The 144,179-nt window shown below is 46.4% G+C and overlaps 2 protein-coding genes across 6 annotated transcripts in view; both read right to left on the bottom strand.

Annotated features, from left to right (window-relative positions):
* The window catches only part of GSG1L (GSG1 like), a gene marked incomplete at both ends in the record, with an annotated part of 230,803 nt that extends 220,393 nt beyond the window's left edge, over positions 1-10,410 (bottom strand). For all 4 annotated transcript variants that reach the window (XM_080703253.1, XM_080703256.1, XM_080703255.1 and 1 more), the window contains one exon: positions 10,110-10,410. In XM_080703253.1, the coding sequence (XP_080559379.1) occupies positions 10,110-10,410 (301 nt within the window). The remainder of the gene's footprint in view (positions 1-10,109) is intronic.
* Positions 10,411-44,161: 33,751 nt separating this feature from the next.
* On the bottom strand, positions 44,162-132,249 carry XPO6 (exportin 6; the record flags this gene model as incomplete). 2 transcript variants are annotated; one of them, XM_080703251.1, is made up of 23 exons in its annotated part: positions 44,162-44,263; positions 47,506-47,736; positions 47,855-47,953; positions 50,931-51,092; positions 52,880-53,051; positions 53,238-53,352; positions 54,339-54,494; positions 57,908-58,097; positions 59,495-59,641; positions 62,366-62,510; positions 66,185-66,277; positions 70,398-70,557; positions 76,350-76,419; positions 77,643-77,732; positions 80,668-80,776; positions 97,877-97,986; positions 101,591-101,717; positions 105,130-105,583; positions 112,411-112,488; positions 114,905-115,064; positions 122,942-123,139; positions 123,764-123,876; positions 132,165-132,249. In XM_080703251.1, the coding sequence occupies 23 exons, from the start codon at positions 132,214-132,216 to the stop codon at positions 44,162-44,164; spliced, it is 3,333 nt and encodes a 1,110-aa protein (XP_080559377.1). The 2 variants fall into 2 exon arrangements, with proteins under 2 accessions (XP_080559377.1, XP_080559376.1); XM_080703250.1 differs by having other exon boundaries at positions 77,643-77,735; positions 132,165-132,216.
* Between the last annotated feature and the right edge of the window lie 11,930 nt (positions 132,250-144,179).

Here is a 144,179-nt window from a genome sequence, read left to right as displayed (position 1 = left end):
TCCCCGAGGTCGGGAGGCGGAGACAGGAGGATTGCGCAGGTTCAGGTTCGAAGCCAGCCTCGGAGGTAGAAGGGTTGCCAGGAACCCCAGTACCACCACCAAAAAAAACCCAGAATTAACATCGGTATGCATAATTGTAAAATTGTTAGTAGAGAAAACAAAATCACATAGTAGAAAAAAAGAAAAAAAATGTTTAAAGAAGAAAGAAAGCTTTTAAGAAAAATTAAAAAGTGACACCAAATGTATCTGTTATAGAAATAAATGTTATTTGGTTAAGACCCTCAAGTTGTACCAAAAGAAAGAAATCTAACTCGACTTTTCTTACCAGATTTGCACCTAACAAAAAGACACAGGAAAGTTAAAACAAAGAGACTGGTAAGAGATATATCAAGGGAACACATGCAGCAGAACGCAAGGAGAGCAATATTAAAACATAAAAAAACCAGAATTCAAACCAGAAGCCTAGAATTCAAAGTAGAAAGCATTCACTAGGGGAACAGAGTCGTTTTATCTTGACAAAAGATAAAACTCACAATTCCACAATGAAAATATAACTGTCATGAATCTTTTTATGATTAATAACGTAGAACTGAACTTTATAGAAACAAAAACTATCAGAAATACGAGTAAAAATGGAAAGAATCCTATTAAAGAGAAAGACTTCGACCTGTCTCTTCCAGTTTGGGGAAGATGGAGAGAGTAAAGATAAATAACAACAGGAAGATTTAAAATAAATACTATGCATAAAGCTGTTTTAAACTGCACACAGGATTTATACCTGTTTCTGCAAATAAAACATCCCTCCAAAAAAAGAAGCATAAATTGCACTGGCCGCCCTCTCTATCTAATTCAGTAAACTTCTAAATTAATGACAAAATGTACGCAATTATACAAAGCACTGGAAATTTTAAATTCATCTACTAAATTATCCCTAGATCAATGAAGTAACAACACTAAAATTTCAGAACTTTTAGAAATAATTGCAACCGCAGAACGCTCGGAAAATCATTTCAAAGAACGCTCTGCATTTTATAGCACACCGGATATGACCAAAGTTGCGCTCAGAGGCAAATTCATAGCATTACATACAATTGTAATTTTTAGTTGTGAAAACAAAGTTGTTGTTTTTTTAGCTTGAAAACATTAACAAAATAAACCTCAGGAAAACAGGCAAAAAAAAAAAACCACAAAAGATGTAGCAAACATTTTAAACAAACAGAATTGATAAATACAAATGTCCTGATTCTTTAAAGGGGAGTGAGAAGGGAAGACAGGGAGCCATAGAACAGCCACGCTGTCCTGTCTGGACCGAAACAAAGGGAGCAAACTGGAACAGACTGCCAGAGCCTTGATGTTGGCATGAGATCTCAGGGCAGATCCCATGTGGATTTCAGGCCAACCTCTTCCCTCCAAGGACATAAAAACAATTCTCACCAGGGCCCATACCATGCTCAGCAGACTCGAGCAAGACAAAATGAGAGAAGGAAAACACAGATACACAGGACGCGGGGTGGGGAAAGGAGACTCATGAGAGAGAGGCTTTTTTCTTGGAATCCTAAGTTGAATTTTATTCAATTAAGTTCGAAAGTCTTGATGAAAAAAATGATTTTCTCAGAAAACACAACTCACTAAAAGTCGACTTAGAAGTAGAAAACTAAAGTGACCAGCCACCCTGCTCGCCCCCCACCCCCATACGGCGGCCCTCTTCTAGTCTCCCCCTCTGGCTCTTCCGGGACACCCAGATCTCTCTTGAGGGGGGCTGGGGTGCAGGGGGACCAGGCCAGCAGGAGGGGCCAATGCTGACCCATGGCACCCAAAAGAATGGGGAGGAGCAGAGAGTTTTCAAGAGAACAGAGGAGGAGCCGGGAGTTCAGCCTCCCTGCCCCTCTTCCAGAACTGGGCCTCTCTGTAGGAAAAGCAGGGTGGGGCCCCTCTTTCTCTCTCGCCCCTTTATCTTTTTAGCTCCCTCAGGCCTCCCTGTCAGTCTTCATGAAGGATCTGTCTCCTGTCCTTCCCCGTGGCTGCCTCTGACCTGCTCCCTGGGGAGGCTGGACACAGAGCCAGGTGCCCTGGCCATGCCCTCCCAGGACCTGCGCCCAGAAGTTGCCCTCAGCCTCCCGTCCTGGTCCCCAGCATGAAGGAAGAAGGACGTCTGGGAGGGCCCGCATGCCGTGACCAAGCTACCCAAAAGTGATAGGCAGTTTCAGGGGGCCGTCGCCACCCAGCTAGAACTCAAGGACAGCTCAGCTTCACGGTGCTAACGTTGGGAGTCAGTGGGCTATCTGGGGGCACAGAATCTGACCTCCTAACTGGAGTACATAGAAAGCAACTGGAGCCGAGTGTGGTGGCGCACGCCTGGGAACCCAGCACTTGAGAGGCTGAGACAGGAGGATCACAAGCTCGAGACCAGCCTTGGCAATTTAGCAAGGCCCTCAGCAACTTAGCAAGACCCTGTTTCAAAATTAGAAATAAAATAGGGTGGCCAGGCGTGGTGGCGCACGCTTGTAATCCCCGCGCTTGGGAGGCAGAAACAGGAGGATCACGCAGGTTTGAAGCCAGCCGCGCGCGCTGACTTAGGAGACCCTGTTTCCAAATAAAGATGTAAAAATAGGTCCGGGAGTGTAGCCCAGAGGTAGAAGGGCTTCCAGGAACCCCAGTACCACCAAAAAAAAAAAAAGCTGGGGGGAGGGTAGCTCAGGGGTAGAATGTCACTGCACTCAATCCCCAGGACCACAAAAGAAGAAAGAAGGAAGAGAAGGAGGGAGGGAGGACGGAAAAAGGAAGCATCTCAGCTCACTATTACCCCTACTTTTCAGATGAGGAGAACGGGGGCCACATTTCCCCATCAGTTCAGAAGTTTGGGGAAACTGCCTCGCTCTGTTCTGCACCGCGGCCACGCACGCACGCCTCCCAGGCCAGCGCCCCTGAGGACCTGCCGGGGCTCAGCTTGGCTCACGGTTTGGTAAACAGAACTCAGTAGGTCCTGGAGCTCTGAACGCCAGCCTCCAGAACGCAGCTCCCCAGGACCTCATCTGCCTGCTCCCCACCCGCCTCATCCCTGTCCCCCCAGCACCCACCGGGCCCTCCCGGCAGCCCTCGGTTTCCCAAGGCTGCTCTTCACTAAGCATGGAGGCTTTGCAAGGCAATGCCCACCTTCTGGGGAGTGACCAGAGACACCATGGGGCCAGAGTCACCGGGCATGGCTCTCCTAGCCAAAGAGATCTATCCCTGGGTCCTGGGGGCACCATGGTCACCGCTTCAACTTAAGGTATTCCTAAACACACACAGGAATAAATTGGCCGGGTGTGTTCTGGAAAGAAAAGCCCAAGCAAGGAGACAGCACCTGAGACCGAAGGCTTAAGTTTTCACAGATGGAGGAAGGGAATTCCAGTGAGGGCCAGCGAGTACAAAGGCCCTGGGGTGGGGCAGCCTGGCGTGGCGGGGAGGAAGCAGAAAGCTGAGAGTGAGACCAGAAGAGGGTAGACGGTGGGCAGGGGCTGGGTCAAGAAAGAGCAGGCGCTGGCAGGCTGGTGCCAGCCCGTGCCCACCTCCACCTGGAGGCTGCTGGTCAAGTAAGGACCACAGACCCCTGTGGAAACAAGCCTATGGCCTGACTCAGCAGATCCCACTGGGCTCCCCTGTCTAGTGGTCTCTTTCTGTCACTTGGGACCAGATGAGCATCACGGCCAGGGTCCTGCAGACAGTCTGCACAGAGGATGCAGCAGCCCCGAAGATGGTTCTCAGTCCAGCCCCTTTGGCTCCTCACCGCGCCCCCCAAATACCTTTACGGGGAGCAAAAGAAGCAGAGGAGGGAGCCTGGAGATCTAGGTCCCCAGGGATGACCACACAGAGCACAGGGACCCGGCCCCCCACAGCACGGGCCGTCCTGAGATGCCCCGGGACCCCAAGGGCACTCAGCAAGTACGCGACGTGCGCTTAGTAAGCACCAGCTCACCCAGGTCCTGGGACAGATGATGCAGCGTATGTGCCAGCCAGCACCCAGGAGGGGAGGGAGACCATGAAGAAGGCAACGAGGGGCCTGGGAACCTGCAGCAGGAACTGGGGCATGGGGGAGCGGTGGGGCTGGGGGCGAGTCCTGGGTAGACCAGGAAGGCCTCCAGGACGAGAGGAGAAGGTCAGGCAGAGCTCTTGGGAAGGGAGGGAGCCTTGGGGTTCCTGAGAGGAGTGTTCCCAGACCAGAGCAGCAAGCAGGTGTGACTAGGTAGGGAGAGAAGAAGACAGAAGTTCGGGAGGCCCAGGCCCAGCACCCGGGGCCGGCAGCCACCAGGAGCTTTTGGCTGGGACTGGAGGAGACTGACTGCTTGGCGGGTCCTGAGCAGAGACTGGGGTGGCCTGAGATTTAACTGCACCCCTGGCAACAAGGTGGAGAGGGACCCAAGAGAGAAAGGGGGACTGAGTGAGGCCAGGCTGGGGCCAGAGCAGAGCTGGCAGGATGGGAACAGGGAGCCCCAGGTCTCCAGAGGGCCAGATGGGGGTGTCCCGGTGCCTCTTAGGACTCCATGGTCAGGCCAGAGCCCACAGCAGGGTGGCAGTCTGTACGAGGAGGAGTGAGGAGACGGGAGTGTCTGGGACGAAGGGACAACAGCCACTCCCAGAGGAGCCTGGGCCCAGGGTGGACACACCTACTGGGTTTTTTGAGAAAAGCCTCACATCCAGATGTTCTGCTACACCTCTGGATGTTCAAATGCTGGCTGCTGGGCGTGATGACGCACGCTTGTAATCCCTGCGCTTGGGAGGCGGAGACAGGAGGATCTCACAGGTTCAAAGCCAGCCTCCCTGGCTTAAGAGACACTGTTTCCAAATAAAATATTTTTTTTAAAGTAGGTCTGGGAGTATAGTCTGGCGGTAGAAGGGTTCCATCCCCAGTACCACAAAAAAAAAAAAAAAATGCCGGCAACTTATTCAAAGACACAATAAACACCGCGAGCCAGATGAGACGCAATCGCAGCTCGGGTCTGCCCTGTCCCGCAGGCCCCAGGTTCGAAGCGACGGACATCGGGGTCCATCACAGTGAGTGCCAGCAGAGCCCTGTGATTCCATCATGAGATGGAGGGTGTTGTCCTTGTGCCCCAGCCAAGGAATCTGAGGGCCAGAGAGGGAGAACTCCTACCCAAGCCCACACAGCAGGGGAGTGTGGTGTGGGAACTGGGGCCAGGTCTGCCTGACCCCAAAGCCTGTGGTCACAAAAACAGCCCTGCCGTCTCTATCAGCCAGGCAAAATCCAAACCAAACACTCTTACACCTAAAGAAAGAAAAGGCCAGAGGGAGGGAGCAGCTTCCCAAAGCCACTCAGCAAGTTGGCAGCGGAACCTAGACCTGAAGCCAGGCTCGGGACGCCTGGCACAGGGCTCTTCCTGGAGCAGCTGGTTGGAGGAGCCCGGGAGGCTGTGTGAACCAGGCCAGCCCGGGGCAGTGGAGCGGCGGCTCGAGCCTCCTGCCTGGCGCGCATCCCAGCTCTCTACTGGCTGGCTGCATGACCTGGAGTAAGTCACTTTCCTCTCTGTGACTTAGTTTCCTCAGCAAGAAAATGGGGTAACCATGGCACCTGCCTCCATAAGGATGAGAGGCTGTAACACCTGTGGAGGGCTTAGAACAAACCTCTCAAAGTGCGAGTCTTCGCCCAACCTCTTCCCAACATGGAGGCTCTCTGGCTTTATAGCAGCTCTCTGGTACTCTCCCAGGCCTGGGGAGCTGCGGCAGGGGCGGCCACAGGGGGCCTCACACCCAGCCCCGTGCTCTGAAGGGGAACGGGTGGCGGGCGCTGCACTGTGGGGGAGCAGACCTGATACCAAGGGCAGCGGTAACAATAACAAGCATCACTCGGTCCACAGAGACTTATTGAGCACTTATTATGTGCCGGTGTTCCAAGCACGGGGGAGCCGACGGCAAACAACACAAGTAAAAATCAGCCCCTGCCTTCGCAGAGCTGGTGGACCACGCGCAAACAAGTGGGGTGGGCGTAAGGCGGTGCTAGAAGAAAGTAAGCAGAGAAGATGAGAGGACCCGTTGGGAGCGGGACTGAGCCCAGGGCGTTCTACTTCTAAGCTACACCCCCAGCCCTTTTTATTTTGAAACAGGTCTCACTAAGTTGCCGAGGCCAGCTTCAAGCCTGTGATCCTCCTGTCTCATCCTCCCAAGTCCTGGTTACAGGCGTGCGCCACCACGCCAGGCTGAGGGGGTCCGTTTTGAATCAGGTGGTCAGACAACTGAGCACAGACTTGAAGAAATTTCAAAGCCGGGCGTGGAGGCACGTGCTTGTAATCCCAGGACTTGGGAGGTTGGGACAGGAGGATCGCAGGTTAGAGGACAGCCTCAGCAAGGAGTGAGACGTGCGTCAACCTAGTGAGACCCTGTTTCAAAATAAAAATAAAAAATAGAGCTGGAGATGTAGCTTGGAAGTAAAAAGTCCTTGGGTTCCATCCCCACTACCACACACACAAAAAGAAGTTTCGGAAATGGTCTCAGGTGGATCTGGGCAGGAGCAGCCCAAGCAGGGGGAGGAGCCGATGCTGGGCCCTGAGGCCAGAGGGTGCCTAGGGTACCGGAGGCTGGGGTGGCAGGAGGCCAAGGGGCAGCCGAACAGGAGCCCCGAGAGGGGCTTGGCTCTGACTCTGAGTGTGAGGACGGGTCAAGGGAGGGTGCCCTGCAAAGAGGGATCTGAAGATGGCCTAGCGCTGGGTGGAGTCTGTGGGAGGCAGGGAGGCCGTGGCAGGTGTCCATGGGGCAGTGCTGGCGACTCGAACAAGCCTGGCAGCAGCGCGGGTGTGGAGTGTGCCCCGCTCACTCTTCTGTACCACCACTGTACCCTTGCACCTCGGCGGGTGCCCACCGCCCTGATACCCATCTGTAGGGCAGCAGCAGAGACTCCTGCCCACAGCCACACTGCTAGTGAGAAGCCCATCCCAGCCAGGAGCGTCCTGGGGGAGAGTGGCCCCAGAGTCTGGCCCCAAACCTGCCCCTTTCCCAGGGTCCCTGAGCCTGGACGAGGCCTCCCTCCGCTGTGCCGGGCATGTGGGCCCCTAGTCCCTCCCTTCTCTCTCCAGCCCCACTCGGCCAGTCTCCCAAGCCACAGATCCAGATGCCACCCCAAAATTCTGCAGAGCTACCTTTGCTCAGGTTCAGATGCACAGGGCTCTGACCCGCCACGGCCCAGCCAGACCTTCATTCCTCCCTCCTGGGGGCCTTGACTCTGCTGCCCCCATCCTGCCCACACAGCCCCCTCCTCACCCCACAATGCCTCCTCTGCCCCCACGCAGCCCCTCCTCGCTTCTAAACCAGCAGAGAAATCGGCTTTGCAGGAAGGGCTTGGGCTGATGTGCCGGAGGCCACGCTCCCCTCGCCTGTGTGCGGGGTCCGTGCTCCTTCCTTCCCGGGAAGGAGAAAAGAGCGCTTTGTGCCGGCCTGGTCAAAGTGAGTCTGTCTGGGACTGGCTGAGTTTCCTCGTGACGCAGCGGCGGGGTTGGAGTGTGGGAAGGGTGCTCCACAGATGCCCCTGGGGCTGCCCAGGGTGGGGAGAGGTGTCTCTGGGGGAGAGGAAGGGGCCAGAGAGGTGAGGATCCCACGTTGGGGGGCTCTCACTGGGGTGCTGAGGTCTCACTGGGGTGCCTGTCAAAGGCAGAGGAGGGAGGACTTGGGGAGGGAGGAAGGGGGAGGGCAGAGCTCTGCCCTCTTGTTGTGGGGAGGGGCAGGGAAGAGGGGGGCAGGGTTTTGTTCCTGTGATGTTGGGATGTTTTGTGTTTTTCCCCCTCTTGGAGAAAAAAATAAAATAAAATGGTCACAGAACCCAGATGACAGGTTGTCATAGCAACGAAAGTTTGAGGCCAGGTACTTCCTGACACCCTTTCAGGCCCAGCAGTGGGGGTTCTGGCAGCATTTGGGTGCCATGGGATTAGCCGTGGCAGCCACTCTTTTCGAGCACGGCCTCCGGATGTCTCACCAGCAACCACAAGCTGATAACTATTTTCCAAGCTCCCAGGGAAGAAAATCGTGATTTTCTGGGAGGGGTGATCTCTAGCCAACGGTGACCACTAGAAAAGGGCAGGCTTGTTTTATTTACCCAGCAAATTACCCAGTCCTGTTTTAACTCACACAGGACTGAAGGTGAGGGTCTCATCCTTAGTCCCCCCCCTCAAATGCCCACCTCTCCGACCTCTGGTTCCACCATTCCCTTTCCCCATCACGGCCCTCTGATTCCTTCCTGCCCCCAAGAGGACAGTTCAGTCTCCCTCGTCAGAAACTCCTGTGAGCCTCATCTGAGAAACGGGCCCTGCAAAAGTGCCAGCCTCCGAGGTGGAGGCCAGCATTGAACAAAATCCCACAGGCAAGAAGTTGCCACAGGGCCCGGTGTAGTAAAGGGCTTGGCACATGTTATCTAGAGATGTTAGATATTTTCCAATTAATGATATTTAAAACTATAGTACACAGCTTAAACTCCTTGTGTCGAGCACCAGATGAGCTACAGGAACGACCGTAAGCCCGTGGCCGTCAAGGGTGACCAAGAGAGACCTCAATGAAGAGGCTTTGGCTGGCCAGCGTGGCCAGGACTCTCCACAGAGGCAGGGAGAGAACTCGGGCTGCCAGAGACAAGACACACAGCCTTGTATTCCCGTGTGTGCACACAGGGGAAGGCTGGGTGGCCACATGGAGGAGAAACTTGGCAAGAGCAGAGGGGGCCAGTCCCCGAGCTCCAAGACATCCTCTTGAATTTGGAAAAGGATCTATGGGATCTCTCGGCCAAAGGGCGTGGATGCGCCAGTGGCCTCCGCGGGGAGGTGAGGGTTGGGCTGGTGGAAGCGGAGAATTTCAGCCAAGATGGCTTTGAGGTTTTTATTATTTTTATTCCATGCCACAGTAGAATTTTATGTCCTGAGTGCATACCAGAAGTGAGCCAGATGGGGCGAAAGGGGTCAGGGCAGGACCTGATTCAAACACCTTGCATTTCTGACAAATAGCCAGCCTGGCTCAGATGAAGTCAAAAAAAGTTCAGTTTAGCATCCCTAGAAGCCAGAGGGTGCACGCGGCCACCAAGGAGGCTCCGGCCCCTCGTCCCAAGCCCCATCCAACATTCATATTTTGCATATTAACATGTTTATGCTGCAAGTGTTTACTGAGGGCCTACTATGCGCTAGACCCACCCCAGAGCTGGGGGGTGTGGCCATGAATGAGACCCGCTCACCGATGCCCTCACAGAAGGGCATCCTTGGGGGAGGGGGCAGATGCTCGTGACCAAGGGCCCCCAGAAACTTCACACTGTGCCAAGTGTGAGGAGGGAGATCAAGGCAGGGTTGAGAGCCGCATCCGGGAGACCTTGCTTCTAAGGGGCGGCCAGTCTACTCCCTGAGGAGCCACCTTGAAGGCCAGGCAGTTAGGCCAATGGCTTATGCGGGTCAAAGGATCACCTGTCATCCCCTCCCATCTACCCTTGAATCCACACACCCCACGTCCACACAACGAGATCCGCAGGCACGGAGGAGCTTTAACCTTGGGGAAAGGGGTCCATTCACACAGGACATGCCCCCCACGCCAGCTTGGAGGCGAACCATGTCGGAGGCACCCAGTCCTGCGGACCCGGCACTGCCCGGTATCTAGCACTGCCAGTATCAGCACTGCCCAGTGTCTGGCTGGAGCACCCTACCCCATGGGGCAGCTGTCCCCTGAACCCTGCCATGGCTTCGCTGCCTGCCTTGGGGACCCTCCCTCTAGCCCTGGAGCAGAGAGTGCAGAGACGGGGTGCAGAGCTGGGTTCTGAAAGGCCAGCCCCCTCCCCAGTTCTGCGGGGAACTTGTGCTAAGCCTCTTAGACTCCCCAAGCCCATGTGAGTTCACAGAGCTGTCCCCGTTTCCCGCCCGCAGGGTCTTCCTCCCGTCGCATCTTCTCGGGGGAGGGGACCGGGACCCCCAGGGCTCCCTGGCCGGGACTCACTCACTCCGCGCGGGCTGGAGATGGAGTGGGAGGATGACCCGGGGCTCCGGGCTCGGGGTCCGCGCTGGAGGAGCCGCCCGCAGCCGGGGTCCCCCGACCGCCGCCCCCCAGGAGGAGGGGGGGGAGGAGGAGGCTCGCGCAGGGACCGCGAGGGGACCCGCACTCACCCGGGCCGCCCAGCTCCTGCTCGCACGAGTACCAGATGCCGGCGTGGAAGCGCCGCAGGAGGAAGCGCTCGTCGCCCGCCTCCCAGCTGTAGGCGCCCGCGCCGGGGGCGGCCGTGGCGTTGGCCGAGGCGTTGGCGCCCGCCGCGGGGCAGGTGGCGCCGCCCTGGCCGCAGCCCGGCTTGGGCACCCGCTGCGTGCCCTGGCACCAGTGCGTGGTGAGGAAGGCGGTGGTGGCGCACAGCAGCGCCAGCAGGTTCAGCGCCACGGCCAGCAGCGCGCGGCCGCGGCGGCTCGTCTTCATGCCGCCGGGTCGGCGCCGCCCGCCCGCTCAGCGCCCCGGGGCGCCCGGCCCCGGCCCCCGGCCCCCGGCCCGCACCTCCCGACCGCGCGCCTGGAGCGGCCGCGGCGCGGGGACGGCGGCGCCCTCCGTGGGGAGACACCTGCAGGCGGCCCGCGACACTGTTCCCGCCCGCGCGGGCAGAGGGGGCGCCGCAGCCCGGGGAGGGAGAGCGGCCCCTCCGCCCGACCCGGCGCCCTCCCCCAGAGAGGGACCACACCGGAGCCCCCCCAGAAAGGGACTCCAGAGGGGCCGAGCTGCGGAGCCGAGCTGCTGAAAGGTGGCCTCTGGAGGGCTCTGCAGTTAAGGAAGGACCGGGACGGGTGTCCAACCCCGAGCGCGGGGTTGGAGAATCTGAAAGGCTTGTCTCTTCCTCGGGCCACCTCCAGCATCCCCCTCCGAGGGCGAAGCACTCATCTGGGCTCCTTACCATGGCAAAGAGTTGCCCCGGACAGGTTTCAAGTGCAGGGTATAACACACAGGGCCTCCTCGCACGCACACCCTACTTGAGATCCCCAGCGGCATGACCCAAAGAGGGCCGGTGCCAGGCACCAAACCATAGCCCCCAGGTAGGGGTGCCCTGGGGAGGCAGAGCAACCTGGCTGACAACTTGGACTCTTCAAGGTTGAAGTAGGGCAGAGTGGATGGACATACGGACTTGGGAGTTGGCCAGCTGCGTGGCTTTGAACAAGTTACTTGGTCTCTCTGAGCTTGAGTTTCCATTCCTATTAAAGAGGGGAGTGATAGACCTCAGAGACACATTACCTCGGGCGGCTGTTGTGAAGTCACTTCCATAACAAGCACGTTGCACAGAGCGAGCATTCAGCAAAATCTGGCACCATGATTAACATCTGGGTGGACCAAGAGCGTTGCCAGATACAGCTCAGATACAGGCTTGTGCAAAGTGAGAGTGACTTCCATCCCCGTCGCTGCTCCCTGAAGGCCTGGCTGCACAGTGCTTGGTGACTGTGGACGCCCAGGGCGTGCAACAATTAATTGCATGTTGATTGCACGAGCTAATTTGCATTCTGCCGGAGCTGAGATGGGCTCCAGCCACCCGTCCCCTCGCCAAGCGGCAGGCCTTGCTGAATTCAAGGTGAACGGACTATGAGTCGCCTTCCCCCTGTGGGCGAGCCGGGGCTCACTGTCAGCTGCTGCCACCCCGCCTGGGGGCAGGTGAGCATAAAGCATTGTGGGCAACATCGCTGGCAGAGGCTGGCATGAAGGGTGGCCGGGGGGCTCCACCCTTGCTCATTAGAGCCCTTTTCTGGCCCTAGGCAAGGGGTCCCCAACTATTTTGAGAGGGAGAACCTTTGTGTGATGATGGCGTTGAGGGTATTGGTTGACAGAGAAGATGTATCAGGGCCAAACAGCTACAGGGAGCCCAGCGGCACATTTAAATGGACATGCAATGTTTATCATACAAGTGTCTGCACACATCTGAAAACAGCCCCTTGGATAGAGGCTGGACATGATGCGTCTTTGGGCTTGAGATGGTGGTTGGCATTGGCATGTGGCCGAGCTCGGTGCCCTTCAAGCTGAGGCTCTTGTCCTGGGTGCTCAGTCAGGGGAGCCCGGAAGAAATTGAACTTAGGGATCACACTCTCTTAAGAAATATCCAGAGGAAGCCAGGTGCCGTGGCACACGCCTATAATCCCAGCTACTTCAGAGGCTGAGACAGGGGGATCACAAGATTGAGGCCAGCCTGGCAACTTAGCAAGATCTTATCTCAAAGTAAGTAAATAAATAAATAAATAAATAAATAAATAAATGGGATGGACTGAGGATGTAGCTCAGTAGTAGAGTGCCCCTGGATTCAATCCTCAGTACTGCAACAAAGGAAAGAAAGAAGGCAGGCCAGCCCAGCACCCAGGGCTGGTTAGTTGGTTAGTTAGTTGGTTGGTTGGTTAGTTAGCTGGTTGGTTGGTTGGTTAGTTGGTTGGTTGATACTAGTGATTGAACCAAGGGGCAGTCTACCTCCAAGCTATGCCACCAGCCCTTTTTAATTTTTGTTTAGAAACAGAGTCTTGCAGCTGGACGTGGTGGTGCACACTTGTAATCCCCGTGCTTGGGAGGCGGAGACAGGAGGATCACGCAGGTTCGAAGCCAGCCGCGCTGGCTTAAAAGACCCTTTTTCCAAAACTAAAAAGTATAAAAGAGGTCTGGGACTGTAGCCCGGAGGTAGAAGGGTTTCCAGGAACCCCAGTATCACCAAAAAAAAAAAAAAAAAAAAAAAAAGAAAGAAAGAAAGAAGAAGAAGAAAAGAAAAGAGAAGAAACAGAATCTTGCTAGTTGCAGGGGCTGGCCTTGAACCTGCGATCTTCCCGTCTCAGCCTCCCATGTACTGGAATTGCAGGTGTGCACCATTGCACCCAGTTTAGACATCCCCAAGTACTGCACTCCTCACTCGCCCGCTGAGCATCCACTGTGCCCCGACGCCAGGGAGATAAGAGAACAGAAACAACAGGACTAAGCCCCTTGCAGATCATGTTCAGGACCAGAGAGAGAACAAAGCAGGGAGGGAGACAACCGAGGGCAGCTCTGAGGAAGAAGGCAACACTGGCACATGAGATGGGTGTCTGAGGGGAGAAAGTTCCAAGCAGTGGGGACAGCCAGGGCCAAAGCCCTCAGCCCGAGCCTGCCCGGCCGCCAGGGGATGACAGCACAGTGTGCGCTCACAGCCGAACAGAAGGAAAAGGGCTCTGAGAGGTGACAGGAAGGGACAGAACACGAGGTCTGTGCCGGCCGTTAGGAGGAGTCTGGCATTAACTGGGTGAAACAGAAGCCAACAGAGGGGCTGGAAAGAGAGGGGCCGTGTCTAATTTAGGGTATGTGAAGACCCAGCAGAGGCCAGCTAGGGGCAGGTGAATGATGCCAGGGCTCCCACCAGGGCCGAGGCACTGGCTTTGGGGATTCTGGGAGGGGGGGAGAGAGAGGGGGGGGAGAGAGAGAGAGAGAGAGAGAGAGAGAGGGAGGGAGTTCCACCCCCAAGAAAATGCAGATCCTCACTGATCTTGTCTCCTCTGCCCCAGCTGAAGCTCCGGGCGCTGGGTGAAGATTACATCATGTCCACACACCCTCCAAACATCAACCATCAACCAGCCCCTCGGATTGGGAGGGAGTTTTATCCCAAATGATGATATGATCTCAAAGACCTTGGGCACAGACAGGAGTTGATGGGTCCTTGTTTAGGAGGCTGGAAACTAGCCCGCTGCGACAAGCTAAGCCCTTTTAACATCTTCCTGCTCGCCCTCGCTGAATGGTCAGCGTGCCCCCCCACCTGCCCTGCAGGGAAGGCTCACAGCCTGGGCCTGCCATTCCAGGTCATCGCTACTGGCTGCAGCCCTGTCTCCAGCCCCTTGGCCTGCCCCTCCGTGGCCATGGCCACACCAAGTCACTTTGCTGTTGCTGACCACGCCATGCTGGGACAGACAGACCCCCGCCTTCGAGAGAGTTCCACCCTCCTCGGATGCCCTTGCTCTCCTTGCCCCGGGTCCCCAGGTGATGGCAGGGTGTCCCAGGCCTCCACCCCGACTCCCCAGTGGTTGGCCAAGGTCAGGGAACCTCTCAGCAGTGACATGTGTTTCCACACCTGCTCTCCCATGGGCCAGGCGGCCTGCAAGCCAAATTTGGCCTATAAGCATGTTTTGTTTGGCCTGGATGGATCTGGCTTGCACCGTGCGCTAAATTTTCATGAGAAGCCAACATTCAAGAATCGTGAGATTTCTCACGAAAATCTAGACTTCGGCTTCTCTCGCAAGATAGGATTGCCTGCCAACACGAAGCCTGTGGTTTTTGTCTGGCAAACATGGGCAAGTGTCCCTGTGTGGGGGCACAGCCCCACCAGGCCCCTCCAGTGTTAAGGACACCTGTCTGGGGGCATTTGAATTTGAGAACCTGGAATAGAGGCCCAAGACATTTTAGATAAAACCAACCTACGGCACTAAAAGTCACGGCACTGGTTACCCCCCACTCCAGAAATAGAATAGTGGCTGGGAGGGGCCATGAGAGGGCGCTGGGGGCACATGTCACACGGATGGGTTCAGTTCCTGAGAACTCACGGAGCTATACAACTGGGACTCGTTTACTTTGTTTCAGTTGCCAGCAAAACTGCTGCAATTAATAATGAAAGTCATACTTTTCAGGAAATCTGAATATGCTTTTGAAGGGACACGTCCCAGATGTATTTCACTTTCGACTTTTCCTTAGAGTCGGCGGCTACAGAGACATTCGCTAGCTCCTGGGCCTCCGAAGTCACTTCCTGTTTCTTAAACCTTCAAAAAAGCAGAGCCTGGGAAAGCAGCGCAGCCCCCGCCTCCAGGCCCTCCTAATTATAGCGAGAGATTAGCCAATTTCCAGTTACCAGGGAGGGTTGCTAAATACCGACTCCGGAGGTATCCCCGCCGAGTGCCCACTCGGCTCCCTCGGTTAAGACGCTAGCCTGGCAGTGCATCTGCGGGCTGTTGCTGCTAAGGCCGGGCTCCCAGGGGAGGGGGGCCTGGGAATCTGTGCGATCTAAGGCATCCCCAGGGCTAGATTCTCAGAGGAGAAGGGAACCAGCTTCATTAGAAAGTGATCAGCTGGAACGCCTCAGCCTGTTCTTTTCTTTTTCTTTTCTTTCTTGGCGCTGGGGCTGGAAGCCAGGGCCTCCTGCATGTGAGGCAAGTGCTCTCCCCTGAGCTGTACTCCCAGCCCCTTTGGCCTGTTCTTTAAAACTGGTGTAACTCTTCTGTCTCCTTGGGAAGTTTTTCTTGACTCCCTTCCCTGTAGCAGAATTCCCTAGATAAGACAGACCAGGGCTATGCCTTCCTGGGGCTTACAAAATACTCAGGAGGCAGTTAGTAAATTACGTAGTCACAGGTGGTGATGTGTGCAGGGCGGAGAGGGAAGAGGGCCCAGAGGGAACAACTGGGGTCTCACTGAGCAGAGACCGCAGAAGGGGGAGGAGTTAAAAGGTAACACACATAAAAAGGTCCGGATTTTAATCCCGGCCTGGATACATCTAAGCTGCACATCTTTGGATCAGTTCCTGAATCAATATCTTTCTGTCTCTGTCTATGTCTCTGTCTCTCTGTCTCTCTCTCTCTCTGTGTGTGTGTGTTTTCCTCTCTTCTCTCTCTCTCTCTCTCTGTCTCTCTCTGTTTTTCTGTCTCTGTCTCTGTCTCTGCCTCTGTGTCTCTCTCTGTTTTTCTGTCTCTGTCTCTCTCTGTCTCTCTCTGTGTCTCTCTCTGTGTTTTTCTGTCTCTGTCTCTCTGTCTCTCTGTCTCTCTCTCTCTCTCTCTCTCTCTCTCTGTCTCTCTCTGCCTCAGGTATCTCATCTGTAAAACAGGAGTGGGGAACAGGGAATCAACACATGCCGAGGGCTCCACACATGGTCCCCACCTCTTGTCACTTCAAACCCAAGGGCCTTACCGTACCGTGTTCATGTTACAGACGAAGAACAGGAGGCTGCTTGAAGAGACTCTGCTAACTGCCCACATCAAACCTGTTTGGCAGAAACGTGGATCACGTAAAGAGGTGCAGCTGGGGGTGGGGGGCGTGAGGAGAGCTCCTGTCTCAGGGCCTTGAGCACAGGCTCAGGTGCTTTGATTCTACTCCATCAACAACGGGGATCCAGCGATGGCTGCGGCGCAGGAGCATGGCGTGCAGGGGCTGGGTTCCTGGCTCCCAGGGCTGGCCGGCAGGTGAGACATGACGAAGGCGCACGCCATGGTTCAGACCCAGTACTGAAGCCTGCTCCAGGCCATGAGAGGGAACCTCGGACTCAGAGCCCAGCTGCATCCACACAGAGAACAGAGCCAAACCCCACCACGCACGCGCTCTAGTATGGCCGCCCAACAGTGTGACTGCTCAGGGGCTGGGAGCACTAATTTGGCACCAACTGCATGCCAGGCAGGTGGACCAAAGGATGTATAGTCGAGCTCTTATGGAATCTCTCCAAGTCCCCAGCACTCCCAGATCTCAGCTGGGGAAACTGAGGCTCGAGAATTATCAGGGCAAGGCCAGAACCCAGGGTCCCCACAGCCTTCTTGGCCCATCTCTCAGTTGTGTCCAGGGAAAAGGAGGCTCCAGATGAAAGCCCCACGTCTCAGAATGAGCCCTGGTCGTCTGGTCGTCACTGCCCCCGCTTCCCCGTCCCTACACTCAGTGGGGTTTTCATCAGTCTTGGGGTCCCTGGCTGGTTTGTTCCGTCCCAGTCCTGAGGAGGGACATGGAGACAGGTTGGGGGAGAAAAGTTTAAGGTGTCACGGGGCAGCCCCTTCCAAGCGGGTTTTCTGGTAATTCTTGAAGCCTCTTTTGCTTCCCTCTGCTGCCCCCTAGAGGCCAAGATCAGAGCCACCAGCCTGGTTCCCCAGGACCCAGAGAGGGCCCTGCGCACCCCGCCACCTGCAACAGCCCCCCCCCCCGGGGGGGGGGCAAGCTCCATGAAGCGATTGTAAACAGAGGGCTCCAGTGGGGGAGAAATATCTACACACTACGTAAGGAGGGCCATATAAAGCAAGACATTTGTAAAGAAGTACATAAAGGCTAGACACTCTTGGGGAAGGTATGCTGAGCGTTAAACCCAGGAGCACGCCACCACTGAGCTACACCCCGAGCCGTTTTTATTTTTTATTTTTAGTCGGGGTCTCACTAAGTAGCCCAGGCTGGCCTCAAACTTGTAATCCTCCTGCCTCAGTTCCAAGTACCTGGCTTAAACACTGCTTTAAATTTCTTTTATGTTTACAATAAACCTTTTGGCTTTTATTTAAAGAGGAGGAGGGAGGGAGCGGAGGGGGGAGGGAAAGAGGGAGGGGGCTCCTGACCAGACACCGGAGGGGAGGCTGACCTGGGATGGCCTTGGCTGGCGTTTGCACAGGAGGAGGGGAACCTGGGCTGTAAATCAAAGGGGCCGCACGAAGTCTCTGGCTCAGGAATGTCTTTGGTCCAACTAGTGGATTAGAGCTCGCTCTGAGTGGCCAGAATCAGTGGGTTGCTGTGGCAGGGCCTCTTCAGCCCGGCACTGTGGCTGTGGGGGGCCGTGACCCCGGGAGAAGAGGGTCCTGCCCTCCCGCGGCTTTGGAGGAGCGCCATGGGCTTCTGTAGCAATGCGGCCTTCCCGCCTCGCGGTTTGTTCTGGCCCTGCTGACTCCAGGAGGGACGGGGAGATAGGAAAGGAGGGGAATGCAGCTTCTCCCCTGCGTTCTGTTGCCGTAACAGAACGCCTGGCGCTGCAGAACATGAGCGGTTTACTTGGCTCGTGGTTCTGGAGGTGGGATCGCTCTCAAATCACGCCAGCCCTTTCTAAGATGGTCGGGAAGCCCCTCTTTCTTGGAAGCCCTATCAGTGAGGTTCCTCAGGTCTCCCTGGAGCTAACAGGAACTGCCAGGAGACGAGAGAAGCAGCCACACCTGGTGTCTTACTGGGAAACAAACTTCCAAAACGTAGCGGCTGAAAGTACCCCCGGCTGTTCTGCTGCTGCGCTGGAGCCTGCAGGGTGGATCTCAGGGCTCGCGGTCTCCCCTGGGTTAGCGGGGCTGCGGGCGGGGGGGTGAAGATCCCGCTGGCACTGGGCCTGCTTGGGGTCATCTGTTCTTTGCGTGAACCCTCGTCCTCCAGGAAGCTAGACGGGGCTTCTTTTTCACGTGGGACTCTGTGGCGTAAGAGAACCAGGGCAAAAGCTTCAAGGCTCCTGGAGCGCTCCCTGAGTCTCACCCCAAGTCATTTCTGCCACAAAGCAACGCAGAGTGTGTGGGGGGGGGGGATGGGCACCATCCCTGGTTTTTGTTTGATTTTGTTTATATTTCGTAGTACTGGGAGTTGGACCCAGGGAGTTGCCTCCAAGCTACACCCATAGACCCATTTTACTTTTTATTTAAAAACAGTGCCCCACTAAGTTGGCGAGGACTTCGCTAAGTTGCTGAGGCTGGCCTCAAACCTGTGATCCTCCTATCTCAGCCTGCCGGGGACTGGGATTACAGGCAGGAGCCAATGCACTGGGCTTGGGCTCCCCCTGTTGACAAGAAGAGCATATTGCATGGAGCTGGTAGGATGGGTGGGATGGTCCTGGTTGACTCTGCAAGTCCCCCACAGGACATGGGGCCCATCTGGACAGCCCACAGCACCAACGCCACCACGCCAGGCAAGAGGACACAGTGGCAGAGTCTCTGGGCTCCTTCTCCCACAGCCGCCCTCGCCAGTGTTGGTGGCGATGTTCCTCAAGGCCGTGCCTGTGTGGGCCCCGTGCTCAGAGGCAATCTCGGCCACCAGGCGGGAGGAGCTGGGATTACATTTCTCCTGAGCTAAATTGAGTCATGCAACTTTTATTAAGGGATCTAGTTTGTCAACGTCAAGAAAAACAAGGAGATTCTGGACAGACTCGTTAAGAGCAGAATCCTTCTCCGCCAGCGGCACTGCTGATTCTGATGGGATTGTGAAATGAGGATTTGCAGGAGGGGCTGTCCGGTCCACCGAGCGCCTGCCAAGCACCTCGCGGGCCCCTGAGAACGCAGGCTCCACAGCCACGTCGGCTCTGCTAAGGCTTTCACTGGGGGCTGCCTCCCCGGCAAACAGGGGGAGCAGGTGCTTCCATGGGGCACGGAGACTTCACCACCAAATGAGCAACAGACACCCTGCGTGGCTCTGTCCCTCCAGGAACCGGACTGCCATCGTCCTGCCCCCACGATGGAAGGGGACAGGGGCCACTAGTGCTGTGCCAGATGGGCCGATGGTGGCAGCAGGTGGGGGAGGAACCAACCAGCAGGCTTGTCACCGTACGACTCAGAGGACGGCTCCCTGCTCGGCCCAAGGGGACCGACCATTTCACTCGGCTCCTCTCCAAACCTTAACTTGAACTTCTTATGCTTAAGGAGATGCGTGGAGCTGTGATATAATAAGAAATATATTCTGGCTGTGGTGGCACACACCTGTAATCCCAGTAGTTGGGAGGCTGAGATAGGTGGATCACAGGTTCAAGGACAGCCTCAGCTACTTAGCAAGGCCCTCTGCAACTTAGTGAGACCCTGTTTCAAAATAAAAAATAAAATGGGGCTGGGGGTGTAACTTGGAGGTACAACGCCCCTGGGTTCCATCCCAGGAAGGTAAATATCTACGGTAGTTGGTCTCTGTCTCTAGTTCTTGACTAAAACCCATGTAGACAGGGACACTCAAAAGTCTTTTGTTCTAATATTTGGTCTTTGACCTCGGTTCCTGACACAGAGCTCCAAAACCCATTGGGATTCCCTAGGTGACAGGAGCGTCTTTGGCTCGAATGAGGAGACTATTAACAGGCTCTTGGATCCCCTGGGATGGGGGCTGGTTGCCAGGGGAACAGACCAGTGGGCTGAAGGTTAGGTTGGTCATGATGTTTAAAGATGTAATTATTCATGTCTACATGATGAAGACTCCCTAAAACCCCAAAAAGACCAGGTTCACAAGGGCTCCTGGGTCATGAATGTGTATTGGAAGGCGCCTGGATGCTGGAGAGCCCTGGGAGGGAGGGAGAGAGGGCACAGAAACGCCATGCCCTGGCCCACACACCTGGCCCTGACATCCTCTAGCAGGCTGGTCCTCTGCATTCCTTTTTTTTTTTTTTTTTTTGGTACTGGAGAGTGAGCCTAAAGGCATTCCAGCTCCAAGCTGCACCCTGAGCTTGTTTTACTTTTTTTTTTTTTTTTTTAAAAAAAAAAAAGGTCTCACTAGGTTGCTGACAGTCTCGCTACATTGCTGAGGCTGTCCTGCACCGCTCAGAACCGCGCTGTCCACACTCGAGGCAGGACTTCCCCTCCAATCCGCCCTTACATAAGCCAGTCAGCGCATCAACACAGCCAGAGTCACAGAGCCTGAGGTGTTTCATAACCCAGCCGAGCTGACAGGCCAGAATGACCATCAGGACAGGCGGGCGCCCCCACGCCGGCCCACCCCACGCCTTCACAGTGAATGGTGACTGAGCAGAGCAGCGTCCTGAGTTCTGTGAGCTGCTCCAGCATACCTTGGTGCTCCACGGGCAGGGCGCCGGAAGCCCTGGTTTATAGGTAACTAGCTGGTCAGAAGGACAGCTCGCAACCTGGGGCTGGGGCGTAAGAAACGCGGCCAGCCTTCTGGGATGAGCCCTCCCGCTGTGGATGTGATGGAAGTCCGGGCGGATCCGTCCATTGGAGGGCACCCTCTGCTGCGTGCTGGAGAAGCCACTGCTGGTTGTGAAGCCCTGCACATTTTGGATTCAGAAGTACTGTGTTGAGTGTGAGAGGGAAAAGTTTTTTTCCTTCAGAAGGTAATATATATATATATATATATATATATATATATATATATTTTTTTTTTTTTTTTTTTTTTTTGGTGGTACTGGGGATGGAACGCAGGGGCCTTCTACCTCCGGGATACACTCCCAGACCTATTTTATATTTTATTTAGAAACAGGGTCTCTTAAGCCAGCGCGGCTGGCTTTGAACCTGCGCGATCCTCCTGTCTGCCTCCCAAGCTCGGGGATTACAAGTGTGTGCCACCTTGCCTCGGCACTAGTGTAGATTTAAATAATAAATTAAGACTTCCGGGAAGATGGCAACCGAGAAAAGCGGGGCTTAAGAGCCCCGCTAACAACAAACCTCCATTACCACAAAATCAGCGCCTTTCATAGCCAGAAAACACCATCACCAGTGAAACAAAAAATCACCAGGCTCCAGAGAGAAAGCGGACTGAGAACAGAGCCACAGAGGAGATAACCGGCCTATCGCCCGAGGACGCGGCAGACGCGGCGGCAGCAGCGCCATACTGCCGGCGAATTCACGGGACGGCTACAGCAAGCCGAGGTGAGCCACTGCGGAACAGCCAGGCGGGATTTCTCCGCGCAGAGAACATCTAAAGTTCCCAGTGGCCGAGCTCAGCACACGCTGCAGGGATTCAGAGTGGAAACCAAAACCAAGAAGAAAAACACCAGCCCCACAGCCGAGGGCGTAGCAGCGGCGCCATATTGCCACCGGCGGCAGGAGCAGAGAATTCACCGAATCCAGTACAGCTACATCTGCGTACTCAAGAACAGTGAGTCAAATTGCGGGCCACAGAGGAGAAATCCCAGTACTGTACTCCCTGGGACTTGACCCAGTGGGGGAGGGGCGGTGGCAGAGATATCACACCATAGGAGAACGTGCAACCTGGCACCCCCCACAGTCTAAAGCAGCCTCTATCGACTCTCTGGGTCGGAGACTCTGTGATACAACCCAGTAAAGGTGTAGTGGGGTCTGAGATACTACTGACTCGAGATCCAGAACACCTTAAGTGAAGTCATAGTGACCCAAGGGAAGAACCCAGAGAAGGCACAAACTTCCGAAATCATGGGAAAGAGGAATAATACTGGAGCAATAAATGCCCACAACCCCACAACATCAGAACCAGATAAAACTGAAAATCAGAGATTTCTAGAAGATCAAATCAGGAAAATAACTGTAGAAATAATAGAGGTGCTTCGAAAAGAACTCAGAGAGAGCCAAAAAGAGATAAAGGATGCAATTAATGAAGTAAAGGCCTCAATTCAAAGCACAAACAACCGATTAGAACACATGGAGAACAGAATCTCGCTCTTAGAAGATGAGCAATCCAAAAATGAACGCATAGTTTCTAATCTAGAAAAAAATATCCGACAGCAGGAATCTGATATTGAAGAAATATGGGCCCATTTTAAGAGAGCTAACCTAAGAATAATTGGAATAGAGGAGGGAAAAGAAAGTGAAACCAAAGGGATCAACAATCTCTTCAAGGAAGTAATAGCAGAAAATTTTCCAAATATAGAGCAAGAGGTTGATACACAGATCCAGGAAACTTATAGAACTCCCTTTAGACAGGATCGGAGAAGAGGATCCCCACGCCACATAATTGTCAAAATGACCAATGTGGAAGCCAAGCAGAGAATCTTAAAGGCAACAAAAGCAAAGGGCCAAGTGACATTCAGAGACAAACCAATTAGAATCACTCCAGACTTCCCAAACCAAGTTATGAGAGCCAGAAGGGCTTGGAGTAACATATTCCAAACTCTGAAAGAAAACAACTTCCAGCCAAAAATTTCCTACCCAGCAAAACTTTCTATCAAATTAGATGGAGAAATAAGAAGCTTCCATGACAAACAGAAACTGAAGGAATTTATGTCTTCAAAACCAGCACTAGAGAAAATACTCAAAGAGATTAACTACAAAGAAGAAATAGGTAACATACTCCAGAACTAGAGAAACAAGATTTTCCATCCAACAAACAACTAAGATTGGTTATCTGTGGAGATTCATTATTTATGTTAGTCTTTTACCTATCTCTAAAGGGTATTGTTTGCCTTTATTGTTGTTAATTTTTAGGATTCCTAGTTGGAATATTAATATACCTTCAGATATAGCATTTGGAAATATTTTATCCCATTCTATTAGTAACTGTTAACTCTGTGTACATTGTCTTTGGATATACAATTTTTTTTTTTAGGGAGTTTGTATACTCCTCTGTTGCCTGTGCCTTTGAAATCATAACCAAGAAATCACTGCCAATTTCAATGTTGTGAGGTTTTATGACCCAGATTTTCTCCTAAAAGTTTATAGTCTTAAGATTTATATTTAGGTCTATTATCTATTTTGAGTTAATATTTGTATATGGGATTAGGTAAGGGTCCAATTTTATTCTTTTCCATGTAATTATTATTTTTTAGCAATATTTAGTTAAAAGATTAATATTTCCACCACCAAATGTTCGTGGAAACCTTGTCAAAAATAACTTGACAATATAGGGAAGAATTTAGCTCTAGGCTTTTATTTAACTTCCATGGTTTATATATCTGCCTTTAGAATAGTACTACACTGTTTCAATTATTGTAGCTTTATATGGTTTGAAATCAGAAAATATATATCTCCTAGCTTTGTTCTTTTTCAAGAGCGTTTTGGGTACCTAGAGTCCATATTCCATATTAGGATAGATTTTTTTCTGAAAAATAAATATATAAATATATGATAGTTTCACCTAAAAAATAGAAAAAAATATTATCTGGTAAGAAAGAAAGCAAAAAGAAATATTGAAATGTTATCTTTAAGTCATCAAAAGCTTGGTATCAGACAAATGAAACTGTTATATGAAATTATCATTTTTAATTTTAGATAAATTGCCATAATACTAGATGTCAACTACTAAGCCAAGCATGGGAGGGAGGGATGGGGAGAGAATGGGGTGGGGATTGGGTGGGGGCTGACTGGGAAAGTGTGCATGTATGTCTACAAAAGTATGTATCCTACTATGATGTATGAATACAGTGCACCAATAAAAATAAATAAATTAAAAAATAAAAAATAAAAAATAAAATAAAGAAAAAAAAATAAATAAATAAATTAACACCTAACCCCCTAACCCCCCCCACACACACACACGCTCTACCATTCCGGCCTTCTTTCTGTTCTTGAACATGTCCAGCCAGTCCCTGCCGCAGGGCCTTTGCACTGTGGCTCCTGCTGCCTGGGAGCCCTCTGTTGTCTCATCCAGGGCACCTCTTCAGAGGCCTCCCTGGACACTCGTGCACACATCACCAGCACGGCTTCCCAAATTTTCATACTCTAAAGGACCATGCGCAGCCGCTCAGTTGTTTGCTGTTATGCTTTGAATACGTTTGGTGTGTGTCCTCTAAGGGCTCATGTGTTGGAGGCTTGGTCTCCAGCATGCCGATGTGAGAGGTGGTGGATCTCCAAGAGGCAGGGCCCTTAAACCAGGCGTGGCGGCGCACGCTTGTCATCCCAGCATTCGGGAGGCTGAGACAGGAGGACCTGGGTTCACGGACAGCCTTGGCCACGTAGTGAGGCCCTTTGCAACTCAGTGAGACCCTGTTTCAAAATAAAGAATTAAAAATAGGGCAGGGGGTATAGCTTTGATGTAGAATCCCCCTGGGTTCCATCCCCACTACTGAAAAAAAAAAAAAAAAGAGACAGAGCCCTGGAAGGAATTCATGTTAGTTCATGCAAAGATTTGTTTTTTTTTGTTTTGTTTTGGTGGCACTGGGGTTTGTACCCAGGGGCATTCTACCTCTGAACTACACTCCCAGCCCTTTTTATTTTTTATTTTGAAAAATTGTCTCACTGAGTTGCTGAGGGTCTTGCTAAATTGCTGACGCTGGCCGGGAACCTGATTTTTCAGTGTCTCGGCCTCGGGAGGTAGCAGGACACAGCGGTTAACAGCATGAGCTCCAACATCAGACCCGTGTGCACTGGGATCCTGGATCCATCACTTAGACTTGAGACAGTCATTTAACAGCCCCAGACCTCAGTTTCCCATCCGTAAAGTGGCGCGATATTGCCGATACCGTGAAAGTTCAAATTACATTCAGTTACCAGGTCATCCAGAGGGATGTTTTCCCGGTGGAATGTTTCCCGCTCTGTTTTGTCCCTACTTGACAGCTGAGGACAGAAATGACCGGGTATCAATATTCTCAAGAGAGGGAGTGCCTTCATCTATTCTGTGCTGCTATAACAGAACACCTGAGGCTGGGAAATGTATAAAGAACAGAGATTTCTTGCCCACAGATTCGGGGGCTAGGCAGTCCAAGATCAAGAGGTGGCGTCTGGCAAGGGCCTTCTTGCTACATTGTCCCATGGCAGAAAATTATAGGGAAGAGGATACAAACGAGGGACAAGCTTGCCTTTATATCAAACCCGCTCCTCGATCATGATGTCGGCCCTTCGGGAAGGCAGAGCCCTGGCAATCTGATCACCTCCCAAAGGACTCACCTCGAAACCTGCTTGCACCGAAGATTAAGACTCCAGCACATGAACTTTGAGGGACACATTCAAACCGTAGCAGGGAGTCAGGCGTCGTGGCATACACCTGTAATCTCAGTACTTGGGAGGCTGAGAGGAGGATCGCAGGTGTGAGGCCAGCCTCAGCAACTTAGTGAGACCCTCTGCAACTTAGTGAGACTGTTTCCAAATAAAAAATAAAACAGGGCTGTGGGGATAGCTCAGAGAGAGAGTGTCCCTGGGTTCAATCTCCAGTACAAAACAAACAAAATAAAACTGTAGCAGGGAGATTCTGAGAGAATTGCATAGGAAGATTAGGGGTGCCGGCAAGGGAGGAGAAAGTGACATATTAGTTGCTGGTCGAATGCAGGCTGAGCTAGAGAGCCCCAGGAGTATCCTGACACCCCCGGCCCCCTGTAAGAGAGGAGCCTGGGCAGAGGGTGTCCATGGAGCCGGGGAAGTGGGTGATGTGTTTTTATTTTAATCCTTCTACCCACTAAGGGGTAGAAGATGAGCGTCACCATATTGCATATCTTATGTATTTCGTAAGAGCCGCAAAGCCACGGCGGTGCACAGCAGCGCACACCTGTCTGGCTCAGGAATCTGCAGCTGACGGTGTGAATGGTCACCGATGGGCTCAGCCAGGAGAGCTCCGTCAGCCTCCACGGCGCCGCGCACGTGCTGGCTGGCCGAGGCCTGGGGCACTCACCCGCCGGGGCCGCTCTCTCCAGCGCCTGCCTGGCCGGCGTTGGCTGATCTGGTCCGGCTTGGGTGGGCGGCTCAGCCCTTCTCCGTGCGTGAAGGTGGCCTCGGTTCAGAAGTCACAGGAGATACAGAAAGTTTGAGTCAGCTTTTGACTGGGACACGCCCTTGGGGTTACACTATGGCAGGTGTGGCCGTTGGGGTCATGGTCAGAATGCCCATTCCTGGGCTTCCTGGAAGCCTCCCTGGCCACCTCTCGAGGATAAGTAAGGCGCCACAGTATTACAGACAGCACACACCCTCCCATGTACCTTCAGTCATCATGTGACTTACAGTGCCTAAGGCATTGTCAATGCTGTGTAAAGGGTTGTTGTATTGTTTAGGAAAGAATGGCAAAAAAAAAATCTGCACATGTTCCGGACAGATGTAATTTTAAAAAATATTTTGACTCGCGGTTGATTGAATGCAAAGATATAGAATCTGCAGCTCGGAAGGGCTGACTGCATTATTTTAATATGAATGCCTTCATGTTAGAGATGAGGGAACAGAGACTGAGGGCAAACCTGTCCTCGGTCACACAGCAGAAGGCAAGACGTGAAGCTCTTGCCAGGCCGCTGAAGTCCTGAGTCTGTGGCTTACTTGCCTGCCTGCCTCCCCTCTCTTTCTCCTTCCTTCCTCTGCCTCTCTCCTTCCCTCCTTCCTTCTTTTTCTTCTGGCACTGGAGATAAACCCAGGGGAGCTCTACCACCAAGCTACATCCCAAGAACCTTTATTTTATCTTGGGGGGACAGTGTCTGACTAAACTGCCCAGGCTGGCCTCGAGCTTGTGATCCTCCTGCCTCACAGGTGTGCCCCACCAAACCTGCCTTATTTTTGTTTGCAGTGCCAGGGGTTGACCCCAAAGCCTTGTACATTCTAAGCACATGCTCTACCACTGAGCTACATCAGCCTCATGTCACCTTGTTTTTCTAGGAAATAAAATAATTTTTTGCTGGGTGTGGTGGCGCACGCTTGTAATCCCCGTGCTTGGGAGGCAGAGACAGGAGGATCACGCAGGTTCGAAGCCAGCCGCGCTGGCTTAAGAGACCCTGTTTCCAAATAAAAAGTATAAAAAATAGGTCTGGGAGTGTAGCCCGGAGGTAGAAGGGTTTCTAGGAACCCCAGTACCACCAAAATTAATAATAATAATAATAATAATAATAATAATAATAATAAAATTTCTTGTTTTTCCTCCCCGGGTAGTTAAATGCCCCTATATACAGTCACTTAGAAGGTGCCCAGGCAATGTGGGTCCCCTGGCCTTTTTCCCACCGGCCTGGGCCACCCCTCCCATGACCGTGGTGGCCTGGATCCTCCCGGAATCCTGGCTGTGTATGTGAAAAGCTCCCCAGCCTCAGAGTCCCAAAAGCAAGCAAGGGCGGCTGTCACCTCCTCTCCCGGGAGCAAGCCACTGGGAGGCCGCCAGCTCGCTGCCCCCTCCACGGCTCCCCACTCTCCCCGTCTGCGTGTGTGTGTGATCCCCAAGTCCTGTCCTGACTCCTGGGACCGGCGCTGCGGGTGGGGGTGAGATGCGGCAGGCCCAGGGGCCCCCGGGCCACCACACAGACCTGACCCGCCTTCCTCCTCTCCAGCGGCGCTGTGCAAGTCCTGGGCCATCGCCGAGCATCTCTGAATCTCTGCCTCGAAAAGGGAGAGAAACACCCCCCTCCAGAGTGCCAGCATCTGGGGGATGCACGGGGACCGGGAGGGGTGCAGGAGCTGCGCCCTACTCAGGCACAGTGGTGCACGCCTGTAGCTCTAGTACTTTGGGAAGCTAGACAGGAGGATTGCAGGCTCGAGGCCGGCCTCCACAACTTTGTGAGATCTTGTTTCAAAATAAAAAGGCCTGGGGTATAGCTCAGAGGTAGAATGTTTTTTGGCTCAATCCCCAGCACCAAAAAGAGAGAGAGAAAGAGAAGCCTGGGGCCCAGCCTGGGACAAGCTCATCTCTCAACACCTGCCCTGTGTCCACCCATGGCCCATGAGACAGACAGACACTCCCTTCAGACCGTCTTCACTCTTCCCAGGTCAAGGATTGTCTGAACCCCCAGTCACCAGCCGCTGCAGGCTCGCCAAACCCGGCTACCGCTGCCATGGTGACACACCACAGAGCCCGTATCGATAACACAGGCACAAAGGACCGACCCGGGCCCGGAGCTGGGTGTCACTCTACTCCACCCTCCCCCACGGCCCTGCGCCAATCCCGGAGGAATTCATGCCGACTCCACTTTGCAGATGAGGACTGGGCTGAGTGGCGGGCCCCGAGCCTGTGGCTGGAGAGATGATGTGGAAGAAAAGCCCCATACCTGAGGGAGAGCGTCACTTTAAAACATGAGCTCTACCTCTATGGCTGAATATTCTTTCTGAGTGACGGTGAGTGGAGCGGGAGTCGGCGCTGCGTGTTGCCCAGAGCTTAGCGAGGACCAGCGCTTAGGAGAGCGCTGCTTGTGAACCCAGCCCGGGTCTGCCGAGTCTGCCTCAGCACGTTCCGTGGACTATCGCGTCCCTAAGGCTCTGACCTGCAGAGCCCCAGGAAAAAAGACACAAACGCCGAGTCTGCTGATGATGCTTCCTCTTTAATGCTCTCTCTCTCAATGCGCACAACAGGCAAATATATATCAGTCTCATAACCCCTCCCTCATCACTCCACCAACCCCAAGCTTCCCGCAGCTAGGGCATGCGCATTTCTAACCCTCTCATAGGCGGGCTGGTGGTAGCACGAGGCGCTGCGTCACTGATCATCCGTAGGATGTCTGATAGGGCTCACTGCGCAGGCTCAGGGCACCGCCAGCCTCATGAACCTCGTGACTTGGCTGCAAGCCTAGGCACCATCTTGAGTCCATGCTGGCAACAAGCCTGGGTGCCATCTCGGTCCAGCCGAGTGGGCCCCGACATCTCCCCCTTTTTGTTTTATTAAAAATAAGGCTCGGGATCGTGCCTGTCTTAGGTTGTCGACCCTCAAGGATCATTCTTACCCATCTTTGGGAGAACAATAGCATGATTGTTTCCCTGTCTTAGGTTGATATGATCCCGGGAACAATCTTACCCGTCTTTTACTACCGATCCAGCATATTGAGCCAAACCTGAGGAGATGAGCCAACATCAAGGCTGCCATAGCTTGCACCAATATGCGCTGTTGTTGCAGTGTGCGTTGTCGAGTTCGCCTGATATATCCAACCAGGAAACAGCATGCTACCACCAGCAAGAATGCCCAGAATGCCATGCCACCCCAATCTTTTAAGAAACCCAATGTTCCATGTATCAAGTCCATCCATTGTTGTTCTGTGGCGACTTCTACGCGGGTAGAATTAATTGCAACGATAGATGCTCGAAGCTCAATCATGGCGTGTTCAAATTCACGGCTCCAAGTTCCTAGAAGCATCTTGCTTAATTGACGAGACAAATTGCCTGCATGGGAGAAATTTTGATACTGCACATACGTTATACATAATCCAGATAATTTATGAATACATGGTACCATGGCCATTTGCCCCAGAATGTCAACCTGTTCTTGTAACAGGTCTACTCTTTGATTTACCATTAATATGCCAGCTTTAAGTTGCCCATTTATTTGAGCTTGCTGAGCCATGGCAGTAGCCGCATGTGAGGATAGGGCATTCATAGTGGCTGCAGTATTTATAGATGTCGCCAAAGCGGCAGCAGCTGTAACTGCCGCGGCCACAGAGGCCACAATTACAGCAATAAGAGCAGAAATTCCAAAGTCTCTCTTTTCTCGTTTCAGCAAAACTGGAAGGGAATTTACATTCACTCGTATTGGCCAAGGAACTGCTATAGGCAGTCGCATTGCTACTGCCCAAGGGTGCATAGAAGCATTCCAGCAGAAAGTTAGAAAACAGGTATCAATAAAACAACCTAGACTATCATTAACCAAAGAACTATTAGAAACAAGCCAAAAAAAAAAAAAATGGAGTAGTTACACAAACAGGAGTGGGCCCAAACGGGAATCGTGGTTCCATTGAACAATTTACCTTGATGCTAGCCTCAAAAGTATCGGAAAATTTTTGAGAATAGCTGCAATTTTTTACAGTTCCCCCTGAAATCATAGAAAAATGGTGGCAATGGTGGACACAGGTAAAGGAAGAGGGAAAGCAGAAATAATTCCCCAAAGATCTTTTTCACCCATTCCAATGTGAAACAATACCAACAGAGTTAGCAATATCCATTTGTTGCTTGGCATCTTCCATTGGCTCCTGTACATGGCGCACCAATCTTTCAGGAACCCAAATCGGTGAGTCTTTGTCCTGTGAGAAAACACACACCAACCCTCGACCCCACGTTAGCACTGGATCCGGACCATTCCATGCTCCTGTAAGAATATCTTTCCACATTGCTTGCCCTGCATAGTGCTCATGAGGCCTGTAATGTCTTTCCACTGCCGTTCGTCCATTGGCATCCAATGTTAAAAAATTTAGAATAAAAAATATAAGATTTAGTTTATCTTTTGGTGTGCTCCATTGAGCCCCTATTCCCCCTTTTTGTTTTATTAAAGCAGGCTTAATAGTGGCATGGGCTCGTTCTACTATGCCTTGGCCCTGTGGATTATATGGTAATCCATGATTTAAGTGTATAGCCATTTGGGCACAAAAATGAGAAAATCTCTGAGAAACATAAGCAGGTCCATTATCAGTTTTAATTTGGTGAGGGATGCCCCAGGCAGCAAAAGCCTGCAAACAATGGGAAATTACATGTTGGGCCTTTTCTCCAGTATGAGCAGAGGCAAAGATGACTCCGGAACATGTATCCACGGAAACATGTACATATTTAGGAGAGCCAAATTCAAGAACATGCGTGACATCCATTTGCCATAGGTGAAGAGGTCGCAGACCTCGAGGATTTACTCCTGTAGTAGGCTGTGGCAATAATGTCAAACAATTTTTGCATTGCAATACAATGCGTCAAGCTTGTTCTTTAGTGATTTTAAATTTTAGTCTCAGCGTTTGGGAATTTACATGAAATTTATTGTGAAATTCTTGAGCCTGTAACACTTTGTCCTCATTTGAAAAAATAAGTACAGTTCGAGTATAAAAATCTGAAATAGCATTGCCTTCAGCAAGCGGTCCAGGAAGTCCTGAATGAGCTCGCATGTGGGTTGCATAGAAGGAACATTTTCGGTTCCAAATATATTGTTGTAACTTAGCCAATAATAAAAGAATAGTAGATTGTCCCTTAATATGTCCTACACATTCAAGGCTATTAAGTGCCTGTACTACATATAAGCTATCTGAAATTAAATTGAATGGAGTGGAATCATAGAGCATAAATACTTGAATCACTGTCAAAATCTCTACTGCCTGTGCTGATGAATGGGGAAAAAGAAAAGTTTGTGGATCTGAGCCCTCTTTGAATATCACTCCCATACCTCCTTTGGATCCATCTGTAAAAATATTTGGTGCTCCAGCAATCGGTGCAGATCGAGTGATTTTAGGAAAAATAATAGGATGAGCCAAAACAAACCTGAGCCATGGATGTTGTGGATAATGATTATCGAATTGTCCTGTGGCCATTACATGGACAATGGCCCAGTCAGAATTGGTGGCAGCTAGAGTGGCAAGCTGTTCTTTAGTATATGGAGTGATGATAAGATCAGGCTGCATCCCAAATGCAGTCAGAGTTGCCTTTAGTGCCTTAATAATTATTTGTGCAACACAGGCTGGATACCATGGCAACACTTTTTTGGGAGAATGAGGGAGGTGTACCCACATTATGGGACCCTCTTGCCACAACACTCCAGTGGGTGTGAGATCTTTGGTAAGAATACATAAGAGCAGTTTTTTCTGATAATCTATACGATCCACTTGTGCTTCAGATAATCTTTCCTCTACAAGTTGAATACATGTTCGCGCCTCAGGTGTTAAAGATTGCAAAGAAAGTAAATCTGAATCCCCTTTTAGCAAATCAAACAAAGGTTTTAGGTCAGCATTACTAAGTCTGCAATATGGTCGAATCCAATTTATATCCCCTAAAAGTTTTTGAAAATCATTTAAAGTTTGTAAATTGTCCACCCTCAAGCTAACCTTAAGAGGACGAATAATAGTATCTTCTAATTTGGTGCCAAGGTATTGTTTAACATTTCCCTGTTGTATTTTTTCTGGAGCTATAATTAAGTTCCATTGTTTAAGACATAGTATAGTTTTTATAAGCATTTCGTCCAAAATTTCTGGGGTTTTAGCACATAATAAAATATCATCCATGTAATGACAAATCATGGAAGAGGCAAATTCTCTCCTAATAGATTGTAGGGCTTTATCTATATATATTTGGCACAATGTAGGACTATTAGCCATACCCTGTGGTAGCACTGTCCATTCATATCTTTGATCCACCTGCTGATGGTTAATGGACGGTATTGTAAAAGCAAATCGAGGGGTATCTGCAGGATGCAGTGGGATAGAGAAGAAACAGTCTTTGATATCCAACACAACAGTGGGCCAATTGGCAGAGAGGGCTGATATGACTGGTAGCCCCAATTGCACTGGTCCCATGATCTCCATACTATTATTTACTGCTCGGAGATCATGTAACAATCTCCATTTACCTGATTTCTTTTTGATAACAAAAATAGGGGTATTCCATGGAGATGTGGAGGACTGTAAAAGTCCTGCCGATAACTGCTCCTGTACCAGCTCGTGGGCTGCTGTAACTTTTTCTTTAGGAAGGGGCCACTGAGAGACCCACACTGGCACATCTGTTTTCCATTTAATCTTTAATTGTTCAGTAGCCCCATAGAAAAACCCAGTCCTCTTTTATCTTTAAGATTGTTTCTTCCCATCATGGGAACAGGGGACTTTCGACCTTGTTCAAATCGGCCAAGCCCACCTGTCCCTAAATAGCCTGCATCGTGCATAAGTTATTGACTTTGAGGGCTATATACAGATTCAGTAGTCAATTTTACTCCCATTTGTTGTAACACATCCCGACCCCACAAGGATACAGGAAGCTCCAGAACAAAAGGTTGGAATGTCCCTGAATGACCTTCTTGATCTGTCCAATTAAGGTGAACCACACTGCAGCTTGGACTATTTGCATATCCTAACCCCTTAAGTAATTGATCTGTCTGTTGTAATCCCCAATCTTTTGGCCATTCAGATAATCTAATGATACTACGGTCTGTACCTGAGTCCAAGAGACCCCAAAAAGAGAGTCCCTGTATAGTGATTTGACACATTGGACGTGACCCCATATCCATAGTGAGCCATGCTCCAGGAGGACCTGTAGAACCAAAGCCCTTATCTTTTCTTGCCTGTCTTTGACTAGGAAAAAGAGAATGTTTACTAGGCAACAGAATTATCTGAGCAATGCGGTCCCCATCATTTATAACAGAAATCCCACCAGGGGAAGAAACTAATATTTTCACATTGCCTGTATAGTCCTGGTCAATAACTCCTGGATGCACCACTAGACCCGATAAGGTAGTGGAACTTCGGCCTAGAAGCAGTCCTACAGTATTAGAAGGAAGGGCTCCATGAAAATCTGAATCTACTTTTTGAACTCCCATTTCAGGGGTTAATATGAGTCGGGCGGTGGCACAGACGTCCAATCCTGCACTCCCTGGGGTTGCTCTCCGTATGGTGGGAGAGGCTGCTGAAATCGAGGCACCTGCCTCATCTGTGGTCCTGCATTCCCTGTCTCCTGTTGAATTGCCCCATACATTTGAGGGCCCTGAGGCACAGGGCCCCTCTGCCCGTTTTTTGGCCTAGCACTTGATTGCGGTGGGGGAAGAGGCTTTCCATATACATCCCATCGAGATCTGCACTCTACAGCCCAATGGTTGCCTTTTCTACACCGAGGACACAGATTGGGAATCCTCCGGGCTGGTCTAGAAGATGCTCCAGAATTAGTCTGTATACAATCTCTTTTAAAGTGTCCTGGTTGACCACATCGGAAACAATTCCCTGAACTGCCTCTCTGCTTTTGATTGTAAGGCTTGCCCTGCAACCCAGCAACAATGGCAGCAGCTATGGCTTGTCCTTGTATGACAGAGTCAGTTATGTCTCTGCATACCTTGAGCCATATTTCTAGGCCCTTATTTTTATAGGGATGTATTACATCCCGACAAGGCTTATTGGCTTGCTCATAAGCTAGCTGTTTAATCAATGGCATGGCAGCGTCCACATCAGGGAAAACCCGAGAAGCTGTTTCCACAAGCCGTGATAAAAAATCAGCAAAAGGCTCATTGGGTCCTTGAGTAACTTTTGACAAACTGGCTCCTAAATTACCTGTCCCTGATACCATCCTCCATGCCCTTAATGCTGCTTGATTAATTTGCCCATACACCTGCTGTGGGTACCCATTTTGATTATTAGCAAATGGTCCCTGTCCCATTAACATATCCAAATTCCAAGCAGGTTGCCCTGTCTGAGCATTAACACGAGCTTGATCAGAGCAATATTCTATATAGGCTGACTTCCAATTAAGATAGGCTCCACCAGACAGTACAGCCCTGCACAAATTCATCCAATCATTTGGAGTCATGGAGTATCTTTCAAAGGATTCTACCAGTGACAAGGTAAATGGGGCCTGCACTCCATATGTAGACACAGCTTCTTTTAATCTTTGAACAATCTTCCAATCTAATGGTTCATGATACCTTTGCTGATTCTGGTCAAGAAACACAGGAAATGCTCCTGGTGTAGGCAAAATCTCCGCCCACGGACTAACCTCAGGTCTCTTCAGCCTATCAGACTTTCCTTTCTCAGTAAAATATGGCGGCGGACTAGGAGAGGGTGGGGGAGGAGTGGAGGTTCAGGATGTTTCTTTTTTCTGCTATAAGACATTTGGAATCTGCGCCAAGATTCTAACAAAGCTTCTTCCTCCTTATCTCTTTCTGGTGGAACAGGCCATATCTCTTGTTCCTCGAAGGAATCGGAGGAGTCGCTTTCAGAGGACTCCTCGTCCCTGTGAGAGTCTGCCTGTTGACTTTGCCCTGAAATCTCTTCTTTTGCTTCCTCTAAAACATTAGAGCCTTCAGCCAGAACTTGATGATACCTCCCTGTTTTGTCTGTCAGGCATGATTTAATTAAGCTCCAGATAGCCAATGTCCCAGGTGGGAGAGCCCCTTCAGCATCGGCCTTAAGAATATCCTGACCAAGACATTTCCACTGAGGAGTGTTAACATATCCTTCCTCTAAAAACCACGGAGCTACAGTTTTAACTGTGCTAAGAAAATTTTCTAAAGTGGCTGCTTTCACTTTCACTCCCCCCTTAGACAGAATGTTACAAAGAGCCTCTTTGACCTTCATGGTAGCAACCTTAGACCCCATGATAAGTTTTACTTCATCGCAAATTCCTGCGAACCTATCATCGCAAATTCCTGCGAACCTATCGTCGCAAATTCCTGCGAACCTATCATCGCAAATTCCTGCGAACCTACACAGCGCTGTCCCTCGCTTATCCGCGAGCCTTCTCTTATTTTATCGCTTACCTGCTACGTTGTTTTTTTTTTTTTTTTTTTGCTACGTTGTTTTTTTGGTGTTTTTTTTTTCTCTCTCTCCCGGGTTTCGGCACCACTTATCGCGTCCCTAAGGCTCTGACCTGCAGAGCCCCAGGAAAGAAGACACAAATGCCGAGTCTGCTGATGATGCTTCCTCTTTAATGCTCTCTCTCTCAATGCGCACAGCAGGCAAATATATATCAGTCTCATAACCCCTCCCTCATCACTCCACCAACCCCAAGCTTCCCGCAGCTAGGGCATGCGCATTTCTAACCCTCTCATAGGCGGGCTGGTGGTAGCACGAGGCGCTGCGTCACTGATCACCCGTAGGACGCCTGATAGGGCTCACTGCGCAGGCTCAGGGCACCGCCAGCCTCGTGAGCCTCGTGACTTGGCTGCAAGCCTAGGCGCCATCTTGAGTCCACGCTGGCAACAAGCCTGGGTGCCATCTTGGTCCAGCCGAGTGGGCCCCGACAGTGGACGAGTGTCCCAGGCGCTCAGCTCCCTCTGTCTTCTCCAGAGCCCTGGACCTCACTCAGGCCAGGCGGGTCCAGGCCTGAGCGGGGTCCAGGTCTAGCTCTGAGAGAGAACCCCACGCATTAGGAAATCCTTGTGTGGTCATCTGGTGGGTTTAGGTCATACGCGGAATGTAGCTCAGTGATGGAGCGCTTGCCCAGTATACACAAAGCCTTGTGTTCAAAATATCAAGAAGTCAAGTCTTTGTGACCCATCTCTCCAGGGCAGAAGTTAATAGTCATGTGCCAGCCTCCCTTGCAGCAACTGGGGCCCTGCCATCAGGCCTACCCACAGGACTCCGATTTGGGAGGACAGGAGAACTCCTCCCTGAGTGGGAGGCAGCACCTGGTGGAGGCACCAAGACTGAAGAGTCAGGCGGTTAGAGTTTAGCTCCCCTTCCTAGACTCTGATTCCCTATGGAAACTCGGAGCAGCTTGCTAGTCGTGTGTGTGTGTGTGTGTGGGGGTAGACAGGGGCTTGAACCCAAGGTGTTCATTCTATCTCTGAGCTATACCCTTAGCCCTTTCTGAATTTTTTTTTTTTAATTTGAAACAACGCCTTGCTAATTTGCTAAGAATCTCAACAAGTCGCTGAGGCTGGCCTCGAATATTCGATCCTCCTGTCTCAGCCTCCCAAGGACTGGGTTTAACAGGTGTGGGCCACCACACCTGGCTCCTGCTCTTCTTTATTAAAGTTCTAAATCTGGGTCTGCTGGTTAGGACCAAAGGGTGAAAGATTATAATATTTTTGAGTTATTTAAATTTTATTTCACATCTGTATTTCTTTTGTGCTAAAAATTATGCTCGCCAATTACATAATATACTTTTCATGTCTCAAAATATTAATGAAAACATGATTTGCTGAAATGATTAGGCAATCCTTTAGTATCGTTCGAGTGCTTTGGCCTTTTATCACTGCATTGTAAAGTGACTTGAGGTTTTCTCATGGCTCCAGACAGGACACCACGCCTGTAGGATATTGGTTTATTTTTTTCTTTGAATTTTATGAGTCTTGAAATTAAATTGATTCAGTATTTTTCAATGAGCTATGGAGACACACCGGGCAAAGCCCAGTGTTTACTTCCACCCCAACTTGGCTCAATACTCCTTTCTCCTTCTTTTTTTCTTGAACAGAATTTCTAGCTGGCAAATTTCAAAATACATTTTCCCTCCGTTAGCTTTCCAGAGCAAGATGAGATCAGTGAGAGAAACGGGTACATTTAGCGGGGCGTGGTGGTGCGCGCCTGTGATCCCAGTACTTGGGAGGCTGAGACAGGAGGATTGCAGGTTCAAAGCCAACCTCTGCAACTTAGTGAGGCTCTCAGCAACCTAATGAGACCTTGTTTCCAAATAAGAAGTAAAATAGTTCTGGGGTAGCGGGGCGTGGTGGCACACACTTGTAATCCCAGCATTCAGGAGGCTGAGACCTGAGGATGGTGGTTCTTGGATAGCCTTAGCTACTTAGTGAGGCTCTTCACAGCTCGGTGAGACACTGTTTCAAAAATAAAAAGACTAAAAAATAGGGCTGGGGTTGTAGCTTGGAGGTACAATGCCCCTGGGTTCCATCTCCAATACCAAAATAAATAAATAAATAAATAAAAGTTCTGGAGGAATGTAGCTTGGAAGTAGAATGCCTCTGGGTTCAATCCCTAGTACAAACAAACAAATAGAAGAAACAGGTTCTTTGTGTGCATCTGAGTCAAGCTGGGCTACAGAGCCCTTTGCCAGGCACGCACGCGCACGCGTGTGCACACATGTTCTGTCTCCTGTGGCTTCCCTTCTGCTCGAGGGCACATGCTGCCCCTGCCTCTCCCTAGGTCCTGATGGAGTGCCTGTCGCACTGTAGAGCCTCAGCAATGGCAGGTGAAGGACCGAGTAGCCCGTGAGCACCCTTGGGCCGGGGTGGAGCGCGGGGTCAGATACCCCTGGCCCACTGAGAAGGGAGAACACGCCCCTGTCCACAGAGAGAGCCCAGGACCTTGTGCTCAGTGCCAGGGCCTCCTGAGGGCAGTCACTCCTGGGCCACCTGCAAACTGCTCTCCAGCCCCCAGGGGAAGCAGGCTTGCAGTGCTCCCAAAGCAAGCTGGCTTCTGGCACACACTGATCCCTCAACACTGAGAGGGGACAACGGGGCTGGCCCAGGAAGGGAAGGAAGGGGACTCAGCAGTCATGGACAACATGGGCCCTGAAGGGACGGACGTTATTGGCTTCCTTTCCTCCTGCAGCCAGGCCCAGCACTGGAATTCCTCCAGTGGCACAGCTGGGCAAAGAGCCCTGCACCAGCAAGTGAGAGACGCGGGACAGCCACAGCGCCTCTGCTGGCAGCAGAGGGCAGGGCAGAATCTGAAACCCTAGGGACCTAGTCTGAATTCCTGGGCCACATTCCAGCTGCGCCCCTGGGGATGTGGCCTTCTGGTTTCATGGGAAGAGAAACTCCGTCACTGTTCCTCAAGTCCTAGAATGTAAGGTTTATGGATAACAGAGGTTAGCACAGGGCATCCTGGGCCCCAAACTCTGAGGTCTTCTTGGTTTCCCTTCTTGGCTGACAAAGAAGGACCCCCAGTTTTGCCAGAGGGGGCTGTGTGGTCTTGGGCAAATCGCTGCCTGCTCTGAGCTTTGATCTCCTCACCAGCAAGTACTGCTCTGTAGTCAGGGAATCCTAAGGGGGTGGGGCGGGTGCCTGGCAGAGATAAACCCTTGGGCTGGTCACCTCTTGCAGGGTAGGGGGACCATTTTTTGAAACGTAGAAGAGATCATCAAGGTACTAGGAGCCCGAGAGCCCCGGCTCCGGCCCTCCCCGGGCGGCTGGGTAAGGGGAGGACTAAGATGTGCACCACATCTTCCTCCAGAAACAGAATCACTTCCACTCAAGTCCCCTTCAGAGGCTGGCAGCAAGGTCACCACAACTCCCCCGCTCAGGATCATCAGCCCTGTCTGGATACAGACCCGAGGTGGGAGGGGCGGGGCAGGCACAGGGCTCCGCCATCCTCAGGGGTCCAGGAACATGTGTCCCTCTCATCCCAAGGACAGCTCCCGATACCAGCGTGGGCTGGAGAACAGTCCCAGGTCTTCCCCACTGTCCCACACAAGCCACTACGATCAGATTACTCCAGCCCGTGGCTTAGGTGGAAAAAGCCGGGCAGGTGGGGTGTCCAGGGGCCATGAGACCCTCCCAAAGGTGTGTGCGTGCAGAGGTGTGGGGCAGGCCTCTGTGCACACACACCATTATAACATCAACCATTCTTGCCGAAAGCCAAGGGCATGTGGATGAGAGGTACAGAAATGCAGAGAAGGCAGCCACCCACTGGGGTTTATTAAGAGACTTGGGAGACTATTTTGTTTTCTTCTATTTAATTACCTACAAAAAACATATATTATTTCTAAATGAAAGAAAGAAGAAAAAACTAAACTTATCGTGTGAGGGGAGTACAGGTAATGGGCTGGAACCCAGCGCTTTAGCAGTGAGACATATCACCAGTATTTTGTGTGTGTGTGGGGGGGGGACTAGAGATGGAACCCAGAGGCCTTCTACTTCTGAGCTATACTCCCAAACCTATTTGCTTTCTTATTTAGAAACCAGGTTTTGCTAAGTTACTGAGCGCCTAAGTTGTTGAGGATGGTTTCAAACCTTTGATCCTCTTCCTTAGCCTCCCGGCCCTGGGATTACAAATGTGTACTTCCAAAGAGAAAATCTGCCTGTTGCCAAAATGCCCCCAGCACCAGGCCTGCGGAGGCCGGCGTGTATCACTTAAGTAACTATTTCCTCCCCCTCCCCATGCCTGAGTGCTGGCATGAAGGCTGTCTTGCCATCAGTCAGGAGCCCCAGGGGGCCGGGGCCAACTCCTGGCACCACCCACAGCTCTCAAGCCCACCACCCGACCACTCTCAGGCCCCCCACCAATTAATTAAACAAGGCTTTTCAAAGATGCTTCCAAATGGTACAGAAGAGCGGAAGGGGAATCCCTGAGCTAAAGCAATTCTTCACTGAAGAGCCTGCACTCGGGCCCCAGGTCTGAGCGGACCTAGTACACGGCTTCATGAGAACAATCAGAAGCCACCTCGGTGGACGCCCAAGCTGGGTCCATCTAGTATCCAGCAAACTCGGCACTTGGGGGCACTTGATCTGAGCAGAGCCCTGCTGCTAAGTGCTGGGGGCGGCCCTAACCCTTGTCCTCTGGCTCTCCTGCAGGGGCAGGGAACCCTGGCACCAGTGGCAAGAGGGGACAAAGGTGCTGTGGGGCACGAGAGGTCGGTGCGCAGGCTCACTCGGGAGATGTTGGAGGTGGCCCCGGGCTGGTGAGCTGGACAGAGCAGCAGCATGCCGGAGGAGCCGGAGCAGGCTGCTCCTTCCTGGTGGGCTGCTGCAGGCGAACCAAGGTGGCCACCGCCCATCACTGTCCAGGCAGGCATGCATCTGCGGTGGGCCTTGTCTTCCCCAGTCTTCAACGACACCACGCCAGGTGCTTCCCTTCCCACAACTAGAGAGACAGAGTCCCAGAGTTACTACTGACAATGTTTCTTTTCTCATCACGTCCTGGTTGTGTGTGTTGGGGCGGGAGGAGGGGTGACAGCCACATTCCCTGTTACCCATCCAAGCCGGCTGGCAACCCAGCGTCTCCAGTCAGCTCCGGCCTGCTTGCCAGCCTGGAAGAGGCTGTTACTCCTCTGCCTCTCCTTGAGACCCCCACCCTGTCCCACCTACCCCCTCACCGCTGAGTTCCTGGGCGAAGCCACCTGCTCCCGGGACCTGCCCTGGTGAAGCCTCCCCTGGTCCTCAGCCCCACCTGCTCCGTCCAGAACCCTCCACCCATCTCCAGACCCCACAGCACTCAGCGCACCTGGCCACAAGTCTGTCTGCCTGCCTGTCTCTCCAGCTATCTGTGGATCTCTTGGGGCATCACCTCCAAATCCTTCAGTCAGCAGCTGACTGGTAGAATTTGACAAATAATGTGTGTTAAATTAACGAAAGGTCATCAAGCCAAGGTCTGAGGAGCCAGCCAGAGCACATGTCCGGCCCTCTCCCTGGTCTCGGCTCCCCTACAGGGGTGTCACCACGGAGAAGGCACTGGTCACAAAGGAGCTCAGAAGCGTGCAGCAGGCCTGGCACAGGAATATATACCACAAGCCTCAAACACATTTGACCCGGCAACTCCACATGTAGCAATTTAACCTGCAGAAACGATCAAACAAGCACACGGTACATTCATGTGCAGGATGTTCACTGCAGCATCACTGGTCATGAAGAAAAAGCCTAAAAATGACGGCATGTCTGTTATGACAAAAAGCTGCCTGCTGCTAACAGGAGGTTATGGTAGAATATCCAATAAAATGAGGAATGGTCACAACACATTAAGTGTATAAAACCGGAGTCTACAAGCCGGGCGTGGTGGCGCACGCTTGTAATCCCAGTACTTGGGAGGCTGAGACAGGAGGATCGCAGGTTCTCAGCCAGCCTCAGCTATGTGGTGAGGCCCTCCAAAACTCAGTGAGACCCTGTTTTAAAATAAAGACTAAGCCAGGCGTGGTGGCGCACGCTTGTAATCCCAGCATTTGGGAGGCTGAGACAGGAGGATCCCAGTTTGTGGGAGGCCTCAGCTACTTAGTGGGGCCCTTTGCAACTCAGTGAGACCCTATTTCAAAATAAAGAAAGCAAAATAGAGCTGGGGGTGTAGCTCGGAGGTAGAATGCCCCTGGGTTCTATCCCCTTCCTGCAGAAGAGCTGACATTCTCATGCCCCATCAAAAATAAAGGGAGGCCACAAAACAGCAGGAGCTCAATCTTACCAAAAAAAGAAAAACCATCCACATCTATGCACATATAGGGAAAAGAGGAGAGAAAACATATCAAACATCAACAATTTTCTCTGGGAAGTTGGATTTTACTATTTTCTGCGTATTCCATACAGTCCACGACAAACCGTTAGTGGGAGAAAAACACAAACTTAAACTAGCTGGGCATGATATTGCATGCCTATAATCCCAGTGCTTTGGAGGCTGAGACAGGAAGATTGTGGGTTTGAGCCCAGCCTCTGAAACTTAGTGAGATCCTGTTTCAAAATAAAATAGGGCTGAGGGTATAGCTAAAAAGTAGAACACCCCTGGATTCAATTTCTGGTAGCAAAACAAAACAAAAGCTTCCACCCTTCTGTTGCATGGGTCCAACAGTTATTTGGCAGCAGAGGAAAATGCCCCAACTTGTGAGGACGAAGATCTCCTCGGGCCAGGTGTGGCAGTACAGGCCTGTGAGCCCAGCAACTCAAGAGGCCGAAACAAGAAGGTTACAAACTCAAGGTCAGCCTGGGCAACTTAGTAGGATTGTCTCAAAATAAAAAACACAAAAGGCACAGCTCAGCTGAGCACGCCTGGGTTCAATCCCCAACACTGAAAAAGAAAAAAGAAATTTCATTAGATCTCATAAAGTCAATGGCTATGCCTCTGGTGGTTGTAAATGACAAAAATCAGAAGAAAAGCAGGACACGGGTCCCAGTGTGGAGACAGGATGTCCACCTGATACTCCACGGCAGCAGGGAAGGAGCCCCAGCCCCTACCTGCTTTCACTGAGCCTGACCAGGAGGCTCATTACTGCCCCCTGCCCTTGCCTATTCCCTCTTTAGAATGTGAAGACTGCTTCCAGATGTGTGTAGAGCCTGTAACTCTTGAATCTGCTGCGCTGCCCACGGCCTTCTCTGGGCCAGGCTGTCTGGGGCACTTCCCGCAAAGACCAGGCCAGAGATCTGACCTTGCTACTGGGAGAATTGTTCTGCAGGTCACCTGGCCTCTGCCTGCACACAGCTCACCATAGCACACCCCACCCAGTCCTGAGCCAAGCCTGCCCTTCCCACAGCTTGTCCTTTACTCCCCCAAGTCCCGCCAGTGGCACTCTGCCCAAGGGTGGGGCTCACAGGCGACAAGCCTCCTCCCTCCAGGCACACCAAAACACCTTTCACAGTCTCAGACACCGACGGGCTCCTAGCTTCCCAGCGGGCAGGTGAGGGGTATTTATAGCCCAGGGGTAACTGGACAATTCCTTCCTGCAGAAGAGCTGACGTTCTCATGCCCCGTTGACTCTGAGGTGGGGCTAGGCTCAGCCGGCAGGTGGACGTGCACGGAGCAGGGACTGCAGTGCATGTTGTCTGTCCTCGCTCCACCTGTCCAGCCACGGAGGCACCTAAAGCTAGAGGAGCTGCTCCCGTGTTATTCCGAGCGAGGACAGGAGCCTCACATTCCCACACATGAATGGCTGGGCCAACCCCAGCTCTCGGGCATGCCAGAGCGCCCGGGTGTCAGCTGCTCCCAGCCCTCTCCAGCCCCCATTCTCAGCAAGCCATCCAGAACCCTCTACCTTGCTGCTGTCCTCAAGCGAGACCTTGGTCCACTGAGGGGCCATTGCTGCTGGGCATCTTGGGAAGGCATCCATTCCCAGGCTGACCATGCTGAGGAGAGGGTGGCGGACAGCACCGGGTCAGCGGGCCCAGCTACATGCCCAGCTCCAGGGCAACAGTGCTGCTGCCACAAACCTCCCTCTTCAAGCTGGGAAGTGGGAACCGCGTTTTTCCCATGGCTTAAAGGAGATGCTACGTAGAAGACAGTGGGATGCAGCCAGACCCACACTTGTCAGCCCTCCTCTGAGGCACACCTCAGCCCTACTGCCCTGTTCTGCCCCAGGGTGGTCCCCTCACCTGAAAAGAAAGAAGCTCCTGACCGTGTTTATATAACAACAACATAAGCCATTTTATTTTTCATTAAGCCTCTTAGTTCCTTAGTATCACAATGGAATGATGAGGAAACAAAAACAACAAAAACACGAGTCTTTGCGAATCTCTGACAAAGAGCAGAGACTTCAAGGCAATTGGAGGGGCTCGACAGAAGAGTCCCAACATCATCTCTCTTCCTGGCCAGCTGGGCCGGGCGGGCGGGAGGTGGAATGGTGAGAAGGTGGCACTGTCGTAAGCTGTCCTTGGCGCTTTTGCCCCACGAACGATACACACACGGTCTGCACGGACTACCCCATGAGTTTCGCGGTGCTTCTCTGGTGCCTGGCCACCTGACTGCCTGCTCCAAGCACCCCGGGCACCCCAGCCAGTGCTGAGATGGGCCCTGAAGTCCGCTCTGCTGGTGGTGGCGAGAGGGCGGCGGAGGGCAGAGGCAGGCTGCGCGGCTCAGGTGTGTGGCTCCGGGAGCACCCGAGGCTTGTCTGTGGACAGACGTCTGTGGAAAGTGGAGGTGTGCAGGCGGCAGCAGTGGGCATCCCTCAGGCAGAGCAGGCCAAAAGCCGTGCAGACGAGCCTAGAGCTTCACGGTGCCGGGAGGCAGGCTGTCGTTGCAGAGCCTGTAGTAGCGCAGGTCGTTGACCAGCCTGTGCACATTCTGGGTGAACGAGGGCAGGTCCTGGAAGGCAGGGGAAACGGCTGCAGTCCAGGCCCCTGCAGGCCGCCTGCCCCACCCAGTACCCTAGGACCTCCACCCAGCCTCTTCCACACCCAAGCCCCACAGTGAACTTTGGAGATACACAAACACTTTACAAAACTCAAACAGCAAATACTTCCCTAAGGCCTACACTGGGCCAGGCACTGTGCAAGCAACTCACAGATGCCAACTCACTGAATCCTCACCGTGAGAGCCCTCTCAGCACAGGCACGTGAAGAATCTTGCCTCGGGTTACAGAAAGGAAGGGAAGAGGACCCAGACTGGAGCCGGCACATGAGCTCCTGGGTCCAGCTTCTCCGGCACTGGCATGGCTACTACTCCGCCCACTCCGTCACCATGGCGGATCAGGGCAACAGCACTTATCCCCAGCAGTGCCTGCGGGTTCTTCCCACATGGGGTTCTGGGCAGCCCACTAGTCAGGAGTGACAAAGAGCAAACCTCACGCCGCTCCACAGCCACCCAGCTGGGAGCAGCACAACAGGGAAGCGAGGGAGCCCCTCACAGTTCAAATCCTGAGTGTCACGCATCTCATCATGACACCTTCCTCTCTTTAGAGCAGGAGTATTGACAGCCTACTCTAGAGGTCCAAATGAAGACTAAAATAAACAGTACACACAAAGCCTGCCCCCACATGACCTGGCTCCCTGCCGGACTGGTGGTGCCAAGGCAATTCCTCTTCAAAAATGGTGACAGGACCCCGTTAGGAGTGAGATGCAGGCACTCGTGGCCCTCCTCCATGGACCTCCAGCACTTTCCTGCTATTTCTTGTCCTCTTCCAGAACTCAGCTCACAGCCTGCCTCCTCCAGAAAGGCTGCTGGAATACCTCCTCTTCCCTAGCCCTCGCTGCCCAGGTTGGCGGCCCTGCCCAGAGCTAAGCATCCTCAGCGTATCCTGAAGGCTTCGGAGTCAGAACACTCAGGCCAGAATTCTGCTCCCTGGCTCTGACTTCCAAATTCTCTGACTGCAAACTACTAGCTAACCTGAGCCTGAGCCATGTGTGAAATGAAGTTAACAACAGCACTTACACTTACGAAAGTTGTTAGAGGGCTTAAGTAACCAGGCCAGGACATAGAAAGCATTCTGCACGGTGTGGCCCACAAAGGCGCTGTGTTGCCCATCTTCTGCAACAGACTAGCTGAAAGGAGCGTCTGATGCCCCAGCACCCAGCTCGGGCCCTGAGAGGAAGCTCTGAATACATGGCGAATGAGCAGGTGGAAAGTGTGACTGCTTTGTCACATCCTCAAGAACAGCGAGCAAGGGATGTCTTCAGTCAGCGGTTTCCAAACACCAAATCAGAATTTTCTCAGAGGAAGAAAGGAGTCTGTTTTGCCATTTTAAAATAAGCATCTAAGCCGGGCGTGGTGGTGCACGCTTATAATCCCAGCATTTGGGAGGCTGAGACCAGAGGATTGCAGTTCACAGACAGCCTCAGCTACTTAGGCCCTTCACAACTCAGTGAGACCCTGTTTCAAAATCAAGAACTAAAAATAGGGCAGGGGTGTAACTCAGAGGCTGAATGCCCCTGGGTTCCATCCCCAGACCCGCAAAAAAAAGGGTACCTTTGTGTGTGTGTGTGTGTGTGTGTGTGTGTGTGTGTGTGTGTGTTTGTGATACTGGGGGGTGGAACCCAGGGGCTTTTCTACCTCCAGGCTATACTCCCAGACCTATTTTTTTGTATTTTATTTGGAAACAGGGTCTCACTAAGTAACTGAAAGCCTCACTAAGTAGCTGAGGCTGGCTTCAAACCTGTGCAATCCTCTTGTCTCAGGCTCCCAAGCACTGGGTATACAAGTGTGTGTCACCACACTCGGCTCACCTGGTTGCTTCTAATGAATAATTAGATTTGGAAATCATTGCTTTAAATCAAGAAATGAACTGATATTGATGTCATTAGAAACTTGATCATTAGGATGTGAGTTCCATGAAAAAGAAAATACCCAAGTGGCTGAAGTGAATTCAGGCTTAGGAGAAAATAAGAAAGATCTCAAGGAAAGGGAGATTTCAAGACAAAGGAAAATAGGATCTGGGTCTAAGAAAAACTCCCAATGCATAGCACACTAAAGAGAAACAGGAAGTAGTCAGCCCCAACAAGACTGTTGGAGTCTGAGCCTGAAGAAGTATGGAGTCAAGCAAGACACGCGGGCCGGTGCAGTGGTGCACACCTCTAAGCCAACTCTGGAGCTGGGAACATTCAGACCAGCCCGGGCAATTTAGTGAGACTGTGGCTCAAAATAAAATTTTAAAAAGGGCTGGGGTGTAGCTCAGTGAAGAGCACTTGCCTGGCATGCACGAGGCCTTGGGTCCCAACCCCAGTCACCCCTTTCCCTCAAAAGAGAACATGGAAAGAGTGAGCATTTTTTCTCTTAATTTCACCAAGTATGAGGGTCAACGAGAAATATGACTTGGAAATTGCCAAGGAGAGCCTACTGGGCCAAGAGTAGAGACTTGGACACCTGGGCCAGGAAATAGACAGCTGAGCTCCAAGGAAGGAGGCCCAGGGCAGGAGGAGCTGGGCCCTCTCGGGCACAGACATGCCAGCAGCAATGGCTTCATGTACATCCTGACCATCAGCACGGCTGCGTAAGTGGGGACTGCCCACCTGACCTCCCCACAATGGGCCAAGAGCACGAGTCCTGTGAGGGCTCCTCCCAGGACCTGGACAGATCAATCCATGCTGACCTGAAGCTGGTCTGCAGAGCCCAGGACAGCCTGGCAACCTGGAAAACATTTCTGTCCCTGATGACCCAGAGCTGCAGCTCCTAAGCACCAACCTTCTCAGCCTGTTTGTACATTTCAGCAAAAGAGTAACAGCTGTGGCTCCTAATAATACTGGTCTTAGAGGAGCTTGTCACCTACGAGAAAATCCCTGGCCCTGGTCAGAGATGTGCTCTGATAGGGTAGGGTAAGTAGAGAGAAGCAGGAAAACAAAAACAACAAAACCTCCCGGGGCCAGAAACCAGGACTGGCTGAGACTAAGAACACAGGAGCTACAGAAGCGAAGGCTAGAGAAAGCATGTATCTCTCAACCAGCCACCGCACTGGGTCATCCAGGTACTGCACTCGCTGCCACCAAGCCACCCGCTGTGTATGGACCCTGCCCAGAGGCCCTGGAGTGCTCGAGGCTGCCCATTCCCCTCACTGAACAGGTGCCGGGCTTGGGAACCCACACCCGCCTTTTAGCCTGGCCTTTTGCTCTCCTCACCCGATCCATCTTGAAATTTCGCCCCAACACATTTTTCTGGTTGGCATCCACACCATCACAGCTGGTCAGGAACTCTGGAAGGAAGGCTGCGAAGAAGCCATCGAAATCGACAGAGGCCATGTTGTAAATGGCGATGCCGATCTCCTCTTGCAGAAGGTCATGGGACTTGTGAACCAGGACCTGGAGCAGCACATTCACAAACTGGAACAGCATGGTGGTCCGGAAGATCTTCTGCAGAAAGAGGCGTGGTGAGGGTGGTCCTCACTCAGGTCCCTGAATCTGTCCCAGTCCCAACCTGATCCAGGGATGCCAGCATAAAGGAATCTTTCTGAAAGAGAAGGGCACTTACCTTATGGTACAGCTTCTGCTTGGTGTTGAGAGTCTCCAAGTAAAAGAGATTTTGTTTGAAAAGGTGGATGTCAGGCTGGAGAAAAGACTGTCCAAAGGCCTGGAAAATAAGACCACCATTTTATAAGCAGCATTTAAGCTCCCTCAAGACAGCCCTTTTGGGACAACCACCCTACACCAGAAGAACTGGCACCCATGAGTGGATCCACACACTGACAGCCATGGGATGAGGGTGGGAAGCTCACTACTCTAGTCAAATCCTTGGCAGTCTTAGAAGTCAAAGCCATCTGCTTGCCCGAAGACAGCCATTCCCCCAGGTACCACATGCTGCAAATCCTTAGAGGTTCCTTCTCAACCAGCTGTCTGCCTCTAACTCGGGGTCAATCAACAGCAATTTTTTTTTTTTTTTTTTTGGTGGTGGTATTGGGGATAGAACCCTTCTACCTCCGGGCTACACTCCCAAACCTATTTTTTATATTTTATTTGGAAATAGGGTCTCTTAAGCCAGGGAGGCTGGCTTTGAACCTGCGCGATCCTCCTGTCTCTGCCTCCCAAGTGCGGGGATTACAAGCGTGCACCACCACGCCCGGCTAACAGCAAATTTTTAAATTTGCTGCCTTAGAACCTCTGTAATATCCCCCTCCCTAAATACAAAGTGCCCTGATCCAATAGAAAGCAACCATAGGAGAAGGGTGGGGCGGGGGGCTGGTGGCCTGCAGGAAGCCTCCCTAGAATAAGTGACGGCTGCTTTGCTGTTTGGTCCATGAGCTGCTAAGCAATGAGAAAGGGGCTCTTCCAATGCGATTTCTATGATGACTATTGTTTAAAGTCAGGTTCACTCAAGTACAACATGGCATCAAACTTTTGAGGTTTGCCAATGTTGTTGTTGTTGTTGTTTGTGGCGCTGAGAATCAAACTCAGGGCCCAGCCCCACTCTAGGCAAAAACTATCACTGAGCTACACCTCAGCCCCTTGAGGTTTGCCACTGTATGATTTAGACCAACACACGGAGCTGTGCCACCACCATCACAATCAAGACACACACCATCTCCACTGCCCTCAAAGGTCCTCCTATATACCCCTTGGGTAGCAATCTTCTCCCCCTGTCCCTAGCCAACCACTGCTCATTCTCTGTCCCTCGAGATTTTACCTTTTTCAGAATGTCCTAAAATGAAATGGTTACAGAATGTAGATTTTTAGATCTGGCTTCTTTCACCCAGAATAATGTACTTGAAATTCATGTATGTTTACTGTACCAATACTATGTTCCTTATTTCTGAGTAGTTCACTATACACCTATAGCAATGGGGTTGCCCATTCCCTAGATGATGGATATTTGGATTGTCTCCAGATTTTGCCAATTATGAAAAAAGCCACTCTAAACATCTGTATCCAGATTGTGACCACATGTTTTCACTTCTCCTGGGTAAAACCCTGAGAAGCGGGATAGCTAGGTTATATGCTAGCAATATATTTAACTGTGAAACTATTTTCCCAAGTGGCTTTTACCAACCCTGACTGTGCCAAAGAAGTCTTATAAGCAAGGACAGAGTTTAAGAGGGAGGCAGAGAAGAGCAAACACCTGAACACTCCAAAACCAAGCCTTCAGTGGAGTACAAGAAATGGGAAGGACCATGGGCAAGGTATGTGCTTTTTCAGAGAGGAATTTCTACCCAAGTATGTGCCCACATGCATGTTGTGTCTTGGTGGGGAGGCTGAAGGGAGGGAGGGTGAAAATCCCTCTAGTTTCCCCATCAGTAAAAGCACAAAAAATAAAAGACAACAATTCAATATTCTACTTAGACCAGAGCTTAGAATGAAAATGTTATACACCTGAGTTATCAGTGTGATATACACTGACCTGAAAGTGAGTACTAATCCATGAGGCAGTGTTTTTCCCAATATGGCATGAGCCACAATTATCTTAAATACAGATTGCTGGACCCTTCCAGGGAAGAGGCCCCTCCTCTCCTTTCTATTTCACTCCTGTGAAGTAGCCGCAGGCTGCTCTGACAGAGGCAGTCTCACCACTTGGAAAAACACTGCTATAGGTGGAGAGAGCTGGTGTCACGTATCTACTAGTGCCATGTCATGGTTCAGACGCAGAATGGCTGCTGAAGAGCTCATGCATCAGTGTTCAGAGTTGATATAATAAGCCATGGGCTGTAATATGGTCAGTGGACAGACCCATTATAATGGATTTACCGGGTGGTAACCTAGGTAAGGGGGTGGTATAGCTGGAGGAGGTGGAAACCTGGGGGCTGTGCATGTGTTCTTGAATCCCCCTGCTTGATCCCTCTCTTGCTTCCAACCCCCATGATGTAAGAGCAGAGCCTGCTCCCCAAGCCATGCCCTGAGTTGTTTTTTTTTTTTTTTTTTTTTTTAAAGGTACTGGGGATGGAATGCAGGGGCATTCTATTTCCAAGCTATACACCTAGACCTATTTTTTATTCTTTATTTTGAAACAGGGTCTCACTAAGTTGCTGAGGCTGTCCTTGAACTGTGATTCTCCTGTCTCAGCCTCCCAAATGCTGAGATTACAAGCATATGCCACCATGCCCGATCCATGCCCTGAGTTCTGCAGATCTGACCTAACATCGCCTGAGCCCCTGAAATCTCCAGAACTGTGAGTAAATACTCTTCCTTCCTCTAAGCTGTGTGGTGGCCTGTTGTTCTGGGTCACAGCCATGAGAATGCTGGCTGAGACATGCCATGTTTGTCACATATGTCATCTCCCTTACCTCACAACAAACCTATAAAACAGGCAGTGCTATCCCCACTTTACAGGGGAAGAGGCTGTGGCCCTAAGAAACCGACTTCCTAGGTACTGATAGGCAGTGTTGAGCCTCAGACTCAAGAAGGTGGGCTTCAAAGCTAATTCTTGCCACAGTGCCCAGGTTGAAGAAGCGAGACTATATATATATATATATATATATATATATATATATATATATATATATATATATATGTCAGAGAAGCAACCCAAAAAACAGTAGGCCAATGGGCCCAAGCAGCATCCAAAAGAAGGCTTGTCTGTTTTGAGGTCACACTGTAGCCTCACTAGTCTTCCAACTTACCTGCATGATGGCACTGAACTGGGACTCATTCTCCATCTGCTCCTCAGAAATGCCCCTCTGCACGCTAGCCAGGACAGTGGACTTGAAGAAGTACCTCCAGTTGTGATGGAGCGTCCGGAAAAGGAGCTCAAACAACTCAGCCTTCACATCAGGGGAAGGACGCTGTGGAGACACACACAAACACACACACACACACACACACACACACACACACACACACACACATCAGCCTTTCCCTTCTTGTAGCTTGGGAAGTCCAGGGCAACAGAGTCTAAGAGATGCTTGGTAACAGCATGTAGACCCAGCATCCCACCCTCCTTCCTGTTGCTTCCTGTGCAGAAACCATTAAGCCCCTGGACTTGGCAGTTCACAACAGGAGAGCTACAGCAGAGAGAAGGCCCATGTTCCACATAGAACGCACAGGTCAGTGCCAAGGCCCTTTCTTGGATGGAAACCCTCTACTTTACTGAGAAAAAGAGCCACAAAGCAGAGGAACAATTAGAAATATAGATTTTCTGTTGAGAGAACAGCGGATTTGATCTGTCAGATCTCCCTGGTTGTGTTGTTCCCTTTCTCAGATAAAAACACTGTTCCAACTAACCTGCTGGTCTTATGCAACCTCTGAAGCTAAAGACAACAAGATGCCTTAAAAGGAGAATATGAAGAGCACTTAGGAACCACAGAAAGAAGCACTAAAGAGGACCTCTGGGTGGCGGCAGCGTGCTGTGCTAATTGTTGTCTGGACTTGTCTCCTCTTTCTGGCAGCCACGATTCTGAGAGGAGCAGGGGCCAAGCTCAGCATGATTTTTAACTAAAAATCTCCAACTCAGTAGAGAACATGCAAGTCACATTATTCCAGATGTCCTTGTAGAATTAAAAATTATAAGGCCTAGATAATTTAGTCCAGCTTTAGCTAAAATTAATTTGACACCTGAGGTCACAAGGTTTCACGGCAGAAAGCTTAGAGTGGCCAAGTATGTCCAGGATGCAAAACACCTGGACCTGTCTTAGTACAGAGTGTTTAAAAGGCTAGAGCTTATTTATATAACTTTTACCATAAAATTCAAGTAGCAAACCAATCTCACTAATAGGTACGAAGAGGAAAGAGGGGAGCAGGTATATGGAGGAAAATACACCAAGTGAGGGGTGCATATATGTTTGTATCACTTTGAATTTTATTCACTATAATGTATAATTACATTTCTCCAATCAAAGTACTTTAAATATTACAGTCTACATCTAGACTTACTCTGAACCTTGTCATGCTAAGTTCTGGTTTTGTTAGTTAGTTTGTTTTGCAGTACTGGGGGTGGTATCCAGGGGCCTTCTACTTCCGAGCTACACTCCAAGCCCTGTTTTTTTTTTTTTTTTTTAATTCTTTATTTTGAAACAGGGTCTCATTAAATTGCAGAAATCCTCATTAAGTAATTGAGGCTGTCCAAGCACTATGATTGTCCTGTCTCAGCCTCCCAAGTACTGAGATTAAGAGTGAGCCACCATGCCCGGCATTTAAGTTCTGTTTGTTTTTGATGAAAGACAAAGCACTTTCCTATAACACTGGGAGGTTTATTTGAATTGTTGAACAATTTGCCTGCATCCTTGAGACCATGCATGCCTTTAACAGCAAAGTACCTGTGTTATGTATGCTATAGAAAGCCATACATTTACTTAGCAACAAAAACTGTTTGCCACAAGAAAGTCACCTTACTTACCAACCAATCTTGTGGCAATTACCCTGCTATGCTTACACTGGACTAGTTCTAATTTACTTGACTAATTTAACCAGACTAAAGGCAGCTGAAGGCACTCTTTCTTGGCAGTTAAAAACAAAACAAAACTATTTTACAAGAATATTAAAATAACTAACAAATGTACTTTAAAACATAAATGAATTTTTCCTTACTACTTCATTCCCTCCCCAAAGCTGGGCTGGCCTTACCCCAGCGTACCTCAGCGATGATGGGATACACCTGCTCCATGCACAGGGCGATGATGCTGGGGAGGAAGGGCTTGAACACCTGGCCTGGTTCCTGCACCACCACCTGCAGGATCTTCAGGAACTTCTCCACTACCCGGCAGCCAGTGCTGCCTTCATGGAGAATGCTCTCAGCCAGCTGTTCTCTGCAGACAAGAGAAAATCACACAGTAACCAAACTGTTTCTCTGGGGACCAGCAAAAATCCAACACTTGTGGCCAGTGAAGAAAAGGAGCACCAGGTTCCAAGCTTTATAGCCAGCCAGGCCCAACGACTTGAATCTTGAATTCTTACTTGAATCTGAGAAGCCTGGCCAGCAGGTGTGTGGTTACCTGGTAAACATATTGAGGAAAGTCTGTATGATCTGTTCAGTGAAAGGCACGCCCATCTGTACTCTAAGGCCTCGAAACAGAGTGAGGAAGAAGCTCAGCATCTCATCAGTCACATCTAAATAAAGAGATAAAGCAAATGCTCAAAGCCATGCACACTGGACAAATGAAACCTTCGACTCAATTTCCTCTGTAATGTCGCTGTCATCTCTAACACTTCCTGCTGGAAGAAATGTCCCCAACATCATCAGAGCCAATGACAAAAAGTGGAAAATGATTAACGACCTGCTGAGAAAACAGCTCTGGTCCAGGGAACCTCTGCCTGATGGTTCACAATAGAAAATGGAGGTCAACTCCAAACCTCACTCACTGCCCAGCCTCCCGTGACAATCAGTTTTCACTGCAGATGGATCGTTTTGTGCTCACGCTTCTCAAGCTATTTAACTAGGTCAACACCTGAGTGCCTTAGCCATTTCTCTCTATGACCAAGAATCCCTACAATTGGGTCAGAGGTTAAGGAGATAAAAATAGAGGATGAAGGTATACTCGGGCTGATTTGCCCTGGTTCATTAAGTGAATTAATTGCAGAAAGCACTGGCTCTGGTTAGGCAGTTCCACTTCCAGATCCCAACAATCATCTTGCATGCTGCATTTAACACATCTACTGTAAATGCTTTCAGAAGAGCTGGACAGCTCCATCAGTGACGGGCAATGGAGTGAAGGAACGATCTAGCCAAACTCACCTCAACACAGGCAGCACTAATCTGGAAAGCTTTTGCCTCCCTGTGTAATGCCCATTATTCTCTCACCCATAAGTCCTCCCCACTGGGAGAAGGCAAAGACTTAAAAAGGAAAATGAGGCGGAGACCACACATGACTCGATGACAGGTGGCGGTGCCAAGTCCATACTAAGGACAGCTTGCTTTCCCGGAGCTTCACCTGACTCCTCAAAAATAGCACTGCCCTCTGCATTCCACGCCAGGCTTCCTTCACCTAGCAAGCCAAGGCCCGCCTGCTCCAACTCAGCATGCCCCACAGCCCTAAGCAGGCACTCTGGCTCTGGCTGACACCATCCCCACATGAGGCCTCTGGGCCAGCTCCTACCTGACTGATGGATAAAAGCTGGAAAGAGGGCCAGGGAGACCTGAACGGATTCCTGCAGTGACTGGTAGCAGATCTGCCGGGACTTGGTGGACTCCCCAGAGATATTCTCCACAATGTCTTCTAAGACACTAAGTGTCTGGTGAATAATCACTTTGGCTGCAAATCAAGATTAAGTTTCAGGTTATGAGTAGTCTGAGAATAAAACACAATAAGAAGGCACACCGGGGAAGGGAAAGAAACTTGCAAAGGGATCAGGAATTCTAATAATACCCTGATGTATGGGTTCATGTCATAATTCCACACAGCATTTAGGGAAAAAGAAGGCAGTGGCCAGCCAACAGTCAGAAGGCACAGAGGGTCAGCAGGTGGCCATATGGCTTGGACAGGATTCTTGTTGGTACACCAGCACAGTCAATGCACAGGGCAGGGAAGCTGGCATCACTCTGGTGAGTGGAGACCCCATGGCTTAGCATGGGCCTAGCAGATTCAATCCAAGTGATCTCAAAGGCTGAACCGGAGCTGGGCCAAGAAAACCAGCCTCCACCTGGCAGTGCTCTCTAGGCGGCCCTGAACCCCACAGCTCACCAGCCTCTGTGAAGGCTGAGGCTGCTTCCGGGGCAGGCGATGGCAGAAAAAAAGACAAGATCAGAAGGTGCAAGGAACTGGGCTTGACCCTAACTCTGCTGGCTTCTGAGTCTTGTTTCCCTCTTTTGAAAATGTGAAGATTTCATCACTTTACTCACAGGACTCACAGCAGGCCCAGTGTACTAAAGGCCAGTCAGAGATGTGGAAAGTGAAGAGAGGTGCTCACACCAGCAAGTGCTCTGTGTGCTGTTGGTCAAAGGCCTGCCCTGAGTGTGGGTTCCTGGTGTGGTACAAGTACACATGCTTACAGGAGTGATGGTGCACACCTGTAATCCCAATACTTGAGAGGCTGAAACGGGACTACAGGTTCAAGGCTGGCCTCAGTGACAGTGAGGCCCTCAGCAACTTAGCTTGCTGGATCAACGGAGTGTGAGTGAAAGTGATACATGTCACTTCCAGGCAAAAGTTCTAAGAACTACTCCACATTTCAACCATGGCCCTTCCCAGTGTGAGTACACACTGAGTGCAGCTCATAAGCCTGGGTCCTTACATGACCTCCATGTTCTTGTGAGCCAGGCTAGACATACAGATGAGCAAGACATAATTTTTTCCCTCGCATTCAGCCACTGAAATGCTGAGATTATTTTGTTACCACAGAGCATAACCTACCCTGTGCTGACTGAGACAATTGCTATGTAAGATAAAGTAAGAAAATAAGACTGCTAAGTCCTATAAAATATGAAGCTGGGTGTGGTAGCACACACTTGTAATCCCAGTACTTGGGAGACTGAGACAGGAGGATTCATGCCAGCCCCAGCTACTTAGACCCTCCGCAACTTAGACCCTGTCTCAAAACAAAGAATAAAAAATAGGTCTGGGGTGTAGCCCGGAGGTAGAATGCCCCTGGGTTCCATCCCCAGTAAAGCAAAAAACAAAAACAAAACTTATATGATTTCAAGCCAGGTGTGAAGGTGCACGCCTATAATTCCAGTATTAGGAGGCTGAGATAGGAGGGTTGTAAGATCAAAGACAACCTCAACAAGTATGTAAGCTCTCATCAGCCTAACAGGGCTGGGGGTATAGCTCAGAGGTAGAATGGCCCAAGGTCCAATCCCCAACACCACAACCAATCAATAAATACTCCATAATAAGTTGTATGTACGCCTCTGGGCAAGTTACTTGATATTCCCGTACCTTAGTTTTCTTACAGACAAATGGATAATTGACAGTACCTAACTCATAAAACTAATGTGAAAAGTAAACACATTTCTGAAGAACACTGAGAACTTGGAAGACTGACTCTGGAAATGCCGGAAACTTAACAGTGACCATGAACTCACTAAGGCAAGCCAGGAGTGGTGGTGCACATCTGTAATCCCAGTACTTGGGAGGCTGGAACAGCTGCAGGCTCAAGGCTAGCCTCAGTGACAGTGAGACCCTCGGCAAATTAACAATGACTATGAACTAAGGCAAGCCAGGAGTGATGGCTCACACCTGTAATCCCAGTACTTGGGAGGCTGAGACAGGACTGCAGGCCCAAGGCTGGCCTCAGTGACAGTGAGACCCTCGGCAACTTAGCAAGATCATGTTTCAAAATAAAAATAAGTAGGCTGTGGTGATGCATACCTGTAATCCCAGTACATGGGAGGCTGAGATAGAAAGATCCCAGGTTTTAAGGCCAGCCCTAGAAACTTAGTTCAAGCCCCCACATCCTCCCAAAAGAAAGCAATAAATAAAAATAAATTTAAAAGGATGAGATCAGAGGTACTATGCCTCTAGATTTGGTCCCCTTCAATTCCCAGCACCAAAAATAAAACTAAGGCAAGAGCCTAGTACACAGTATACCCTCAACATGCCAGCTAACAAATGCATTTAGAAGTAGAAAAAGGAAGACCATAACAAAGTATGATTTAAAATGGCTACTTCATAAATATTAAAATGGGTGAGATTTGTTTCCTTTCCATTATACTATCCTATTTTAATATTTTTGTACAAAGAACATATGTTATTTTTCCCATTATAAGAATGATATTTTGCCAGGTGTGGTGGTGCACGCTTGTAATCCCAGCATTCGGGAGGCTAAGACAGGAGGATCACAGTTCACAGACAGCCTCAGCTACTTAGTGAGGCCCTTTGCAACTCAGTGAGACCTTGTTTCAAAATAAGGAATTAAAAATAGGGGTGGGGTGTAGCTCAGAGGTAGAATGCTCCTGGGTTCCATCCCCAGTACTGCAATAAATAAATAAATAAATAAATAAATAAATAAATAAATAAATAAATACATAAATGTAAAAATAATGTTTTAAAAAAGAATGCCAGTACTTGGAGGCTGAGACAGGAGAATCACGGGTTCAAGGCCAGCCTCAGCAATTTAATGAGGCCCTCCACAACCTAGTAAGACCATTTCAAAATAAAAATAAAAGAGAAATCTGATAATTTATATTTTTTAACTAGACTTGTCTTAATTTTTCCCTTCCTTTTTAATTTAAATAACCAAACTTTAAATGCCATTTATGAGGATTCCAAACTCTTCCAAAACTTCTAAAATATTCGTATTTGGAAAAAAAGTTTCAACCAACCCCCAGACAGTTCTTAAATTCCTTTTCCCAGTGTAGAGAGGAACTGCTTTGTTTGCTTATACAAGTATCTGAAATGAATCAGTAATCACCAAAGGGTTTATTTTATTGATCGAAAGCATCATCAATAGTGCTTTCCATGAATATTTTCCTTAGGTCTCCAATTATTTTTACATTTTACTTGACAGAACGAGTAGCCTGTATCCAGGAAATAAGTTTGGCTGGCATGTGAACTGAACTCCATAGAGAAGCAGGATTTTACCTCCAAAGCCTAACTTAGTAGCCCTGTGACAACAAACAAATGAATCTCCCTCGATAAGCCTCATGTGCAAATCTTATCTGCCACAAAGGAAAGGGAAAGCCTGCCCTGCCCATCTTCTGGGCTACCTCTGTCCGGGGGTCACTTACAGTCATCCAGCGGCAGCTTTCTCTGTGGGGCAACAGCACTGGGTTTCAGGTTGCGGTAGTCCTGGGACAGTGCAGAGATGAGGCTGGCATGGCTGATGGAGCGCACAGGCCACTGCTGCTCATTCTCAGGAAGGTTTGGCCACGGAAGCAGCAGGATGTTCGAGAGTGCTCGGCACACCAACACCTGAGCCTAGGAAAGACCCCATCAGCATCCATGGAGAGGTCAAAGAGCAACTCAAAGCAGGTGGCCATGCCTGACAGACTCCAGAGCCCCTGCACACTTGGAGCACAGGTCCCTAGGCTCCTTGTAGTCCCTGTACTTGGGAGGATGAGATAGGAGGAAAACAGGTTCAAGGACAGCCTCAGCAAGTAGTGAGACTCTCATCAACCTTGGTTATGAGGTAGATGGGGCCTATGGCGCATCTCCAAGGTAATCCAGGAGGAGAAAGAAGTGCAGCAATAACTCCAGGTCTGAGTCTGGCACACCCCCGGCTGGTTTCAAGAATCAATCCTTCCTGGAACTCACACTTCCCCTCTAATCTGGTACCAAAGCATCAGAAAAAGGAATCTCACTGGGGGACACTAAATCTGAGGTGGCCCCCGGCTGCTGCCTTCTGACAGCCTCTGAGAAGCTGCGTAGAACAGGGGTGTGAAGAGACTCTTATCATCCACAGCCAGGTGCTCTGAACAGCCTGTGTCCACCCCCTTGGGTCCTATCCCCTTTTTGTTTTGCTGCTGCCTCTACTACTTCTCCTCCTTCTCCTTCTTCTTCTTCTTTTTTTATTTTTTTTATTTTTGTGGTACTGGGAATTGAACTGAGGGACATTCTACCTCTGAGCTACACTTCCAGCCCTATTTTATTTTTATTTTGAAACAGGGTCTAACTAGGTTGATGTGAGTCTCACTATTTGCTGAGGCTGTCCTCGAACCTATGATCCTCCTGTCTCAACTTCTCAAGTACTGGGATTATAAGCTTTTTGCTTCTTTTAAGCGTCTAGCCTGAGATTCCAGTGAGCTCCTTAGAAAATATACTTGCCTGGAGCTTCTTGTCCCATACCAACAACCTACAACACAAACCAGTTTTTGGGTTGAACCAAAAAGAACATAAAAAGGATTCTTTTAAAAAATTAAGAACCGGGCGTGGTGGCACATGCTTGTAATTCCAGCATTCAGGAGGCTGATACCAGAGGATTGCGGTTTGCAGACAGCCTCAGCTACTTAGTGAGACCCTGTTTCAAATTAAAGAATTAAAAAATAGGGTAGGGGGTGTAGCTCGGAGGTCGAATGCCCCTGGGTTCCATCCTTAGACCCGCCAAAAAAAAAAAAAAAAAAAAAAAACACTAGCCAAATTAGCAATTTTCAAAGCAACAAAACCTCTGCATGTTGAGCAGAGCTTTTCCAGTCTGAATCAACACTCTGACCATTATTAGAAAGGGCAGCACAAGGTCCACTGAGGCTGTGTAACTGCCACACGTGGAAAGTCACCTATGCTGGCACAGCCTATAAACTCCAAGTACAAAAACACAGCCAGACTCCTCAGCTTCCTCTGATCTGAGCCACCCAGCTCTGGGGATCCTGGGGTCTTACCTTATCGACAAGGCGCTGGGCAGAGGCATCAGTGATCCTGTTAAATACCTTCTGCACTGCAGGGATGCTGATCAGAAATACAGGCCGCACGGTGGTGGCTAGTGAGACCAGTAAATGGCACGCAGATAGCAGCAACTTGTCTTGGACCTGGGAAACAGAAGAAGACATGCTGGCTCACTGCATCCCTGTGTGGCTGGTATCAGGAAAACCTTGCTATGGCTAAACTTGGTTCTTAGCTTCCAAACTATTTCCCTTCGGGCTCTATCTCCAGAACTTTTCCTATGATGCCAGCAGCAAGGTTCTTGGCTTCTTTGTCACATCCATAGCTCCTGCCTTCAAGCCAGTACTAGTTCTTCGAATTCCTTCTTCAGTCACTTCTTAGCCCAACAGTCTACAGTGGCTCCCTATGAGCCATGATGTCACATAGTACACTCCTTGGTGTGCCATCCAGGTCTTCTCCATCAAGCAAAGTGGGGTCCTACGTGTCACTCTCTCTGGCCCCACCTGAACTGAAATCTCAATCAACCACACTCAGCTCTCCTTCTTTTTTCACCATCATCAAGGTGCTATCAAAACATTGGTTCAAGCCGGGCGTGGTGGCGCATGCTTGTAATCCCAGTGCTTGGGAGGATCACACAGGTTTGAAGCCAGCCTTCATGAGGCTCTCAGCAACTTAGTGAGACCCTGTTTCCAAATAAAGTATAAAGTAGGTCTGTGAGTGTAGCCCGGAGGTAGGAAAGCCCTGGGTTCCACCCCCAGTACCACAAAAAAAAAAAAAAAAAAAAAAAAAAAAATTGGTTCAAGTACCATTGTTACTTCCAAATTAGCAAAAGAGAAAAGCCTAGAGGGATGTAAAGAACTGAACCTCAGATCTTGTACATGTTAAGCATGAGCTCTACTGCTCAGCTACAACCCCAGCCCCAAGAAAACTTAAGACAGGACCTACTGCTGTCAAGACTGGTGACAACAGCTCACCTGAGTCAGGGCACGTGGAATTATTTACAAAAGAATATCACTATGATTTCCTAGAACCACACAAATTCATAATCTTTAATACTACAATCTTCACAAAATTACCTGAAAGGATAAAGCTACATTCATGAACGCATGGATTTCAGAATGATATATATTTTTAAATGGAGACAACCTAAAAGTCCAGCAACAGCTTAGGTAAATTACAGACCATACTTCTGAGGGTATAGCTCTTTTACAAATTACAATTATAAACACAACATAAACAAATCGTCTATGGAAAACAATACATTATTCTTATTAAATAATATATTACTAAAAGTGGTACAAAATGTTTTGAACAAGTGAAACTACAAAAAAAATTTAAGAAAAACAAGCATCTATATGGTCTAGTAACATAAAGTGGCAGTCTTTTTGAAGGACAACTTAGTAGAATCTGTCAAATTTACAGGGGTATAACCTTTGACTAATTCCACTTCTCAGAATCCATTCTTAAGCTTACTAACATGTGTAGAAAAATGGACCATAAAGGGTGTTTGCTTACATCAATAAGAAAATCATAACCATAATACATCCAAGGTCACCCACATATGTAAAAGTAACCAAGGCGCACTGTTAGGTAAAAGCAGCTACGGCTCTAGCTATCCAGAAACTTTCGCTTCTGTGTAAAAAAAAAAGAAAAGAAAAGAAAAGAAAAGAAAAATTTCAGTAAGAATATACAACCAACTGCTGACAGCGCTTACCCTGGGGGGAGAGTATTTCACAGGAAGGGAAAGAATAACACAAGCTAGGTGTGGTGGCACACACCTGAAGAGCCGGTACTGGGAAAGCTGAGGCAGGAGGATCACAGGTTCGTGGACAGTCTCAGCAAGTCGTGAGACTCTCATCGACCTAGCAAGATCCTGTTTTTCAAAATAAAAACAAAACAGGGCTGGGGGTGTAGCTTGGAGGTAGAATGCCTCTGGGTTCAATCCCCAGTGCCACATACACACACAGAAAAAGAATAGCGAAACTTTCAATCTGTGAATTTGAGCAATATTTTACTTTTTTTTTTTTTTTTGGCAGTACTGGGGATTGAACCCAGGAGCATTCTACCTCTGAGCTCTACCCCCAGCCCTATTTTTTATTCTTTTTTTTTTTTTTTTTTTTTTGGTGGTACTGGGGGTTCCTGGAAGCCCTTCTACCTCCGGGCTACACTCCCAGACCTATTTTTACATTTTTATTTGGAAACAGGGTCTCCTAAGCCAGCGCGCGCGGCTGGCTTCGAACCTGTGCAATCCTCCTGTCTCTGCCTCCCAAGCGCGGGGATTACAAGTGTGCGCCACCACGCCCGGCTTATTCTTTATTTTTAAAACAGGGTCTCACTAAGTTGTAGAGGGCCCCACTAAATAGCTGAGGCTGGCCACAAACCTGCTATTTTCCGGTCTCAGCCTCCCAAGTACTGGGATTACAAGCGTGCACCACCACACAGGCAACATTTCACTTTTTAACAATGGGCATGTATTCATGTGGGACTAAGAATGAAACAAAGTTATATTTGCCTGGGACTACCATTAACAAAGAAGGTAAAATAACACACAATTGTAACAAAGCAGTAAGCACTCTTCTGTCTGACTTTATGGGGTTTTCTTGTTTGTTTTTTTATGGTACTAGAGACAGGGACATTCTACCTCTAAACTACACCTCCAGCTCTTTTCTTAAATTTTTTGTTTTGAAATAGGGTCTCACTAGGTTACTGAGTCTGTCCCTGAACTTTCAATCCTGCTGTCTTAGCCTCTCAAGTACAGGTATGTGCCACCATGCCTGGCTTATGTATTATTTTGATTCTATAATAAGCAAGTACATGGACATAGAACAGATAGAGTTAGATGAAAGGTGCAGCCTTCACTGTTTCAAGACCTTGGTACTGATCAGAGGTGTGACAGCATCCATGGTGGTGGAGACGAGCGTCACAAACTGCTGCGAGTTCTGCCGATGGGCTTCACTGCAGTACTGTGCCAACCAGTGGGAGTAGGCCTGGAGCGCTGCCAGGGACTGAGCGTGCCTGGAAAAGCAAAGGTGCGAGCTGGGTGAGATGAGCATGTGTGAGCATGAAACCTGTCTCTATAGGACAGAGGAACTCCATCCCCCGCACTGGGTGTCCCCAGGGTATCCAACAGCATAGAAATCATTCACCTGCTCACACAGTACTAAAAACTAAAACACTCATCAAGTGCACGTGGCCACTAGGTATGAGCAGTAACACTGCCAATGGAGTGGCAGTGCTTCTAGGACCTTTCATTGGACAGTTAAGATATAGATAAAAGTCAGGTGTGGTGGCAAACACGTGTAATTCCAGTACTTGGGAGACTGAAACAGGATTGAAGGTTAATGGCCAGCCCCAGCTACTTAGTGAGACTCTCTGCAACTTAGTGAGACCCTGTTTTAAAATAAAGAATTAAAAAACAGGGCTGGGGGTATAGCTCAGAGGTGGGATGCCTGAGTTCAATCCCTAGTACCGACCCCCCCCCCAAAAAAAAAAAGATATATAGAGAAACCACTTCAAAATCAAACATAGCTTCAACAATTACAGGGTAAATTTATATTAAGTGCCCTGTGATGTGATGCAAGAGGAAAGCCATGCCACCACATATGTAGTAGTCTTGCTAAAAATGTTTAACCTAAACCTAATACAGTGGAAATTAGCCAAGTTCAGATTCTTTAAAAAAATAAATAAATAAGGCCTGGATCTCCAAAAATTTCTCATACAAATATACATACACATGCATAACCGGGGGGATTGATTATAGAAGATAAATTTAAGTTGACAATGGTATTAAGTTATGTAGGAGAATGACCTTATTCCTCAGGAACACATGCTAAAGGACTTACAGGTGAAATAACATATTATCTGCAATTTATTATCAAATCGCTCGGCAAAAAAAATGTGTGTGCAAAGAGAAAACCTAAGAAACAAAAATAAAGGTGGCAAACTGTTTATAATTGATAGCTCCAGGCTAAGGATATGAGGGCATTTATTCTATTGTTTTTTCTAGATTCTATGGGTTTGAACTTTTTCAAAGTAAGAAGCTAAATAAAAAGCACAAGTACACTAAAATAAAAAAATTTGTAGACAGTGAGAGTTTCAAATTCATAGTGAGCAGTTATTTTGCATTGTATACTCAGAATCCACGGATCATTTTACCCTTAAATCCTAGGTATCCAAATGAAGGAGGAAGGGCATCCAAGTCAGTCTCTGGAACCTAAGAATCTCAGTCTGTGTGCCAGTTCACATTCATGAGCAAACTGCTATCTCAGGAAACATAGTGCAGCTTTATCAAAGTCTCAAAGAGGAAGGGAATCATTGTTTTTTATTTAAAACTTAAGTAAATAAGATTGTTTCCAACTTTTAATTAATTTGCAACTTTAGACTGCTCTAGAACAGGAATCAGCCGACTTTCTCTGTAAAAACCATGGTGTACATATTTTAGGTTTTGTAGGGCACACACAGTTGTTTCTCTAGTGTAAAAACAGCCATAGATGATATGTAAATGCATGGACCTGGCTGTTCAAATAAAACCCAGTTAAACAAAAATCACAGGAGGTCGTTGCTTTGGACTAAGCTCCTCTACTATGCCCCAACAGACCAGGCTAAAAACCACAATGGAGTTCCACATCACCAACTGAAACTAAGCTGCTTACCTGAAAGTCCTGGAATTCAGGATTAGTGAGATAACAGTCAAATTTTTGAAATAAGCCAGTTTCAAATGGCATGATAATAAAAGTTCCCTCTGCCTTAATCCTTACACACACACAAAGGTAACCTGAAATAACCTGGTGTTAACCAAACAGTTATTTTTCTATTGTTCTGTTTCCTTGCCCCAGTTTTAGAAGGAAAGTTATTTTGAATGACCAATTCCCCTTTTTTTGGTTTCTGCTTTCTTCAATCCTTTTCTGTCTATAAAGCCAATCTTCCCTGCCCAGGTCACTAGAACACTTACTGTATTTTGTGGAATTAAGTGTCACCTAATTCCAAAATTGAAAATAAAGGCAATTAAGATCTTTACACTAAATTACTGTCTTTGAAACTTTATTTACAAAAGCAGGTCCTGGCTAGATTTGGTGCAAGCCATAGTTTACCTGATATAGCCTAGAGCAAATCTTCTGTGCTTCTGGACTCTGGAATAAAGCCCAACCTCCAGTTCACACCCTTCTATCCCTTACATAAGCTACTCTCCTAATGGCTTCCCATGTTTATAGTTTCTCAAAGTGAAGCCCCTGGATGTCTTACTTCAACATAACCTGAGGCTTTTAGTGTGTAAATAACTAAGCCTCAGAAGATTCGAATCTTTGACGGGATGTGTTCCTGAAGTATTCTTCTGTACTTTTCCATGATATTATGATATATGTATTTGGTCTTGTCCACAGTTCTGGTCCCACACTCCCATGGTACTTGTAATATCCTAAGCGATTAGAGCAATAAGGGTATCTGTTGTCCTAAAATGTTTGACCTTTTGTCCTTAGTCACTCCAATAGCTTTAGAGCAGTGAAAGACAGTCTTCAGCTATTTATAAGGCCCTTTTAAACACAGAGCATAGAGCATATGCTAATGAGGTCACTTTTGGTGGTACTGGGGTTCCTGGAAGCTCTTATACGCCCGGGCTACACTCCCAGACCTATTTTTTAAAATATTTTTTTAATTTGGAAACGGTCTCGCTGGCTCCGAACCAGCACGATGCTCCTGTCTCCGCCTCCCAAGCGTGGGGATTAGCATGCATCACCACGCCCGGCATGAGGTCACTTTGGGAAAGACCCTAGAGAGCCAGGATGAGTGGCAAGGAAACCAACATGTGCTTTCAGCCTCACTTCCTAACCCCTGGGAATGGGAGAGGGAAGGAAGGTGGCACCATACCTCCTAAGACACAAAAAGGCCTGGGTGGGCACAGTGAGCTTCTGGATAGCCAAGCACAGGGAGGATCCTGGGGGACAGCCACATCCCCCGTCCTGCCCTATCCATTTCCTCATCTGGTGTTCATTGGTGTGCTTCATAATAAACCACGAACCAAAGTTTTTCCATGAGTTCCATGACCCATTCTAGGCAAATCTTCAAACCAGAGAAGAAGGATGGGGGAAGCCTACCCCATAGCTAGCTGGTCAGAAGCACAGGAAAATAATCTGGAACTTGTGACTGACGTTGAAAAGGGCAATGAGAGGAGACTGTCTTGGGACTGAGCTGTAGGGGCTCATGTCACTCCAGGTGGTGTCAGAACGGAGTTGAAGGATGTCCAGCTGATTCCTACTGCTTGCTGACCCACCCCACTCCAACTCACCCCTAATCTAGTGCCGAGCCTCTTGTGAGTTTTAAAATTGTTGTATCTTTCACACACCTAGTTTTAGTGAATGGACTCCATATAGGATAAGATTCGTGGTATTTAAGGTGTCTCCACATCAGTCCAGATGTACCTTCCTGCCTCCTCTCCTACCACACAGAGTGCCTGCCACCTCCTCAACTGCCTGACTTCGTCTCAGCTTGCACTCTTCTTTCCCACTGCAACACCTGCTCTATAGACCTGGCACCCCTCACCCTTAACTCTGACAGTTCTTTCTTTTAGGGTTCAAAGTTTAAGAGTTTTCCCCTATTTCTAGCAGCCCCCTCTGTTCTTTTTCTCTGTAAAATAATTTGGAAATAGGAAACGTGGTGTTTTCTGAGAAGGCACAAACACCAAACTCTACACTTACACATCAATGAGGTCAGGCTTCAAAACGGATGGCACAGCAGTTTCAATGTTGTACAGTTTGATCTGAGATCCGTACAGAGTGACTTTGACCAACCTGTTAGCAAAGGAGGAGGTAAGAAAGAGGATTCACCTTAAACACTAAAATGGACAAAATGGACAAGATAGCAACAAAGAAAATCACAAGAACACTTTTCTTTATATACCCAAAAGAACCAACAACAGACCTTCAATTTTATCCCAATAAAATAATCTGAAGTGTGCAAGAAGATTTTACTCAAGGGTTATTTACATTATCAGAAAGTTTACATTAGCTAGGCATGGTGGCACATGATTTAATGCCAATATTTGGGAGGCTGAGACAAGAGGATTGCAGGTTTTTGACCAGCCTCAGCAACTTAGTGAGGCAACCTGCAACTTAGACCCTTTTTCAAAATAAAAAATAAAATACGGCTGGAGGTGTAGCTCAGAGGTAGACACCCCTGGGTTCAATCCCCAGTACCACACACAAAGAAAGTTTACCCTGTCAAAAACTTTAAACACAACATATATATCCAACCCAAAGGATGTTAATACAAAATATATTTAATAAAAACCATGCTTGGTAGAATATTTAGTAAATATGATATTTGAAACATGAAATGGTTATCTCTCTCTCTCTCTCTCTCTCTCTCACACACACACACACACACACACACACACACACACACACACACAGAGCACAGAAGCAGAATATATCCTAACTTGTTTTTAGAATGTGTATCTGAAAACAGAAGTGTAGAAGAATTCTCATCAGAATGTGCTACTGGCATTGTGTTAGGGCTGGGAGGAGTGCAGAGATTACAGATGATTGTTCCCTTGCACTTTTTCTATATTTCCAAATTATCTACAATGAATATATTTTATAAACATATTATTTTATATGATAATAAAAAGAATTTTTCAAAAAGACCTGATCTTTTGATACTTTATTTAAATAGGTTTGACAGTATGTAAAATTCATCATGTTGAAACCAACTTAGCTTTTCTTAAAATCTTTTCTCCCAGCCAGGCGTGGTGGTGCACGCTTATGAAACCAGTATTGGGAGGCTGAGACAGGAGGATCACAGGTTCACAGCCAGCCTCAGCTACTTAGTGAAGCCCTCTGCAAGTTAGTGAGACCCTGTTTCAAAATATAGAACAAAAGATAGGACTGGGGATGTAGTTCAGAGGTATAAGGCCCCTGGGTTCAATCTCTAGTACATTTTAAAAAAAACAAAACAAAACTTTTCTCCCCTGTGTGGTGCTGGGGATGGGACTCAGGGCCTTGTGCATACTAGGCAAGCACTCTACCACTGAGCTACACTCCTAGCCCTTTAAAATCACTTCTAAAACATGTTTCATATAGATTTATATATAATAAAGAAAATATAGCAAAATTTCCATTGTACAATCTAGATAGTGGGTATTCTCAGTACAATTATTTGGAAATGTTTATTATAAAACACTGGAGGAGAGAGATGGGAGGAAGGAGCAAATGTTTCTAGAGAAAAGTGAGGAATATTAAAGTCCAAGTACAATTCTTTTGGAAGGTGAGCCCAGTAGTTGTTCAAGGGCTCACTTACAAATGAGTATTAACAGAGTAACCAGTGGCCAGCTCCATTAAGAAATGGGAAATGCTTCTCACCCGAGAGAGGAAAGGCACTTTCTTTCTGATTGGGAGCACACCAATCAATTGGAGACTCCACTACAAATGAAAGCCACCTGTCCCCCACAGACTCTGCAGGTATAAAAAGGTCTGGAAATCAGTGTCTCTAAAAAGTGCCCTGGGCCAGGCGTAGGAGCGCACGCTTGTAATCCCCGCGCTTGGGGGGCGAAGACAGGAGGATCGCACAGGTTCGAAGCGCTGGCTTCAGAGACCCTGTCTCCAAATAAAACCATAAAATAGGTCTGGGAGTGTAGCCCAGAGGTAGAAGGGTTTCCAGGAACACCAGTACCACCAAAATAAATAAATAATATAAATAAATAAATAAATAAAAGAAATAAATAAAAGGTGCCCTGGACTTAAGCACAAGGTTCATGCTCTGGAGAATGCTCCTCTCTGACCTGGAGAAAGCAGGAGAAAACCACAAATTGTTAGGAGTTGGAGCACTGTTAGAAAGGGGCACTTCTGGTGAGTCCAGAAGGTGAAAGTCAAGAGCCAGGTTGTCAATGTGAAGCCCTAGGAGTGCTGGTAATAACTAGGAATCAGAATAGTAACTATAAGTAAACAGTGTAACAAAGTGCAGCTAGTCTTTAAGCCCTGTTTCACTCTAAAAATGCACTTTAAAGGTGAATTTTAATATATCTGCATTTAGCAGTTTTAACATTAGGTTCATGGTTTTACGTAACCCATAAGTAAAAGCACTACTAATCACACTGCTTAGTAAGACCATGTAGCCACAAGAAGAGCCTTCTCTCACACGCTATTCTAAATGAAGACAAAATAGCAAGCATTTCTAAGTTTGCAAACCTAAGCAGTGCAAAAAGGCCTATAAAAGGACTTGTAAAACGATGCCTTGGATGTCTGACATATCACCTCAGTACAAAGTTAAGAGGACTGATGGCCACATCTGTATTGCTTAACAGAGTAAATTCAAATAATGGATATCTTATTTATGGGTTTCAAATAGAAAGACATGTCTTAGTCTTGTTAAACATCAGTACAAATAGGCCTAGCACAGAATGAAGAAAAAGATTTTTGAAGTAGAAATGCTATAAGGTGGAAAGAGCTCAACATCTGGACTTGATCAAGAAAAAAATATAATAGGTTCCCCCTCATGAAATGTGTGAACTAAGCAAGGTACTTACCCTCTCTGAACCACAATTTACTCACCAGCAGAACGGTGAGTAAAAAGGCCTAAGTGCAGAATGAGGTAAGATAACTGTATTATGAATATTAGTCTGGCTTTTAAGGGATTTAAAATTCTTAAGTTATCTCTGCTTTTAAGTTAAGAAGTAACAGTAAGCCAGGTGTGTGGTGGTGCACACTTGTAATCCCAGCATTTGGGGGACTGAGATAGGAGGATTGAGGTTCGCAGACAGCCTCAACTACTTAGTGAGGCCCTGTTTCAAAATAAAGAATAAAAAATTGGGCTGGGAGTATAGCTCAGAGGTAGAACGCCCCTGGGTTCCATCCCCAGTACTGCAAAAAATAAAGAAGTAAATAAAGAAGTAACAGAGAGAAACCTGATATGTACGTATCTAAGTCCCCGGGGCCCTGTTTTCCCTCTTTCTTAGCAATGACGCAGATATTGTGCCGAAACATGCATTGGGCACCTGGGCTTCTGATCCACATTCACCTCGTTCTGATCTAATGGGTTCACCAGTTGCCGTGAAATAATCTAATCTCCTACTGCTCACTACTTCTACTTTTTAATGTACAGAGACATAAGGGAAGGCAGGGCAGAATGAAATGCAGCTGAGTTGACAGCGCCATTAGTCAGGGTCCCAACAAGAAGCAATTAAAGGAGTGTGGTAGTAAAAGGGTGGATACTGCTGGAACTGGACAGACCACAAAAGGTCCACACTTTTCTGGTATCTGACTGCTTACTTGGATAATGGTTACTTTCCCCTTACCCATAGGGCTCCCTCTCCTCTCCTCTCCCCTCCTCATCTCCTATTCTCCTCTCCCCTCCCTCCATCTCTCTCTCTCATGACCTTACAGCTATACCTCCAGCCCTTTTTTATTTTGAAACAGGGCCTTTCTCCTCTCCTCCCCTCCCCGCCCCTCTCCTTATCTTCAATCCTCTTTTCTCATCTCCCAACTACTGGGATTACAAATGTGCACCACCATGCCCAGCTCTGTAGGGCCTTGTTAATGACACTTTATCTGAGGAGGAAAGACATGAAGACTGACCGCTCCTGGTTTCTTCTCAGTCAAATGCTGTCTCTGCATTATATAAGAGCACCAATGAAATAGGAGCTAAGTTTGTTCATTGCTTTGTTATATGCTAGGTGCTGCACCAAGTGCCTTACCTTTACTTCTCACATGCAACTACAAGAAACTATTTCCACTCCGTTTTACAGAGGAGCAGCCTGAGGTTCAGAGATATTAACAGTAACTTGCACCATACTGGTTTGTACATGGCAGAGCAGGCACCAGAGGGGGAGCGACGTGGCATTACACATCCCCTCCCGCAAGCAAGCAGGTGAAACTGAGCTGAAGAAATGGCTCCACAGTGGAACGGCCAGCCTACCTCTCCACGACCGTGAGGGCATCACTGAACCTGGCAGCAAACACATCCCCGATAAAGTACTCAGCTAAGCGGCCCACGGCCTGCAGCAGGGAGCTCAAGTCTCTCAGGGAGCAGTGCAGCCGCCGGCAGTCGTTCTCCGCGGTGATGTTCAGCCTGTGCCCTGGAACACAACAGCTCGGTTTTTCACAGGAAGAACACACTTTAGTTTCTATAGACACTTTGTCAAGACGAGCTGCACAAACAGAAGCAATCTCCAGAGCCAGCAGGGACTGGCACAGCGCCCACTTAGGGCTCCAGGTGTCCCACTGGCGGTGCTCCACAAGATGCTCCAGGGCCTGGGGGAGGCACTGCCTGCCGGGCTGTGTCACCCAGACAGCACCTGATCCGACTCCTCCTGTTCCTGGTAAGGTACAGATACCACCAACTTCACGAAGGTCGTGCACCCAGGAGGCCCAGAGTTAGGGCAGAGCTGGTGTTCTGCTCTAGGTCTGTGTCTCCAAAACTGCTGCCTTGAGCAGGAACCTGACTCAGAATACACCCCGAGCTGGTAAGATTCTCCCCTACTAAAAGAATGGGTGCCTCCCACAGCCCACCCCAGAAGGCTGTGAGGTGGCGCGGTGTAGAATGAAGAGCTAGGATGATTCCCTGCCACGTTCCAGCTCTGAGCCTCACTGAGCCCTTCCAAGTTTGTCTCTTTATCCTTAAAACAGAGGAAAATGCTACTATTCATTAACTTTTTCTTTTGTGGTGGGACAGGGGTTCCTGGAAACCCTTCTACCTCCGGGCTACACTCCCAGACCTATTTTATACTTTTTATTTGGAAACAGGGTCTCCTAAGTCAGCAAGGCTGGCTTCGAACCTGCGCGATCCTCCTGTCTCCGCCTCCCATGCGCAGGGCTTACAAGCTTGCGCCACTATGCCCGGCGCATTAATTCACTATTTTAAGGTCTAAGTTAGAATGTATTTTAAAACTCTATAATAAACTATAAAGCATTGCTCAATTTTGCAATTATTATGAATAACAAAAAACTAGTGACTTTCTAAGGCCTCAGAGTTTCTAATTTTTTCAACATATCCTCAACCTAGCAAAGAGGATGCTAAGACAAAGAACACAATATCCTTAATTCAGTGGTTTCCTTTGCCCTTTGGTTCTCCTCCTCATACATGTCCACAAAAGCAGAAGAGGGTAAGAGCACTTGAGCTGGTGGGAGGCCTCCACATCTGATGAGCTGCTCACTCACACAGGAGGCCCCAGGCCCTGGCTCTGTCAGCCCACCACCCCTAACTAGCCTGCAAGTCTGCCTCCCTCAGCCACCTCAGGCCTTTACCATCTATCACACCAACCCCTCCTCCCTGGTGTCCCAGCAGGTACATCTTCTGACTATGAAACCCCTTGTGAAAAAGGGCTATTCCCAGCCAGCATAGTACCTGGTACAAAGTAAGTGGCCACAAATGTCCGTGAGGTTTTTTTTTTTTTTTTTTTGGTGGTACTGGGGGTGGAACCCAGAGGCTTTCTACCTCCCGGATACACTCCCAGACCTATTTTTTTAAATACTTTATTTGGAAACAGGGTCTCACTAAGTTGCTGAGAGCCTCACTAAGTAGCTGAGGCTGGCTTCGAACCTTTGCGATCCTCCTGTCTCAGCCTCCCAAGCACTGGGATTAAAAGCATGCGCCACCACGCCTGGCTGTCTGAGAGGTTTTGATACAAAAGAACAGATGTCAAAGCAGAGCCAGACGCGGAGTCTTGGGGGCTTGATTTCCTCCTGCTAGCTACCCCTGGGCATACTCACTTTTAGTATTTAAAGGTGAGTTGAGGTAGGCTTCACCTCTAGAGAGGGAACCAGTGGGAGTAACACCTAGGGGAAAGCGCTGGGGGAGGCAACAGGCCTGGTATGTGATGCCTTGGATCCTATACCAACCTCCAAGTGAGAAGACTACCAACAGTGCCTGTGACTGCCACCCAAGGAGGCCTCCGAAGGGGGCCCTTTGGTCAGGATGTTGCCACAGAGGGTCACATCCCAAGGAGCAAGAGAATGAAAGAAGGGACACGCAAAGGGAAAGTCAGTGACTAAGGTCAGCTTTAACCTGTCCCCCTCCTCCCTTCTCCACTCCACAGGAACAGCAGTGCCTTGGTGCAGGATCAGGGTCCTGCCTGGGGAGGCTACAGGGGAGGCAGCTCAGGAAGAGTAGACCAGCTTCTCCAGCCAAAACAAGAGGAGGGCCACTCCTCCCCAGGCAGAAGAGACCACAGAACAGAGGAAACCTGTCCTCCTGGGCCACAGAAGGAGAATTCCCAATTGTCCAGTTAAAAGTTTCACAATGACACACCACCTCAGTGTCCATAGGATGTTCAGGATTTTCATTACAAAACTGACCCCCAGGGTGAACTTCTAAAACCTGCTGCTCCTTTCAACCAAACTGGGCTCTGCAGAAAATAACCCCTTATGAAAAGACATTGGAACTGAGGATGGACCTGAAGGAGCTGAGGGCAACCTGGGTGCACAGAGCGACGCGGGACAGCTATGGACTCAGCTTCAGGAGCTCTCACTCTCCCTGCACACACCTGGCATCTTTGGCTGCAACCAGCTCTGCCCTAACCACGCTGGATCTCAACTTCTTCGTTGTGCTCAATATTCCAAACGAGGTACCAGCAGGGATAGCTAAGAATTAGGTTCTTAACTACTTAAGCATATAAAGGAAATATTCTTTATTTCTTTTAAAAATCATACCAATACCCCACCCTAAATCTAGTCTCCACTTGAGTCAGGTTCTCAGCAGTTAATGGGTAGCTGAAAGGTGGCCTGCCCAAGAACTCCCCTCTCGCCTCGCCCAGCTCTTCCCCGGTACCACCTAGCCCTTCGAGCTCCTCCCAGACACCTCACCTGACTGCTAGGGAGCTCAGTGTCTCTTGAGAGAAGCTTCCACCTTTGGATAACTCACTAAAAAACACAGGGGAAATATATCTCCCTACCATTTCTCCTTATTATCCCTGGTCCCACCCCTCACGTCAAAGCCTATTGACACATGATGTGTGACATTTTACCAAATCTCTGCTTGGCTTGCATACAGCCCTGGGTTCCATCCATTTTCCATTTCCCGGCTTTTAAGAGTTCTTTCTACCTTGCTCAATCCCCTCTAAATTTGCCCTAATTTATCTAGTGAAGAGCTCAGAAGTGGGGTGTGTGTGTGTGTGTGTGTTTTACAGTAGGTTTTGTTTTTGTTGTGCTTTGTTTTGGTTTTGGTACTGGGGATTGAGCCAGGGGTATTCTAACTCCAAGCTCCACTCCTAGCCCTTTTCATTTTTGAATACTGAAACAGGGTCTCCCCTGTGATCTTCCTGTCTTAGCCTCCCAAGTACTAGGATCACAGGCATGTACCACGACACCCTGTTACACTATCAGCTAAAACCACAAAAAATTGCTAATATGGAACCACTTCTGACTGAACAAACTGGGTCCATAAAGTTCAACCTAACACATATGTGCTGTGGAAGATTCACATTAACCAGGACTGCAGGTGTCTCTTTCTTGTTCTGTCTGCAGGCAGGACGCACTCCAAATCAGTCGTCACTGAGTATATGGAAGCACAAAACAGTAAGCATAGAGCAGCTTCTGGATGTGAGTCCTCTGATGAACAAGGAGGAGGAGCTTCTCAGCTGGGCAACAACCCTAAAGGCTTCACCACTGGCCACAACAGACAAGAAGTTGTAATACAGAACAATAGCACCAGAAGAGGGGAAGAACTGTGGATGACTCCCACCTACACAGGTTCCAGAGGAGACTCAAGAATTCATGACTGGGCTAAAAAGAGGGGGACATAACCTATCCAGGGAAAAGATAGCATGGTTTCTGCTGAGAGATAATAAGGCTTACCAATATAGCAAGGAGACTGAGGGGGCAAATGGCCATGGGAACCAGGGAACAAGCTGTACTCCACAAATGCAATGTTTTAATAGCCTCTGCATTGGACACTTGGCTTTTAAGCCACCAAGGCATGAGGGAATGCTTTGTCATGGATAAGAAAACTCATTTTAAAATGGGAAATAAGTTCTTCTCTAGCTTGAGAGGTTTGCCACTACAGTATGCACGGAGTCAGCGCCAAGGATGAGATTTATAAATGATCTGGAAGAGCCAAGTGTTCTGTGAAATTGCCAGTAAATGGGCTTCCACAAGGACAAGTGTGATACTTGATTTAGGGGAAAATAAATTAGGTTATCCTTCTAGAATGGGAAGCTCTAACTTATCAGTTATCTCAGAAAAAGGATTTAACACGCACTGCAAATGTCCACCTAAAGACAGGCTTAGCATAAAATAGTCAAATGTGATATTGAATAGGAAACTTAAAAAGTCAACAGGAGGGGGGCATACTTGATATATTTTTTAATCCATCAAGAATATGTCTTCAGAGTCTAGAGTATGTTTCCATTTGAACAATGGTACTGAGAGACCACCTGGGCACAATTATTTCCAAGAGTGGACTCTGGAAACATCTGTAGCATTTGTACAAAGTCAAATGATTGTCACTAGTTGACAGTCTGTTTTACAGGCATGTTTGTTTTTAAAAGAGGCTTTTTAAAGTTCTGTACGAGCTGTTCTTACCCTGTCTACAAAGCCGGGCCCAGCCCGGGGGCTGCCAAGTCCCATCAACCTCCTGGGGCCCAACGGATTATTTAGAAGCCAACAGAGTCATGGAAACAGGCTGTCACGGGCCACCGAGAAGGGCAGCCTCAGAAAGAGCCTGTCATGGAGGCTCTGCCATGAACAACACGCTTGCCTAGGAGATGGCTGCACTCGGGGCAAACTGGTGTCACTAAATAGCAGCGACAGGACAGAGGGGCTGCAGGCCTGGCCAGGGCCAGGGAAATCTTTAAGGAAATGTCATGAAGGAAAGCGGTGTGAGATGGGTAGAGGAGACGGCAGGGCAGGGAGGACACGTGAGGCTTTAATTTCCTGGTGTCTTCACAGGCAAAAATCGTGTCAGTTGCAGCAAATTTTTACCACTCCCCATTATACTACCTTAGATCTAGCATTAATCAGCTATGTGACTTTACGTAAATTAACCTCTCTAAACATGTGTCCTCTTCTCTAAAATAGGGGTGGCAAATAATAGCAGCACCTACATCCCCAGGACAGTTGAGAGAATGACAGTAAATAACACAGAGCCTGGCATATAATTAGTGCTCTACAAAGGCTCTTACTATTACCACCAGCCAAATAAGAAAAAATGCTGACCCTACACCCCAAGCAGGTAAGGCCTGTAGGTGGCAACCAAGAGCCTTCCCATCTAACTTCCTGCAGCGCTTCAGGGAGATGGGGGGGGGGGGGGTGCTCTCAGGGTCCACCAAGACCCTGTCTGCTCTAGGGCCGCTGTCATTCTGAAGCTACAAACCAGAGAAGGAGCACATCGCAGAGAAGCCCAAAGCCATTTTCTGTCCAAAATATTTGCTGTTTGCAAAGCACAGGAAGTAATTGGTATTTTTAGTAAGCCCTACATATTTGCTACAAATTAGCTTCTTTTCCAAACGCTTCTTTGGAATACAATGCCACAACCTCACCTTTTACCTCCCCACAGCTTCTTTGTATCTTGAATTTTACGAAATTCTTCTGTTTAGAGGTGGAGAGAGATGAAAAAGAGAAGCTGTGGTAGAGAAATCATGTTATGATAGCAAAGGTAACAAAAATTAGCAGTCCGGTTTTTTAAATATTTGGTTAAGCCAGGTGTGGTGGTGCACACTTGTAATCCCAGTACTTGGAAGGCTGAGATCCCAGGATCATATGTTCCCAGCAGCCTCTGCTAGTGAGGCCCTCCACAACTTAGTGAGACCCTGTTTCAAAATAAAGAATAAAAAATAGGGATGGGGTATAGCTCAGAGGTAGAATGCCCCTGAGTTCAATCCACAGTACCAAAGAAAAAAAGAAAATTGGTTACTTTAGAAAATAAAAAGTTTACCTGACCCTGAAGTAACTATAAACTGCTGTAATCCCAAATACACTTCTAAATTGTCCTGAAGAACTGGGAACTGAAAACAAAGAAAAAATTTTTTTAATCAGATGAAGTTTTAACAGCATTTTAACATTAAAACATGAAGTACCTATGGGGAGATGGCAGAATCAAAGACTTTTCTATGGGAACATTTCCAGGTAGCTAAGAAGAGATGGGTCCCCTCAGAACATCCCCCTGTGGTTGAAACCACCAATTCTATTATTTAAACCACCAATTAAAAGAGAGTAAAAAAGAAAACATCAGGTGTTTTGTCTTTTAAGTAAAGTAAAAGATGCTGGCATGTAACTCTTATGTCCTACTGGAGAATGCCAAGCCTTCAAAATGATCTGTATCTTCTAGAGCTCTAAAGCAGGGCCATCTTTCCCTCTGAGCCCAACGGAACCTCTTCCCTTGAGGAAAATCTCAGGTATGCCCTCTTAAGGGGCATGATAAAGTAAAAACATGGGTGACGTTATTTGAAAGTCAATTTCCCTTGCTTATTTAGTAGACAGGACTTCATAACCACAGCTGGATCTTTCTTTCTAAAACTGCTACACTCACCTCTAAGATAAAAATAAGACTTATATTGCCCCTTTATGTGCCTAAGGGGGTGGGAGTCAAAGTAAAATGGCACTTTCCATAGTAAACATGAGATAGCTGGGTTGGTATGTGCAAGAGCTGACTAATAAGTTATTCTGTTTGAAGAAGAAATAGGTCTAATCATCTCTCTTTAAATAATAAGCACTACTCAGTGAATAAAATCAATTCTTATGACTAAAGATTCCAATACATAAACACAGGCAAAGTGCTAGTAATTAACCCAGAGAGAGCTCTACATATAACTAGCCTTTCAGTACTGCAACTTTTTTTTATGGGTGCATTATAATTATGCATAATAGTGGGATATGTTTTTGAGCAACATAACTTAAAATTAACATCCCCTCTGTGAGCCCTGGTCACCTTCAAGCTACTGATGAAGGTATTATGATATTAGTGAAATTTGTATTATATCTAAGACTTAACAGGGCTTCCAAAAGTTGACTTTAAATAGTTTGTGAAAATGTTAACATTTGTTAAATATGATGGTCAGCTATTAGAATTATTCTTCTCTGTAAACAAAATAAAATGAAACAAAACAAAACAAAAACCAAATAACAGGGTTGAGAGGAGGAGGAGAGAAAAAAAGAACAGACAGACGGATGAGTAAAAAAACAGCTGGGAAGCAATTAGACTCTTGGTCCCCTCCAGGCAGTGAGTTACCAGCGTTGAGAAGGCGTGTGTGGGAAGGAGCTCCATTACTTTGGCCACTACCTCCAAGCTCTGGCGTAAGTACCGCTGCCACTCTGTCTGCTGCTGTGGGGAAAACAAAGCCATCAGGCTCTCCTAGACAGGCAGAATCCAAAATTTTGAAGAAATGTAAACTGATGGAATCAGGTTATTTGGTACTTTAAAAAGGACAAGCTAGAATTGTTTTTAATCCATTAATTAATTTCATGCCAAATTATTCCCCCCAAAAGCAAATGACCCACACAGAATAGCCTACATTTCTTCCACATTACAGGAGTACAGAGATCTAGGAGCCACTTGTGAAAGGTGTGAGTGCCCTTTCTGCAACCCCATCTATAGGAATCGGTGGCTCTTCATCTTCTGAAACAGTCCATGCCTAAGCTTCTGTACATATACCTGACTAAATCAGTGCTGCTCAGGTGTGGTCCAGTGACAGCCAGCATCACATCCTCTGGGGGCCTGTCAGCAAATACTATGACCTCTACCCCAGGCCTCCAGAATTAGTAACTGTTTTAAGCAAGCTATTCTGGTGACTGTTATCCAAGCTAAAGGTTAGGCAGCACTAGCCTAAATCATTTAATAAGAAAGGCAACTCAAGTTTACCATGCATTTTCTAAGTCCTGGGTACAGTCCTGCAACCAGTCTTTCCACATGTGTTGGCTCATGTAATTACCAACACAAGTCAAAAAGACATGCATAAGGAAAAATTAAGGCTCAGAAATTCAATATCCAGATCCTTCATCTCTGTGTCTAAGAGATTCAAATCTTGGTTTATCCAGACCCTCTATCTCTATGCAAAGATTCAAATCCAGGCCATCTGGTTCCAAATACAGGGTTCGTTTTCCATCTTTCTCTTCTTCCTAACTAAAAAAAAAAATATGGCTAGCCTCAAGGTCTTCAACAGGCCCTGGTAACTCTAATTTTGAGAACAGCAATTACTGGAATTTTTTTTTTAAGTGCCTGGTAGTTAGGCCGGGCATGGTGGTGCACGCTTGTTAATCCCAGCACTTGGTAGGCTGAGGAGGATCACACAGGTTCAAAGCCAGCCTCAGCTACTTAGTGAGGTTCTCAGCAACTTAGTGAGACCCTGTTTCCAAATAAAGTATAAAATAGTTCTGGGAGCATAGCCTAGAGGTAGAAAAAGCCTCTGAGTTCTACTCCCAGTACCACACACACACACACACACACAAATAAACCACCAAAATAAAAAGAAAAGTAAAGTGCCTGGTAGTTAAGAGAAAGGAGCACTAAGCTAGGCATGGTGACATGTGCCTGTAACCCCAGTACTTGAGAGGCAGAGACAGGAAAATCACGGTTTTGAAGCCAAACTTGGCAATTCAGTGAGATCTTGTTTCAACAAAAAAATAAATTGGGCTGGGGTGTAGCATATAAGCATAATTCCCTGAGTTCAATCCCTAGTACCAAAAAAAGAGAGAGAGAGATAAATAGTAAGATAGAAAGGAGCACTGAGATTGTGTCCTTAAAGCCATTTTGCTGATCAATACTGGGCATACCAGCATCAATATACTCAAGATTGACTTTTTAAAATTTTTAAGTGTTTTATTTATTACTTGTTTATTTATTTATTGTGGTTCTGGGGGTGGAACTCAGCGGCTTTTCTACCTCTGGGCTATACTCCCAGACCAATTTTATACTTTATTTGGAAACAGGGTCTCACTTAGTTGCTGAAAGCCTCACTAAGTATTCGAGGCTAGCTTCAAACCCGTGAGATCCTCCTGTCTCCACCTCCCAAGAGTTGGGATTACAAGCGTGCGCCACCACACCCGGCTCAAGATTGACTTTTAAAAGTATCAGTGGTGGCACATGCTTGTAATCCCTATGCTTGGGAGGCGCACACAGGAGGATCACGCAGGTTCGAAGCCAACCTCGCTGTCTTAAGAGACCCTGTTTCCAAATAAAAATATAAAACAGGTCTGGGAGTGTAGCCCAGAGGTAGAAGGGTTCCATCCCCAGTACCACCAAAAAAAAAAGTATCAGTGCCTGCCTGGCATGGTTGTACACGCTTGTAATCCTAGCATTCAAGAGATGGAGACCGGAGGGTCATGGTTCACAAGAGCTTCAGCTACTTAGTGAGGCCCCTTGCAACTCAATGAGACCCTGTTTCAAAAATAAAGAATAAAAAAATTAGGGGTGGGGTGTCACTCAGAGGTAGAATGCCCCTGGGTTCCATCCTAATACCTCAAAATAAATAAATAAATACATATATACACACATAAATAAATACATACATACATAAATAAAAATATCAGTGTAAGTTGGAGATGTAGCTCAGTGGTAGAGTGCTTGTCTTATATGCAAAAGGCCATGGGTTTGACCCTTAACACCATAAAAACAAAAACACAATCAGCAAAGTATAACACAAACAATAAAGTATACTCAAAACAGACTTCTTTTCATTTTAGCCTTATTATCTAAGTATTTCTACAGTGTCCAGCTAGATGTTCTTTGCTGCCCTGACACAGAGCAGAGGTAGGAGAAAAAGGAAGAGTGCAGTTCTCACAAATCACTTTCACAGTACGTGGTTTCTCTACTTACATGTCTAATCCACATAGATACAGGTGTGTGTGTGTGTGTGTGTGTGTGTGTGTGTGTGTGTGTGTGGTACTGGGGTGGAAGCCAGGGGCTTTTCTACCTCCTGGCTATACTCCCAGACCTTTTTTATACTTTATTTGGAAATAGGGTCTAAGTTGCTGAGAGCCTCATTAAGTAGCTGAGGCTGGCTTCGAACCTGTGTGATCCTCCTGTCTCAGCCTCCCAAGCGCTGGGATTACAAGCAAGCACCACCACGCCCGGCTCTATAAAGCATTGTTTTTAAAGAGTCAATGAGCCAAAAGAGACCAGTATGCGATTAAAAGAAAAATTCAAACATACAGCTCAATCTGCAAGACCGCTCTGGTTTAAGATGTCTCCAGAGCAGAGGGTTACAGGCACATCTCAACATGACAATTGTTAAGGCCAGTTAGGCTATGCCACTTACATCATCATCCAGAGTCTCATCATCCAACTCCTCCAGCTGGGCCTGGTTGTATCTGAACTGGATTCGATTCAACACCTCTGTGAGCAAGAGGACCAGGGCATCTTCGTACCTGTGTGGGAGGCAAAAACTCAGCATCAGGCGAAGGGATGCTTTCGGCCTCCTGTCTGTGTTGGATTGATATGTATAAGAAGCACCTAAAATCCCAAGAGTTGGTTTATGGATCTGCAAAGATGTGTGAGCATAAGAATGGGAACAGGGATATTTATTTTCTTAACTGTACTCCAGGCACCATATATCCATATTCTTGATGGATTGGCCCTTTCATTGTTATATAATGTCCTTATTTGTCTCTGGTAACAACTTTTATCTTAAAGTCCAGTTTGTCTAACATTAGTATATTTAGCCCAGGTCTCTTTTAGTTATTGTTTGCATGGGAATATATTTTCCCATCCTTTCACTTTCAATTTATCTGTGTCAAAAGTGAGTGTCTTCTATATAACATGTAGATGGGTCCTAGTCCATTCAGTAATCTGTCTTTGGACTAGAGAATTTAACCCATTACATTCAATATAATTACTGATTAGGAAGGGCTTATTTTTTCATTCTGCTATTTTTTTTCTTTTTTTTTTTTTTTTTGGTGGTACTGGGGTTCCTGGAAGCCCTTCTACCTCCGGGCTACACTCCCAGACCTATTTTATACTTTTTATTTGGAAACAGGGTCTCACTAAGTTGCTGAAAGCCTCTCTAAATAGCTGAGATGGCTTCGAACCTGTGCGATCCTCCTGTCTCAGCCTCCCAAGCGCAGGAATTACAAGTGTGCGCCACCATGCCCAGCTCTCATTCTGCTATTTTCTATATGTCTTGTGTTCCTCAATTCCTCCGCTGTTGCCTTCTTTGTGTTAAACAAATACTATCTAGTGCATCATTTAAAACCCCTTGTCATTTCTTTTACTATACTGAGAGGAGAGAGATTCGGATTTGAACGTAGGGGTGTTTTACCACTGAGCTACATTTTTATTTGTATTTATTTATTTATTTATTTATTTATTTATTTATTTATTTGGTGGTGCCGGGGTTCCTGGAAACCCTTCTACTTCCGGGCTACACTCCCAGGCCTATTTTTATATTTTTTTTTTCTTTTTGAAACAGGGTCTCTTAAGCCAGCGCAGCTGGCTTCGAACCTGCGCGATCCTCCTGTCTCCGCCTCCCCCAAGTGTGGGGATTACAAGGGTGTGCCACCACGCCCGGTTCAAGCCCTTTTAATTTTGAGCTACAGTCTCAGTTACCAATGCTGGCCTCAAACTAGCAATCCTTCTGCCTCAGCCACCTAAGTATCTGGGAACCAGCTACTACACATTTTTTTGTTGTTGTTTTCTTAACAGTTACCCTGGGAACTTTAGATACTATATATACCAGTTAAATTAATGATTCAATGCTTTTAACTCTATGAAGGGTAGGTGGTATCCTCTACCTTCTTCTGATGAAGAAATCACTACTAATAAAGGTTAAATAAATTGTCTAAGGTCACAAAGTAGCTACTTTGAACCCAGGGCTCCCTAACTCAAAAGCTCATATTCTCATTACAATATAAACAACCAGTGGGCTTTGAGCCCACTCCACTCAATTCCTAAATATAATCTTTAGTCAATTTTAAGAAGACTTTTAGAAACTACAAGAAAAATTGGAAAGGCCTGGGGAGAACCTGACCCTTTGATCTGTGTCTAAGAGTAATTTCTCACAGAAATGCTTAGAGCTATAGGTTTAAGATACTTCCTACACTAATAAAAACCTAACTCAGAAGATACCAAATTACATGCATCATTTGCTACCAAAACGAACCAATCATTTTCAAGAATAAGCAATGTTGCCTAAATGCCTGCCTGTCCTAAAATGCTTCAAAGACTAGTTAAGGACCTGTTCCCACTCGCAAGCAAACTACACAAGCCTGTTAGGAAGCCCTCCGAGCCTGTCTACTCGCCATCCTTTGTGATGCTGGGGCTGCAACTATGCAAAGCACAATTTTCTTTGGCCTGCTACGCTCTGCTAGCAGGGACACTGGAGGATGACAGGAAGGCAGGAGGGTGAAGACTTCATTCTTCCTGTGGGTTTGCTATCCCAGCAGTGTGGCCACCAGGTGGCAGCAGTGAGTTCCAGTTTCCAACCTCATTCCACATTCCCCAAACCAGCTTCACTGTGTGCCCTCTGAGGTATCACCAACAACTGGGCTGTGCATGCTTCTCAAAGAAATGAGTCCCAGCTCCACGGGACCAGCAGCAGGCATCGGAGCCTTCCGTGAGGCAAGGCCGCTACTGAGGCCTCCGAGGCTGGATCGGAGCCTGCCAAGGGTTTAGACCGGGGCTGGGGCCAGCGAGGCCGTCATTGAAGCCTGCCATGAGGCAAGGCCGGTGCTGGGGCCTCCGAAGCCGGGATAGGAGCCTGCCAAGGGATTAGGCCGGTGCCAGGGCCAGCGAGGCCAGGATCGGAACTCACCATGAGGCAAGGCCGGTGCTGGGGCCTCCGAGGCCGGGACCGGAGCCTGCTGAGGGGGGTTAGGCCAATGCCGGGGCCAATGGCCGGCATTGGAGCCTGACAGGAGGCAAGGCCACTACTGGGGCCTCTGAGGCCGGGATTGGAGCCTGCCAAGGGGTTAGACCAGTGCTGGGGCCAGCGAGGCCGGGATCGGAGCCTGCCGTGAGGCTAGGCCGGTGCTGGGGCCTCCGAGGCCGGGATCAGAGCCAGCTGAGGGGTTAGGCTGGTGTTGGGGCCAGCAAGACCAGAAAACCAGGGCCTCCCATGAGGCAAGGCCGCTGCTTGAGCCAGCGAGGTCTGGATCAGTCCACCGGGTAGCCAGGCCACTACTGGGGCCGTCAAGAGTGGGATCAGTACTTGCAACGCGGCATGCACAGAGAAATATTGTAGAAAATAAAAACCAGATGCTTCCCCTAATCAGCAAAAACTAGGAGGAAAGGGGCAACAGGAAGAGGTCAAGCTATAGAAAGGGCCCTATAGTGAAGCAACTAAGATGACCAATTAGAGGGTATGGAATAGGGGAGGATGGAGCCTCTTTAAAAAGCAGGAGGTACATAAACACATGTATCAAAGTTAATCACCAAGCAAGCTCAGGATTGAGGGAGGGGGAGGGAATGGGATAGGGGTTAGATGAGGGCTAATTGGATAATGTGTGCTTGTATATCCTCTCAAGTCTTGTACTCCAATGTGATATATGATTATAATGCACCAATTAAAAAAAAGAGTCCCAGCTCCACTGGGGCCCTCTGTAGGCAGCTAAAAGGGGCCCACAATTCAGGGATCTGAGCCCTTCCCATATGGGCCCACCACCCCCGATTTGGATAAACCCAACCTTCCTTTGTACTCTAGCATTCGGGGTGGAGCTACTTGGCATAGTTAATATCTTTGTACCTCAGTGGTTCCCTTTGTTGCTTTTCTAGCTCTCTAAAGCCTCTTTACCCAATCTCTTACACTGAGATTACTTGTGGTTTCTGTTTTCCTTACAGTATCTAATATACCACCCAATCTAATCCACTTTGCATCCTGGGACAAGAAGAGAAGCAAAGCTGAAAGGTATCCAATGCTAAAAATCAAACAGACTAACCAGTCTGCAGGCTGCACCTTCAACCTCCTAGGTCATCACATTTAAGAATTTCATGTGCACAATAGTTCACTTCTTAACTAATGACAGAGATACCACCAGCCCACCCACCCAGCCTCAACAATGACTCTGCTACTGTCTGGAGGTGACTTAATGACCTAACAACAATGCCAGCACTAACTAGACTAGCAAGTGAACCTGTCCCAGGAACAACTACTGACAGAAAAATTACTAATAAAATACAACATCAGTGAAGAAACCCACCCATAAAATCAAAATCCACTTCAGTGGACTTCGTAGAAAGGTAAAAATCAAACACTTAGGCCTGGAGCTTATATTTGCTATTTGCTCATGATAAGTTACAGAAGTTTGATGCTATAAACTCTTAAGACAGACCAAAATATTGTCACAGAAAATACACTTCAGCCGGGCATGGTGGCACATGCTTGTAATCCCAGTGCTTGGGAGGCTGAGACAGGATGATTGCACAGGTTCAAAGCCAGCTTCAGCTACTTAGGCTCTCAGAAACTTAGTGAGACCCTGTTTCCAAATAAAGTATAAAATAGGCCTGGGAGTATAGCCTGGAGGTAGAAAAACCCCTGGATTCCAACTCCCAATACCACCAAAAAAAAAAAAAAAGAAAATACACTTCAGACCAGAGGGCAGATAAATTCTGTTTTGCTGAACTTAAAGAGAATTTAGAGACTATGAATGGAAAAGTTAACTATAAAAGATATATAGATAGGTAGGTAGGTAGATAGGTAGGTAGGTAGATAGATAGATAGATAGATAGATAGATAGATATCACCTAGAAAATTAAACCTAATCAGTAACTGTGCTAAAGGTTTACAAATAAGTGATCTCCCAAAATGTCTGGTGGGTGGTAGAGAAGGTATATGGACAAGGTAGAGACTCATGCCACCTGCCCCATACCCATCCTCCTCTCCTTCCTTAGTAAGAGACACTGAACATAGCTGGGCATGGTGGTGCAAGCTTGTAATCCCCGCGCTTGGGAGGCAGAGACAGGAGGATCACACAGGTTCAAAACCAGCCGCACTGGCCTAAGAAACCCTGTTTCCAAAAATAAAAAAGCATAAAATAGGTCTTAGAGTGTATCCCAGAGGTAGAAGGGCTTCCAAGAACCCCAGTACAAAAGAGAGAGAGACAGACAGACAGACAGACAGACACACACACACACACACACACACACACACACACACACACACACTGAACATTGAGGCCAACTGAGAAAGACTACAGTTCCCAGCCTTCCTTGCAGACAGGGGTAGTTAGTGTAGTTAGTGACATAGTGAGCCATGTAATTGGATAGGACTTCTGGGAAAGCTTCTTTCTCTTAACTTTTCATTCTCATTCCTGTTGCCTGAGTCATGTATGTCTGTAATATCACCAAGCATCCATTTTTTTTACTATAAGGTGACTGTAGGAATAGAATCTATACCTACACCTACAGCTAGCAGAAAAGGGATCCAAAAAATTCCTTGGTGTACAAAGAATAAGCGAACATTGACCATGGTTGTTTTTCTTAAGAGAAAGACAACCAACAGATGCCAATCTCATGACGTCACAGATGTTGGAATTATCAATGACTTTGTGAGAAATAATTAGATCTTTTCTATCAAAGGAATAACTTGACTTTGGGCTCTGTGTAGTAACACTGCCATTGTGTAACTTAAGGTGTGCTTGTATTTTTGTTTACATAGTATTTCCTGGAAATTGTGAGTGCCAACCCCTCCTCAAGCATCCCCTTAGCCAACAGCATAAAGATTGTGAGGCTATGTTCCCACCAATGGGAGCATGGCACAGAAGCCCCGCCTGAAAATAAACACCCAACAAGTTTCTTCCATGATGTTCCTGCACACCTGACTTTTGGTGGCAGGATCCCTTTTTGCAAAAAGTAAAACTGCCTTGTCAAGATAATTTCAAATGTCTTTTTTTAACAATGCCATAAAAATTTACTTCTAACAACCTAATGCACTATTGTAACAATCCTCCATGAGGTTCTTCAGACAAAAGATGTCAAGGACTGGCTAAAATGTGTGTGGTTCCTACTCCCCCAATTCATGTGTCTAAGCACTGCTCCTCCATGTGACTATATTTGGAGACGGTGTCTGTAAGGAGGTAATAATGTTAAGTGAGGTGTTAAAGACAGAATCTTAATCTGACAGGGCCAGCGCCCTCATAAGAAGAGACTCAAGAGACTCTCTGCATGTGCACAGAAACAAGGCTATGTGAGCACACAGCAGGGAAGAGGCCATCCACAAGCCACCAAGAAAGCTCTCACCATGAACTACATTTGCTGGCACCTTAATCTGGAACTTCTAACCTCCAAACTCAAAGAAAATAAACTTCTGTTGCAAAAACCATAGACTGTTATATTGTACCACGACAGCCCAAACCAACTAATATGGAAGGCAAAAGATAAGAGAAAAACACCTGGACCATCAAGAAGAAAAGCAAAGTAAAAAATTTGGTAAGTATCTGGGTAAATATAATAGACTACTTCTCTGCTCTTAAGATATTTTAAATATAGCTGATATATAAAAAGCAAAATTTACAACATGGACGGATGGGGTTTCCAAAGTAATGTGGATAGAAAATATATAATGACCACCAAGTAAAGAAAGAAAGGTAAAGGAATCTATACAGTTGTAAAATGTCAACATAAAAATTAAGAACACACACACACACACAGAGCAACCACTAAGTTAGACCCATATAAAGAGTTATAGTCAAATTATATACATTGCAGGTAACTAACTGCAAAGTAGGTGCCCAATAAATACATGATAAATTAACAAATGAACAAAGAAATTAGTAAGCACATTGGCAATGGAAATAAACTCCAAGTCGGATGAGGAGGGATAATTCTGGGTAGTTTTTGAGTTTTTTGTTTGTTTGTTTTGCTTGTTTTGTTTTGCAGTACTGGGGATAGAATCCAGGAGCATTCTACCTCCAAGCTACACCCCCAGCCCTTTTTTTATTCTTTATTTTTGAAACAGGGTCTCACTAAGTTGCAGAGGGCCTCACTTAAGTAGCTAAGGCTGTCCATGAACCACAATCCTCTGGTCTCAGCCTCCCGAATGCTGGGATTACAAGCGTGTACCAACCACACCAGGCGTCTGGGTAGTTTTTTCAATTCAATGAAGTAACTAAGATCCTGTCACTTGCTCTCTGAGGAAGGCAAGCATAAATTTCTCCTAACAAGAACTAGAAGGCTGTTTGGACCTATGATCTAAACCTAGCTAACACATTTTTTTTAACATAGGCTATTTTTATGCTTTTACTGATATATGATAGTCTCACAACATAATGTAAATCATGTTGATAATGACATATATGCACGCAGCTTTTTGTGCCCCCCTGCCTCATTAGTTAACACTTATTATCAACTGTACCAAATGTCATGTATAATAACAGCAGCACTGCTGTTAAGAAATGTTCATTTGTTAAGAAGAAGAATCCACTCCAAAAAGAAGGCAGCAACTTGTCTCTTTCACATTTACTTAAGTCTGACCTAATGTCACACAGAATCTCTGGGCTGGTCTATGGCCAGCATTTGCCAGTATTATTGTGGCAAGGGGTTCACAGGACATGACTCAGACTTTTGGTTGCTTCAATGTTCAAGTTTCCTCATTTTCCAAAAAAATAAGTTTCTACACAGGCGACTCCTTTCGTGTTGATGAGCACACAGAGAAGGCGGTGAGAGAGAACAGAGAAGAGAACTACTAATAATTTAGTGAGTACAAGCTGTCGACCATGGCACTTCACATGTTGGCTCATTCCATTTTCTCAGTAGCTTGTGAAGAAGCCACAACCACCATCTAAGTACAAATGAGGAAAAGGAGCCTGAAATCCACATCTTTCCATGCTACATCTCAATCTGACATTGAGACAACTTAACCATCAGCAACATTATACAGTGGGGTGAGTAGGCTACAGAACATCTATCCCATTAACACTGGAACGCAAATCCTCTAAAGTCTCCACCAGCTCTGATCAAGAAACCCTTGAGATTCTCACTGAGCAAGGATCATGAAAGCTCCATTTTTAAACCTCTTAGAACCAAAAATATGTTCATGTACATTTGTGCTTCGAAATTTATAGCTTACAATGCCTACCACTTTGTTGTGATGAATGATGCAAAACTCTTAAACCACAAGGGACAGGAACTGAGTGCTGCCTCTGTGACTTAACCACACCTACATTTCCATTTAAGACACCAAGAAAACATTTTTTACTACTTCCTTCAAGATCAGTTGCTTCTGAACTGATGGTTTAAGCCACAAATGTGATTCTGAAAGCACCCCTATATATTTTATCCATGGAAAAACATTCCATCACATTTGAATGTTCTTAGTTAAAATAAATATAGAGGCTGGGCATGGTGGTTCATGCCTGTAATCCTAGTACTTGGGAGGCTGAGATAGGAGGATCATAGGTTCAAGACTCTCAGCAACCTAGCAAGACCCTGTTTTTGTTTTGGTGGTACTGGGGTTCCTGGAAGCTACCTCCGGGCTATACTCCCAGACCTATTTTTTATATATTTTTTTAAATTTGGAAACAGGGTCTCTTAAGCCAGCGAGGCTGGCTCTGAACCAGCACGATCCTCCTGTCTCCACCTCCCAAGCGCGGGGATTACAAGTGTGTGTCACCACTTTAAAGAACAAAAAATAAGCCGGGCATGGTGGTGCACGCTTGTAATTCCAGCATTTGGGAAGCTGAAACCAGGGGATCACGGTTCGAGGACAGCCTCAGGTACTTAGTGATGCCTTCTGCAACTTAGTGAGACCATGTTTCAAAATAAATAAAAAATAGGGCAGGAGGTGTAGCTGGGAGGTCAAATGCCCCTGGGTTCCACCCCAAGAAGAACAAAAAATAAAAAGGGCTGAGAGATAGCTCAGAAGTAGAATGCCTCTGGATTCAATCACAAGTCTACAAACAAACAAATAAACAAATGTAGTAATCACCAGTAGCCAATGCTATGTATCACTGCTCCTACAAACGGTACATCTCTGACATACTGGGGCACTCCTAACATGGAGCAGTGACTGACAAATTTTAACTTTCATTTAAAAGCTTTGGAGCACATATGTGTACAAATGTATAATGTAAGGGGTAACATAAGCCAAAGTTCAAATGTTTTCATTGAGCTGGGTGTTGTGGGGCACACTTGTAATCCCAGTACTTGGGAGACTAAGACAGGAGAACTGCAGGTTCAAAAATCAGCCTCAGCAACTTAGCAAGGCCCGGTGTAACTTAGTGAGACCCTGTTTCCAAATAAGAAATAAAATCAGGTTAGGGGTATAGCTTAAAGGTACGATGCCTCTAGGTTCAATCCCCAGTACCCACCCCCCTAAAACATTTTTTTGTGTGCATACCAGGAGACGGACAGTCTGACCTGTTTTCTTTTTAGTGTACTGCCTGAGACCACTACAGTGCTCCAGATGGTCACTATTTAATAGCAAAAACCACAGACCAGTTTTGATGGTTTTTCCTTTTTGTTTCATTTTTTAAAGGCATTAAAAATTGTGTGTGTGTGTGTGTGTGTGTGTGTGTGTGTAAAAATAAGCCATGAAAAGTAAAGCCTCATTTAGAATAATTAATTAAACAATAATGAGAAAAACTCCTAGAGTTTAAAGTGGTCAGCTAGAATCACTGATACCTATGAAATCAGGCACTAGGTACCAGGGCAACCAGGTCAATATCTGCAAAAGCCCAAAACTCTGAGGCTGTCCAGAAAGCTGTCCAGTTAAGCCTGCCCCTGAACTCCATACTCATTACCACAGTCCATTGGTGCTGTCACTGTTGTCACTCTGACCATTTATTCAGTTCCTCATCTATCTAGACACTGTGCCAGGTGCTTTATATACAAGATTTCTCTCAATCCTAACCATCCTGCAAGAAATATATTACTATGTCCTCTTTCAAGAGGAAATGTGAGTCAAGAATAGTGGTGCACACTTATAATTCCAGCATTCGGAGGCTGAGACAGGAGGATCCGGATTTGCAGACAGCCTCAACTACTTAGTGAGGCCCTTTGCAACTCAGTTAGACCCGGTTTCAAAATAAAGAATTAAAAATAGGGCAGGGGGTGTAGCTTGGAGATCAAATGCCCCTGGGTTCCAGCCCCAGATCCGCAAAAAAAAAAAAAAAAAAAAAAAAAAAAAAGAGGAAATGTGAATCCACGTAACTTGACCAAAAGGAACACTGCTATCACAAAGCAGGAAAATAATTTAAACTCCTCATACCATTGCTCCATCTACTAGTACAGTAATTTGTACAAGGTAATCCTAATCTATACACTTAATACTAATTGTGAGAATATATATTCTCAACAAAACCATATTCTCCATACCTCCCATTTATATTGTGCTTTAGATAAAACTCATTTTCATGTCATTCTTTTTTTTTCAGTTTACTCTCTCAATAAGCATAAGGGATATGAAAGAAAATCAACCACTGACTATAGAAAAATTAGCCATGATCCCAGAGCCAAAAGGCCTAACCATTCAACATCTTGGCAAAATGCCTTGTTCAATCTCAGTATTTATTTTTAATATTATTATTATTATTATTTTTTTTTTTTTTGGTGGCACTGGGGTTCCTAGAAGCCCTTCTACCTCCGGGCTACACTCCCAGACCTATTTTATATTTTTATTTGGAAACAGGGTCTCCTAAGCCAGCACACGCGGCTGGCTTCGAACCTGCGTGATCCTCCTGTCTCTGCCTCCCAAGCGTGGGGATTACAAGCGTGCGCCACCACACCCGGCGAATCTCAGTATTTAAAAAAAAAAAAAAAAAAATCAGGATCTACTACTCTGAAAAAAGATTTTGTGGGTTTTTTTTTTTTTTAATGCTGGAGATGGAACCCAGGGGCATTCTACCTCTCAGCTACACCCTCAATCCTATGTTTTATTCTTTATTTTAAAACAAGGTCTCACTAAATAGCTGAGGCTGGCCAAGAACCTGCGATCCTCCTGTCTCAGCCTCCCAATTATAGGGATTACAAGCGTGTACCACCACACCCAGCTATCAGGTTTCTACCCTATCCATAAGCACATTTGGCCTGACACCACAGCAACTTAGAAGCTATTCTACAATCACAAAAACAATGTCTGCAAACAAAAGAACAAATGCTGAAACTTGGAACACCAATAATCAATTTGGAATTCTCAAAACTCACAAAACCTCAGTAATGGAAAGAGCTTTAGAGACCCAATCCCACCTCTCTTCCCAGATGGAGTTTCTCCTGCCTGCCTCTTGCCATTTGGCACATTTCTGAGGAAGGGGTGTTGTTAACTCCACCACCAATCACTAGTGCCACTGAAAGAGCACTTACAATGTGCCAAGAGTTCTAATACATTAGTTCACTTAATGAATCCACAACTACCGTCGTCATCCCTGCTTTACAGATGAGGGAACAGAAGCTTCCAGAGGCTGAGTAATTTACTCCAGAACATTCAAGTAGAAACTACAAAACTAGAATTGAAATGGGGGGAGGATCTCAGGCATGTCACCCACAGTACAGAATATCCCTCCCACTAGTCAGGTTTACACACAGTGACCACCTCTCATCAATATTGAGGAAAGACACAAAAGACACAAGAACCACAACCAAACTGAGTAGACTTTGCAAGCACTCTTAGTAAGCATGATAAAAGCACCTAGGTAGGGCTAGGTTCCCTACTTGTAACCTCATATTATAATTTTATGTGTGCCCTAGAATATAGAATCAGGTTTAACAAGAAACAATTCTGATCCTACAGCATAAAACAGGATATGTTTATTTTTATTTATTTATTTTTTGCCTCCTTCGAGCCTGCCTATTTAGTATGTAACTGAATACAGCCATCTACTGAGAATACGCTGGGTATATTTCTGCTAAGGAAAGCAGCCCCTTGGCTTTCCCTAGACATGGACCCTGTCATTACTCCCCTAGCATGCTGAGCTTCCTCTTTTCTCCCCACCCAGTGACACTAGATCATACTGTACAGGAAATACATACTTTCTGCCTACAAGCAATAAAAAAAAAAATGGGCTTAAGAATCATAAGAAGAAAAACAAACCTTTCTCCATTTTCTGTGTTAAAAAAAAAATAAAAAGTGCATTAGTAACTTCCTTATGTTTTTCTCTATCTTTGGGGGAGGGGATACTGGGGATTGAACTCAGGGGTATTCTACCTCTGAGCTACTATGATCACAGCCCTTTTTTATTTTATCATTATTTTTCCCAGAGAAACGACAAAAAGGTTTTATTTCGGAAAGCGAGGGATTTCAGGGGGAAGGCAAGACATTTAAAGGGGTGAAGAGGAAGCTGGGGTGGTGGAGCACACTTGTAATCCCAGTATTTAGGAGGCTGAGACAGGAGGATCACGTTTCATGGAATGCCTCAGCTACTTAGTGAGGCTCTTTGCAATTTAGTGAGTTTGAATGTTTCAAAATAAAGAATAAAAAAATTGGGTTGGGGTGTAGCTCGGAGGTTGAATGCCCCTGAGAGTTCCATCCCTAGTATCGCAAAAAAAAAAAAAAAAGTAAAGGGGTGAAGAGCATTCAAGTTAATAAGACTGGCCTCAAACCTGTCATGCTTGTTTCAGCATGTGCCGCCATGCCCAGCCTCTGTATCTTTTCTAGTTTTAAAAACAGATATTTTTAGCCAAGTGTGGTGGCACACGCTTGTAATCCAGTACTTGGAAGGCAGAGACAGGAAGATCACACAGGTTCGAAGCCAGCCTCAGCTACTTAGTGAGGCCTTGTTTCCAAATAAAATATAAAATAGGTCTGGGAGTGTAGCCCAGAGGTAGAAAGCCCATGGGTTCCATTCCCAGTACCAAAAAAAAGTTATTTTTTAAAAAATAAAATTAGGGCTGAGTGTAGCTCGGAGGAATGCCCCTGGAATTAATCCCCAGCACACACACAAAAAAATTATTTTTTCATGATGGGCATTTATTAATTTTTTAAGAAAATTTGAGAGAAACCGGGCCCAGTAAGACTCTGGGTTCTGGGCGAGGGTCGCGTGCGGCGCACACCAGCCGGGGCCCGGGTCGCGGTACCCTGGGCCCCGGGCTGAACTGCGAGTAGCACGCCAGACCCCTGGAGAAACCGGGCCCAGTAAGACTCTGGGTTCTGGGCGGGGGTCGCGCGGAGCGCACACCAGCCAGGGCCCGGGTCGCGGGACTCTAGGCCCCGGGCGGAACTGCACGTAACATGCCAGACCCCTGGAGAAACCGGGCCCAGTAAGACACTGGGTTCTGGGCAGGGGTCGCGCGCGGGGCACGCCAGATGGGGCCCGGGTCGCGGGACTCTGGGCCCCGGGCCGAACTGCGAGTAGCACGCCAGACCCCTGGAGAAACTGGGCCCAGTAAGACGCTGGGTTCTGGGCGGGGGTCGCGCGCAGGGCACACCAGCCGGGGCCCAGGGACCTGGGACCCGGGCTGAACTGCGAGTAGCACGCCAGACCCCTGAGGAAACCAGGCCCAGTAAGACGCTGGGTTCTGGGCGGGGGTCACGCGCGGGGCACACCAGCGGGGGGCCCAGGTCGCAGGACTCTGGGCCCCAAGCCGAACTGCGAGTAGCACGCCAGACCCCTGGAGAAACCAGGCCCAGAACAGAAAAAGATAAAGAAAAATATCCGAGAGGAGGTAAGAAAGCCATTATGGATGCCAGGACACTGGAGATGCAGACAAAACTTATCTAAATGCACTGGAACTTATGGAAAAATTCGCCGTGAAAGAGGACTGCTATTTCTCTATATTGTTAAGAATCTCAGACATCACCTGTAAGGAGAGAGTTTAGCGGAGACCAAGGAGAAATGCGGTGTTGAAAGAGTTCTCCAAGATGGTGGTGGAGACTTGTATTCAGGAGAAGCAGAAACCGGATCCTACCAACTTTATTTTTTTGGAGAAATTACACCAAATGTCAAATGCTACCATCACGCATGCTTAGGAACACTTGACAACATTCAGAGTGGAAAAAGAGCCTGGGAAGGATTTGAAACGGTGGAGGCAGTGGCAATGCCAGTGGCCAATACTCAGGGAAGGCAGAGATCTGATACATTACACCTGGAACCTTTGAAATAATAACAACAGAGACAGTGATCGGAACCTGCTGAGGGGTTAGGCGGGCGCCAGGGCCAGTGGCCGACATCGGAGCTGCTGTGAGGCAAGGCCACTACTGAGGCCTCCGTGGCCGGGATTGGAACCTGCTAAGGGGTTTGACCAATGCTGGGGCCAGCGAGGCCGGCATTGGAGCCTGCCGTGAGGCAAGGCCAGTGCTGGGGCCTCCGAGGATGGGACCGGAGCCTGCCGAGGGGTTAGGCCGATGCTGGGGCCAGCGAGGCCAGCATCAGAGCCTGCCATGAGGCAAGGCCAGTACTGGGGCCTCGGAGGTCGGGATAAGAGCCTGCCGAGGGGTTAGGCCGGTGCTGGGGCCAGTGAAGCCGGCATCGGAGCCTGCCATGAGGCAAGGCCGGTACTGGGGCTTCCGAGGCCGGGATAAGAGCCTGCCGAGGGTTAGGCCGATGCTGGGGCCAGCAAGGCCGGCATTAGAGCCTGCCGTGAGGCAAGGCCGGTGCTGGGGCCTCAGAGGCCGGGATAAGAGCCTGCAGAGGGGTTAGGCCGGTGCTGGGGCCAGTGAGACCGGCATCGGAGCCTGCCGTGAGGCAAGGCCAGTACTGGGGCCTCCTAGGCCGAGATCGGAGCCTGCCTTGAGGCAAGGCCGGTACTGGGGCCTCGGAGGCCAGGATAAGAGCCTGCCGAAGGGTTAGGCCGGTGCTGGGGCCAGCGAAGCCGACATCGGAGCCTGCCGTGAGGCAGGGCCGATACTGGGCCCTCCGCGGTCAGGATAAGAGCCTGCCGAGGGATTAGGCCGGTGCTGGGGCCAGTGTGGCCGGCATCGGAGCCTGCCATGAGGCATGGCCGATGCTGGGGCCTCCGAGGCCAGGATAAGAGCCTGCCGAGGGGTTAGGCCAGTGCTGGGGCCAGCAAGGCCGGCATTGGAGCCTGCCGTAAGGCAAGGCCAGTACTGGGGCATCCGAGGCTGGGATAAGAGCCTGCCGAGGGGTTAGGCCGGTGCTGGGGCCAGCGAGGCTGGCATCGGAGCCTGCCATAAGGCAAGGCCGGTGCTGGGTGCTCCGAGGCCGGGATAAGAGCCTGCCGAGGGGTTAGGCCGGTGCTGGGGCCAGCGAGGCCGGCATCGGAGCCTGCCGTGAGGCATGACCAGTGCTGGGGCCTCCAAGGCCGGGATCAGAGCCTGCCGAGGGGTTAGGCCAGTGCTGGGGCCAGTGAGGCCGGCATCGGAGCCTGCCTTGAGGCAAGGCCGGTACTGGGGCCTCCGAGGCCAGGATAAGAGCCTGCCGAGGGGTTAGGCCGGTGCTGGGGCCAGCAAGGCTGGCATCGGAGCCAGCCGTGAGGCATGGCCGGTGCTAGGGCCTCCGAGGCCAGGATCGGAGCCTGCTGAGGGGTTAGGCCGGTGCTGGGGCCAGCGAGTCCGGCACCGGAGCCTGCTGTGAGGCAAGGCCGGTACTGGGCTTCCTAGGCCGGGATCGGAGCCTGCCTTGAGGCAAGGCTGGTACTGGGGCCTCCGAGGCCAGGATAAGAGCCTGCCGAAGGGTTAGGCCAGTGCTGGGGCCAGCGAGGCTGGCATCGGAGCCTGCCGTGAGGCAAGGCCGGTGCTGGGGCCTCCGAGGCTGGGATTGGAGCCTGCCTTGAGGCAAGGCCGGTACTGGGGCCTCCGAGGCCAGGATAAGAGCCCGCCGAGGGGTTAGGCCAGTGCTGGGGCTAGCGAGGCCGGCATCGGAGCCTGCCGTGAGGCAAGGCCGGTACTGGGACCTCCGAGGCCGGGATAAGAGCCTGCCGAGGGGTTAGGCCGGTGCTGGGGCCAGCGAGGCCGTCATCAGAGCCTGCCTTGAGGCAAGGCCAGTACTGGGGCCTCCGAGGCCAGGATAACAACCTGCCGAAGGGCTAGACCGGTGCTGGGGCCAGCGAGGCCAGCATTGGAGCCTGCCGTGAGGCGAGGCCAGCATCGGAGCCTGCCATGAGACATGGCCAGTGCTGGGGTCTCCTAGGCCGGGAACGGAACCTGCCGAGGGGTTAGGCCGGTGCTGGGGCCAACGAGGCCGGCATTGGAGCCTGCCGTGAGGCTAGGCCCGTGCTGGGGCCTCCGAGGCCGGGATTGGAATCCTGCCAAGGGGTTAGGCCGGTGCAGGGGCCAATGGCCATCATCGGAGCCTGGCGTGAGGCAAGTTCACTCCTGCGGCCTCCAAGGCCGGGACCAAAGCCAGCTTAGGGGTTAGACCGGTGCAGGGGCCAGCGAGACCAGTACTGGAGCCTCCCATGAGGCAAGGCCGCTGCTTGAGCCAGCGAGGTCTGGATCAGTCCACCGGGTAGCCAGGCCACTACTGGGACCATCAAGAGTGGGATCGGTACTTGCAACGCAGCATGCACAGAGAAATATCGCAGAAAATATAAATCAGACGCTTCTCTTAATCAGCAATAACTAGGAGGAAAAGGGCAACAGGAAGAGGTTCAGCTATAGAAAGGGCCCTATAGTGAAGCAACTAATGTGACCAATCAGAGGGTATGTAATACTGGAGGACGGAGCCTCTTTAAAACGCAGGAGGTACATAAACAAATGTATCAAAGTAAATCACCAAAGAAGCATGGGATGGAGGGAGGGAGAGGGAATGGAATGGGGGCTGGAGGAGGGCTAATTGGATGATGTGTGCTTGTATATCCTCTCAAGTCTTGTACTCCAATGTGATTGATATATGACTACAATGCACCAATTTAAAAAATAAATTAATAAAAAAATAAATAAAAATAAAAATCAGTGGGAAAAAAAAAGAAATAAATATTTTAAACTCCCCCCCAAAAAAAAAGAAAATTTGAAACACATACAAAAGGAATAAGTACATAAGGAGCCCTAAGTTCCTATAAACTAACTTCAACATCAATTATTAACACGTGGCCAACTCTGTTTCTTTTATATACTCAACCACTTCCCTTCTACTCTCAGTAGATTTTTGTTGTGTGGGGGGCAGGTCTGGAGATGGAACCTAGGGGCATTCAACCTCCGAGTTACACCCTCTGCCCTATTTTTTATTCTTTATTTTGAAACAGGGGCTCACTAAGTTACAGAGGGCCTCACTAAGTAGCTGAGGCTGTCTGTGAACTGAGATACTCTGCTCTCAGCCTCCCGAATGCTGGGATTACAAGCATGTGCTACCATACCTGGCTTCAATAGATTATTTTAAAGCAAATCCCAAATGTCGTGTCATTTAATAAATATTTCTTTGTATCTAGCACAGGGCCTTTTTTAACACACACACACACACACACACACACACACACACACACACACACACAGCATCATACCTAAAAATTTAACCGTATATATTTTTTTATCAGAAAAAAAAATGTCTTAAGAAAATAAGGTATGTAAAAGAACACAATGGCATTATTGCCTCAATGGCTTATGCGACTCAGCTTCACTGAAAAGGTCCAGCTGCACAACTGCCCCTTTAGGCCACAAGAGTAACAGGCGAAAATAACTATTTCTGTAAGTCAGTAATTCTGCAGTTTACCTGTTGAGAACTGCTTCCTTGTCTCCCAGACGACTTTTTATTTTACTTGTCAGATAGTCCAAAAAGAGTGTCCAGATATCCAAACAAGAGAAGTAACCTTCATGAGTAGGCTATGGTACAAAAGAAATCCAGACAATGAAATTACTTAATGCAACTACTGCTTAGAAACACACACACACACACACACACACACACACACACACACACACACGTGTTTGATTCCCTCCATATCTGGTACCACCACTGGTGGCTTTAAGTCACTCTTCACCGTGGGGCCCTATTGAACTTCACAAGACAAGGGTACCATGAAACACATGATCTGGAGGTCAAACATGTCCTATGCAGGACAAGCTGAGTGACCCCAGCCAACACTCTCCACAACAAACCATCACAAAACCAAAAATAAGTTAGAGCTGCTAAAAAGTGATAGGTTTACACATTTGAATGTAAGGAAGGTAATATTCACAAGTCTTCCTACATAATAGGTTGAAAAGAAGCCTCAGAACATATGCCATTTGCAAAAGAAGGGGTGTCAAACAAGCTAACGACCTCAAGCCAGGTATTGATTAGAACAAAAAAAAAGAGCAAGTTCTTTGTAGTGTCCTAGTACCTGACAGGTTTAAAAAACTAACCATACTTCTTTTACTTTCCCAGCAGTTTACAGTGTTTAGTTTTTACTTACATTAGTCTTTTTAATCTTTAAATTAAGTTAGCTTTTGAAAGTGAACTTTTTTTCTTCTTAAAATTTTGTGTGAGCATGGTACTGGGGATTGAACCCAGGATTATTCTGCCACTGAGTTACACCTTAAATCTTTTTTTTTTTTAATCTAGAAAGAGGGTCTTGCTGCTGGGCATGGTGGCACACACTTGTAATCCCAGCATTTGGAAGCCTGAGACGGGAGCATCGCAGTTTGCAGACAGTCTCAGCTACTTAGTGAGGCCCTTTGCAACTCAGTAAGACCCTGTTTCAAAATAAAAAACAAAAAATTAGGGCTAAGGGTGTAGCACTGGAATTATAGGCACGCACTACCACGCCTGACTTTCTTCCCATTTTATAAAGGTATCAAGGCTCAGAAGTCAAAGCACCTGCCTAAAATGCCAAGGCAACTGAGGATCAGAATCAGAGGCAGAGCTCAGACTGGCCCCTGATCCGGAGCCCTTTCCACTAGGCCATGGCATTGCTTCAGGAAGAAGGGGCAAAATGGAAGGAGCAAGGTCAAGGGAAAATGATGAGGTGCCAGTAAGATGAGGGGCAAGAAGACAGAATTCACAGGCTCGTACAGATACTTCAGGAGGATCAGCAGCCAAGGAGAGGGATGTCTTCTGCAGCATGGTTATGAAGAGCTAGAAGTGGCCAAGTCAGAAGTGGAATGGATTTTCAGATGACTTAGTGCCAAACAATGAACATGAACACACACCACTGCCACACACAACATGGATGAAGCTCACAAACAAAATGCTGAACAAGCCAGACAGAGCCAAGTGTGATGGCAGGTGCCTGTAATTCCAACTACTCCAGAGGCTGAGACAGGAGGATCGCAGATTCAAAGCTAGCCGTGGCAATTTAGTGAGGGTCTCTGCAACTTAGACCCTGTTTCCAAATAAGAAGTAAAACTGGGCTGGGTTGTAGCTAAAAGGTAGAATGCCTCTGGGTTCAATCCTCACACACACACACACACACACACACACACACACACACACACACACACACAACCTTTTTATTAAAGTATGAGACAAATCCAAAAAGTGTCGTAAGTTGTTAAAGCTTGGTGAATTTTTTCCAAATGAACACATGTATGGAACTACCACCTTAGTCAAGAAATAGAACATTACTCTAGAAATCCCCTCATGTCCCTTCCCCCGATCACGTCTCCTCTTTCTCCCTAGAGTAACCTCAGTTTGACCTTAATACCATAGGTTAGTTTTGCCTAGGTTAGAATTTCTCTCAATGACAGAACATAATATATATTTGTTTGGCTTTTTTGTGTACCTGTTGTACTGGGGATGGAACCCGGGGCCTGGTTTATGCTAGGCAAGCACTCTGCCACTGAATTATACCCCCAATCCTTTTAATTTTGATTTTGAGACAAGATCTCACTACTAAATAGCTTATTTTAAACATACACAAAGAAGCAAAAGGATAGGTATGATGCAAAGGTTAAAACTAGACTGACAGCTGGACAACTATCAATTCACTGAAGTATTCAGTTATGAGAATGACCTTCATGGAATGTAAAATTATACCTCAATAAAGTCTTTAAAAGCTGTGTGTGGGGGCAGAGGGGTAGGTTGGTGTGTAAGACAGTGGGTCACTAACATGTAAACTCAATGAAGACAAGGATTTTGCTTCTGAAGTTTATGTGCCCAACTCCTAAAATATAATAGGAGCTCAAAACATATTTATTGATTAGGGAAAAAATTGGATACCACCAGTTAACTCTTGAAAGCTTCATTACATACAATCTTCCTGTAGGGAGTATTAGTAATAGTTGCATAACAGAATTAAAGGGCTTTCAGAATTTCAGACTTTCTCTGTATTTTGCTTCTGTAACATAACAGTGATTTAAGAGCACAGATTCAGCTGGGCATGGTGGTGCATGTCTATACTCCCAATACTTGGGAGGCTGAAACAGGAGGATCACAGGTTCAACGCCAGCCTCAGAATTGAGTAAGACCCTCAGCAACTTAGTAAAACTAGTTTCAAAATAAAGACGTAACCGCTAGGCATGGTGGCGCACGCTTGTGATCCCTGCACTTGGGAGGCTGAGACAAGAGGACTGCACAGGTTCGAAGCCAGCCTCAGCTACTTAGTGAGGCTCTCAGCAACTTAGTGAGACCCTGTTTCCAAATAAAATATAAAATAGGTCTGGGAGTATGCCCAGAGGTAGAAAGCCCCTGGGTTTCACCCCAGTACCACAAATAAATAAATAAATAAATAAGGAACTGGGCATGGCGGCCCATGCTTATAATCCCAGTAATTGGGAGGCTGAGATAGGAGGATCTCAGGTTTGCAGCCAGCCTCAGCTACTATTGAGGCCCTCCAAAACATAATGAGACCTTGTTTCAAAATAAGGAATAAAAGCCAGGTGTGGTGGCACACGCTTGTAATCCCCACGCTTGGGAGGCGGAGACAGGAGGATCACGCAGGTTCAAAGCCAGCCGCGCTGGCTTAAGAGACCCTGTTTCCACATTAAAAAAAAAAAAAAAAAAGTATAAAGTATAAAATAGGTCTTGGGAGTATAGCCCGGAGGTAGAAGGACTTCCAGGAACCCAAGTACCACCAAAAAAAAAAAAAAAAAAGGAATAAAATAAGGCTGGAGGTGTAGCTCAGAGGTAGAATGTCCCTGGGTGTCATCCCCAGTACCACAAAAATAAATTAAAGGGCTGGGGTACATGTAGAATACCCTTGGGTTCATTCCCTAATACCACCACCAAGGGATAAAAGACTCTGGGTCTAAACGCTAGCTCTACTATTTACTGACTCTATGGCCCCAAATTACTCTTGCTACCTTCTTCTCCTTTTCTGTAAAATAGAGATAATAATGACAGTGCCGACCTCACAGGGTGCTATGACGACAGTGTCAGCACATTACTACATAGCATATACAGTATATACCACAGAAATGTCTGGGAAATAAATTACAATAAAGTTCTCTCTCCCGGAAATAACAAGAGATCTATTTTGGGAAGGGAAGGCGCGTGTCACTGCTTTACCTGATGAAACGTGTACTTGAACAAAAGCGTCAGAAACTCCACCACAGGAAACTGGGAGTAGGACTCGATTCTTCTCAGGTGAACACTCACAAAGAGCCGCAGGAAGTCAGTAAACTTCTCAATGTAGCTACGTAAGACAAGAAGACAGAAGGCAGCATAAGAACCCTGGCACCTCCTCGGAAGAGAACTTAAATTCAATCCAAATTTCATTCAGTACAGAACTAGACAGGTTTAAAATATATTTCAGTTAAAAATATAAAGGCCTGCAACAATTACCTACAGGACAGGCAACCCTTCATTCCATTACCACCTGAAACATAGCAGAAAAGCAACTTTAATCCTCAGACACTATCTACCAAGGTTTGTTATAAGCTAGTGCTCTCATATTTTCTAACTCATTAGTATTAAGACTCAATTAAAGTGAAAGGAAATGGTGCTAAAAAGTCATTGGGTAGATTATAGTGTTATTTCAACCTGGCAAATCTAAAAGACTGTTTTTCTTTGCTAGGAGGTCAAAATATTAAAATGAGATGTGCTATACTAAAAACAAGGCTAAACAAAGGGCATGGCAACCAAGTAAACTATATTCAGACTTATAACCTAATGCTCATTTTTCCCACTCTGGGTCCTGGTGCTACCGTAACAGAGCACATCCTATGCTACCAGAAGAGTGATTTTCAAGTATGAGAGAAGAAGGCCATTAGAGCTGGACAAGGCTCAGGGACAGTTTAGTCTGACACTCCATTTCACAGATGAGGCCCAGAGAAGTAAAGTGACAGCCACGGCCACGGGGCCAGCTCATGACAGAAGGGGGCCATCACCCACTCCCAGTCCAGTGCTCTTTCTTTTCACATCAGTGAATCCCCAATTCATTTGTATTCACAAAACCATTTCACAGAAGAGTGTGGGTCACAGCTGCAAGGATAAGAGATTTCTGTTATTAAATACACAGCACATCATCACTCTCACATTTCAGAGACTGTCATTTTAAGCCCCTCAATACCAAAAGGTGATTAGAAAATGAGATGGACATGTCTTCATAAATCACATTTCTGGGAACCGCAAAAAAGTAAAGATATAGTAGGCCTTGGGTAAAAATTAAATCATGTCTAAAAGCAATTCTGAAACTTATAACTTCAAAACATCTACTTTTAAAAGAAGAGATATGTGGAATAACAAATGGGGAGAAGAGGCCTATTCCTCAGAAGAATAAAACTGGCCCAGAAATAAAATTTCCCATGCTGTTCCTGGGACCTTTCTCCTTGAGGGTGCCAACCTGCCTGTCTGACTTCCATATGGCTGGTTCATACATATATGAGTTTATTTGCAACTCCTTAAAAATATGTATTAATTTTTTTCAATAAGGAGAATAGCTGTCTCCATGGATCAAGGAACCAAACACTTGAAAAACAGTAAGGCACTAAAATCAATTGTTTTGAAAGACAGGAAAATACAAAGACATTTCTCTCTGATACCTTCAATGACTAATACTCAAGGGTAGCAGTATATTTTTACATCATCTTCACCGTTGTCAATCATTTCCTGCTCTTTAAGCAGATGCACCCAATTCTCTTTCACCCATCAAAGACCAAAGAGAAGCCATGGGTAAGATATAAAGCCATCTCAATTTCATTTTATTCTCTACCCCCATTTTTTAAGAGTTACAAACAAGGCTGCTTGGTAGCTAAGACTGCAGGTTTGATTTCACCTCATTTTCTTTCCCTTGCCCACCTTCTGGTACAGGTGCCAATGAACAGTAGAAAGTTAGAAAGAAGGCAGTAGAAGAAGAGAAGCGAAGGGCCTGGTTAAGCAGCTCCTAAATGACTGAGGAAGGACTGAGCTGTTTAGAATTAGTGATGAAGTTCCAACAGCCAGGAAGCAAGCACACAGTATCGTTTATGTCACCTTTCTGCTTCTAGGCACCTCTCAGCTTTCACAGGGCAATAGGAAGCATAGGATTAAAATACAAAACCAAGAGCACAAGTTACATGGAAGGAAATCAGTACACAGGTAACTCATGGTGCTCTGCTCCACCATCTGAACATAAGCCATAACAAACTGTCGTGGTTACACTGTGCTTCAAGGAAAGTCAAAACAACTGATACCGATGGCTGGTACATGCAGTCACAATTTTTTATGACTATATAAAGACAAAACTTTTTAAATCAAAACTAGACAAGATATAAAATTATGTAAGTACTAAAATCTTTTAATTCATATAAAAAATGATAAGGTATAGTACACTATGGATTTTTCTATGGCCATACAGAGCAAATATATACAAAGTTATTTATAATGAACCAAACCAAAATTATCTGAAGTATCAAAGTTTTTAGAAAAACTTAGAATTGCCCAATTTAAAAAAACACTAAACTTTCTTAACTTTAGGCAGTTGACTTATACTCTGCTACTTACTCTAAGAAAAGGAAATAGCTTAACTCTGTATAGCTTAGTAACAACAGACAATCTGAGGAAAAATGATTAAAATAGTAACAACTTTTACTGACAAGCAATCTATAAATATTTTCTAATTCAACACAACTTATGTGCAATTTGTTTCTTTTGCAGTACTGAGGGTGGAACCCAGGGGGGGCATTCTACCTCCGAGCTACACCCCCAGCCCTATTTTTTATTCTTTATTTTTTTGAAACAGGGTCTCACTGAGTTGCAAAGGGCCTCACTAAGAAGTTGAGGCTGTTCGCAAACCGCAATCCTCCTGTCTCAGCCTCCCAAATGCTGAGATTACAAGCGTGCGCCACCATGCCTGGCGTAACATAAGTTTCTAATTTCCCTCATCTTTACACAGCAGCAACATCATGTTAATGCAAGTTCTAAGATATATAAAGGACATCATCTGCAAAGGAAAGAAATCGTGAACCATGTGCCTCTGACTACTGTGATGAAGTCATCTTTTCAAGTACATTAGGTAAAATGCAACTTGATTATTTTAGGCTCTATTCAAAAGTTCAGTAACAAAGCAAAATAAGTGTTTACCCCGATAGCCTAGACCTGCAGTAACATCTCTCCTATCTTTTGATGAACATACTTGCCATTTGTGGAAAACTCATAATAATAATGACATTCCTGAACACTGCAAGATGTTCACTTGGGGAAAGTCAAATAGTAAATATTGACAAGCAACACCAAGTGAGAAAAGGCGACAGTAACTCCTGTACCTCCAGGGACCTCTTCTCCTGTTCTTGCCTACGCAGGAGCAGCAGTCTCAGTTCCTGCACCACCTCAGACCTGCAGGCAAATAGTGAGGAAGAGGGGGGGACGAGGACTGGAAGGGAGGACAGAAAATGGATGGGGAAAAAGAGACAACAAACCTAACACAATCCACCATCACTTTTTACACTAATTTCCCTTCACCACCCGAGCCCGTCCAGCTCATTGCAGACTTACTGTCCACACCTACCTTTCTGTTTCTCACCAGGAGCCCCACATTCTGAAATCAAAGGGATTACAGGCCTACGCGGCACAGCATGATCGACAGGCCCTTGCGCAGGACACAACAGACTCACGCTTGTTCTCATTACCTCTCATCAAGCTCTTCTAGCCTGCTCTTCACTGTATGGGCATTGTTATCCTTGGTGATTTTCTGCAGGAGGTAGAAAGTCTGCTGGAACATACGCAGTAAATACTCCTCAAATTCCATAGGCACACAGTTCTTGGACATGAGTTCATTGATGCAGGACATGGCCAGGACCCCAAGCCGGCCGCGCTCCTGACCCAAGACACAGTTCTGACTGCTGCCATTCACAGATGCCATCTTTCTGGCCCGGATGTCACAGCCAAAGCGGGCAAAGTGGAAGATGGTGGTGAGGAGAGACGGGGTGATGCTGGCAGACAGAGGAATCCAACTGAAGAGATGGGCCAGGCACTCCAAGGCCAGGGAACAGACATACTCACTCTCCGCATCAAGGATAGGAATTGGCTGATTCAATAGTTTGGCTGAGCTAGGACTCTGCAACAGGTTACTCAGTAAGTCACCTAAAAATTCAAAAAAGGCTTTTACCAATTTCGAATATCATCAAATCTCTTACAAACCACTTCAAAAAGTTCTCCTCCCACCCAAACAAAACTAACTGAATGACTTATGAAATAGAAAAATAAAGTCAATATGCTCAACGTTAAACACCAATTATAGGGGCTGGAAGTGTAGTTCAGCAGTAGAGCATGTGTGTAAGCAGCTTAGCATGTGCAAGGCCCTGGGATCAATCTCCAGCACCAAAAATAAAATCAAAACCAACTATAAGAAAGTTAGTATAGCAAAATAAGATAAACAATCCTGGTTCTTGAGGGGGAAAAACTCTGGTTATAATCTTCAGTGTTTGGGGTTAAATTTAGTTTTAGTAGATTTACATAAGAGCAGTGTCCCAAAAGACAGAAATAGTGAAGATACCAAGAGAATAAGACTATAAAACCCCTTGCCTATCCAAGCTTTCATTTTCTTTTTCTGCCCCCAAAAAGCTTAACTTTATTTTTAGAAAGAACAACACATGAGGGAGCCGAGCGTGGTGGCGCATGCTCATAATCCTAGCATTTGGGAGGCTGAAACAGAAGGATCACGGTTTGAGGCCAGCCTCAGCTCTCACTTAGTGAGGCCCTTTGCAACTCAGTGAGACCCTGTTTCAAATTAAAAGATAAAAATAGGTCTGAGGGTGTAGCTAGAAGGTAGCATGCCCCTGGATTCCATCCCCAGTACTACAAAAAAAAAAAAAAAAAAAAAATCATTAACACCCCATACAAAGTTAAGATACCAAATGAGAATTGAGAATTGAGTCACAGTTGGTTAAAGACTAAAACCAAGGACAAAACTTTAAAGTTCAGAGAAGAAAATATAGGAGTATCTAAGCTACAAGACTTTAAAATTACCAAAACACAAACCCTTAACAAAAAATACTGATTTATTTAATAATACCAAACTAAGAGTTTCTGATCAATGTAAACATTAAAGAAATGTGACCAGGCAGATGACAGGTAATTTCTAATACCAAGAAAGACTAAATTCTAAATTATACAAGAAAAATGCTGCATATCAACAAGTACCACCCCAGTATAAAAGACAGGCAATGTATATATAGAGACATTCTTTTTTTTTTTTTTTTTTTTTGGTGGTACTGGGGTTCCTAGAAGCCCTTCTACCTCCGGGCTACACTCCCAGAGATTTTTTTTTTTTTTTTTAAACAGGGTCTCTTACACCAGCACGGCTGGCTTCGAACCTGAGCGATCCTCCTGTCTCCGCCTCCCAAGCACAAGGATTATAAGCGTGCGCCACCACGCCTGGAGAGAGACAATTTTCAAAAATAGAAATGCAAGAGAACAGCCCGCATATAAAAAGGTATAAAGTTCATTCTTAATAAAAAATATAAATTATAGTTAGAAAAATAAGAATGTTGGAGATGCCAAGTTTGGAGGATGAAGAAAGGATAGAGGGACACTCATGTAGTAATGGCAAGAAATCAGGCACTCTGTGGAAGAACTGACACTCTGGAACCCTGGTACTATTCATATATTCTGTCACCTCCCCACTGCCCTCCTGGAATGTTCCCAAAGCAACCCTTCCACAGCTCTGCAAGGGACAGGTAGAGGGCTGTGTGTGGGCCTCTGGAGGCAATCTGGGTTCCTCCCTGGGGAAGAAGACAGATAAGATGTGAAGGACCAATCACATCAGACAACGGTAGAAGTAGAAGCAACGATCTAAATGCAGCAATGGAGAGACCCCCAAAAGACAGTACTGAATACAAAGTCAGAAACAGAATTAGAGTATCACCATACAATTTATATACTAAAATGGATGAATACCGATAAGTTTTTACAAGAACATATAGCCAAAAACCAAGAGACCCTGTTTCAAAATAAAGAATAAAAAATGGGGCAAGGGGTGTAGCTTGGAGGTAGAATGAGAGTCTCACTACTTGCTGACGCTTCCCTCAAACCTGCAATCCTCCTAGCTCGGCTTCCCAAGTACTGGAATTACAAGCGTGCACCACCATTTCTAATGTCAAAGAAAGCTTAAAGCTCTCTACATAAGAAAGCATCTTGATTATAAAACCTGTGTGTGATTTTGCCTTCCCTGAATTGGGCCAGCCCCTGACAGTAACATGTACCCATGCCCAAAGAAGTACATGGACAAGTAGTCTAGTACAGTTATACATTTGGATGCAACCCAGAAGTGGTTGTCATACTTGTGGTGAGCTTTCATGCAGCATTCTACTCAACTTCTCCTTTTCCCCCTTCTCTTACTAAAATTTCATGTTTTCTATTCAGTTCTACATTTACCAGTTCAGGATTTCTCAATCTCAGCACTACTGCTGTTTTGGGCTAAGTCTCCAGTGTCCTGTGCCCTGCAGGACACCCAGCAGCATCCATGGCGTCCACTGACAAAATGCCAACAGCATGCTCCCGGGCCATTAGCACGTGGTCAGATATCCTGTGTGGCAAACTGCTCCATTTAGGAGTCACTAATCTTACTGTAGCCTTTGGGAATGAGGAGAGACTACTCAAGCAGCCTTTGGGAATACATGAGATCACAGGAGCTGTGGGTGATCCTTCTGATTCTCATCTTTCTATAGGTAAACTTAGAAAACTTAAATGCACAAAGATAATGCAATTGAAAAAAGTTTGGAAAAAAAGTATGGATTGTTCTTATTTCAAGCTCTCTAATAATATATCCTCACCCTGAACAACGTCATCATCACACACCATGTGGATAAGAAAGATATGGCCCTTCGATTTTAGTGTAGAACAACCAAAGTTAACACAGAACAGAGTATTACCTAATTCCATTCTATCACTTTTCTTTCCATTTGTTCAAGCAAGAAGCGCAGACATAAGAGGACTAAGAGACTCGAGCCACAGGGTGCAAGAGGAAGGAGCAGCTACCTCGGGTGGGCGCTCTGTTCACATCTCCCTTTCCTCATTTATCCTCAGAAGTAATTAATTTGCGCTCTCTCTCGCTCGCTCGCTCGCTCTCTCTCTCTCTCACACACACACACACACACACACACACACATGCACGCACACACGCACACACACGTGCACATGCAGTGACCAAGAAGGCAAAGTTAGTCCACAAACTATGTCTCCAGACTTTGGGGTGTCAGGTTCACAGCTCTGCCCCACCTCTCAATAGCCATGTGACCTCTGGCAGGTTACCCTCATTAATCCCTAGTTCCTTGTTTGTAAACAAGAGATAAAACCACCTGCTACTTCACAGAAGTTAGGTCTAATGCGGTGAGTGATCCCCACAGCAACAGACTCAGGAGTGAGGCAACAATTTGGGGAACTACTCTGAGAAATAAACAACACAACCTTTTGGACCTTTTCTACATCCAGACTGCTGCAGGGACTTTCTTCTTTCAAAATGATCAGATAGAAAAAAAATGTATTAAAACAAAGTATATTGGAGGTGAGGGGATATAGCTCAGTAGTAGAGCAGCTACCCAGTGTGTATACAAGGGCCTGGGTTCAAGCACTAGTAGGAGGGTGAAGGGGGTGTGAGGAGGGTGCTAAGTCTAAAGGGGGCTGCACAGGGACACAGGCAGAGCAGGGAGGTAAGAAACTGGTTGGGCTCATTCACTGGGCCTTGACGTTTCTCAGATGAATGTCCTCTAACAAAACTAAGCTTACGATGTTAAGAAAGCTGAACAGTTTTCAGGAAATTTTGCTTAATGTCTTAAGTCCACAAAGGCAATTGAGCAAAAGCAACAAATAGAAGCTGATTAAATCATTAACACTGTTCAACTAATGGAGCAAGAGCCAATGACTTCACTTACAATTATCATAAAGAGAAAAAAACTTGACAAAAGAACATGAAATTCTTTATCAGCTTTTTTCAAGAAGTATATCAGTTCCTAAGCTCCCCACCCCAGCCTTGAACTGTTTAGTTCTTTCTTAAATACTAAAATTCAAGACCTCAAAAAATGTAAAAGTGCCTAAGTGTCAATTCCTAAGAAAGAGGCAACACGTTTTTATTGTTATATAGAAATGTCAGGTTACTTCACCTAACCTCATAATCTGCGCAACACATAATGGAGGTAAACATGCATTTTTTTTTAATTTTCTATGATCTGATTATTTCCCAATCTGGCCCCGAGGAAAAGAAAATCTATCAATATATAAATGGAGTTAGCCGGGCATAGTGGTACACGCTTGTCATCCCAGCATTTGGGAGACTGAGGCAGGAGGATCATGGCTCCCAGACAGCCTCAGCTACTTAGTGAGGCCCTTTGCAACTCAGTGAGACCCTGTTTCAAAATGAAGAATAAATAAAAAATAAATAGGGCTGGGGGTGTAGCTTGGAGATAGAATGCCCCTGGGTTCCATCCTCAGTACCACCCAAAAAATAAATAAATAAATGATATATATATATATATATAGAGAGAGAGAGAGTGTGTGTGTGTGTGTGTGTGTGTGTTTAGCTCAGAACATACCCTAATGAAGCCAACTAAAACACACAGTTGGCCAGGTGTGATCCCCCCTGCTTGGAGGCTGAGACGGGAGGATTGCACAGATGCGAAGCCAGCCTCATCTACTTTAGTGAGGCTCTCAGCAACTTAGTGAGACCCTGTTTCCAAATAAAGTACAAAATAGGTCTGGGAGTATAGCCCGGAGGTAGAAAAGACCCTGGGTTCCAACCCCAGTACCACAAAAAATAAATAAAACTAGAAACGTTTGGGTACTAGAAAATGATCCCAGAAAGACATTAAGTTTTACTGCAGTAAGCTGTTGCTGCTGCTAACTTAAACTAAATGCTAAACTAGCATTCTACCATCTAAAGATGGATCTGATTCAAAATTAATCTTTGCAAACCATAATTAGATGAAAGGGCAAATTTTAAGACTAGGCAAACCGTGGCATGCTCCAAGGTGTCAACCATCATAAATGAAATCTCTGCGTCATTTGCAAACTTTTCTTCAATCATTCAAATTACTGCGTAATTGAAATCTGCTGAGCTATCTCAAATACCCACCTTAGAATGACTGTTTTGACACAAAGTAGAAAACAAGTTGAAATTCTTACAGGCTTTTAATATTTCTAGAACTCTGTAATAGTTTTTAGTCTAAATAGTATGATAAATGCCTCTCTAATAGATTTTAATCTAAGTATGATATGGAATTTGGGTTAATTAATGTACTGTGAACAGTCCTCAAAACTCAGGGTCAGAATTTTCACTCCTACAGAAACTGCAAGAATTTCAACTTCCACATATTAGCAACAAGCTACACAGCCTGGACTTACAGTTGTCTGAACTGAACAGCTCACTGCCCTGGGGTGGAAGAGAAAGATGTAGAAATAGTTCTCATCAGCCATGTCAACCTTTACAGCAGCGGAAGACACGTGCCAATACACAGGATGTACTCTACTTGAAAAGCATTTATGACCATTTAGTGTAAACAGAAGTATTTACAAACTACAGGTTCCTGCTAAGACACAACTTCCTCTTCCCACCTACCTTAAAAGTAGCTGATGAGTTTTGAAACAGATGTATACTTACGTAACTTTGAAACAGACATCAATATAACTCTCAACAATAACTAGCTACTCATGAAGTAGTAATAACCACTGTAATATGCCCAGGCTGTACTGAATTCTCTTTAACCGATGTAAATTCAATGCTGATTACTGCACACTGGTCTCCAATCCGCCTGGCTGGCATGACTTTTGCCCTGATCCAGTGGGAAGAATGCTCTCGACATTCCTACATTCCTCTCCTTCAGGCAGCGCCAACTCCCTGCCGCCCTCCGAATGACAAAGCAGACCTGTAGACCCCAGGCTCTGAGCAACTTTAGCACAAGCAACACAGACATGAAATTTGAGAAAAAGAAACAAAGAGGGCCACAAACTACAAGAAACAGCATTACACACTGATGGACTGACAGAAGATTAAAGGTGTCATCTTCATGATGAGCAAGGAAGAAGCAAAACGTGTTGTTCAAAATATATTAGAGAAGCCAAGTGTGGTTGCGCACGTCTTTTATACCAATAGGTGGGAGACTGAGATAGGAGGAGCACAGGTTGGAGGACAGACAGCAACCTAGCAAGATCCTGTTTAAAAAAAAAAAAAAAAAAAAAAAAGCCAGGCATGCGCACACTTGTAATCCCAGTGTTTGGAAGGATCACAGGTTCGAAGCCAACCTCGGCTACTTACTGAGGCTCTCAGCAACTTAGTAAGACCCTGTTTCCAAATAAAGTATAAAATAGGTCTGGGAGTATAGCCTGGAGGTAGAAAAGCCCATGGGTTCCACCCCTAGCACCACAAAAAAATTTTTAAAGGCTGGAAGTGTAACTCAGAGGTAGAATGCCCCTAGGTTCAATCTCCAGTATCACACACACACACACACACACACACACACACACACACACACACAAATTTTAAAGAAAGTACAAGAATTTAGCCGGGCATGGTGGCACACGCTTGTAATCCCAGCATTTGGGAGGCTAAGACAGGAGGATCGTGGTTTGTTGCTAGCCTCAGCTACTTATTGAGACCCTCTGCAACTAAGTGAGACCCTGTTTCAAAATACAAAATAAAAATTAGGGCTGGAGGTGTTGCTCGGAGGTAGAATGCCCCTGGGTTCCATCCCAGTACTGCAAAAAAAAAAAAAAAAAAAAAAAAAAAGAAAGAAAGAAAGAAAGAAAGAAAGAAGAAAGAATAAGAACTTAATGGAAAAAATTAAAAATAAAAAGCTAACTACTCAGAAATCATGATCAGAAAGCCAAAACAGATTAGGAAGAATCAGAACCTCTGTCAAGCCTGCTGAGCTCCCCAACTGCATTCAGTGGGAGGAAGGCATCCGCAGAGCAAACCATACCACTTTCTCCTGAGGTCGGGGATGGTGGTGGAGTGGCAGCAGTAACACTGTGTTTGTCCCAGACCGTCTCCAGGATACCTACCAAGAAAAGAAAAACTGAATTTAAGAGAGAAAAAAAGCCAGCATCTGAAAACCATTTACTGGTACTTTTGGTCAAATGTCAGCATTTGACCAAAACATCCATCTCTCGGTCGCACGTCCTCCTCCAGCTAGTAGCTGCCCCATTTCACTTCCAGTTACGCATGCTGGAGAGACCTATGCCCACTCAGGTCTCCACTGCTTCACCTGGGCCTTGCACGCAGCTTCTCCCCACTATTTCCTCCAGTACTGCTTTTTGCCAAGCTCATCGCACTGCTGTGTCCACTCAGGGATCACTGGACTCTTTCTCCTCCCTGACGCTCCACAATGTTCCAGGCCACTGCCCGAAGTCTTCTCTGAGCCTGTGGCACCATTTCTTTCAGTTTTTCCCTAGTTTCTTTAAACATGATTCCATCTCTTTCACTATCACCACCACCCTCTGTTCACCCATCACCTAAATACCCATCGCTCCCCAGATTCCCGCTGGCCTCTTTCCTCTCCTTTAACCCTCTCTGCTGGAGTAATTCACTTACTGCTGAGCTTCAAAAAACATTCTGAAGCCTCTCAAGTTTTTCTCTCAGCCCAAAACTCATCCTAACTACACACAAGCTCCACGTCACCCTGAAGGGATTTAGAAACAATGCAAGGCACTCATTCACCAACCCACCCTCCCCAACTTCGTTCTGGACTCTACCACTTCAGTGTCCCCAACTGAACCTTTCTTCCCCCACAAACCCACCACTACTCCTCTTATGTTCCTCACCCCACAGATCTTGGCGTCTGGACTGTGCTTACCCCATCTGGCCTCCTCTGTCCCAGCCTCAGCCCCCCACACACAAGGCTACATCACACGTGCCATCTGCTGCTCCTTCAACATGTGTTCTCTTCTTTCTCAACTCTGACCTTTCCTCACCCAAATCCCAACCTGACCTTCCCATCATACCGCTACCAGTCTGTCTGTCTGTCCTTCAGATTTCCACTCAGCCATCTTCTCCTCCAGGAATTCTCTCTGCCTGCTGTTTTGCCTTCACATGAAACAGACCTTTATTATAATTCTAAGTCACTATTTTTTTAGCTTTCTGTTTGCCTCTTCCCCACAAGGGTATAAATTACTAGAGGGCAAGAACTGTTTTATTCCTTTATATACTCCTACAGAAGCTGCTACATAAGATTTACACTAAAGGCTTATGAAATATTTTATCCCCAAAATATTTGTTACAACATTGATAAATCTTGAAACATTAAGTGAAAGGAACCAGACACAAAAGGTCATTCCATTTTATGTAAAGCCTAGAATAGAGAAATCCATAGACACAGAAGTGGATTAGTGGTTTCCAGGGGCTGGTGACAGAGGAAAACTGGAAGTGAATGCTCATGAGTACAGGCTTCTTTCTGGTGTGATTTTAAAAAAAATGTTCTGGATTAGACAGCAGTGATGGCTGTACAACCTTGGAAAAATACTAAAACACTGAATTCTTGCATTTTAAAGTGGTAAATTTTATGGTATATGAATTATTCTCAATTCTTAAAATACTACTAGGCATAGAGGTATAAGACTTGGTCCCCAACTATAAACTCAACACGTAGATGTGGTGCCAATAAAAGTGCTTTGAATGAATACATTCAAAGGTTTGACCTTCAAAGGTTCCAAGGTTTGAGGCTCAGTCTGCAATTTAGGAGACATAAGAGGAAAATGACAAGTTCACTTTTAATTAATCACTTCCATTCTTTCAATGAACTTTAAAGCACTAAAGCAGACATACAAAAAAGTTCTAGCTGTCCAAAACAACATCCAGGTAGAGGAGCTAGATAAACTCGCCTCCTTTCACCATAACACTCCTTCAAGCAGCAAGCCCAGGTCCTGGCTCTCAAGGGCCTGGGGCTAGGGACTGCAAACACACCCACGAGGAGCAGTCCTGGCCTTGGAACTCTGGCCGCTCTGTCTCACTAAGTAGCTTGCTTCTTCTTTATTCTTATCCTTCATACTTTGTCATAAGGCTTTGATCAAACAGACACGATACAATACTACATATAACTATGACCTAAAACACAGAGACTTTTCACATCTTCCTACTCTTACAACTTTTCCTGATCTTAAATTCAAATCATTTTAAATAAAGTGCTTGCCACCCACCTTACTTGAACTATAGTATCAGGATTTCAATCACAGGCCTGTGACCTGGACTATGCCTCATTAATCACAATTATAGTGAGAAGCAATCAAGGAAGACTTCAAGAAAATTGTTACAAATTTATTTTGAGGTCCTACTATGTGCTAGAAACTGGGCTGTTGGTGTTGGGAAAGCAGCACTACATTCTTTCCATTTTTACGCTCAGTCCAGAAGCAGCTCAGAAGGCCTGAACTCCAAGTGTCTGCAGCAAGCCTCTCGCCTCTAGTTTCCAGCAGACTGCTCACCTGTCAGGAGCCCAAGCACCGTCTGCACCTGGTCCAGCAGCAGCTTCCGCAGCTCCTCCTTTCGAGCCACACTGAGGTCCTCACGAGGACAAGCCAGCTCTTCCGAAGTTGTCTTCAGCATGATCAGCCCAAGGGGGGTCGTCACAGGGGACTGGATCAACTGACAGTAAAAAGCAAGTTCCAAGCAACCCGTAAGACTAATAAAGTACAAAAAGGACTTAGTAACATTAGTTCTATAGAGTACATTTAACCTTACATGAACAGGCTACATAAACCAAAGTTTAGAGAAATAGCATTATGTAGCTTTACTAACCATTCAAAACATATTCTTACCAGGCTAGGAGTCAGGGTGTAGCTCAGTGGTAGAGTGCTCACCTAGCATGTGTAAGACCTTGGGTTCAATCCCTAATACCAGGGTGTTAAAAATTCTTATTTTAAGGACAAAATTCTAATATCATGAACTTAAAAACAGCTAGAAAATAAAGCTCTTTTAAGTCTAACATGACTTTTTTTTGTTTTGAAACAGAATCTTGTAAAGTTTACTGCCCACTGGCCTAGAACCTGGTGACCTCCTGTCAAAGCCTTCCAAGTACTTGGGATTACATGCGTGTGTCACCCCACCCACCTACTAACATGACAACTTTTACACAGTCTTGGTCACTTTGCCTAGTAACCAAATTTTATACATACACACAGCCATGCACCATCTACTAATGTTTCCAGCAAGTAAATGTTTCCCCATTTACTAATTACAATGGAACTGAAAAACTCCCATCACCTTGTATTGTACTGCACCTTCCCTATGTTTTGATAGGTTTAAGATACATAAACACAATTACCAGCAGAATTCAGTAAAGTGACATGCTTGCTGCACAAGTTTGTAACCAAGGAGCAACTGGCTACAGCACTTGCTAGGTGTACAGTAGGCTATTCCACTGGGGTGTGTAAGGATACTCTGGTACTCACCTAACAATACATTTTTCATAATATGCCCCATTGTTAAGTGACATGGGACTGTATATGTGTATTAGTAGTAGATACATAAACTTTATACATCAGTGATTAAGATATCTGTAAATCAATTTATGGTTTCTCAAGTCAACTTTACAGCTCTAAACTATATATTTCTACACTTTGCATATACTGCAGAAAAGTTCATGAGTAAATATATGGCAGAAGCTGGGTGTGGTAATGCACACTTGTAATCTCAGTACTTGGGAGGCTAAGACCGGAGGATCACAAACTCCCTGCCAGCCTCAGCTACTTAATGAGGCCCTCCCCAGCTTAGTGAGACACTGTTTCAAAATAAAGAATAAAAAGTGGGGCTAGGGGTGTAGTTCAGAGGTAGAATACCCCGGGTTCAATCCCCAGTACCACAAAAAAGAGAAAGAAAGGGAGGAAGGGAGGAAGGAAGAAAAGAAGGGAGGCAGGAAGGGAGGAAGGGAGGGAGGGAAGGAAGGACAGAGTAGCAAAAGGCACACATCATTAAACTATGGCCACAGTTTTGGCTTTGCAGATACCTATGTTGCAAATTAAGTTACTTTTTCTGTCACCTGTAACAGTCTCTCTACTATAAATTTAATTAAACAGCAGAGGGGGTGGGATATAGCTAACTAATCATTTTACAAAATTCAGAACATAACTTTTATTTTCCAGAAATGATCAAAGTAAACAACTTGCCACAAAGTTCTCTCTTGAGTTATGCAATCTATTAAAAAGTAGACAATTAGCCAAGTTAGCCAAGTATGGTGGCCCAAGCCTGTAATCCCAGTGGTTAAGACAGAAGATCATGGGCTCAAGGACAGTCTCAGCAAGTACCGAGATTCTTATCAACCTACCAAGACCCTGTTTCAAAATAAAAATAAATCCAGGCATGGTGGCGCTCGCTTGTAATCCCCGCACTTGGGAGGCTGAGACAGGAGGATCGCGCTGGTTCGGAGCCAGCCTCGCTGGCTTAAGAGACCCTGTTTCCAAATAAAGAAATACAAAATAGGTCTGGGAGTGTAGCCCGGAGGTAGAAGGGCTTCCAGGAACCCCAGTGCCACCAAAAAAAAAAAAAAAAAAAAAAGTAAAATAGAACTGGGGGTGTAGCTCGGAAGTAAAATCCCCCAGGTTCAATTCCCAGTACCACAAAAATTAAAAATAAAAAGCAAACAATTTAAGGAGCACATTGTCTTTTTCTTTAATCATAATTAAACGTACATGTAGTTCATTCCCTGATACATATAAGGTTTTTATTTAAGCTACAAAACATAAGCTTTAGAGAAGAGGAGGACACAAAGGAACTATACCCATACAAATGAGATTTTTTTTTTCTTTGCAGTACCAGGGATTGAACCCAGGAGTAGTTTCCCACTAAACTACACCCCCAACCCTTTTTTAGTTTGTTTTAGATTTTGTGGTTATTGTTTGTTATTTTTATGGTACTCAGAATTACACCCAGGAACATTCTACTTGAGCTATACATCCCCAGACCTATTTTATTTTTTTACTTTGAAAAAGGGTCTAAGTTGCTAAGGGCCTCACTAAGTTGCTGAGGCTGTCCTCAAATATGAGATCCTCCTATCTCAGTTGCCCAGGCTGGCCTCAAACTTAACAATCCTCCTGCCTCCATCTCCTGCCTAACTGGATTAAAGCTGGACACCACCATGTTCAGCTCCAATGTTCTTCACTTCAAGAAATACAGAACACTTTCCTTTCCCTTGAAACAACTGCCATCACAGACCAAGGAAAAGCTCATCCCCCAAGAAGTAGGAAAAGCACTCGACAGTGGGACCATAAAGGAAATCCATTTGCTCTAAGACAGCATGTACAATGGTAGCAGTCATGAATGGCATGACACATCCTCTCTATAAAGGTCAGCTCTCAAAAGCTAAAGCTTAAACATCTTCCACAATTTTTCTTTCTTTTTTTTTTTTTTTTTTTTTTAGAAAAATATAAAACAAAACTATTCCTCAGACTTAAATTCAAGTAACTTGCTAGGGAATGAATATAAAATCTGCCTGTGGCGGTTTGGACTTAGAACGTCCCACTAACTGAAGCAAGGTTGGAAGCAGGCTGTTGCTAAGGAGGCCTTGGGGTGAGGCCTTGGGATTAGAAAGTCCTCTCTCCTCCCCTCTGCATTTGGTTTCCATGGACTCTCCCTCTCTCCACTTCCATCCCTCTGCAGACCCTCCTCACATGAACTAAACTCTAGAATCTCCAAAAACTGTGAGCACATAAATCTACCTTCCTCTCAGGTGTGTGGTCAGGTTTATTGGTTCACTGAAGTGAGAATATTTTCCAAGACACCGCCTCTACCCATTTTCCATTTCATAATAAAGTAGAACTGACCCTTCATAAGCCTACCCTTCCATTTGGAAACCTTGGGTTATCTTCCTAAAGGTTCCATTATTTCTCCCTTTCATTTCTTCATTTCCCTTCTACCTCTTTTGTTCCTATTTCCCCCAAGCCTTCATTTTCACTCTCAGCTGTGAATGACTTGGATTTTGAATACTCCATTTGGCACTATACAGTCCTGTAGACAGGAAATAAGTCTGTGCCCCCAGAAAGAAAAATTCCTACAATGTGGAAAAAGTACATTAAAACTCTGCCTCCCCTCATCAGTTGAGGGAAATGATCACTTAGAGGGAAAAACTTAGTCTGGTAAGAAGCCAGATGAAAAAAACAGTCATTCCTGCCAGGCATGGTGACTCATGCTTGTGATCCCACTACTGGAATGGCTGAGAAGGGAGGATCACAGGTTCGTGGCCAGCCTCAGCAACTTAGTGAGACCCTGTTCAAAATAAATAAGACAGAGTTGAGGGTATAGCTCTGAGGTAGAATGCCCTGGATTCCATCCCCAGTACCACGAAAGAAAGAAAGGAAAGAAAGAAAGAAAGAGAAAAGAAGAGAAAGAAGAAAGCCCTCATTCTTTCTGATTTGTTTTCTGTTGCTATTCTTTCAGTTTTTGTGGGGTATTCCCCACCCCACCCTCCAATCCCCCCATTGGAAACCAAACCCAGGGCTTCACACATGCTAGAAACAAAATAATTCCTTATTTGAAAGAACTTGAGAAAATATGTAATTTTTCTTCTCATTACTATGTATCTAGAAGGCTTTTTACTAAACTGTTTCCCTTTATCACTTTCTTTTGGTGGTACTGGGGTTCCTGGAAGCCCTCCTACCTCCGGGCTACACTCCCAGACCTATTTGGAAACAGGGTCTCTTAAGCCAGCAAAGCTGACTTCAAACCAGCACGATCCTCCTGTCTCCACCTCCCAAGCACGGGGATTACAAGCGTGCCCACCATGCCGGGCCCTTTATCACTTTCAAAAGAATAATTCTGGGGGCTTTTTGGAGAGAAAGACAGTACTGAGCATTGAATCCAGGGCACTCTAACACTTAGCTATAATCCCAGCCTTTTTTTTTACTTTTATTTTTATTTTATTATTTATTTATTTTGGTGGTACTGGGGGAAGTTCCTGAAAGCCCTTCTACCTCCGGGCTACACTCCCCGACCTATTTTTATATTTTTATTTGGAAACAGGGTCTCTTAAGCCAGCAAGGCTGGCTTCGAACCTGCGCGATCCTCCTGTCTCTGAATCATGGGGATTACAAGCGTGCGCCACCACGCCTGGCTATTTTATTTTTTTTAATTTTGAGACAGGGTCTCACTTAGTTTCCCAGGCTGGCCTCGAGCTAGTGATCCTTGCCTTGGTCTCCCAAATTGCTGAGATTACAAGCATGTGCCAAACAGCTGGCTTCACATATATAGTTTAAGCTCATAACACTAGTAATCTCTGCATTTGTTTGTTTGTTTGTACTGAGGGTAGAACCCAGGGGGTTTTTTACCTCTGGACTATACCCTCAGCCCTATTTTTATAATTTATTTGGAAACAAGGTCTCACTAAGTTGCTGAGACCTAAGTAGCTGAGACTGGCTTTGAACCTGTGCGATCCTCCTGTCTCAACCTCCCAAGTGCTGGGATTACAAGAGTGCGCCTCCACGCCCGGCTCTACGATTTATTTTTAACAAATAATACATACTTAGCCTGAAGATCAAGTTCAGGTTTCTAGTGAACTTGTGTAAAGGTTCAATAGTTTTTATGACACACCCAAACAGAGAAGAAACAGTAGTTCTTTCCTGTGTTGCTTGTCCCTTATTTACCTGGCCCTAGGCATAATGTGACCACAGGTTTGGCTCAGCAGATTTCAGGAATCTGAAGAATAGATTCTAGAAAGGTATCGTGTGTGTGCTGGTGCATGGGGTCGGGGGTAAGAGAGGAGAATTGGGGTCAGTTTCTACTTCAATTACTTCCTTCTCCACTGGCCTAGAAAAGATAGAACCAAGCCATAGAACTCTAAGTTGATTCTGTGACCCCCAAATCAACTAACTCTCTCTACTTCTCTCATTTGATGGTCACCACAATTACAAAATAAGCTGCACAGAGTCCTAATCAACTCTCAGGTTTTTTTTTTAATGACAAAACTATGCACCCCAGACTACATTCAAACTATAATGGAATTGAGCCAAAAAACCTTTTATATGGTTTACTCAAAAATCATATGATGGTGAAATCTGTTCTACAACTGATTTGTTCTTATTTACCAATACCTGAAGAAAAGGCTTATTACTTTATCCTCATTAACAGAAACGTTAGCAATTGAGCATGGATCATCTTGACCTGGCCTATCTGTCCCGACTGGTTTGCACAGATAAAAGAGAAATACAAAATAGTATTTGGAAAGGACTTCGAAGATTCCTTAGTCCAACCTTATTTTACCAAGAAAATGGAAGCTTTGCATACAGTGAAAGATTATTTTACACAAAGATGAATGCAGAGCCCAACCCTGCTGCCTCCCAGTTTAGTGCTCCTTCCACAATGTGTAGCTTCAAAGTGATAAAGGCTACAGGAAGTTAAAGAAATGACTTTCAAACAACTACAAAGGGGGAAGTGGTGACGAACAGAGGACAACCAGCCTTATTAAACATCATGAGCCGGGCGTGGTGGCACAAGCTCGTAATCCCAGCACTTGGGAGGCTGAGACAGGAGGATCACACAGGTTCGAAGCCAGCCCCAGATACTTAGTGAGGCCCTCGGCAACTTAGTGAGACCCTGTTTCCAAATAAAATATAAAAATACAATATAGGGGTGTAGTCTGGAGGAAGAAGACCCCTGGGTTCTATCCCCAGTGGCACAAAAAAAAGTAAACATCATGAGTACTTCACCTAAAACTGTTCTCTAGCCCGGCATGGTGGTTTGTAATCCCAACATTTAAGAGGCTGAAACAGGAGGATCACAGCTTGCGGACAGCCTCAGCTACTTAGTGAGGCCCTTTGCAACTCAGTGAAACTCTGTTTCAAAATAAGGAATAAAAAAATTGGACTGGGCGTGTAGCTCGGAGGTAGAATGCTTCTGGGTTCCATTTCTAGTACCACCAAAAAAAAAGAAAAAAAGAAAAAGTGCTATATCCCCACCACGTGCTTAGTTAGCAGATAGCTGTTGTTCAATAAACAATTTAATAAGTACATCAATCTCCTTTGCAGTTTCATTTCAGTATGTCCTAGGCAAATGAATCATTATACAAAAAAACAAGTCGGGCATGGTGGCACACTCTTGTAATTCCAGCATGGGGAAGGCTGAGACTGGAGGATCGTGGTTCATGGACAGCCTCGGCTACTTAGTGAGGCCCTCAACTTAGTGAGACCCTGTTTGAAAATAAAAAGTAAAATATAGGGCAGGGGGTGTAGCTCAGGGGTTGAATGCCCCTGAGTTCCAGCCCTAGACCCACAAAAAGTAAATAAAAATAAATAAAACAAAACAAAACTAAATAATGAATTCTTGGACTCCTCTAAGAGGCAATCTGAGAAAAGTAACACAGTTTTTAAGTTGCTGCATCATTTAAATGGTATCTAGGAAGAGCATGCAAAAGGCTAGAAAATTATAGTGTTCCGGACAATCCTAACCTACAGTTGGATACTATACCCAATTTAATTTCCACACACTGTACCCTATGTCCATTTCCTGCATACCCAAGACCTTCTCAATAACATGACAACGTTCACACCTTGATCACAAGGATTCAAATGAGCAACAGCATCTCCCCTGACTTTCAGCTCCACCTAGTCCCTGAGGACTCCAAACCCCGGCCTGTAACTAGACCTCAAGCCTAACACCACATACACATTTCCTAATGTCTCACCAAAAAAAAAAAATCACACACAAAAAAACACACAAATCTGAAATGCATTTTCTGCCCAACTGAATTCATCATAGCTGACCAAAATTACTCCCCTTCCTCATTCCTGTCTTGTCTGATCCAGCAACCTAGAGATCACTCTAGCTTCCTCCCTTCCCTCACCCTCATGGCCCCATCTACCAGGGGAAGGCCTCTACCTGGCGCACATCCTCCTCATCTCACCCAGACTTCAGCAGCAGCCTCACTGACCTCCTTCCCTCTGGCCTCACAATCCAGGCTCGGGCTAGCTAGTGTCATCATTCCAACATGAAATTGTGGCCATATTTTCTCCCCTCTCAATACTTTTCATAAGCTCCCAAAAAAGGACTAAGAATTAAACACTGACCCTCCCCCCCCCCCGCTTGTGAACACAGCCCCTTACTCTATTGCCTCTTCCCAACACTGAGCCTGTGCTCTGACCACAGCGCTCTGCATGTGCTCCCACAATAGAATCAAATCACTGGCTACTCACTGTTTGCACAGATACTTCCCCACTAAATCTGGGAACTACTAAAGTCCTCATTCTTGCACACCAACAACCAATGAAGTACCTGACAGGCTTTCAAATACTTACTGCACAGCATTTCAGAAGAGGTTAACAAAAAGTTGGGCTTCCCCCGCACCCTTCTTCCATTACACAAAGGTACAACATGTCTCACGAATATAAAATTAACTGAATGTAACCTCTATCCTACAATAACCTCAGTACTGGAGTTCCAAACCACTGATCTTAAGACAGTGCTCCTCAAGACAAGAAAATAATCACTTCTACAAACAAACTATTTATAAGATAAAGTTTCTGCAGGTATATCCTTACCTGTAAAATGTTAGTAAAAAAGTCATGGTAAAACATGGGCCAATCTTGACGTCCAATATCAACAATAACTTTGCAGAGTTTGTTCCGGATAAAGTAAGGTAAGGTTTTATGGTGAGCCAAAAGGAGTTTGGGCAGGCAGCTACGGATTTCCATCTTATCCTGAGATGGGACCCCAAGCCACATTTTATTGATCAGGTTCTAAAAAACAAATATACAGCTTTTAAGTTACCAATCTATATGCAAAAATAACTGGTTCTCATCCCACAGTTAGCTACATCACCTCCCCCAAGCCCCAGCAAAAACTTTCTAATGCACAATTGTCTATATTGGCCAAACAGAAACAAACACAATGTTCAAAAATAGGTGAATGTCTTGGTAAATAATAGTACAACCACCTATGAGAATATAAGGGGAAGCAAAATACAAAATGACATAAATAATTATTATGACAGTTTTAAAGTATGCATGTACTGGAAGAGTGCTGATATACATGAAACTTTCATTGTTGAGAGATAGCGCTATTATGTCACCTCTTTCTCTTTTGTTATCATTCCCTTTAAATGATAACAAGGAGAGAAAAAGTACATGTCAACAAACACAATTTAGTTACAGACTCAACCATCCATCTGACCACTTTGGTGTGAGGGACAGGAAGTTGCCTTAGAATACCAGGCACTAGATGAGGCAGTACGTGGGACCAAGTCCGTGTGCTGAGTTACCACTACTTCCGAGTCATCTGTACACCCAAAACTAGAGTCTAGTCCCAGTAACTTGGCAATTTGACTATAAAAAAAAAAAGAGTTTCAGAACCTGACAACTTACCTCAAAAACCGTTAAACTGTACATCATTACATAGTCATTCCTAGTGCTGGAGAGAAAATACAGGCAGAATCTCCAGGCTCCTATTTGCTGGGCAAAGTTATTAAGAAGCTCCTCTGGAAAAGTTAAATCGCAATAAAAGGTGATTAAAACACATAAAATTAATACAGGCTAAGCTGTTTTATCATTTTTAAAAATGTGCTTTAGCTGGGCATGGTGGCACATGCTTGTAAATGCTTGTAATCCCAGCATTTGGGAGGTTGAGACCGGAGTATCACTGTTTATGGACAGCCTCAGCTACTTAGTGAGGCCCTTCACAACTTAGTGAGGCCCTGTCTCAAAATAAAGAATAAAAAATAGAGTAGTGGGTGTAGCTCAGAGGTTGAATGCCCCTGGGTTCCATCCCCAGACCCAAAAAATTAAATTAAATTAAATTAAAATTAAAAATATGCTTCTCCAAATAATATAAATGGTATAAAGCCAGGTGTAATGGTGCACACTTGGAATCCCAGTACTTGGGAGGCTGAGATAGGAGGATCCAGGTTCATGGCCAGCCTCAGATATTTAGTGAGGCCCTCTGCAACTCAGGCGCTGTTTCAAAAATAAAGAATAAAGCCAGACGTGGTGGCGCATGTTTGTAATCCCAGCATTCGAGAGGCTGAGACAGGAGGATCACAGTTCACAGACAGCCTCAGCTACTTAGTGAGGCCCTCCTCAACTTAGTAAACTCTTTAAAAATAAAGAATAAAAAATAGGGCTGGGGGTGTAGTTCAGAGGTCAAATGCCCCTGGGTTCCATCCCCAGACCCACACACACAAAAAAAAAGAATAAAAAATAAGGCTGCGGTGTAGCACGGAGGTAAATGCTCCTGGGTTCAATCCCCAGCACAATTAATTAATTAGTTAATTAAATGGTATCAAAACCAACCAGAAAACCCACCTGATTCTTTAAGATAGAAAAAACAGGGGATGTAATATTTTTCTTACTCTGAGGCAACCACCAATGCAGAGTTCTCTACTTTCTAAAAACTAGAACTTTGCTATGGATGGTTTTTGGCAGCACAGGACCTCTCATTGTTTACGTTCTTATTTAAGCGAATGTATGGATAACAAGTTACATTTCACCATCTTAAAACAGGACAGCTGACTTCCTTCTTCAGATCTGAACTATGTGTTTCCTCACCACTCTTCTACAAATCTTCAGCCAGTCCATACTGCTCACACGCACACAAGATGAGAAGCAGAAAGAGTAAGACTGGCCTCAGAGACAGGATAAGAAAAACTGCAAGAGTTTAAGTTGACGAACTCTTCGTTGGAGTTAAGTTTTAGTTTTTAATCACACAAATACCCCTGTGAAAATAACAATCACGAGAGTTGCCAACAGTAGCCCGGTGCACACATTGAATCAGTTAGAAATGGTTTTCCTTCTCTTCAGGCTGCTGGCAGGATCAGCCAAAATACACAAGGCATAAAGCATTAGGAGTGCATCACCACATTCCTGACATGGTGCCCTTTAGTCACCCTGCCCTGATGCACTGGCCAAGCATTATAAATCAAAAGGAGTAAAAATAAGCCAGGTGTGGTGGCACACACCTGTAATTCCAGAACTGGGGAGGCTGAGATAGGAGGATCCCAAGCACTCTGCAACTTAGTGAGACCCTGTTTCAAAATAGATTAAATAGGGCTGGGAGTATAGCTCCCAGTACCCAGTAGCACAAACGTGCATGTGCGCACTAACACACACATACAGAAAAGGGGTAAAAATATAACAGGGATGGTGGCACACAATTGAAATCCCAGTACTCAGGAGGCTGAGACAAGAGGATCACAAGTTCAAGGCTAGTTTTAGCAATTTAATAAGACCCTCACCAACTTAGCGAAACCATGTTTCAAAATAAAAAAATAGAGCTGGGAGTGTAGCTCAGGTAGAATGCTCCTGGTAAAAATACAAAAGCCAACAACTCTAAAAGATTCTAGGAAGCCCAAAGAAAAGTAGACTGCACCACAACTCATTCTACTTCTAAAGCCACTGCCCTGCTGATTCCCTACAACTTGGGCTAAATGCAACAAAACAATCTCATTTAAAATTCCATAAAAGGAGCTGGGCATGGTGGTGCACGCTTGTAGTCCCAACGTTTGGGAGGCTGAGACAGGAGGATCGCGGTTCGAGGACAGCCTCAGCTACTACTTAGCGAGGCCCTTTGCAACTCAGTGAGAACCTGTTTCAAAATAAAGAATAAAAAATGGGTCTGGGGTGTAGTTCAGAGGCAGAATGCCCCTGGGTTCCATTCCGAGTACCACCAAAAATAAATAAATAAAATAAAATTCCATAAAAGGAAGTTAATAAAAAAATTGAGTGGGAGTGGTGAGTTGGCCCAGGCCACCCTCCCCCCTCATGCCATTTTGGCATGGGGCTGTAACTATTTTCTGTAATTCTATTTTCTGTATTTCTATCTTTTTAATAAACTTCTTTAAATCTTCAAAACCAAAAAAAAAAAAAAATTGAGGAAAAGTCTTTATGCATCCCAGAGGTGAAGTCAAACCAGACAGAATGAATTCTGGCTAGAAATGAGGTACCCTGGGCCCTGTTCTACACTTTGCACTAACTCACTAAGTCTGACAAGCAAATCATTGCTCATTGATGCTTCTATTTCCTGTTCTGACAAAATGACCAGATGCTCTAACAGCTTTATCAACCTCTAGAACACTAGTAACTTGTCTTTGTTAGAAGCTGATGGAACCCTTTAAGAAAAAGCCTCCCTCCTTTCTCCCACCTCACTAGAAAAAGCCTATAGTTTATTCTAAGACAACAAAAAAAGCAAGAAGTGGTTCAAGTGCACACGCTCAAAGCTACAAAGACTAGGTATAAAGAGAAATGAAAGAAGCCCACTCTACAGAACCAAACCTCCGGATTCTCCTCACCCACATTAAATTAGGTATTTGTAGCATCTGGTTAAAAATATTTAAAACCAGATTCAAAGATAAACATGTTATACAAGTTTCTACTTTTCTTTTTTTTTTGGAGGTGCTGGGGTTCCTGGAAACCCTTCTGGCTCCAGGCTACACTCCCAGACATATATATATATATATATATATATATATATATATATATATATATATATATATATATATATATATATATACTTTTTTTTAATTTGGAAACAGGGTCTCTTAAGCCAGCACAGCTGGCTTCGAACCTGCATGATCCTCCCGTCTCCACTTCCCAAGCGCAGGGATTACAAGCATGTGCCACCACGCCCGGCTAGTTTCTACTTTTAACTCATGAACACTCAGGTGAGCAACATTTGATTTGCAAATCAAAAATTAAGAGAAAAATCAAAAGCATTTCAACTGTAAGCTAAAAAAAAAGTCTTCAAAGAAATTAGAATGTGGGAATATACGGGCCCCTGTCCCCGACTATGGGCGGATGAGCAGGCGCTGGCGGGGCACCCCCAGGCGACCCCCTTTCCACCCGGAAGGACCCTGTGGTCCTGGCCCCTGACCCCGACCCTGGGTGGGTGGGAAGGCACTGGCAGGGCACCCCTAGGCGACTCCCTTTCCACCCGGAAGGACCCTGTGGTCTGGGCCCCTGGACCCGACCCTGGGCGGGTGGGCAGGCGCTGGCGGGGCACCCCTAGGCGACCCCCTTTCCACCCGGAAGGACCCTGTGGTCCGGGCCCCTGGCCCCGACCCTGGGCAGGTGGGCAGGCACTGGCAGGGCACCCCTAGGCAACCCCCTCCCCACCCGGAAGGACCCTGTGGTCCGGGCCTCTGTCCCTGACCCTGGGCGGGTGGGCAGGCGCTGGTGGGGCACCCTTCGGCGACCCCCTCCCCACACGGAAGGACCCTGTGATCCGGGCCTCTGTCCCCGACCCTGGGCAGATGGACAGGCTTGGTGGGGCAACCCTAGGTGAACCCCTTTCCACCTGGAAGGACTCTGTAAAAAAGGAAAAGAAAAAGAAAAAAGGAAAATATCGGAGAGGGGTCAAGGAGGTGGCAGACGCCAGGATACTGGAGATGCAGACAAAACTTATCCAAATGAACTGGAATTATTGGAAAACTTCCCTGCTAAGGAGGACTGCTTCTTCTCTACATTGTTAAGAATCTTGGACATCACCTGTAAGGAGAGAGACTTTAGCGGAGACCAAGGAGAAAGGCAGTGCTGAAAGCGGTCTCCGCGTTGGCGGTAGAGACTTGTATTCAGGAGAAGCAGAAATCGGAGCCTAACAACATTTTTTTTTTTTTTTTTGGGAAATTACACCAAAGGTTGAATGCTACCGTCGCACATGCTTAGGAAGACTGGACAACATTCAGAGTGGAAAAAGAATTTGGGAAAGATTTGAAATGATGGAGGCAGTGGCAATGGCAGTGGCCAGTACACAGGGGAGGCAGAGATCTGATGCATTACACCTGGAAACTTTGAAGTAATGACCCCAGAGGCAGAATGCTACCACCACGCACCCTCGAGAACGTGGGACAAATAGTTGGGCGAAGAGAGTGCTTGGATTAGAGCCTGCCAAGGGGTGAGGCCGGCAACGGACATAGCAAAGCTGGGATTGGAGCCTGCCGTGAGGCAAGGCCGGTGCTGGGGCCTCTGAGGCCGGGATCGGAGCCTGCCAAGGGGTTAGGCCGGTACCGGGGCCAACGGCCAGCATTGGAGCCTTCCGTGAGGCAAGGCCGTTATTGTGGCCTTCGAGGCCGGGATCAGAGCCTGCCGAGGGGTTAGGCCAGTGCTGGGGCCACCGAGGCCGGGATCAGAGCCTGCCGTGAGGCAAGGCTGATGCTGGGGCCTCCAAGGCTGGGATCGGAGCCTCCCGAGGGGTCAGGCCGGTGCCAGGGCCAGGGTGGCCGGGATCGGAGCCTGCCGTGAGGCAAGGCCGGTGCTGGGGCCTCCGAGGCCGGGATCGGAGCCTACCGAGGGGTTAGGCTGGTGCTGGAGCCAAGGGCCGGCATCGGAGCCTTCCGTGAGGCAAGGCCATTATTGAGGCCTCCAAGGCCGGAATCGGAGCCTGCCGGTGCTGGGGCCAGCGAGGCTGGGAACAGAGCCTGCTGAAGGGTTAGGCCAGTGCCGGGGCCACTGGCCAGCATCGGAGCCTTCTGTGAGGCAAGGCCGCTATTGAGGCCTCTGAGGCCGGGATCAGAGCCTGCCGAGGGGTTAGGCCGGTGCTGGGGCCAGCGAGGCTGGGATGGGAGCCTGCCATGAGGCAAGGCCGGTGCTGGGGCCTCCAAGGCCGGGATCGGAGCCTGCCGAGGGGTTAGGCCGGTGCTGGGGCCAGCGAGGCCGGGATCGGAGCCTGCCGTGAGGCTAGGCCGGTGCTGGGGCCTCCGAGGCCGGGATCGGAGCCAGCTGAGGGGTTAGGCCAGTGTTGGGGCCAGAGAGGCCAGAACTGGGGCCTCCCATGAGGCAAGGCTGCTGCTTGAGCCAGCGAGGTCTGAATCAGTCCACCGGGTAGTCAGGCCACTACTGGGGCCGTCAAGAGTGGGATCGGTATTTGCAACGCGGCATGCACAGAGAAATATCGCAGAAAATTAAAACCAGATGCTTCCCCTAATCGGCAATAACTAGGAGGAAAGGGGCAACAGGAAGTAGTCGAGCTATAGAAAGGGCCCTATAGTGAAGCAATTAAGGTGACCAATCAGAGGGTATGGAATAGGGGAGGATGGAGCCTCTTTAAAAAGCAGGAGGTACATAAACATATGTATCAAAGTTAATCACCAAAGAAGCGTGGGATGGAGGGAGGGAGAGGGAATGGGATGGGGGCTGGATGAAGGCTAATTGGATGATGTGTGCTTGTATATCCTCTCAAGTCTTGTATTCCAATGTGATGTGTGATTACAATGCACCAATAAAAATAAATTTAAAAAAAGAAAAAAAGAAAAAAGAATGTGGGAATATAGGAGGTTAATGTAAAGGAATGGTTTTCTACCATCTTTGGTAAAAATAATGGCATATATTTTCACTGTAAGTACAGTACAAGGTACTTTAAGTAGTATAAAACTAACCAGGGGGCCACTCAGGGGAGGAAGAGGGTCCGCCCACCTGAGTAATAACAGAAACAGAGAAGCAATCAGATCTTCTTAGGCAGACACCTGGTCATCACTTGGGCTCATCTTCTGCCAGTGATTTCTTTTCTTGCTTGCTTGTTTGTTTGTTGTTGTTGTTATTGTTTTGCAGTACTGGAGATGAAATCCAGGGGTATTCTACCTCCGAGTGACATTCCCAGTCCTATTTGTTTTTTAATTCTTAATTCTTTATTTTGAAACAGGATCTCAATGAGTTGCAAAAGGCCTTACTATGTAACTGAGGCTGTCCACGACCTGTGATCTTTCCTGTCTCACCCTCCCAAATGCTGGGATTACAAGCATGTGCCACCACGCCCAGCCAGTGATCTCTTGTTAATGAACACTCTAGTTCTCTACAATACACTCCCCCTCAGAAAAGAGGGGGCATGTTGGAGGCTCATAGGAGACCACCAAGTTTAAAATTAAAAGATATAAAAAACTGGACGTGGTAGTACTTGGGAGGCTGAGACTGGAAGATCACAGGTTCACGGCCAGCCTCAACAACTTGTGAGGCTGCAACTTAGTGAGACCCTGTTTCAAAATAAAGAGTAAAATAGGGCTGGGGGTGTAGCTCAGAGGTAGAATGCCTCTGGGTTCAATCTCCAGTATCACCCCCGCAAAAAAAGGAAGTAGGGCTTGAGATATACTTCCATGACAGACAGCTTCCTTAGCATGAGCAAGGGAATTCAATCTCCAGTACTGGGAGGATAAAAAAGAAGCAGCAGCAGCAACAGTATCTACCTAGAAACAATATGAGCTTTAAAGGATGTAGGAAAAATTGGGCTGTAGCCCAAAGTCTCTTGGCTACCTGGAAAAATCTGAACCACAAGCAAGTTTTGGACCCAAGATGGAATCCACCATGAAATTTAATTGGCCAATATGAGCCGGGGCATGGTGGAACATGCTTGTGATCCTGGTACTTGGAAGGCTGAGACAGGAGCATCACAGTTTCACAGTCAGCCTCAGCTTCTTAGTGGTACCCTCTGAAACTTAGTGAAACCCTGTTTCAAAATAAGGAATGAAAAATAGGGCTGGGGTTGTAGCTCAGAGGTAGAATGCCCTTGGGTTCAATCCCTAGTACTGCAAAAAATTAATAATAATAATTATTATTATTATTGGCCAATATGATTAGAGAAGTCAATGAAGACAGAGACAGCCTGAAGGGTCCCAGAGCCACAGAAGAATCCAAGGAGGTAGAAGCAATGAGCATAAGGTCATATAGAGCAGTCAGATGTTCATGGGAAAAGCCTATGGGTTTGGACAGAGAAAAGCTTCTTTGATTCTCAAGTTCAAGGGATAACTGAGAACTCAAGATAACTGAGGGCCCTGGCACCACAGAACAGCAAGACTCTGAGGCAAGAATAAGATACTTGAATACATTTTCTACTTCAAAATCTGCTTTCATTAGCATTGTTTGTGTGAACAAATATGAAAATCCAAAGTAGGTTCTAGAATGTGCTGAAGCCCAGAACTGAAATGACTGAACTTCTATCTCTGTATTGTTTGAAGCCTTTATTCATGAAAACATGAAGAATGGCAGATGATCATGTGAGAAAGAAAAAGAAAGCAAGAAGCCCCTGGAATAATACCGATGAGGGATTCAGAGCAGCTGTCTACACACCAAAACATATTCGTCTTGACACTTGCATGAGTTTTTGCTTTTAACTTAATAGTCACGCAGGGCGTGGTGGCACACGCTTGTTATCCCCTTGCTTGGGAGGCTGAGACAGGAGGATCACACAGATTGGAAGCCAGCCTCAGCTACTTAGTGAGGCTCTCCACAACTTAGTGAGACCCTGTTTCCAAATAAAATATAGAATAGGTCTGGGAGTGTAGCCCGGAGGTAGAAAAGCCCCTGGGTTCCACCTCCAGTACGACAAAAAAAAAAAAAAAAAAAAAAAATTGATAGTCACATGCTTCTATAAAAGTTGAAAAGGGCAGGGCTGAGATGGGAGAATCACAGATTCACGGACAGCCTCAGCTACTTAGTGAGACCCTCTGCAACTTAGTGAGACCCTTTTTCAAAATAAAGAATAAAATAGGCCTGGAGGTGTAGCTCAGTAGAATGCCCCCTGGGTTCCATCCCCAGAACCACAAAAAAAAAAAAAAAAAAAGTTGAGAAAGTTGCTGGCATTAGGAACAAAGTGAGGAAAGAGTTTTACTTAACCTCCACAGTGAAGAACCCACCACTACGCCATTGCACCTAGGTCTACAGACCTCCCCAGCCCCAACCAAAAGACAGAACAGAGCAGAAACTCAAGGAAAAGCAAGTGGCTTGACCAGCAAAGGCTGCCAGCTCCTTCCTCCCCACGTGTTATGATTCCTTACAACACTTCACTTACCTATTTCACGTTTTCTTTCATTGGTTGTACAATCATGGAAAAATTCTGTCATCAGACTTTCCAATGCTCTGAGGGAGGCTTCTTCAGATGCCTGGGCAAAGGAATTTGAAAAAACATCAGTAAACTACATCTTCAGTTCTTTTCCCAAGTTCCTTCCAGGTCACATTCAATTACAGGAGTAATTACTTCCTCAAAATATTTTGGCTCAACATTCTTCAAATAAATGGCATAAACCAGAAATGCAATTTCCCAACTGGCTTGAAAGCCAAAGTTTTAATATCATCTATACTTTTTTTTTTTTTTTTTTGCAGTACTGGGGGTGGAATCCAGGGGCATTCTACCTCTAAGCTATACCCCCAGCCCTATTTTTTATTCTTTATTTTGAAACAGGGTCCCACTGAGTTGCAGAGGGCCTCACTAAGTATTAGCTGAGGCTGTCCTCGAACCACAATCCTCCTGTCTCAGTCTCTCAAACGCTGGGATTACAAACGCTCACCACCACGCCCAGCTTCATCTATACATTTATGCTTCTGCATAATTTTTAATTACTTATGTTGAGGGAAAGAGAACAATTCAGAATTCAATTCTGGAAGATGGTGGAAAAAAATTAACAGCGCCTGGCCCTGCCCCAGTAGGCAGACTAAAGAGATTCAGGGAGATTCTCAATCTACAATACAAGCATTCACTACTTGTACTGAGCATTCCCTGACCACATCAGAATCCTCACTTGGTACCACAGAGACAATCAAGTGCCAAGAGCATTCCTGGTTATTTGTTTGTTTGTTTATTTGAGGTATTGGGGATAGAACTCAGAGGCATTCTACGTCCAAGCTCATTCCCAGTCCTATTTTTTATTCTTTATTTTGAAATAGGGTCTCATTAAGTTGTGGAGGGCCTCTTACCAAGTAGCTGAGGCTGGCCAAGAACCTGTGATCCTCCCATCTCAGCCTCCCAATACTGGGATTACAAGTGTGTGCCACCAGACCTGGCTGCTTTCCTGATTTTTTAATCATCTCTTAATTCCTTCCTTCATATCTACCTCCCTTCTCTCTAATTCTCTCCATTACCCCTAGAGTGAAAGCTCACTATAAAAAATGCATTTTAAAACAATAGGCCCACACTCAAATATGTCAAACTGTAATAGACCAGAGTCCTCAAATTGGTCATTTACTTTCCTGGAGACTGAGGAACTGGCCATCTCTGTGGAAGAGTACCAATTATAGCAGCTGAATCAGGCATGCACATACACATCTACATCAACTACACAAGCAAATACACTACCTAAGAGTATGGGCTGTGCTTAAGCAGTGCCAGGCACAGCTGAGCTGTCCCTCGCCTAATGCAGTTATAATATGAGGGCTGTGCAATGACAACTGGCCTAGGGATGAATTACTGTACAGCAGTTCTAGCACTTGTACAAGAGTTGGAGGGACTTTTATGTCTGAATTTTACATATGATTGTTATAATAAAGACTAGTCCTCCTCTTCTCTTTCAAACTTCTATATTGAGCTGGGCATGGTGGCGCATGCTTGTAATCCCAGCATTCGAGAGGCTGAGACTGGAGTTCGTGGACAGCCTCAGCTAGTTAGTGTGGCCCTCTGCAACTTAGTGAGACCCTGTTTCAAAATAAAGAATAAAAAATTGGACAGTGGGTATAGCTCGGAGGTTAAATGCCCCTGGGCTCTATCTCCAGACCCCAAAAAAAAGAAAAAAAGAAAAAAAAAGAAAGAAAGCAAACTTCTATATTACTGAGAAACCTTCACTTTCAAATCAATCTGCTCCATTAAAAACCATCTATATAGCCGAGCGTGGTGGTGCACGCTTGTAATCCTAGCATTCGGGAGGCTGAAACCAGAGTATCACAGTTCGAGGACAGCCTCAGCTACTTAATAAGGCTCTCTGCAACTTAGTGAGACCCTGTTTCAAAATAAAGAATAAAAGATAGGACAAGAGATTTAGCTCAGAGGTCAAAATGCCCCTGGATTCCATCCCCAAACCCACAAAAAAAAAAAAAAAAATCTATATGCTGAGCATGGTGGAACATGGTTGTAATCCCAGTACTTGGGAGGCTGAGACAAGTGGATTGCAGGTTTGCAGACAGCCTCAGCTACTTAGTAAGACCCTTGGTTACTTAGTGAGACCCTGTTTCAAAATAAAGAAAAAAACATAGGGCTGGGGGTATAGCTTGGAGATAGAATGCCCCTGGGTTCAATCACCATTTCTGCCCAAAAAAAAAAAAAAAAAAAACCTATACAACAAGGACAGTACATGAGCCTCTATTTACAACTACTCAGGAGGCTGAGACAGAAGGACCATATAAGCCCAAGAGTACATGGCGGATCTGGATATCATGGCAAGACCCCGTCTATTAAAACAAAAATTTTTTAAACTATTTTGAGAGCCAGGCATGGTGGCACACTTGTAATCCTGGCTATTTAGGAGGCTGAGACCGGAGAATCCCGGTTCACGGACAGCCTCAGCATTGAGGCCCTTTGCAACTTGTGAGACCCTGTTTCAAAATAAAGAATAAACTGAGCATGGTGGCGCACACTTGTAATCCCAGTGCTTGGGAGGCTGAGTCAGGAGGATCACACAAGTTCAAAGCCAGCCTCAGCTACTTAGTGAGGCTATCAGCAACTTAGTGAGACTCTGTTTCCAAATAAAGTATAAAATAGGTCGGGAATATAGCCTGGAGGTAAAAAAGTCCCTGGGTTCTACCCCTAGTACCACCAAAACAGAAAAAGAAAAAGAAAGAATAGCCGGGTATGGTGACGCACCCTTGCAATCCCCACACTTGGGAGGCGGAGACAGGAGGATCGCACAGGTTTGAAGCCAGCCTGGCTGGCTTAAGAGACCCTGTTTCCAAATAAAAATAAAAAATAGGTCTGGGAGTGCAGCTCAGAGGTGGAAAAAAAAGAGGATAAAAAATAGGCTGAGAGTGTAGCTAGGAAGTAGAATGCCCCTGGGTTCCATCCCCAGTACCACACACATACACACACACACAAAAAAAAAAGACAAACTATTTTTGCATTTTTCAAATGCAATTTGAAATTTTGAAATTTGAAATTTAAAATTTTGAAATTTGAAATTTTCTAACTAGAAAGTGATGCTAAATAAGATTACAATTTTTAAAATTTATTTCCAGTGTCTGTGTTGATCAACAGCCTCACCACCAGGCACAGTAAGTACACAGCTGCAATTCTAATTTTTCAGGAGGCTAAAACAGAAGGACCAGAAGTTCGAGGCCAGCCCGGGCAACTAAGTAAGATCTTGTTCCAAAATTTAAATATAGAAAGGGCTGCGGATGTGGCTCAGTGGCAGAGTACCTGCATAGTATGTGTGGGTCCCTGAATTCAATAACCTACAACACACACACACACACACACACACACACACACACACACACAAGATCTTACTGATTTTATAAGTAAATGTTAAAAATTCAAACTTCTAAAGTGAATTTATATGAATAAAATATTGTTTTGGCCCATTTTATAAATCCTGTTTGGTATACCATTTAATGTTTTTAAAAAAAAAGGATTTGCTATTTGAAATTTAGTTGTAGAATGATTTAGATGAATCAAAGATGATGGCACCTATTATTCTTTTTTTTCCCCCCCAGCACTGGGGATTGAATTCAGGGGCATTCTACCTCTGAGCTCCACCTTCAGCCCTATTTTTTTATTCTTTATTTTGAAACAGGGCCTCACTGAGTTGTAAAGGGCCTTACTAAGTAGCTGAGGCTGTTCAGGAAGCTGATCCTCCTGTCTCAGCCTCCTAAATGCTGGGATTACAAGCATGCCACCACGCCCAGCTTGATGGCAACTTTGTGAGGGGGGGGGGGTGTGCTGGGGATGGAACCCAGGGGCTTTCTACCCCTGGATTACACTCCCAGACCTATTTTATATTTTATTTGGAAACAGGGTCTCACTGGTTGCCGAGAGCCTCACTAAGTAACTGAGGCTGGCTTCAAACCTGCATGACCCTCCCGTCTCAGCCTCCCAAGTGCTGGGATTACAAGCGTGCGCCACCATGGCCAGCTTGATGGCACCTATTAAAGTAACTCACTACCAAAAATTAAAATAAACAAAAATCATGAAATATATAGAACTGCAACCAAACATTCAGTAAAAATAAATCAATAATTTTTCTGCAGCCAGAATGGATCCCTGAACACTGAAGATACATCTTCAAATCAGACTTCACCACAATTTTTTGTGATGAATCATTTTAAAGTAGATTTCTGGAGAGAAGGGGGGGAAAGCCCTAAGCTCAAGACTTCCAGACAATCAACCACCAAAAATAAATTTTAATTCTTTTTTTTTTTTTTTTGCAGGTCTAGGGAGGAACCCAGGGGCATTCGATCTCCAAGCTACACCCCCTGCCATATTTTTTATTCTTTATTTTGAAACAGGGTCTCACTAAGTTGTAGAGGGCCCAAGTAGCTGAGGCTGTCGTGAACTGCGATCCTCTGGCTCAGCCTCCTGAATGCTGGGATTACAAGCACGCACCACCATGCCCAGCTCCAAAATTTATTATGCACTGCTTTTTGAGACAAGGTCTGTGAAATGAACGACTGTGTGCTTTCTTTCCTGGAAATCTTATAGAACCCAGTTCTATCTCCTTCCAGCACACTACCCAACACTCCCTGCCCCAATCCCAGAAGCCAAGGTGCAACCCAATAAGCTGCAAAGAGTGGGAAGACAAAGCACACAGGAACCACGCCTGGATGCTCCAAACTGGACACAATGGCCTGGCCCTGGTCAGGAATCAAGCAGCACTTCGGGCAGAGGCAGGAGGACTACAAGTTCAAGGCCAGCCTCTGCTACCTGGTGAGACCATGTCTCAAAATAAAAAACACAAAGGGCTGGGAATGTGGCTCAGTAGTAGAACATCCCTGGGCTCAACCCTCAGTAACTAACACACACACACACACACACACACACACACACACACACACACACACAAACACTCTCTCTATCTATCTATCTCTCTGACATGGAAAAGGAAAACTCCAGAACCTAATCCAGTGGCCTCACCAGGAATTTTCCAAAGAGAACAAACATGTGCTGTCTGCATCTTCAGTCACTTCTATAATTCCAGCACCAATACTCAGAGGATGTTACGAGGCTCAAATAAGGTGATCCACATAAAACTGCTACAGAACCAGTATGGAATTACATAACTTCCAGTTATGGCTGCTCTCATTTTTACTTGGTTTTAGATTCCAAATGAAAATAAACCAATTCAAGAAAGACCATCACAGATCAGAGGTGGTTAGGCCTACTCTGAAACAAGAGGCTCTTGACCTTGGGGCTTTATCCCAAATGGACCTACTGGGGCTTTCCAGACAGATTTCAAAACGAAACTTGAGTAAATTTAGAGGTAGTTAAAATAATCCCAGCACTTAGAAGGCTAAGAGAGGAGATATGCACAGATTCGAAGCCAGCCTCAGCTACTTAGTGAAGCTCTCAGCAACTTAATGAGGCCCTATTTCCAAATAAAGTATAAAATAGGTTTGGGAGTACAACCCAAAGGTAGAAAAACCCCTGGTTCCACCCCTAGTACCACAAAAAAAAAAAAAAAAAAAAAAACAAGAGGTAGTTTAAAAAAAAAGGAGGCTACAATTTAGCCAAAGTCATCCAATCAGATCAGAAGCATAAAGACAAATAGGACATGTTCAAGGCCTGAAAACTGTTGAAAGATGCCAGACAGGACCTTCACCCTCTTCAGCAAGGTCACTGCAACCTTTGCCAGCTATTTCAAGCAAATGGTCAGGTCAGAATCCAAATGGTGGTGGGTTAATGCAAGGGAGGAACTGATAATACTCCACAAATAACTACACTTTCAAGCAGTAAATGGGATAAGAACATAAAAACAAAACTCAAGTGACATTGTACAGTAACTACATAAAGCTTCAATTTTCAGAAGTGATTCAAACTTTATCTCCTATTGGTGTGCTGATACAGTACACCTATAATTCCAGTATTTGAGAGGCTGGATAGGAGGATCACAGTTTTGAGGCCAGTGCCTAGTAATTTAACAAGACCCTGTTTCAAAATAAAAAATAAAATAGGCATGAGGGAGTAACTCAGAGGGACTGCCCCTGGGCTCAATCCCCAGTATCACAAAAAAATTAAAGTAAAAATTAAAACTTTATTTCCTGCACTATACTAATTTATCAAAAACATTCAGGATTCAAATATATCTGACTGCTTCCTATCTTGTGCTTGGAATTTACACTTCATATCTTGAAGAACTAAAGAAAGCAAGATTAGTTTAAAACTAAGTAAGACAGTTGACATGCAAAAAAAAAAAAAAAAAAAACCAGTTGGATTGTAGATATAAAATGTGAAAAGTACATACAGAGGTGCAGTGGCATACGTACACATGTAGCTCCAGAACTTGGGAGGCTGAGACAGGAGGATTACAAGTTCAAAGCCAGCCTTAGCAACTTAGAGAGGTTCTCAGCAACTTAGTGAGACCCTGTTTCCAAATACAAATTAATAAAATAGGGCTGGGATATAGCTCAGAGATAAAAATGCCCCAGGTTTAATCCACAGCATCACACACACACACAAAAAAAAGACCTATAAATAAGTGATCAACTACATTAGACATTAGGGAAATACAAATTAAAAATGGGATAACCCCGTACATCCACCACATTGGCTAAAAATAAAGACTATAACAAGTGTGAGGATCCTGAAGGAGCCTGCACATATACTGCTGGTGGGAGCATAAAATGGTATAACCACTTTGGAAGTAAATATATGTATATCTTATGACCCTGCAATACTCCTTGACAACAGTCAACAGAAATTTGTGCATAAAATTGTACACACATGTTGATAGCACCATTACACATGTTGTGTATGTATCCAAAAAGTCAAAAGAACCCAAACTGTCAAATGAATAAATTGTGGCTTACTTACACAAAAGAATATTTTAAGACAACATGAATGAATGAATGAATCTTGTTCCAAGAACACAAAAAAATTTTACATAGAGTAAAAGAAGCCAAAACACATCCTTCCTTTATTCATTTTATATTAATCTAAAATAAGCAAAACTAATCTATGCTGTTATTATAATCAGAACAGTAATTACCTTTAGGGAGAAGGGATTTGGTAATTCTGGTAATATTCTATTTCTTAATCTGAGTACTAGTTATACAAGGTGATCACTTTCTTTTACAATTTTTGTACTTCTCTATATGTACTATATTTCAATTCTTAAAATTTAGCATTAAGCCAGGCATGGTGGGGCATGCCTGTAATCCCACTACTACCTGGGAGGCTGAGAAGGAAGATCAGAGGTTTGAGGCCAGTCTCAGCAACCTAGTGAGACACTGTCCCAAAACAAAACCATAAAAGTTTCAGGGGTATAGCTCAGAGGTGGAATGCCCCTGGGTTCAATCCCCAATACCAATCAGAAAGAAGAAAACAAAGCAGCATTATATTTTCACAATATAGGATTGGCATTTTCAGACTCTGAATTTAAGATTGTGAGGTTTTTTTTTTGGGGGGGGCAGCACTGGGGATGGAACCCAGGGGTATTCTACCTCCGAGCTACAGACCCAGTCCTATTTTTTATTCTTTATTTTGAAACAGGGTCTCCCTGAGTTGCAAAGGGCCTCACTAAGTGGTAGCTGAGGCTGGCCGTGAACCGCGATCCTGTTTCAGGTTCCCACAATTATTCAGAGCTATTTGGATACCTCCAGGAAGCATGCAGGTAACAGTCTGAGCATGAGACTCCTGGACTCCTAAGTACAGCCATTTATTTGTGTTCAGTGCCATCCGGGCAGCAATTCAAGGTACTGACCACCCCATCTGCCGAGGTTTCCCCAAGAGTTCTTGGCTCACCTCAATAGCAAATGGCATATAAGATTAAAACTGATATCCTTCAGCAGGATGATATGTTGTGAGCCATTAAGGCCTTTCCCTAGATTGGTGTCTCTGACTCAGCTGACTGTCCTTCGCCCAGAGTCAACAAAGTCTGGGGTTATGGAAAGTCAAAAGAGGTCTGAGAGAGGATCAGGTGGTGATGACATGAGGGTACTGATTGACCTATCTGTAATGATGTGTTCTGTATTGGTCTTTATTGTATTCTGGTGGTGGTAGCACGAGAATGTTGATTGACCTGTAGCTGTGTATAAATACCTCTGGAAAAACAAAGCCAGGAAGTCGGCGCAATAAAGATGAGATTGACCCAGAAGCTGCGTTGGCCAGGAGTGTCCGTGCAATAGAGAATACTGACCCAGGCATAGTCGTCGACCCGTAGGAAATATTGACCCACGAACAGGGGTCGACCGGTAGAGATAGTAGGCTGGCGGCTCCCCCACGTTAGGGTTAAAAACTCTTCATCCTTACGCCTCACTTCAGAACCCCTACTCTTGCCGGCTGGCTCCAGCAATGATAAATTAAGTTTAGCTCAGAATACACTCTTGGAAGCTGGGCATAATGGTGCATGCTTGTAATTCCAGTACTGGGGAGGCTGAGACAGGAGAACTGCAGGTTTGTAGCCAGCCTCAGCTACTTAGTGAGGCCCTCCACAACTTAGTAAGACCATTTCAAAATAAAGAATAAAAAAATAGGAATGGGGGTATAGCTCAGAGGTAGAATCCCTAGGTTCAATTTCCAGTACCTCAAAATATATATATATATATATATATATATATATATATATACACACACACACACACACACTCTTGGAGAACTAAGACAAAATAAAGTTTTCTGTTTAAGAAACAGTTTAAATCTGCAGTTAACTGATAGGCTTTCAACTGTGTCTGCCATGATTTTATCTGTTCCTTTTATTGCTGTCCTTGGGTCAGCCCAGAGACCTGTGCTACTGACTAATTTATTAAGGGACTACAAAGTCAACCAAGACTCAAAATCACCTCACAAAAGAAAACTGGAAAGAAAAAGAAAGGTCACATAATTTTAAATCTTCTTTGACTCTTCTCAATATTCTCTATGCTCAAAACAAATGCCATCGGGGTTGCTGACTCTTGCTTCAAACTATTATTTAGATTTATATCTTCGCCGGGCGTGGTGGCGCACACTTGTAATCCCCGTGCTTGGGAGGCTGAGACAGAAGACTGCACAGGTTGGAAGCCAGCCTCAGCTACTTAGTGAGGCTCTCGGCAACTTACTGAGACCCTGTTTCCAAATAAAGTATAAAATAGGTCTGGGAGTATGGCCCGGAGGTAGAAAGCCTCTGGGTTCCACTTCCAGTACCACAAAAACCTTCTATCTTGCCACCATTTCTACCAAGCCCTACTTATTTCCTACCTAGACTGCTCTAACTTCTTTTACCTTGGTCACCTTGATACCAGCTTTTCCAATTCTAATCCAATCTGTGCATCACTGCCAAATATACTATTCTAAACATAGTATGTGCTTGTTTATTTGTTGTTTTGGGGCAGATTGAACCCTCTGAGCTACACTCCCAACCCCATTTTATTCCTTTATTTTGAAACAGCGTCTCACTAAGTTTATGAGGGCCTAAATTGCTGAGGCTGTCCTCAAACCTGGGATCATCCTGTCTCAGCCTAATACTGGGATTACATCTGGCTAGATTTTTTTTTTCTTTCTTTCTTTTTGTCCCTAATTACTCTAAAACTAGCTTTACAGAGCCTTTAAATCTGGATAAACTAAGACACTCAGCTATTTGTTTGACAAATAAACTCAATACTTACTAATACTGCTTAAATTAAGCCCCTGAGATTAAGAGAAAGATGTTCCATTCCTTCAAAGAACTGAAAAGAATAAAAATTTTAAATTTAAATATGATGGTTCACATCCTACATTTATACAAATAAACAGCCTCAGAGCCCAAAGAGCATACTAACTTTGTCTGAGAGAAAGCTTCCTGAGGGGATCATGTACTCTGGGTCTTGAAGGATGCAGAGAAGGAAGAGAGGGAGGGGAAAGAAAAGGATGCTTGGTTCTACATCATTCCCCACAGAAAGCCATGGCTCCATCTGAACACTCGTGGTCTCCTAACCAAATGTCTACTCCCATCCTGCACTTGCTTCTGGGTCTACAATTTATGGTTCAACCTTCAAGAAATTTCTGAAAAAGATTATAGTGTGGATCCCTTCTTTGTTTTCATCTCTTGCCTTTGCCTTGTCATTAGTACCACAGACTTTTACCCATGCAACTGTTCTCTGGTCATCTCCAATGGCAAAATAGTTAAAGAATGCAGGCTCTGGAGTCTGGTTCCCTGAACTCCAATCCAAAAGAGCTCAATACTGGCCTCTCTTTGCAACCTGTCACTTTTCCCTCCTGTGCACAAGTGGAGACAGTAAGAGTGTTTAACACACTGGGTTCTTCCAAGGGTTACATAAAATAATTCATGTAAAGCATGTAGTAAACACAATGCCAGAGATAAAGTTAGGGCTAAAAGTCAAAGCTACCACTGCTAGTACTTCATACATGTTAGGCTTCTCTCTCTAGTTACAAGCTGTGTGCAAAGAGACTACCTAATATTTTTGTATTTTCTACAACATCCAGCAGAGACTGGAACTCAAATATTTCACTGATCAAATCCCAGAGAATAAAAGCAATAAGATTTCTGGTATCACTTTCCGCTTATCAGGAATATCGATATTTCTCCAAGTATAAGATACATGTGACTATTTAATACCCCCTCTCCTGCTTAAGGCTCTGATTATAATTACTTTTGTTCACAAACTCAATAGATCTGTTTTGAAAAGTAGACAGCCAGCCACAGTGGCACATGCTTGTAATTCCAGTACGTGGGAGGCTGAGACAGGAGAGATGTAGGTTCACAACCTCAGCTACTTAGTGAGACCCTCTAGAACTCTGTGAGACACGGTTTCAAAATAAAGAACAAAACATAGGGCTGGGGGTATAACTGGGAGGTAGAATGCCCATGGGATTCAATCCCCAGTACCACACACACACACACAAATATATATATGGCTACTGAAAAAAAAAAAAACTCTATGCTTGATGCTAACCAAGGTTAAAAAGTATGCAAAACAAACCTGATCAGTTACAACAGATGCCTTTAGCATAGAAATTTGATTTTATATAAACTCTCTCTGAAAGCTAAAAAGATTATCATAGATGTCTCAATTCTAATGTAATGAACAGTCTCATCTTCCCTACACCTTCCAATCACTGCAAAGAAAACAGGCAAAAAAAAAAAAAAAAAAAAAATATATATATATATATATATATAGCTGGTCAATGGCCAAACATCCCTCCAGGATTTCTTGGGTTTGCACAAACTGCCAAGTCAGATTCTGTCTCCTCTACAAACAAAAAGGGATCTGATTACTGCTAAAGACCATGAGTGAGACACAAGATGACTGCCAGAAATCAGAGCTAGAAAGCTAAACTGGTCCCGAAGCAGCATATTCTGTCCCCATGGGGACCAATTAGAGGAAATGTCTTTTGTAGACAGGGGACAGTATGTTTTATGCTAGGAAAATCTATCCATGCACTACTGCATACACAAAAGCAAGGGTCACCAATTCGCTACTAATGTGCAGGTTGTTTAAAATAACAAATCTAACAAGACTAAAGTGTCTTGACAAGTACACACTACACCTAACCCTATATTGGACCCTCTACTAGAGGGGGAGAAAATGCTTTTATAAAGAACATTATTGGGCCACCTGACAAAAGTGGAATACAGATGGTAGATTAAATTAGGGAAGCAATGTTAAATTAACTGAAGCTGATAAGTGAAATTCGGTTATATAAAGGAACATCCCTATCAGGAAAAAATACAATATAGGGGCAATGGGATATGATGTGAGCAACCTACTCTTAAATAGTTCAGGAAAGCCGGGCGTGGTGTTGCATGCTTATAATCCCCACACTTGGGAGGCTGAGACAGGAGGATCACACAGGTTCAAAGCCAGCCTCAGCTACTTAGTGAGACCCTGTTTCCGGATAAAATATATTTTTTTAAAAAAATTGGTCTGGGAGTATAGCCTGGAGGTAGAAAACCCCTGGGTTCCATCCCCAGTACCA

This window comes from Muscardinus avellanarius (genome assembly GCF_963383645.1).
Source record: "Muscardinus avellanarius genome assembly, chromosome: 10".
In the NCBI taxonomy this organism is placed as follows: domain Eukaryota; kingdom Metazoa; phylum Chordata; class Mammalia; order Rodentia; family Gliridae; genus Muscardinus; species Muscardinus avellanarius.
This window is presented reverse-complemented; position numbering and strand designations above follow the sequence as displayed.